The sequence below is a fragment of the Heloderma suspectum genome, chromosome 1, assembly GCF_057233095.1.
Source record: "Heloderma suspectum isolate Gila_16-S chromosome 1, 16-S_ref, whole genome shotgun sequence".
NCBI lineage: Eukaryota > Metazoa > Chordata > Lepidosauria > Squamata > Helodermatidae > Heloderma > Heloderma suspectum.
In genome coordinates, this window is record NC_139458.1 from 224,631,604 (window position 1) to 224,740,371 (window position 108,768).

General features: G+C 44.5%; 1 protein-coding gene across 1 annotated transcript; it reads left to right on the plus strand.

Moving 5' to 3' along the window:
* The first annotated feature begins 723 nt into the window (after nt 1-723).
* Nucleotides 724-81,814, plus strand: COL6A1 (collagen type VI alpha 1 chain). Its single transcript, XM_084820351.1, has 35 exons — nt 724-1,055; nt 2,958-3,087; nt 6,347-6,547; nt 11,347-11,506; nt 14,817-14,936; nt 15,048-15,068; nt 16,442-16,462; nt 16,560-16,604; nt 17,107-17,160; nt 20,738-20,782; nt 20,889-20,915; nt 23,507-23,533; nt 23,634-23,678; nt 26,166-26,219; nt 26,550-26,612; nt 28,505-28,567; nt 32,964-33,017; nt 33,104-33,139; nt 35,256-35,318; nt 41,279-41,341; nt 43,804-43,866; nt 45,256-45,318; nt 46,058-46,108; nt 46,215-46,250; nt 47,266-47,328; nt 56,352-56,417; nt 57,131-57,166; nt 58,019-58,055; nt 62,761-62,769; nt 65,146-65,279; nt 65,500-65,609; nt 67,621-67,807; nt 68,589-68,757; nt 71,957-71,986; nt 80,039-81,814. Exons 1-35 carry the CDS (start codon nt 947-949, stop codon nt 80,647-80,649), a joined length of 3,066 nt encoding a protein of 1,021 aa, XP_084676477.1. The 5' UTR covers nt 724-946; the 3' UTR covers nt 80,650-81,814.
* Nucleotides 81,815-108,768: the final 26,954 nt, after the last annotated feature.

Genomic DNA, 108,768 nt, shown 5'->3' on the forward strand with positions numbered 1-108,768 from the left:
GGAACCAGTGGGCTGCCAGGAGAAGATGGGGTCATGCTGGGACCTGGGATGACACAATTGCCTCTTACTTTCTCCACTCTGCTGCCAGCTGATCCTGACAGTTGGAAACCTAGAGCTAGTGCTCCAGGAGAGATATGTATCCAAGATGGGCCTGTAAACTACAGACAGAAAATTGTAAGTCTATGCAAAACACAGTACAGCTGCTCTGGAAATGGGGCCAGCTATATGAATCCCATTTTCCCCCATGAGCATGCAAAATTCAGTTTTAGTAGCTTGTACTAGAAGAGTTTATCACAAGAGGATTCAAGTCTATTATCTTAAATATTCTTATGAGAGTTCCGTCATGGTAATGCAACGCTGCCCATTTTACCCATTAGCCATCTAAACACTCCTCTTACAGTATTGCAAGATGCTTCATCAGATAATTCAGAATCATAGTGTCAGACCTTATACAAAAACCTAGCTTAAAGTCCGTGGCTGCAATGTAGCCAATGCAAATATATAAGGGCAGATAACAAATATTCAATTTCAAATAATGTTGTAATGAAATTCAATTATGCTTTGGTTCAAAATCACAACCCCTAGAAGCACAACTGTATTTGAGGAAAGTAACGGCACAACTGAACTGAGCGAACAACATTTTCAAAATGGGCTGGTTTGTTTCATGACTCACCAGCTAGTGCTGCAGTTCAGCTGAAACACACTGTGTGTTCCCTCCCCTCTGGAACGAAGGAGAGCTCCAGCTCCTGCTACATCCACAACCTCCTCTCCGCCTGAATTCCCTACCCTTCTCCCTTCACTCTAAACTCAGGGACAGAGTAGAAACTTACTAAAAAATTGCCAACTAGGAGAAATTGTCTCCCTCTGATTCTAACACACACACACACCCCCTTTCTCCCACATTTGACTTCAAGCCTCGGTAAATGGTAACTACGCTCCTTGCAAGATGAGGTTAGCCTACTTTTTCCTCACCTTCCTGCTTCAGGACTGTTTTCTGTTGAGAAGGGTACTTGGTCAAGGGACAGAAATATCCAACAGAATGGTAACTTTTCAAGGTAAGAATATATTTTCATAATGTGTTGTTTTCTCCTATCATATGTCTGCCTTCTGATGACGCTGAAACGATTAGCTACATATATGTGCCCATAATGCAGTTATGCATTTGCTGTATTATTTCAGAACAGACCTTTTCAGTTAACTTGTCATGCTAACCTCTAAGTTTATCAGAACTCTACAGATATGAAAATTAGTTATAGGATAGTGGTATACTCGCCATGATGGCAAAGAAGGGGCATGCATCATGCAGACTTTTATTTTTACTTTTTGATCAGAGGACTTTCTCTCTGTTACATTGTTGTAATATAAACCAGGGCAGCATATAAAGAAAATAAGGTATGTTGTGGCATTTTTAAAATATTCTGCAAATACCTCACTAGAGTTTCAAAACAGCAAAGTGGTATTCCCCTTTTGTGTCAAACAACCCTTTGAAGAATTGCTGAGAATAATTATACTGCCCTTTTTTGATGAAGAAATAGGCATAAATAATTTCAGTCTCCAAGTACTGAGCATTATGTGTTTGGAGATAAAACAAACTCTCATGATAAAAATACCTTGAAAATGAATACTCAGAAGTGACCACTTTTCAACACTGAACAATAAGGCTAAAAAGGCAGAAAATTTTTTTTTTCCTTTTTTGTTTAACCCTGTTTCAAATCAAATGGTGTGAAAGAGAAACAATAAAGAAGGGTGGTTTGTATATTCCTTTGGCGTAGTAAATGTTTACTGTATCCATCTATTTATATTACGCAAAGTAACTATTGGCACATTCTACCTCAGACTTCAAATTTTTCAGTTTCCCTCTGAAAGGAATGCTGTACTAAATCCCTCAGGCAGAGTCTTATCAACTAAACATGGCAATAGAGCTTTTCAGAACTCTGATATCTGTGTAGACATGTGTACATGGATGGCCCTGCCCCTGAAACCCATATTTGAGGTGATGTCTGCACAGGGGCTTTTGCAAGATTGGGTGTACTTCATGTGCACAGGCTCTGTGATTGCGCAATTTACACCTTCCATTCTTGGAGGGTATGGATTGTGTGTTCAGAGCCTTTGTGCATAGGCCCTCAATGCAGATATCACCTTGAGTGCATGGAGTTTGGGGGAATGGCAAGGGGATGGGATCAGCAGGTACAATTCCAATCCCATCCTCCACATGTAGACATCCACACAGATTAACCATCTGCACAGGGTTAGTGACCATTTCTGATGTGTGTTATATGTTATAGATGATGTTTATCATAGTAAAGATGTTGGGATTTGGGACAGTACTTCTAGCATGCGCAGTGGCTCTCTTCTCTTTCCCTTTAACAGCAGATCCTCATGCCAGAAACTCCTTTTGAAACTCCTCTGAGTTTCAGAAGCAAGTTACCATGTGTTGTGGGGTGGTCCGGTGGTCTGTATGTGTGATGCTTGAGAAACACAAGGGGCAGGCCCTCCTGGGTGTACAGAGCTAGTCATGTGGGCCTCTGGATTGTGGCCTACACGTCTGGATTTATTCATAGGTAAATGTGTTTATATATATTATTTTGTGATTTCTACCATGGTCCTGTAAGTTGGTTAATTATTTTTATCTTCATATAGAAGATGGAAGGGTGGGTGAGGTTAAGGGAGAGCGACTTGTCTTAGGCCACCAAACAAATTCACAGGAGAGGCAGGACATCCTGATTGGTAGCTTAAGCTGCAACTTTAAGCACACTTACTAGTGAGTAAGCCCCACTGAACACAGTGGGACTTACTTCTGAGTAATTATGCAGAGGATTGTATTGTTAGTCTCTTAGCTGCTACAGTACAAATGCCCTCCATATAACTCAGGTGTCACCATGATGCATTAAGAGTTCCTGGAGGATCTTGTAAAAGGTACACTTTTTTTTAAACTGTCTCTTTCTGATTTTGAACAGATTGCCCTGTGGATCTATTTTTCGTCCTGGATACCTCTGAGAGTGTTGCCTTAAGGATAAAGCCTTTTGGGGCCTTGGTTGATCAGATCAAGCTATTCACCAACCGATTTATTGATAAATTAACTGACAGGTATATATTTATAAAGTGATATTTCTTGCACTTGGAAGTCATACAACAAACATTGCTACATTGGACCAGTATTTGGGAAGTTCTCTCACTGTGCCATCCCATCCCTTGTCTACCGCCCCCTCTCTCTCACACACACACACACAGACACACACACACCTGAAGCAGAAGAAAAATGATTTCCAGAGCAGTGCTCTGGAGAGCAAGAATGGGCAAGCAGACTCTGGAGGGCCAGATGATGCTGAGGGCTGCATGAAAACGTCAGCTGAGATTCTGAGAAACATATATTTACGTGGGTTTTATACTTACTAGCAGTTGCTTGAGGTTCTTGCTACTTTCCCCTAAGTATCAGACTGAGAGGGATGTTCTGCACTCTCTGGCTCTAAACTGCAGGTGGTGGTGGTGCTATTCCCTTTTTAAATGCCTGCTCTAAAAGTCTGCTGGTCATAAGTTTCCATGTAAGAGAACTATTTTATGTTCTGTTCCCTGTTACATGTTCACACTCATGTAAGGGCATGGAAGGCATCTTTCATATCTTATTATGGATGAAATTGTTACCTTTTTATTGACCCTGCTCTTGTGCCTGTAACAGCATTCCGAAATATAAGTTATGGTGATAAGTTATGGGGAAAGCTACATTTCTGTGTGGCAGGCAAGACTTCTTAAAAAGAAGTGGCAACTCTAATAGCTCAAATATTTGTTTTTCAAAATTGTTGCATTTACTGCTTATCTGAATCAGATGCCTGTCTGACACATACTTTTAAATGCATCTAAAATTGCTTGGTGTGTAGTAGCCCTGGCCCAACATTTTCCTTGTTGCAGGGTTAGAGGAAAACATCGTGAAGGGGGCTGGGGTTGTCAGCCTTTTTATTGGCCCTTTTGGTGCTTTTAACCATTAACATTCAAAGGCAGCCTCAGGCTCAGAGGCAGAAATTAAGTCGTGAAGCATTTGTGTGGCATGGAGATAAACTGATGAGAAAAGCTTTGCCTGCTGTAAGTCTGCATGCCAAGCCATTGCTAGAGGGATAGGAGCAAACTAGTTGAAAAATGGCTGGCAACTCTAGATCCCATCATGTATTGAATTTGTACATTATGAAATCCTGTCTTGAAGCCTCTCATGTTTGCATTGCTTTGGCTATGTCCCGCAAGTGTGTGTGTGTGTGTGTGTGTGTGTGTTGATACAATACAATAGTTTGCAATGTCACACCATGCCTGGCCTGAAAGCCAGTTTATGTTTGGTGCTGCCCACTTTCCCAGAGCTGACTCTGCCAGAACAGATGGAGGAGGCAGGACATGGGTTAAACCCCCATCTGCCAAGCAATTTGTAGTGGAGCAAGCTGGAAAGCAAGAGTGAACCAGCAGTGTCTGGAGAGCAAGTTGATGATGAGGGTTGCATGAAATTAGACCGAGGGCTGCATGTGGCCCTCGGGCTGCAGGTTCCCCATGCAGGCTGCAAGAAGCAAAGCAGACAACTATGTCCCTCTTAATACTGATCATTGCAGATTTGTAGTAGCTGTCAAACCAGGGATTGCATGTAATGTCTCACAGGTTTTGCAAATATTCAGTAGGGATGTCAGAGAATTTCTCCACGAATCTCGGGGAGGCCGAATGCCAGCACATTCGGCCCCCCGAAATTGGTGGAGAAACGGTCTGCCCCCCCCCGCCCCCACCCCCGGGATGGGACTTACCTTGTTCGAATGTCCCTGGCGGCAGTGGCAGCTCCGGCGGCTGCGGCCAGTCTTCCGACCGGCTGCCACCGCTGCCATTTCCAAATAAAAACAAACAAAAAACAAACAAACGTGATAGGCTACGTAAAGATTTACGTAGCCTATCACGGCTAGATTTTTAAAAAACACCGTGATAGGCTAGGTAAATGTTTACGTAGCCTATCACGGCTGACTGCAGGGACGCAAACGGCAGCGGCTACGGCCGCCGCCATTTGCGTCCCGGCAGGAGAGGAGGTTTCGCGGCCGGAGGGACAGGGCGCCTCCCCCCCAGCCAGAATTTCAGGGGGGAGGGATGGGGCACCTCCCCCCCGGCCAGAATTTCTGGGGGAGGGGCGGAGCACCTCCCCCCCACTGCAAATCAAGCTTCGGGATCAGGTAAGTGACTTTCGTACATCCCTAATATTCAGCAATTTCACATGAAAAAAATTCAAAGTTTAGCTGATAGGCTTTTGTTGTTGTTTTTTCAATAATTTTCAAATAATTATAGTATTATTTGATTTATGAGAATTTAAAGGAAAGATAATTGAGTTCTGGGTATTAAAAGATTAGACCTCATCTCATAATGGAGGGTGTAATCCCTCACAATGAAGGATTAAAAAGAGGTGATATGGGACCAAGGAAAAGAATTTACATGGTTACTGATGAAATTACTATTGTTTGAACATACAATCTATGCCCTGACAGTCAGAGAGAAGAGAAAGGTGGGAAAGACAGTTAAAGGCTTCCTGAAACTTCTCCAAGTGAGCCATAATGACAGGATGGCCTTTCAGACATGGTCATATTTCCAATAGAACTACCATCTAATCCAGCAATCCTTAAAACAAGGGAAAACATTTGGATTTACAGATTGGACACAGTGACTCCAAATGCCCTGGGAATTCCATCCACAGCACTAACATTCTATAACGGGGTGTGGGGGGCAGGGCTCTGTTTCTGTTCGTATATTAACTGTCACTGATGAAGGCAGAAGTCGGAGTGTACGAGAACTTTGTTTCTGTTCACTATTCAGGTGAACACCGAACAACACAAACTGTTCATGACCCCAAACATGAACATGAGCAGGAGCACAATTCCTGGGAAATTTTAGCAATTTCCCCAACTTGCGTTTGTACCTGAAAGTGCGCACTTATGCAAGTGCTCACTTCCAAAAATGCACACTTGCACAAGCACACACTTAAAAAATGCACACTTGTGCAAGTGTGCACTTGAGCAAATGTGCACTCGCCCCCCAGTCTGTATTTTCATGCTTTAGCCTATGGGAGAAAAGTGCACATTTTGGACAGGCACTTTTTAAAATGTGCAGTTTTCCTGATCTAAAATGTTGTGAAATGAGCTTTGACGAAGAATTTGGAAGAGCTCAATGAGCTTGAACATCACATGTTCACCCATCCCAGGTAGAAGCCGAAACATTTGATAAAAACTAAAACATTTACATATACTCCTGTCTCGCCAATTGCTTTATTGTATATAATGCATTCACGCACATGCATGCCAGGGGTGCAAAACCTAAGGAAGTGTTCTCCCTTCCGTTACAGATACTATCGGTGTGACCGGAATTTAGTGTGGAATGCTGGAGCCTTGCATTACAGTGACGAGGTGGAGCTGATCAAGGAACTCACCCGCATGCCCAATGGGCGAGCTGAGTTGAAGAACAGAGTGTCTTCAGTAGTTTCTATTGGGAAAGGAACCTACACGGACTGTGCCATCAAAAGAGGGATTGAAGAGCTACTCGTTGGGTAAGTGGGAACCATAATTTTCTCATGCTGTCAACAGAGGAAGAGAAAAGTGAGGGGAGGAGAGCTAACAGCCTGCCAGCCCGGCAAGCGAACTGAGCCATTCATGCCTCTGAGAGCTAGCCACTGCTGCCCTGTCCACATAGGCCTATTAACTATAGAAAGCAAAAATCTTAAGATAGTTAGAATTCTGGGTACAATTTTGCAACAAATTATAGTTCAGATTTCTGGTGCAGAATTTGAAACAAAGCACATTCCTATCCTTTCATTGTCGGTGTATGCAGAAAACTTTGGAAATGTGAGATCTCAGAAGCTACTTTGTTTCAGATGTGTCTTGGATACATTTGTTCTTCAGCACTCTCTACTATTTCTTATGGATTCCATTCCTTGATGTACATCTGTGCCCCTCAAAGGCCCCCTTCACTCCCACACACATGCACACACGTCACAAGCACTCGACCAGGAGCACTCCCCAAAACAAGTGCCCCTGCTTGTGAGCAGGACTGAGGCAAGCCCTGGGAAGGTCCACTCTGTATTGAGGCTCTGCGAGCAGTAGGGTAGTGGCAAATTCAGAAGTGGAGGGTCCCTTCATGACAGTCACAGCCACGCCCCCTCACAGCCACGCCCCCTTCTAAGATCATACAACCTTGTAAGATTATACAATACAAAAGAGCTTTCAGTCACTTGAGTATCTGGTCACCCGGCCTAATTCAGAATTATTAAAAGGTCCATTTGAAAAGAAAACACACACACACAAATTCATGTACAGCAACTTGCTAGAAAATGTTATTTGGTTAATCATAGAGTAGTAGGGTTGGAAGGGGCCTACAAGATCATAGATTCCAACCCCCTGCTCAATGCAGGAATCCAGGTCAGAGCATCCCTGACTGGTGGCTGTCCAGCCTCGCTTTGAATGCCTCCAGTGTGGGAGAGCCCACCACCTCCCTAGGTCATTGGTTCCATTGTCGTATTGCTCTAACAGTCAGGAAGTTTTTCCTGATGTTCAGCTGGAATCTGGCTTCCTGTCACTTGAGCCCATTATTCCGTGTCCTGCATTCTGGGATGATCGAGAAGAGATCTTGGCCTTCCTCTCTGTGACAACTTTTCAAGGACTTGAAGAGCGCTATCCTATCTCCCCTCAGTCCTCTCTTCTCAAGGCTAAACATGCCCAGTTCTTTCAGCCTCTCTTCACAGGGCTTTGTTTCCAGTCCCCTGATCATCTTGATTGCCTTCCTCTGAACCCTCTCCAGCTTGTCTGCATCCTTCTTAAAGTGTGGTGCCCAGAACTGGGCACAGTACTCCAGATGAGGCCTAACCAGTGCTGAGTAGAGGGGAACTAGTACTTCCCAGGATTTGGAAGCTATGCTTCTATTAACGCAGCCCAAAATAGCATTGGCGTTTTTTGAAGCCACATCACATTGTTGGCTCATATTCAGCTTGTGATCTACAACAAGTTCAAGATCCCTCTCACTTGTAGTGTTGTTGAGCCACATATCCCCCATCTTGTAACTGTGCTCCGAGGCAGCGTGGACAAGGGGGGAGGTCGGTTTTCTGGGAACCGACCTCAGAACGCGAGCTCCAATAGACAGTGTCTATACTGCTCAACAGTGTCTAGCGGGCCAAAGGACTGCTCTCTAAAAGATGGATCTTAAAGACGATGATCCCAGCCAAAGCGACCAGCCTGAGCATCTGCTTAAAAGCGCGTGGGGGGGGGGTCTGGAATAACACATCTCCTAATGATCTAATTGACAGGGGTCATAAACGAAATCTACCTTAATTATACGGATGACATTCAAAGTCAGACTCACTCCCCCTACTTGATCATCCTGCACTCTGGGATGATCAAGAAGAGATCCTGGCCTTCCTCTCTGTGACAACCTTTCAAGTTTCAAGTACTTGAAGAGCACTATCATATCTCCCCTCAGTCCTCTCTTCTCAAGGGTAAACATGCCCAGTTCTTTCAGTCTCTCTTCATAGGGCTTTGCTTCCAGTCCCCTGATCATCTTTGTTGCCCTCCTCTGAACCCTCTCCAGCTTGTCTGCATCCTTCTTAAAGTGTGGTGCCCAGAACGGGACACAATACTCCAGATGAGGCCTAACCAGTGCTGAGTAGAGGGGAACTAGTACTTCCCGGGATTTGGAAGCTATGCTTCTATTAATGCAGTGATCCTTCTCGCTTGTAGTATTGTTGAGCCACGTATCCCCCATCTTGTAACTGTGCATTTGGTTTCTTTTTCCTAGGTGCAGAATTTGGCATTTATCCCTATTAAATGTCATTCTGTTGTTTTCTGCCCAGCGCTCCAGTCTATCCAGATCACTTTGAATTTTGTTTCTGTCTTCCAAGGTACTAGCTATCCCTCCCAATTTTGTGTCATCTGCAAATTTGATCAGCATTCCCTGCACCTCCTCCTCCAAGTCATTAATAAAAATGTTGAAGAGCACTGGGCCCAGGACTGAGCCCTCTGGTACCCCACTCATTACCTCTCCCCAGTTTGAGAAGGTCCCATTGATAAGCAGTCTTTGAGTCCGATTCTGTAGCCAACTGTGGATCCACCGGATCGTGTTTCATCTAGCCCACTTTGACCTAATTCGCTCATCAGGATATCATGGGGCACTTTGTCAAAAGTTTTGCTGAAGTCGAGGTATATGATGTCCACAGCATTCCCACAGTCCACAAGGGAGGTTGCCTAATCAAAAAATGAGATCAGATTCATCTGGCAGGATTTGTTCTTGACAAATCCATGTTGACTTTGAGTAATCACTGCATTGTTTTCAAGGTGCTTACAAATAGATTGCTTTAGAATCTGCTTCAGAATTTTCCCAGGGATTGATGTCAGTCTGACTGGTCCATAGTTCCCAGGTTCCTCCTTTTTACCCTTTTTGAAGATAGGGACAACATTAGCCCTCCTCCAGTCATCTGGCACTTCCCCCGTCCTCCATGATTTCTCAAGAGAATAGACAGCGGCTCTGAGAGCTCTTCTGCCAGTTCCTTTATTACTCTAGGATGCAGTTCATCTGGCCCTGGAGATCTGAACTCATTCCAAGTAATTAGATGTTCCTTGACCATATGCCTATCCATCTCAAGCTGCAATCCTGCCCCTTCAGCCTGTACCTTGCCTTTGCCAGGGGGGTCATAGACCCTCTTTTGGGAGAAGACTGAGCCAAAGTAGGAATTGAGCACTTCTGCCTTTTCTTTGTCATCTGTTATCATTTTGCCATCCTTATTTAATAGCTGAACCACCATTTCTTTCCTCTGTCCTTTACTTTGCACATAGCTGAAGAAAGCCTTTTTGTTGCTTTTACCATCCCCTGCTAACCTCAGCTCGTTCTCAGCTTTAGCCTTCCTGACACCATCCCTGCAATTCTGTGCTACCTGCCTGTACTCTTCCATTGTTGCTTGGCCTTCTTTCCGCTTCCTATATTTGTGCTTTTTTGTTTTCAGGTCATCTCTAGGCTTTTTGTGAAGCCACACTGGCATCTGTTGTCTTCCACCTTTTTTTCTTGTTGGAATTGTTTGTAATTGTGCCTTGAGAATTTCCTTTTTTAAAAGCTCCCACACATCTTGGACTCCTTTTCTTGTTAGAGTCGCTTGCTATGGGACCTTACTGATCATTGTTCTGAGTTTATTAAAATCAGCTTTCCTAAAATCCAGGGTTTGGCTGCACTTGGCTTTTGCTTCCTTTAGAACCATGAACTCAAGAACAACATGGTCGCTTTCCCCCAGAGTTCCTGTAACTGCTACTTTATCCACTAAGTCATCTCTGTTGGTTAGGGTCAAGTCAATTATAGCCGATCCTCTAGTTCCTACCTCTACTTTCTGTAGGAGGAAGTTATACACCACACAAGTCAGGAATTTCCTAGAGGGGGCCATGTTTTGCAGAATTTGTCTCCCAACAAATATTGGGGAAATTGAAGTCCCCCATTACTACTACATCATGCTTCCTTGGAACATCGGCTATTTGCTTTTCAAAAGTTTCATTGTTGTCTTCTCCTTGATTAGGTGGCCGGTAGTAGATGCCGACCACCAGGTTCCTTTTATTCTTTGCTCCATATATTTTAACTCAGATGCTCTGATGACATTCAGTTCCATTCCCCCCACCCCACCTGGAAGTATGTTCCTGCCAAGTGAATTATAAAGGTGTAGTGCACTCATTCGTGGGTCCCTGCACAGACCAAAGCCAGTTCCTTGAAAAATCTGGGTAATCCTCCATTCACTTCTCCTTCCATTGTCATGGAGATCTCCCCCAAGTCCAATACCTTCATCACTATACCACATGGGCTTATAGCACTCCATCCATTTTCCCCATTAACTATTTGGCAAAGAATTTTGCAGTCATTAAGGATCCCTTAGGAAATAGGATTTCAGAGAAAGCTCTGTCTTGCTACAATGCTCTTTCTGAAATGCAATATATTATTTTTCTCTTAAAATGAGTTGATTCTTGATCTACCAAGCAGACAGTATGAAAACACTGTAAGCTTGATCCTGTCACACTGTCCACCAACACCATGTCATCACTTACCACCTTCATTTGGTTTCTTGGCAACAGATTTACTATACAGAATCTCCTTTAAAAATATATACTGGTTGGTCACCCTTCTAGCCTGTTATTAAAACTCCATTGGTTGGATAAGTTGATCAGCTAACACAAACCAGTGCAATTTTGTGTAATGAGACATTATGATGATGGAACATGCAATAGGCATCTACACCAGGGCAAATGTTTAGCATTATTGTGTGTTGGAGTAATGTACTTATAGAGACAGTATGGATTGCTCATCAGTAGCTGGTTTGAATTTTTCCAGAGGGTCTCATCTGAAGGAAAATAAATACCTGATTGTGGTGACAGATGGACATCCCTTGGAAGGCTACAAAGAGCCCTGTGGGGGACTGGAAGATGCTGCCAATGAAGCAAAGCATCTGGGGATCAAAGTGTTCTCCATCGCCATATCTCCAAACCATCTGGTATGAAATACACACACATGGATGTTATTAGAGCAACTGCTGTCAATAAAAAGAGGGAATCGAAGAAGGAGCAGGATAGTTAGTGGATTTGGTTGATTCTTTGGCTCTCAGTATCCCATTGTCCTGGAAAATAAGTGGTAGCCTTTGCACTAAAAATTCTAAATCATCTCCAGTAGTTCTGAAATACAGCATATCCTAAAATTATGCTGTTCAACTACAGATTCCTGGGTTGTGACTTAACAGAAAGTTAAGCTGGCCAGATTGTATAGGTATGGAAGTATAATATGTCATATGCCTTAGGACCAGGAGATGATGACTGATGATAGATAGATAGATAGATAGATAGATAGATAGACAGACTGAAATAAATATATTAATATGCAAATATAGAAAAAACCTAACACTATAATTCCTACAAAATGGCTGGTCAGATTTTTAAGTGTCTTGCAAATCTTCAGGCGAAAGTAGTTAATATAGCTGTGGAAAACCTTTGCACGTGCCCCTGCCACTGAGGCTTCCTTTGCCCATATAATGAGTGTATGACAGGAGTGGGGGCAGAAATTGGTGACAACCCTGGAAAATGTACAGAACTTTCTATATGTGCAGAAGTCTTTTCAGGCCTTGCAATGACTGCATATAGACTGGGGGCTGGAGCCTCCTGCTGCTGCTGCTATACCCCTCCCCAGTGTTTCGATTGTACCTTTGAAGGAAATCTGAAACAGCTTTCATTTAGAAGTAATTTTTGTCTTCTGTAAAGATCGCAGTGAAACAGCAGAGGAGACAATCTGTTAGCTAGGTAGGGCTCACACCACTGAAGGCTTTGTAAGTTAAAAGCTGCAACAAATTTAGAAACATGTATGGACTTGGATGCTGCTGAACCTGAACCAGACTCACACCTCACTTTTATTACAAACTGAACAGCCACAGTCTTTAAGGGCTATCAAATGTATAGCACATTACAGCCATCTAATCTTGAAATTTGAAATTCATGAATATCGGTGAGTCCAGATCTGGATGAATGTGTTAAAGCTTCCCAGCTAGATCAGAGGTGGGCAGATTTCAGGATCTCCTTTCTTTCTTACTGGAACCTCAATATCCCCCAACATACACTAAGAATTAAACTAAGTAATTAATTTCAGTGCACTAAGAATTAATGCCTTAATACATTTGTTTGTCTTTGCAGAGGCACAAGACTCTCTGTTGTTTTTACTAAGAATTAAATAATTCTGAGCCCAGGAATTTGTTTGAGTAGCAGAACTGAATGGAACTCACAGCCCTCCCAGATTAATATCCATTCCTGGGTGCCCCAAGCTCTCTTCATTTCAGCTTTATAATTTGAGGAGGGGGAAATCATTCTGTTGCTGCTACTGTTAGAACAATTGAGAGTCTGAAATCCTTGCTGATCTTTATTTTTATTTATTAAATTTATTAATCGCCCATCTGACTGGTCACCCAGCCACTCTGGGCGATGTACAACCCACCATAAAACAATTTAAAACAATAATATTTTACCATAATTTTTTTTTTTAAATACCCTAACCCACCCCAAATGCCTGCCTGAACAACCACGTTTTTAATGCACGACGGAAGCTCATTAAAGAGGGGGCATGACGGAGTTCCCTAGGGAGGGAGTTCCACAGAGTGGGGGCCACCACAGAGAAGGCCCTCTCCCTCGTCCCCACCAGTCTAGCTGTCCTGGCTGATGGGACAGAGAGACGGCCATCTGAGGCTGATCTTGTTAAGCGGCCTGTCTGGTGTTGCTGGAGGCGCTCCTTAAGATAGGCTGGGCCGGAACCATATAGGGTTTTAAAGGTCAAAACCAACACCTTGAATTTGGCCCGGAAAACAACTGGTAACCAGTGCAACTCCTTCAGCACTGGAGTGATGTGATCTCGCCGGCGGCTGCCTTTAATCAGGCGAGCCGCCGCATTCTGTACCAGCTGCAGCTTCCGAACCGTCTTCAAGGGTAACCCCACGTAGAGCGCATTACAGTAGTCTAAACAAGAGGAGACCAGGGCATGTACTACCGATGGGAGCAGATGGTCGGGAAGGAAGGGGTGCAGCCGCCGTATAAGATGGAGTTGATACAGCGCTGTCCGGCTCACAGCTGACACCTGAGCCTCCATGGACAGCTGGGAGTCCAAAATGACCCCCAGGCTGCAGACCTGGTCTTTCAAGGGTAGCCGTACCCCATTCAACACCAGGTCAACATCCCCCAGCCTCCTCTTGTCTCCCACCAAAAGTACCTCGGTCTTGTAAGGGTTCAGCTTCAGCTTATTCGTCCCCATCCAGCCACTCACCGTCTCCAGACATTTGGACAGGGATTCTATGGCCAACCTTGGTGAAGATTTGAACGAGAGGTAGAGCTGCGTGTCATCCGCATATTGATGACACTGCACCCCAAACCTCCTGATGATAGCCCCCAGCGGCTTCACATAGATGTTAAATAGCATCGGGGAGAGGATGGAACCCTGTGGCACCCCACAAGTAAGTGGCCACGGGTCCGAAACCTCCTCTCCCAGTGCTACCCTCTGATACCTGCCGGAGAGGAAGGACCGGAACCACCGCAATACAGTGTCTCCAATGCCCAACCCCTCCAGGCGGTCCAGGAGGATACCGTGGTCAACGGTATCAAAAGCCGCTGAGAGGTCGAGGAGAACAAGGAAGGAGCATTCGCCCCTATCCAGAGCCCTCCTCATATCATCCACCAAGGCGACCAAGGCCATTTCTGTCCCATGCCCAGGCCTGAAGCCTGACTGAAATGGGTCTAGATAATCAGTTTCTTCCAAGTGTGCCTTCAACTGCACCGCCACCACCCGCTCAATCACCTTGCCCAAAAATGGCAGATTTGAGACTGGGCGAAAGTTGTTCAGAACTTGAGGATCCAAGGAGGGCTTCTTTAAGAGCGGTCTTATCACTGCCTCCTTGAGGGCTGATGGCATCACTCCCTCCTCAAGGGAGGCGTTCACCACCGCCTTGATCCCCTCACCCAGTCTCTCTCTGCAGCTCATAATGAGCCAAGATGGGCAAGGATCAAGTAAGCAGGTGGTCGGCCTTACAGATGAAAATACAGATCTATTGCAAATCACCCAGAGTTTGATTGTGGCTGTATTTTGATCTTCATGTGAAGACTGTAGTTATTTCCTTGCTCTCTCTAGACAGTTTATTATTGCAGTACCAGCAAACAGTGTAGGAATTACATCAGTTCCACAGCTGAATCCTTGAGAAACTAAGATTAGAGTAAGAAAGCATCAGTCCTTCCAAGTCTTCTGGTTTCTGATTCTGTGGCCATGTGCTCATTTTGTCCTAGGAATCCAGGCTAAGTGTGATTGCCACAGACCATACCTATCGTCGCAATTTCACAGCCACCGGTCTTTCCGCAACCCCACGTGATATTGACAATACAATTGACACCATCATTGATATGATTGTGAGTGTCCATCTTACCTCTTCCTTTTTATTTGTTCTCTGTCTAATACATTTCATAGGCTGCCCTGTTTTCTTCAGTCTCATATAATTTTTTTGTTATTATTTATTTCAGAAAAAGAATGTGGAACAAGAGGTAAGTCTTCCCAATGCACTATGTTTTCACTGAGGAATAATTTACAGCTTTGTTAATTTCCTTTATTCTATCACTATTTCCTTTCCAGCAGAACTTGGGCCCACAAGCCAAGTGTAGCTCTGAAGGCCAGGATTCTCTTTTATATTGCATGTGTGTCAGGAAACAGTAAATTACTTTTCTCACAGGAAGTTGGTGGGACAGTCATTATCCTGTGCCATACTTACAAGTTTACAGTCCCCTTTCCAGATCACAGAGGAAGCTGCAGAGACCCTACTGGCTGAACCAGTGACCTGCTCAGAATTAATCCCAGATTAAAAATATTTTTGTTATCCACTGATCAGCACTGAAGGTGCATTCTAAGGGTAGAAATGCTTGACTGGAAACTGTGAAATAGCTGAAAAAAATACCAGGGGTAATAATCTCTGGCCTATAATGCTGGCCATTTCCCTGGATTTCTGAGCAACTGTGGGAAGTGATAACATGGGATTACTCTATAGCTGGAAGTTATAGAAGGCTACCTGTCCACAAAGTTACTGCTAGTGGCAGCTGGTGCCCTCCGGCACTGGTGGGGTAGGGGAGAGGGTCACCAGAGGTGGAGCCAGTGGGTGTGTGGCCTGGATTCAATCAGCTGGCCACACACACACACACACACACACACCCCATTCACACAGAAGACACACATACAGAGAAGACAACCCTGCACAGGTTTTTCCCCCAGACTTCCTCCAATCTCTCTTCTCCTCTCTCTGCTGTGCTCCCTTCTGCAGCTGTGCTCTGGGTGGCCATGAAGAAATGCTGGTGGGTGGTCTGCACAGATCTGCACCCCATCCCAGCAAGCTGATGTTTTTTGATTGGCTAAGGGTATCTCAGAGGATGCCCATTTGTCAAAGGAAATGTTGGATCCTGCACAGGTGCAAGAGACCCAAACGTTACCATACATGGGAGGCAGGGAGAGCATTCCAAGGAGAGCATTCCTACCTCCCTAGTCCCTTTGCTGACTTTTTAGCGTCTCTGCTGGTGGAAGGATGTGCTGAGCATGTGCAGCCATCACACATGCCCAATATTCCTCTTGCCAGCAATGGTGTATATCCAAGCAATGTAACATTGCTGGGCCTTTCAGTGTACTACTTCCAATTTAGCGATCCCAGTGCTCAAATAGGTTAAGAATCACTAAACTAGTTTGCTACCTATCACGTCAAGACACATGGCACATCCAAAGCAACCCTTGGGGAACACATCAAACCCTAGTTCATTGAAAAAACATGAACGATTTTTACACTAGAATGGTAGATAAGAGTGCCTATTCTGTAAAATGTGTTAACGGAGGTGGCTCTCGCCTTCTAATGGAGTGCTTTCTCTTTATCTCTTGGCAGTGCTGCTCATATGAATGCCAGGTGAGTGGAAATGGACTGGCTTTCTAGTAATTATTGTATAATAACATAGTATTTGCATTTCTCTGCTCTAATCCCTTTCTGTTCATTGTTGTTTTAGCCCGCTCGAGGCCCCCCAGGACCAGTTGGGGATCCAGGGTATGAGGTCTGTATTTCACTCAGCTTGCAATTTCTGTAAGGCTGAGCTTAGATAAGCTACCAAGCATTTGAGTAGGATTTGAGGAGTGCACTGCCACTGAGGAGAACGTAGGGCTATGGGGAAATATGGTAATAGGAGGACATGACAGGGTGGCAGGAGGGAGATTAGATGTAAATAAATGCCATGATGTAGCAGTACTTGTCATTTGCCTAACATTGTATAGCTGAAGGGTAATGGACTGGTAAAGCTGTGTGACACTCACTGAAAGTTGCCTCTTGGAAGCATCTCTCATGTGGCAAGGTTGCACAACTTTACAACTTTACCACTCAAAAGGATTCCTGTATTTTAGCTTTCAGAGTGAAACACATGTAGTTCATAAGAATGGGGATATTCTTGGGCCCTCTTTTTCCTCATTCCATGTATTTACACAGCAGTCAGTTTTCATCATTGTATTCTAAAAACTAAATGTAAAATAGAAATTATGTCAAGACAATGTGTTTTGTTCCAGGGAGAAAGAGGGAAACCTGGCCTACCAGGAGAAAAAGGTGACGTGGGAGAGCCTGTAAGTAGCAAAGTGACATGTATTTGGGTGGGAAATATTCAAGTAAAATAAAGCTTTATTTAGGTACATGGTGTTATTGTGAAACATTCTCTAGTTGGTGTGAGGACATCTTCCTATTGGAAGGGGCAGTTCAGGGCTGATTCATACTTTATACAGCAAACCTATTTGCCTCAGTGAACAAAGTGTTAAGGGGAGATTTGTGTCAGGTGTCGTCCTCTGACGTTGACCTGTCCTCCCCAGCCCAAACATACACACACTACCTCCTGATATTAGGTTGGCAGTGACTGTGCAGGAGGCACCCCATACATGGAATGCCTTTCTCAGGGAGGCCCGCTTGGCCCCAAATCTGATGTATATGTGGTACTAGGCAAAGATCTTATTTGCACAAGCCTTCAGGCACATTATTGAAGTTGATTTTAACTGATGGCCTTATTGGCAATACTAGATATGATTATGTTGGGGCTTTTTGTTTCTTCTGCAGTTCTAATATTTAAATACTGAAGTTGGCTATCTTGTATTTTATCATCTTCCATTTTGTTGGATGATTTTATCTCCTGGGAGATTTTAACTGGTGGGCAGCATATAAATGCATAAATAAAACATGCAGTGAACACCTGCTGGGGAACAATGGCCAGTCACAGCTTTCTTGTGCGTGTCCGTCGTATTTACATCCATTCAACTGGCTTTCATATTTGACACTGTTTACTGAAGGAGAAATGTGGTATAGATGCAATGAACTTAGGCTACGTAAAACATAAATTGGCTCCCACTCATTCTTGTTCCTGACCAGTTTTGGTGAACTGCCAGAGAGCTTTGGCTATTGGGCAATATATAAATGTAATAAAATAAAATAATACAATACAATACAATAAGTGAATGCATTCACATGTTCAAGATTTTCTTGGAACAATGTGGTTTCATGTCTCTTGGGAGATTTCAGAATTTTGAATTTTCAGTGTTATAATCAGTGTTAGATGCAAACGACAATGGCCCCTTTACATCCATAATAAGACATAAGAACTGGGGAGAGGCAACGAGCAGGGTACCACAAGGCTCAGTCCTGGGCCCAGTGCTCTTCAACATTTTTATTAATGACTTGGATGAGGCGGTGCAGGGAATGCTGATCAGATTTGCAGATGACACAAAACTGGGTGGGATAGCTAATACTTTGGAAGACAGAAACAACATTCAAAGTGATCTTGATAGACTGGAGCGCTGGGCAGAAAACAACAGAAGGACGTTTAATAGGGATAAATGCCAAATTCTGCACCTAGGAAAAAGAAACCAAATGCACAGTTACAAGATGGGGGATACTTGGCCCAACAATACCAGAAGTGAGAAGGATCTTGGAATTGTTGTAGATCACAAACTGAAGTTGAGCCAACAATGTGATGTGGCTGCAAAAAAATACAAATGCTATTTTGGGCTGCATTAATAGAAGTATAGCTTTCAAATATCGGGAAGTACTAGTTCCCGTCTACTCAGCACTGGTTAGGTCTCATCTTGAGTACTGTGTCCAGTTCTGGGCACCACACTTTCAGAAGGATGCAGCCAAACTGGAGAGGGTTCAGAGGAGGTCAACTGGTATGTATAGCCTTGAGAAGAGAAGACTGAAGGGAGTTATGATAGTGCTCTTCAAGTACTCAAAAGGTTGTCACAGAGAGGAAGGCCAGCATCAATTCTCGATCATCCCATAGTACAGGACATGGGATAATGGGCTCAAGTGACAGGAAGCCAAATTCTGGCTGAACATCAGAAAAAACTTCCTGACTGTTAGAGAAATACGACAATGGAACCAATTGCGTAGGGAGGTAGTCCCACACTGTCCCACACTGGAGGCATTCAAGATGAGGCCATCAGTCAGGGATGCTCTGACTTGGATTCCTGCACTGAGCAGGGGGTTGGACTCGATGGTCTTGTAGGCCCCTTCGAACCCTACTGTTCTATGATTCATTGATTCTAAGAAGTGGCCCTTTGCATCCAGCTTATTCCACAAACAAACCACCCATGCAAAGGCAGTTTCCTTTCATGGTGCTTTTAGGACCTGCTGACTGCTGGTTTTATTAGTAATGTTCTGCTCCCAGCATTTTTATTTACTCCGCTGGTTGGATTGCGGGGGGGATTCTGTTTTTATTATGTATTGTAGTTTTAAAAATATATACTGTTGGTATATATGTTTTTTGTTTTTTCTTTTAAATGTGTGTGTTTTATAGTTTTGGAATTAATAAAAACTAACTAAAATTAATTGTAATGTTCTAAAAATGTCTGTTAATATTACCAATTTTCTGTTATGTGTGTACATTCAAATTCTTAAGAATCCACCAGTCAGATGTAATAAATCATAAAACAAAACAAAACCCTTAAGATTTTCAGTCATTAGCTGAAATTTGCTAGAGATTATTGGACCAGTTCAAATGGTAACGTCATATTGAAACAATGCAATTCATAAAGTCATATTTGAAATACCAGTAAATCTGTATATGAGTGTGATAAGCAATTCAGGATCATTAAAAGCATTTAATGATATTATTTATGTATGATCTTCCACGTCCTGTCCATGATGTGCATTTAGCTCAGGAAAAATGACACATCCTCAGACATTGTAATTGGTGACTACTGTGTTTACCAGTGAAGTGAAGTGTTCTGAATAAATGCAAGCAAAAATTCTTAGACTGCAAGTTTCTATAGACTAACCTGGTACTAAGTCCCACTGAATCCAGTGGGGCTTATTTCTGAATAGGAGTGCAATATCCAACCTCATGCAAGCAGACACCCTCTCACACCCCTCTCTCTTTTCCCCCTCTTCACCCCCTGTGCACCCCTCAGATCTCCTGTGGAGGTTCCCTGACCACCTAGAGCAGACTGGGAGGGGGGGCATATGCGGAGCTGGAATGGGGAGGGGGAATCTGTTCTACCAATGATGTCTGTTTCACCGGCAGACAGACACTACTAGATTTCGCCCAGATGCCTGCATCCAGACTTAGGGCACTTCCAAATGGAGGGCTCCTAGCACTACCATTCAAAAGGCAATGTGTAGCTATTCCATCTTTCCCTCCTTAACCATTTTTTTGTGTGTGGTTAGAAAAATGGTAGAGAGGAAATGCTTGGAAAACATGGGGGAATTACAAGTGGAAGATTATGACATTTGGACCCATGGTAAAATTCTGTGAATGAGGCAGGACAATTGCACTATTAAAGCCTCATTTGGAATGGGTCTACTCTAAGGCTATATTTCCAGTTAAAGAACTCAGATGTTTAAGATGAAGGGTTGGATCCAAACTTAGTCATACTCTGAATAAGCCCATTGAAATCAATGGGACAAGTTATTCATGACTAACTTAAAGCCCATTAATTTCAGTGGGTCTACTATAAGCATGACTAAAACTGGATCAAATCCATATAGTTTTCCAAATCCCTATTAAGCAGACAAATCTGGATGAAATACTTTTGCTTGAAAATCTTGGGATACTGGCCCATAGGAGAGAGAACCCATAACTGACTACTGAAATTAATTGAATAAATAAAAATGCTTTCTAAAGTGTAGTTTGTAACTTCTGTTGTTATTGCTTTACCCTAGGGGAAGCAAGGTGACCCAGGACCTGTTGGTTACCAAGGCATGAAGGCATGTATGAATTCCTTTATTGCGTAGCTTGACTTTCTAGAGTTAAATTTTGTCTCATACCTTAATTTATCATACTTTTTCATGTTTTTCTTCTTGTTCTGTTTAGGGAGAAAAGGGTGCTCGAGGTGACAAGGTGAGTGTGATATTGATTAACAGTGTAATCCTACAAATCCTAGAAAAAGCAAAGGCAGCCATGTTGGTTTACAAGAAAAAAAATCGATGGTCCGGAATACTTTTGTTAGGCCCAACCAAAACATCACTTAGAACTTAGATACAGTGGGCAAAATGGAAATGTAGTAGAGCAGAGAGAACCAGAGAGAGACAACCTCTGGATATAAACTCTATAAGAAGAACAGGGAAGGATATATTGGAGGAGGTGTTGCTTTGTACATCAAAGAGGGCCTAGTTTCAAGCAGAACAGAAAACCTAAAAGAAGCAGACTCCTCCACAGAAGTGCCAAAGTACTTGGACATGCTATCATCCCCCAAACCAGAACGCTCAGAGTTAGATGGAAAATTAAATCAGGGAGACATCCAAATGAGGAAGTGTTGTAATAATGAGTGACTTCAATTACCCCGAAACAGACTGGACATATGCATGTTTCAGTCATGAGAGGTTAAATTTTCCGATGCCCTAAATGACTGTGCCTTAGAACAGTTGGTTATGGGACCGACCAGAGGGGAGATGACCCTGGATTTAATCCTAAATGGTGCCACCCAGGACCTAGTGCAAGATGTGAGTCTTGTTGAACCAGTTGGAAACAATGAACGGAATGCTATAAGATTTAATACATATTTATGTGGGAAATTGCCAAGGAAGTTCAGTGCAGTCACATTTGACTTCAAAAGAAGAAACATCTCTAAAATGAGGGAACTGATAAAAAGGAAGTGGAAAGGGGGAGTCAATAGGGTTAAATCTCTTCAAATGCTTGGAGGTTACTCAAAACCACAATAATAGAAGCTCAGCTAGCATGTATACTGCAAGTTAGGAAAGGTAACACCAAGTCCAAGAGCTCATCAGTATGGTTAATGAGCAGTGTCAGGTAAGCTATTAGAAAAAAGAAGGCTTTCTTAAGAAAATGTAAGTCCAAATGAGGAGAATAAAAAGGAACACCAACTTGCACAAAGAAAACGCAAGCAGATTTTGAGGAGTATATAACTAAAAGCATTAATACCACCAATAAAAATATTTAAATATATCAGAAGTAGGAAATCAGCTAGGGAGGCAGTTGGACTGTTGGATAACAACATGAATTAAAGGAGTTCTAAGGGAAGATAAGAAGATTGTGGAGAAGCTCAATGAATTCTGTCATCTGTCTTCAGTGTAGAAAATATAGGACAGATACCTGTGCTTGAACGGATGTTTTCAGGAAGGGAGCGTGAGGAACTGAGGCAAACAGTGGTGACAAAAGATTAAGTTCTCAATCTTATTGCCAAGTTGAAAGGTAATGAATCATGAGGCCCAGATGGTATCCATCCTAGAGTACTTAAAGAACTTAAACGTGAAATTGCTGAACTTCTAACAAAAATATGTAACAAGATCTGCACCAGAGGACGGGAGAATGGACAACATAATGCCAGTTTTTAAAAAGGGATCCAGGAGGATCTGGGAAATTACAGGCTGGTTAGCTTAACATCTGTTCTGGGTAAATTGGTTGAAAGCATTATTAAAGATAAAATTATTATGCATGTAGAAGGACAAGTTCTGCTGAAAAAGAATCAGCATGGCTTTCACAAACGTAAATCCTGTCTTGCTAACCCTTTAGAGTTCTTTGAGAGTGTCAGTAAACATGTGGACAAGGGAGATCTGGTAGACACTGTTTGCTTGGACTTCCGAAAGGTTTTGATGAAGTCCCTCACCAAAGACTTCTGACTGAGAAAATTTAGCAGTCATGGGATAAGAGGAGAGATCCTCTGATGGATCAGTAACTGGTTAAAGAACAGAAAACAGACAGCAGGAATACAGGGTAAATTATCCCAACGAAGGAGAATTCAATGTAAGCAGTTCAGTGTAAGCAAGTATAATGTGATGCATGTTGGGGGCAAAAAATCCCAACATCACATATACACTGATGGGATCTGAGCTAGCCCTGAGTCTGACTGAACAAGAAAGAAATCTTGGGGTTGTTGTGGACAGCTTGATGAAAATGTCAACACAGTGTGCAGCTGCTGTGAAAAAGACAAATTCCATGTTATACATAATTAGGAGAAGAAAGAAACATAAGATTCTAAGAAACTTGAATCCTGTGGCCAGTATCATGCTCTGTGGCTTTCTGTGTCCCACATAAACACCGCATACATACAGCCCTGGCAATTAGCACCAAATTATAAGCAGTGAAACTGGAATATAAACAAAGAGTTTGCCTTTGCATTTTGTCAGAGCCAAAGCAAGCAGGTTATGCTTTGAAGGTAGCCGCTATGGCAATGGCAATGGATAGGAACTGAAATATTTTGGAAGTTTCCATTTATCCATCCATTTTTTATGAAAGTTCACAAAGAAATGTGCCTTGTTCTGAGGGCATAGTCTGAGGGCACCATGCTGAAGGTAAGATCAGTGCTAGAATGGGAGACTGTCTGGGTACCCGATGTATACCACCTTGAATATTAATAATAAGGCCAATAAATACCACTTTCCCCCTGTCTGGCTAGGTGGTCTGTGAGGCCTTATGCAACAGTTGGTACCACAAATTGTACACAATTCTAAATCCTCTTCTCTCATCCACAGGGCTCAAGAGGTGCAAAAGGAACCAAGGTATGTCTTTAGGTTTTCTTTGGGGGAGTGCTACTTGGAAAGGTTTTCATGGAAATAATAAAAGCTGTTTGTATATTTTGCGCATTTTTTCTCCTTTCAGGGGGAGAAGGGCAAGCGTGGCATCGATGGAATTGATGGCAAGAAGGTATGGTTAACATCTGCATGCAAAGTCTCTAGTCTATGTCTCTCTTACCAAAGAAATATTTATAAGCCAGACCAAATTTGCATGAAAAATGTAGTTGTAATTGAAGAGGGTTTTTTTCTTTCAGAAAATCACCATTGTACAACCCAATAGGAGTGGGCAAACTCACCCCTGTCCATGCTGTGCACCGCTTGCTGGACCCCCACTTGTCACTTGACCCTGCTCACCACACACAGTCCATGGGCATCCAGTGTGCAGCGTGCAGTGTCTTGTAATGTTGCATAAATGGGCCTCTTTACAGCCACCTTTTACATAAAATCAGCCCTTAAGGAAAAGACCAAGTTGCCATTTTGCAGTTTGCACAGAATGACAACTTGGCAGAGCAGCAGGGCCCACAACAGTTGCCTGACTTGGTGGATTCCAGTCTGGGGGGTTTTGCTGGTGGTAATCAGCCAAGCTGGCAGTAATCAGCTGAGCTCAAGCCTCCAACCAGACTATGCCGCCATCCCTACAGCCCGAGAATGTGGACAAGGCCCTTGGAGGGATGAGGCCTATGATTTGTGTGCGGGACCTTACCCTTCCTGGCTTAGAAAAGTGGCTGGGGGGCATGGGAGCTGTCTGATTCGGTGAGGGCAGTGGTGAACATCTCTTTATGGCAAGGTACAATTCTGTCTTGCCTAAAAGAGGTGGTGGTCAGACCTCTGTTAAAAACAACACACACACCTCTCTGAACCCCGCCATATTGGATAATTTCTGGCTCCAGGGATTTCTGGATTGGGAAGATTATTTCAATCTGGCTTCAGGCCTGGTTATGGGACAAAGACCGCTCTAATCACCTTGGTAGATGATCTATGCAGGGACCTAGATAGGGGGAGTGTGGCCATGTTGGTTCTGCTGGATCTCTCAGCAGCTTTCGATACCACTGACCATGGTATCCTTCTGGGGTGTCTGTTTCAGATGTGACTGTTCTGTGGTGTCCCCAATGCTTCTTGGAGGAGCAACTTCAGAAGGTGGTGCTGAGGGATTCTTGTTTGATGCCTGTGGCTGTTGGCCTGTGGTGTCCATCTTGTAGTGCATTCTATTTAGCATATACATGAAACCGCTTGGAGAGGATGTCCAGAGTTTTGGGGGTGTGGTGCTTAAAGTATGCCAGTGACACCCAATTCTATTTCTCCTTTCCATATAAATCCAAGGAAGTTGTTCTAGTTCTAAATCAGTGTCTGATGTTGGTAATGGGTTGGATGAAGGCGAAAAAATTAAAGCTTTATCCAGGCAAGACAGAGGTGCTCCTGCTAAGTCAAAAGGCAGATCAGGAAATAGGGATTCAAACGGTGCTGGATGAGGTTACACTCCCCATGAAGACTCAGACTTGTGTTTGGATTTACCCCTGCACTCGGCCCTGAACTTGGATGCCCAGGTTTCAGCAGTGGCCAGGAGCATATTTGCACAGCTGAGGCTACTGTGTCAACTGCGCCCTTTCCTAGAGATGTCTGATCTGGCCACGGTCATGCATGCCTTAGTTACATCCCGTTTGGACTACTCTAATAGGCTATACATGGGGCTGCCTTTGAAAACTATTCAGAAACTTCCACAGGTCCAGAATGCTGCTGCCACCCAGGCTGTTCACTGGGGCCAGTTACAGGAAGCATGTGACTTCCTTGTTACAACAGCTTCACTGGATACTGGTCTGTTTTCGGGCACTGTTGAAAGTGCTGGCTATGACCTATAAAGCTCTATATGCCACAGCCTAGGACCTAGCTCTTTGAAAGACCACCTTCTCCCATGTGAGCCTGCCTGGGTCTTAAGATCTTCTGGGAAAGCTCTTCTCTTGGTCCTGCCACCATCGAAGGCACATTTGGTGGGAACGCGAGAGACAGAGCCATCTCGGTGACTGCTCCCAGTCTCTGGAACTCCCTGCCAAGGAGACTAGTTGGGCCTCTCTCTTTTATTCAGGCAAGCCTTTGGCATATAAACTGATCTGTTGCTTAACGAGGTTTTGTGTAAGTTGTCTTTTATTGTTGTGTTTTTAATTGTGTTTTTAATTGATTTGTTTTTTTGTAATGTTTTAATTAAGATTTTGTTTTTAATCTTCAGTTTATTGTTAGCAGCCTTGAGCACCATTTTCTGGCAGAAAGTCAGGGTGTAAATTAAATAAATAAATACTGACCACAGCAACACAGGTCTTTAAAGAAGGAACTGAGGCAGGAGCCGCCGCTGCCGCTGCCACCACCACCACCACCACCACCACCACCATGTATCAAAGACAGTTCCTTCCATTATGGCAATTACTCAAAGACCTATTGGGACAACCCTACAGAACTTCCTGTAATAACTATGCTTTCTCTAGATGCTGTATTCCATAGGAGCCCACTGCAGTCTCATGGCATGCTTAGGATTACATGGTTACAAACAATGCCAGTGGCACTTGTGATTATAAGGAGTCATGATGACAAGGGCCATTAATGTAGACATTTTTTCTTTCCTTTACAGGGTGAACAAGGATTTCATGGATTACCAGGTTGCAAAGGATCTCCAGGATTTGACGTACGTAGGTTCAGCAACCATTCTGAGTGTGCTATGGTGGAAGCAAATACACAGATATAGATACACATGAAGAGTTAGTGTGAGCAGCAGAATCCCACATGTGGAGGAGAACGTGCAGTGTGGGAAAGGGTAGAATGCAGTGTCGGAGGATACCACACAGACCAAGTGTGTGAAGGAAACAGTTGTACACCAGGAGAAAAACCAGCCCTTGCCCATGACTTCCAAATGCCTGTCCAACCTTGATAAGAATCATTGTAATATAAAAAGGATATGTAATTCATTTTCATTTCCTGCATAAAGTGATCACATTCACAACTTTGTTTTAATCAGGGCTTACAAGGACCGCCTGGACCAAAAGGGGACCCTGGTTCTTATGGACCCAAAGGAATAAAAGTGAGTCATACTCTGTTGTTTTCTTATTAAGGCTTGGAGCAATGTTGTTACATATTCTGGTCTGGTGTCAATCTCGCAGTGTAATTCAGATGTAAATTGAACAAGAACAGTTCATTCTTATAGCCATAAGCCTAGGGAAGCAGCTCAGCTGGGCCCAATAATGCACTAGTTCTGCCGTAGTTTTACTAGGGCAACTTTCAACTACATGATTCCCTAAAATGAGTGCACACCTTTCACCTTCCTTTATACAAAGTTCAGAAATGGTTTTCAAAAGAAGTGCGATCAAGATCATGGTGTTCAAAAACAGCCTTCATGCAGCAGGATTTATGTTGTACTGAAACTTCCAGCTTTCCTAGCAATCTTTGTCAAGAATGCATTGAGATTAGGGGAAGGCAAGGAAGGGAACTGTTAGTTGCTATGAAATTGTGAGATTAGCGTCACACTTTGGATGAGTCCCAAAAGCTTCCCACTTCTTTCCTCACAATATATTCTCATATTTCAGTAAAGAAATGTTTCTGAGTTCTGCCTTTGGTGGAACTGTGAAGACTTTGAAAGCAGCATGCCAAAATCTGTGGCAGGTTCTGGCAGGTTTCCCTGTGTTCTGGGCCTTGCTAGGGTTTGCGGAGGTTGCTTGATGCTAGAATGCATCAATGATGATGGCCCTCTGCAAAAGGTACATTCTGCATGATTGTAGCTAGACATACTCAAAAGAGCCTGACCTCCAGGTTTACTTGTGAAACTATTTGGGGTCTCCTGGGGCAGAAATGAGAGCTGCTCATAGGAAAATAATGGAGAAATGAAGGATTTTAGCATAGCTATGATTGTGCAACAGCATCCTCCCTCTCCCCCCCCCCCCCGCCTCATGTATCGGTAAAGACAGGACATCCTGCTCTTTCTTACTCAGAACTTATTTTATGTGGAAAATGTGATAGAAATGTTTAAAAATACAATGCCTCCGCATGCAAGTCAAAGGAATCCAAGGCAATTGAGTGCTGGATTTGGGCCGGGAGGGGGCTTTTGTATTTTTGGCTGCAAATCCAAGCCAGCGTCAGCCCCGCCTTCAGTGGATTAAGTTGCACAGTTGTCATAGGCCACACTCTTTTAACCAAAGTGCTCTGCAATACAAGGAAAATAGATGGCATGGACACTGGCACAACAGGTCACATTTTACATATTTAAAAAGTAAAGAATTAAATCATTAATTAAGTTTTCCCAGATTAATTATGCATAGGGCTATGGTGGGGACTCCCATCTCTAGCGATTTTCCTGTTTGGGACCTGTTTGTTTCATTTCTTTTAAAAATTGGACTCAGAGCAGAGGACAGAATCCAGTGCTGCCCACCCACTAGTGGAGCTGGCTGCCGCTTCTGGTCCGTGCACGGCCAGCTCTGCCATTTCCATTGTGCAAGTGCCCCTACTGCTTGCAGTATGGGAATTTAGCTCTTTTCCGGGAAAGCCCTGAAACAAGCAGAAATGCTTGTTTCTGGAAGGCAGCAAGTTGGCAGAGCTCTCTTACGTGAGCTTCACTGACCTGCTCCGTTCCAGAAATGAGCCTTCCTGCTCATTTCGGTTTGTCCCTCCCGCCCCCCAGAAGTGCTAACTTGCCATTGTGCAAGTGGTGGGGGCTGCTTGTGCAATGGAATTGATGGGGAGCAAAAGAATCGGTGGGGCCATAAGCACCCCACTGGATACTGCCCATTCTTTTCAGACAATACAGGAACAAGATATACCAGAGCCTGCAAAGTGCCTCAAAATGGTGTCTGTACTCTGGAGGCAGATAAAAATTATGCACATGCTTACCATTTATGATTAAAAACTGAACTGTTGATTGTAGAATAGTGAGTCATATTTTCCTTCACAGTCGTGTTTTGTTTTTGTGTATTTTCCTTTAAGGGAGAACCTGGGCTTGAGGGAGCACCTGGTAGGCGTGGAAGCACTGGACTCCCTGGAGAAAAGGTAAGGCGGAAGACCTAACCTCAAGAGCAGGGGTACACAGCCTTTTTGGCATTGAGGGCCATATCCAGTGTCATATGGGGTCTAGGGGCCACACATGTGTGTATGGAAGCACACACACGCACACATGTACGCACAGTACACACACACAGCACACCAACACACACTCTTTCCCCCAATACACACACACACACATTTCAGCATGCAGGGATGGGGAGGTTTGCTTGCTGAGACTTAGGGGGTGTCTCCACGAGCGATTTACTGCGGGTTTGCTGTGTTTGGAGGTTGTTCAGGGCACATGATGTCGTGGCCATCTTGCAGCCATCCTGGAGATTTTCGCAGCAAAAAATGTTTTTTCTGAGACTTCTTTTAGTCTGATTGTTTTCCTTAATTTGGCTTGTCTGTGCTTCTCTTGCGGTGTGTACCAACCCTCCGCATTTACTTCGGCATGATAGCCCTGCCCAAGGGTATCTCTTCCACCTGGCCATGACCTCACCTGACCCCAGTCAAGGGGTGTTCCCCCAGTGTTTCCCCTTCCTGTGTTTCCCTGATATTTCGGCCATTTTGCGGCTGGCCCTTCAGGAGTTCTGAGCTGCCTCATGGTATTTACCACTAACCTCTGGCAGCCATCCCCCCAAAAGTAATCGGTGTGCTCTGCTCCTCAGCCTCTACCTTTAAAAAAATCCCCTTAAAAGCACAACGTGGAAATAGCATATAGCATATTGCTACTCCATCGTGAAACCGAAGTAAGCGCTCCAATTTCACCAACCACAGCCACCGGGGGCAGGGGGGTGTAGTTATTTACACGTGGGATATGGGGTGGGTGGACACAGAGTCAAAAACGGTGGGGAGACCAATGAGTGAGTCTTGTTTCCCGCCCCTGCCCAGGCTCCCAGGTTGCTACTACATTATGAATGCTCCCATAAACCTGAAAGAACGTTACAGCGATAAAGCGGAGATGGGATTTTACATAATAGCTGAGAAACTAGAGAACATCAAAGAACCCCTCATATTACCACAGTAGTGGGGACACTCAATTACTTTAGTTAGCCTGTTTTCAATCTTTAACATCCCCCCTTTTCTGTGCATGTTTACTCAGAAGTAAGAAATAAATCTCATTCTCCTGCAGTGAAAGGGTTAGAGGCTACCTGTAGTAACTCGCCCTAAAGCGTTCTTTCCCTTCTCAGATGCTCTCTTAGATCAGTTATGCTTAGTTATGCTTCTTTGATGTTCCATAGTTTGTTATGTAAAATCACTTCTTTGCTTTATCGCAGCAACAATCTTGCCTTCTCGTTGCCTGCAGGTGGAAGGAGAAAGGGAGAAAGAGGAGTAGTGGAAGCAGTAGGCAAAAGTGTACACATGGGGGGAAATGGAGTGGGGAGCAGTAATTTTGCAGCAGATTGCTGGGATGTGGTGAAATTGGGGTGAGCGGGAGCTAGAAATGGGGAACATTGCAATCCTATGCATCTCTGCTCAGAAGTAAGCCCCACTGGGTTCAATGGGGATTCTTCCCCTGTAAGTGGATTTAGAACTGCAGCCAACATCTCCCAGAGCAGTTCTGAGAAACAAAAAGAGGAACATTTATTGTTGTTGATGATGATGATGATGAGAAGGAGAATCCCTTCCAAAATGGGCAAGGTGAAATATGAATTTGAAGACCTTTTTGTGAACCCAGTCCTCCAGAGTTACCCCACCCCACCCCAATTTCACCACATCCCAGCAATCTGCCTCAAATTCAGTCTTCAAACTCAGATTTCAGCTTACCCATTTTGGAAGGGATTCTCCTCATTATTATTATGGAAGAGCAAACTAAACCTGTCGCCATGGAAATTCCCCCCTGCTGGGGTTGGGAGAGGCCTTTCTCCTGTGAGATTGTCTCGATGGTCTTGTAGGCCCCTTCCAACCCTATGATTCGATGATTCTCCACCGCTCAAGGCAGCATGGAAACTGCGGGCTGGAGAGGCTTTTCTCCTAAGCTTTGGGGATCGCTGTCTAGAAGGTGTCAATAGCACAGAGTTTGAAATCATACAGGAAGCCTCCATTCATAGAAGAGGCCCCTCACTCCTTTGGGGGGAGGATTTCGCTCAAAAGTGCAAGGGGGGCCATTTGCCACTGCAACCATGGGTGCTTCTAGATGAGACTTTTAAAGTCCATTGCTGTGCATTCCCAGTTTCAGAGCCAACTAACTATTGAAAGCTGTTCTGGAGACTGAAGGGAATAGAGAGAGAAGCCCCGTTCAGCTGTTCTGAGTCTGTGTTGATTACACATGCATGAGGAGGGGGAGCATGCTAGCCTTACATCTCCCTCTGTACTTGGAGGACTACTTTGTGAAGAAGAAAGCCTCCTCTGTCTGTGGACTGGGCTGTCCACGTGATCCTGGATGCTCATTAATTAGCATTCAGGATCACATGGGTGACAAAGCAATGACGGGGGGGCGGCTAGCGTGCTCCCCCTCCTCACGTGTTTAATCAACGCAGATCACAAATGCGTGAATAGGGCCAGAGATGAGAAGTGATGCCACAATGAGGATCAACTGTAACTTCTTCGGTTTCTGGGATTAAAGAAGAGGGGAACTGGCAGTGAGAATTAAAAGCTGACAAGAGGGATAGAGAGAGCAGAAGAGAAAGAGAGAAAGTATACCTTTCCTTCTTTAGGCTTTGTCTGAAACATAAGAAGGGTAATGAAGACCTTCAGTGTCACCATAAAATCCAAAAAGTATTTATTATTATTATTTACATTTCTATACCGCCCCTAGCCAAAGCTCTCTGGGCAGTTTACAAAGGTTAAAACATTAAAAATACAATATGCAAAATTTAAAAATATAAGGAACGCACAAACAGACAATATACACAAAGACAGCATATATCTAAAAACAACTTTGAGCAATCGGCCAAACCATAAAACAAATCCAGGATCAATTAAAACGCATCACATGCTGCCAAATGCCTGGGAAAACAGAAAAGTCTTGACCTGGTGCCAAAAAGGTAACAATGTTGGTGCCAGGTGGGCCTTGTCAGGGGATCATTCCATAATTGGGGCCCACCACCAAGAAGGCCCTCTTCCTTGTTGCTGAAAGTAAAAAGAAGAGATTTTCCTTGGCTTTACTGGGCAAAATCCACTGGAAATGGGAGTGCAGAAAAACGAACACTCAAAGCTGGGGTTCCAGACTAAGTCAGGCTACATTTATCACAGCAAGACTCTTTGTGGAATCCCCTGGTGATTCTGGGCTCAGAGGTGCAACAGCAGGAACCCAGCTGGGAGTTCCAAAGGCTAATCTGGCAGATTGTCTGCAAGTAGTGTCTGCTTGTGTGACCTTGTAGGGTCTCTCCAGGAATCTCTCTGGATGCTCGGGATCTAAGCCCAGTTAAAGTCTTAAAAACAATGATTACAAAAAGAGTGGTTAAAAGAGTGTGGAAGGGTGATTTCCTGGGGCATCAAAATTAACTGTCGTCTTGTTTCAGCTTAACAATAAAAGTGCTCTAGGCTTTAAGTGGAGTTTGATGTACTTCTTGTAAAATACACTCAGAATTTCAGAGCTCTCCATAGCCCATGGTTAGGTGATACAGTGTTGCTTTGATTAGCTTGGCACTGGAGGAAGGTTGAGCATATAACCTGCCAATTTGTTTTAATCCCATTAATTTGAATATAGTTGTGCATGTATGAGCCTCGTGTGGCGCTGAGTGGTAGGTGGCAGTATTGCAACCGAAACTCTCCCCACGACCTGAGTTCGATCCCAGCGGAAGCTGGGTCCCAGGTAGCTGGCTCAGGTCGACTCAGCCCTCCATCCTTCTGAGGACGGTAAAATGAGTATCCAGCTTGCTGGGGGAAAGGTAGTCACGACTGGGGAAGGCAATGGCAAACCACCCTGCTACAGTCTGCCATGAAAACGCCAGTGCAAGCAGCGTCCCTCTAGGGGTCTGTAATGATCCAGTGCTTGCGCAGGAGGAACCTTTCCTGTGCATGTATACTTTGTGGCCTAGAGGAAGAGCATACTTTGCTGTGCTTCATCTTTCTTCCAAAGTCTTGATTGCAGCCATTTTCTTTTATGCTCTAGCTTCCAGCCAGAGTGTGATTGTTGGAAGGATCACAGCTTTCCTTTCTTAAATGCTTCATCCTTATAAAGAAATGCATGCAAGAACAAAACCATAAAAGATCAACAGTGTTCAACTACATGAAATACACTGCTTTTTCAAACTTCGTCTTTGTAAGGCAAGACGGATTATGATTTTGAGCTGCAATAGCATGGAAGAAAGGAAATCTTGCTGTGCCAGTTAGATCCATTTCTGTTGAAATCAGCTCTGTCATGTGGCTCACAGCTGATGTATCAGCACCAAAGCACTTATTTCGAAGTCCTTTGATTTTAGTGTGCTTATTTCTTTTGTCTCATGTGTTTGTTTAGGGTCCGCCTGGAAATCCTGGAGTCCTTGGTGAGAAAGGAGAATTGGGAGATGAGGTATACATTTAAAAATTTTCTGGGTCTACATGACCAGATTTGTATGCACAACAAAGAGTTCCCATGTTTCTTTCCATTTCTTGTAGGGAAATCCTGGCCCAGATGGCCCCGTCGGAGACAGGGTAAGGTTACTGTTTTTATTGGAGGAAAAGTGTGCCTGTTTTGCAGACCTATTAACAAAATGTGGAATCAAGGAACTGGTTTTGATTAACCCTCTAAAAAGCCAGTGTAACTGGAGTATACCCAGTGGACTGATTAAAAGCTATGATAATGGCTCAGAATGGAATACTACTGCCTGTGATGTGGTATACCAAGTGGGGTTCCTCAACTGAAAAATAATGACCCTCAGATCACCGTGTGTTTGGCAGCTGAATCCTGTGCATATTTACTTAAACGTAAGTACCATGGAGGTCAACAGGACGTACACCTAAGTATTTATTTATTTATTTATTTGATAGTTGTTTTTTAAGCCTTCAGCAAAAGTCTCTAGGGTAGTTTTCAGTGTTTATAAATAACATAATAAGACAACATCCAAAGATAAAATATAATCATAAAACAGAATAAAACCATTTTAATCCCTAATTAGAAAAGCATCTTCCTGCTGCTGAAAAGGTATCAGTAGAGCTCTAGGCAAGCCTCCCTGGGGAGAAAATTCCACAAATAAGGTGCCCCAACCAAAATCCCCCTGCCGGGTTGCCCGCCCCTGCCCACCCCCAGTCTCACCTCAGATGGCAGTGGCACTAGGAGGAGGTGATAGGCAAATGGCCGTAATGTACCAACGGGCTGATGTGGTCGCAGGTGTTCCTTTAGGCCTCTCAGTCCCAAGCTGTTTAGGGCTTTATAGGGAGGCACCGGCACTCGGAATTGTGCTTAGAAATGGACTGGGAATCAGTGTGCATACAGCTGCCACTTGAGCTTCTCAGATGTTACTAAGGGTGCCTCCATATGGACTTCTTTTTGCTCTCAGATTCAGTCTACATGACAGAACTATGTTGCACATAGGCAGCAATGATGTGGGCACAATACACCCATTCCCTCGGTTTATCTTTTTTTCCCCCCAACGATACTGCCATTTGTGTTTCTGGTTATGATCTAATGTGCACCAGGAACAGGGGAAGCTCTCCAACGTTGGCGTGCCCTAAAGCAGACTACAGACAACCAGTTCAGCTGGTAACCCTTATTCCAGGCTTAGAAAAGTTAGAGACTAGAGCCAGAGAGGAATGGCAACAGCATGATTTAAGGTTGCCGAAGACGGTAAGGGCCATGGCTCAGTGGTGGAGCACATCCTTTGCATGCAGAAAGTCCCAGATTCAATCCCCAGCATCTGTAACCCTGGAGAGCCGCTGCAAGTCAGTGTAGGCAATACTGAGCTAAATGAACCAATGGTCTGTCTTAGTATAAGGTAGCTTTCTATGAGAGCCAAGAGGGCAGTGAGAACTAGGTGTTTCCAGCATGGTCCAATGTGCAGTGGCTGTTTTTGTAGGGGATGGGGAAGCTTTGCCTCCTGGCCCAATAACAACACACAGAAAATCATGCTAATTGAACTGGCTGAACATGAAATTATAACTTGATGTCGTTGGCATCCGACGAAGGTATAAAACTGGCAAGATAATCCCAATAAAGTGAGGAAGAGATGGAGATCAGATGGGTTCTTGAAGGGAATCTTGTAATAATCTCAGGTGAAGAGCTGGTGTAGTGTAGTGGCTAATAGCCAGAGTCACAAATCAAGAAGTCCCTGGATTAAATCTTGCTTCTTCCACAAACTCATTAGATGATCTTAGGTAAACTGCTCTCTTTCCCTTACTGTTCCCACCCTGACCACTGCAATTTGGGCATAATAATATTGACCTACGTTGTAGGGCTGCTGTAAGGATTACAGCAAAATAACATGTGTAATGTGTGTCGAACACTCAGAAGCACTTTATGAATGATTGTTATTGTTATCCTTCTCATGCACAAACCTTGGGTAATCACGTTGTAGGAGTTCCCTCTCTGCCTCTGATCCCCAACATGCCCTCAGAATCCTTCCAAACTGGTTTTTGTCAATAGGTTCTTATTCAACTTCTCCTGCTCAGTTCTGCATGATGAAAGAAAACAGTGCCACTGCAAAGTAGCCATCAGATAACAAATGTATTATGAGTCCATGTAATACATTTTGTAGTTGTCTACTATGGCTGACAGTCAGCTTCATAGGTGAGTCTAGTGTGTAAAATATGTGTGATGTTCCTCTTTACACAGGGCGGCAATGGAGAAAGAGGGCCGCCAGGTATCCCTGGTAACCGTGGACAAAGAGGAGACAAGGTAAAACAAAACAACTACACAGAGAGAGAGAGAGAGAGAGAGAGAGAGAACAATACAACAATGTTCAATAGAACATTTCATAGAATCATAGAATAGCAGGGTTGGAAGGGGCCTATAAGACCATCAAGTCCAACCCCCTGCTCAATTCGTTGTTGCTTCTCTGCTTTGTCCTGTCTTAAGCATGCATGGAAGCTGTCCAAGCTGTGCCAAGCAGAGATATGTGCTTCGCAGGTAGGGTTAGATGGATCAGGTCAAATTCAGCAACTTTGGTTAGTTTTTAAATATACGTCCTATCCTGTTTTCACAGGAATAGGTGGACTTTTAAAAATTACACACAATTTTTTAATTGAAAATATACTCTAACGAGATGGTCTGAAAACTGCATTTTAAATGTCTCCTTTTTTCTTAAAAAAAGAAAAAGAAAGAAAAGATCATAGCCACATGGAGCAGCTAGGAAGCACAGCTCCTGCCATGCGCATTGAAAATGGGGCTGCAAAAGCCTCCTGGAACATGGTGGTGTGTTATTGCTCCCAGGGTGAGGTGGGGAGGTTAGTGGGGAACATATCTTCCCCCATGGAAAAGGAAAAAAAGGGATAGAAATAAACATGTTTAAAATGCAGCCTCAAGCCACCTTGTCAAATTTGGCTGGTGTGCCAATTCTGAACAGGACCCTGTATTGATCCAGGAGGTGCAGATTAGGTGAGTGCTTCAGACCCACTCTGAAGACCCACCAAATTCCTCAACCATCCCAATCCATATGCTAGCTGAGGCAGTTTTTGTCCTTGAACAGGGCCATTTAAAGTTCTGTTCTGGGCTCTGACCTTTTATCCAAAGCAGGTCACAATGCTTTGCCCCGTTCCTGCCTTACACCCTGAGGCCGGCACAAACCACTGCAGCTCTAGTAGCCCCCAAATGATAATTCATAATATGCAGTCTCCTGTAGTGCCCCACCCCCTTTCCTCCACTCTTTCCAGCACTCTGAACTGCATCAGAGCAAAGTGTGAAAAGTGCTGTGGTTGGTCTAGTTATCAGTGCCAGCACAAGACCACCGCACATAGACTGGCACCAGTTTCGAGATACTGCTTTCCACCATATAGTCATAAGGAAAGCATCTGTAGTGTAAAGGGTAAGGGCGGAGAGCCAGGAGACCCCTGGTTCAAATCCCACATTAAGAACTCACAAATTGGCCTTAGGAAAGCCCCTGCCCTCCAAGCTCAACTGCCCATGAAGATAATAGTGCTAACCCGACATTATAGCTAAAGATGACTGTTAACTGACTATTGACTAAGGTGATCTTTAACAAAGTCTTTGCTGCTAAACAAACATTTATGCCATAATAAATGTTTTAGTCTTCAAGGTGCCACAAGTCTCTTTTCTCAACCACAGGATAAGAAAACTACCCCTCTGTACATGAACTTTGTGAAACTCTTTGAACACTCACTCAGCATCAGCAAGCACAATATAAATGTGCTAAGTGTGATGACAATAGACCAGTAAGAGTGCCACCCTTCATAGAATCATAGAGTTGGGGTCTTAGGCCATCTAGTTCAACCCCCTGCTCAATGCACGAAATCCAGAGCTAGAGTATCTGCTGGAAGAACTGCAGGGAGAGAGCCCATCACCACATCTGAACCCATTCCAATTTGTCTACATCATTCTTAAATTATGGCACCCAGAACTGGATACAGTACTCCAGATGAGATCTGACTAGTGTGGAATATTATTTTCAGTGCTTGGAAATCACAGTTCTGTTAATGCAGCCTAACATTGCATTAGTCTTTTTCGCAGCTGCATCACACTGCTGACTCATTGTCAACTTGTTTACCTACAACCTTGATATATTTTTCACATGTTTTGCTGCCAAACTAGGTATCTCCTTCCTATATGTGTGCATTAGATTTTGTTTGGTTGTTTGTATTTTGTATTCTTGCATAATATTTGGTATACCTTTGGAGGAAAATATAATATTTAAGGGTGCTTTGGCTGCAAAATGTCTCTAATGTGTCCAAATATGTAAAAGAAAAGCCTTTTACAATTTTTACCTATTTTTGTACCAAATTTTTCATAGCTGTGTTGGCTTGGCAGATCTGGGTGACTCACTGGGAAGTTTCTGGATTGCATTCATATGTTGGTGCTAAGCAAATCAATAACAGTGTAGTTGTAGGGGAGAAGGTCTCTTTTAATGAGAGGGCTGGAGTGAGTAGGAAAAAAAATTATGTCTGTCCCAAGCTGAATCATCCAACAGGCATATGAGTAGAACTGGGCAGCTAGTACAGTTCATCTGTCCAAAACCAACGTAGGCAGTGCCACATCTTACGCCAGGAAGAATGAAAAAAATGTACTGATGCTACTGAGAAAGGTTAGTTCTGCTGAATAAAAAACCTGCAGTAAACACAGGGCATGGCAGTCATAGATTCCATCACGTTCATCTGCTTAATACCTCCCAGAAGTAGGCATGCACAGATTAGTCTGTTTCCACATCAATCTACATTTTTAAAAAATCTGCAGAAAAAATGTATTTAAATATGTATTTTTGAACATATTTTCTGACAAAATACACATTTATAAATGTGTTTTATCTCAGATTTTTAATTTATAAATGGTTTTTATCCTAAACCATTTTTAAGCACACTTTGGTACATTGTTTGAGCCAAGAGCTGCATCATTCAGCAAAGTGCAAAAACTGAATGTTAACTACGTCCCAATCTGCACATTAATCTGGGAGGTGCAGATCAGGTCAGCTTGCATCAGAATTTACAAAACATCACATTTATCAAGCATCCCTACGTGGAAGACAGACACCATGTATCTTACCTTATAAAGCAAGTATGTCCTTTTCTCTTCCAGTGAAACTGCTCAGCTAATCTGTAAGGTGTTTTGAAAGTCTATGCTGTGTAAATGTATATAAATCTTAGTCTACTGCACTGAGCCCGAAGTTGATGATGAACTACAGAATTCAGAATAAAAGGTTTTTCCATTGTCCCTGAACAGTCAGTGTTCTGTTGGCTGTTCTTACAAGGCCCTCTGAGACATCAGAGCTTCTGTGTCACTTCAGCCCTGCAGCAGGACATCTGATGTCACAGAGGGCCCTCAAAACACCATTGGCTAGGCAGTTAACTCATTTGCAAGAGTAACACAGTCCCACTATGATCAGCGAATGTCATCAAGAGAAGTGGGACAAGCAGAAGGGAATGCATGACAAGGGAGAGAAACTTGTGATTATGCCCACTGGCTGTCACACAGAAAGACTTGGCAAGTGTGCAGTGTGCAGTCAAACCACAAGTACTTCTTCCTGTGCTGAATTTATTTTAAAGTGCCCATTGGATTAACCTGAAGGTATTACACCTTTGAAGGTAAATCAGAAACTGGTGAGAACCTCTGATGCAAGAAGGGGTAAAGACTGAGTTGACAACAGAACACTTCAACATTCCAGCTTCAGGACAAACCTGGAGAAAGAAAGCCTGGTGACTAGAATTGATTAACTTCTTTTCAAGTTAAACATTTTATGTGGAAGTAGAGTAGTTACTGTTTGACTTTTGACTTTAGCATCCTGGGGTCTCCGAAGTGGGGGAGGTTGCCCACGTATCCTTAAACTGTGGGTGGGTGGCCTTTCCCTTCTTAGGCCTCCTTCAGTGTCTCCCTTTAAGGTTTGCTGTTCTGCATTTTTCCTCCAGTAGCGGTGGGGAAACTGTGGCCCTCCAAATGTTGTTGGACTAAAACGCCCATCATCCCTGACCATTGGCCATGTTGGCTGAGGCTGATGGGAGTTGGGATCCAACAACATTTGGAAGGCCACAGGTTGTCCACCCTGGCTGTACAGAGTCTTACATGTCTATACATCCTATACATGTCTACTCCATTGAGTTCAATGGGTCTTACTCCCAGGTAAGTGCTTACAGGATTGCAGCCTTAAAAGTTCACCTCCTCTGTTCTGTTAGGATTGTGCTGTGAGAGCTTGTGGTGCACTGGAACACATTATACATGCTGACTTGTTTGAAATATATTGCCATGTGTTACTCTCTGTGAGAGCTTAGGTTCTAGCTAAGTGGGCTGTCTGGCATGAAAGTACTTCCTGTCCTAACTGCAAACAGTTTTGCTTTTTGCTGTTATAGTGGGACTGGAACCCATACAAGCATACAAAGCCATAAATCTGCTGCTGTGTTGAGTAGGCAGGAGGAAAGTTAAAGTTTCATCTAAATGAATTTGAGTTTCCTGTTTACATCTCATGTTTTCACAAACAGCAATGCAATTGTACTTTTGGGACCAGATGCTGATGGATGTACTATGGAACTAATGCCGGAATTAACATTTTTAAATTAACATTTATTTAAAAGAAAGGAAAGAGGGTAGTTGTCCAATCTTCATGGCACTTTCACAAGTGATGTTCATCAGAATTCAGTACATTCAGCCTCTTTCACAAGACTTGCAGGATGCCCAGAGTACCCAGCACAGCAGTAGTTCCTCTGAGAGGTATACATCTTGCCCCTGCTACTCTAATTCCACATAAAACGTTTGGCTTTGAAAGCTTTGAAAATAAGTTGTTCACTTCTAATTGTCAGGCTTTCTCAAGCTTTCTTGTGCTGTAACATTAAAATGTTCTGTGCTTAACCCAGCCATTATGACTTCTTCTTGCAGATGTTGAATATTGAGTTCTACATACTCTTTTCAAAGTAGACTGACAGCCTAGCAACCAAGTAGATTTGCATTCTCATTGAATGCTTATTGTGTTGTTTCAGTTTCTTATGAATGAATGTGGCCCTTGAGTCACATTAATTAACACCACTATTGTTGTGGTGGCCTGTGGCTTTACACAGTAATGCTTTTGTACGTACATTATTGAAAACAAGGTACCTGGGCTCCTCCCAAAGTTGTGGCCCGTCTGGTCCCAGCTTTGCTGCATGAGGAAAGCCCACCCATAGCAACCACAACTGAGGCTCCATCAGGACAGCTTTGGCTGTCCCACTCCTTCCCCCATTGCGGAGGATGCGGGGCAAGCAAAGCACAGTGTGTCACACACCCTCCCAATTGGGACATGTTAAGGGGAATCCTGGAATCCCCACTGCTATGTGTCTGAGGCTTGGAGAGCAAGTCAGACGGGGCTGCGGGTTGGGCAGGGAACCTCCGTAGGCCAGATTAGGCCTGTGGGCCAAAGGTTTCCTATCCCTGCTCTAAGTGTTGCATAGAAGGGAGAATTTCAGCAAATGAAATTAGGTACAGGCCTCCCCAGTTGTATTTATTTCTCCAGATGAAGACAATACTGCCCTCTGAAGGCACTTGGAGGACTCTGACCCTGACCTCCTTTGTCACATTTCAGAGGGCTGCGCCCCTCTTGAAAACTGGGTTGGCAAGCAGGGCTGCTCCCTGTTCTCTGCAATAGTGCTCTCACAGCTGTGTGTTTACCCAAACGCACTCTATTTCCCATGGATCTTAAGATATTCTAAGTAACATAAAGCAACACAGCAACACCCCCAGGGAGCTGTTTGTAAATGCCTATTGTCAGTGAGTTTCCAAGTATGCCACTATGCTGGACACACCACCATGTCCAGAGGATAACGCTGGATTCCATAACAGTCCCATAGGTACTGTTATGTTGCACAACAGCGCTTTGGCAGTCTGCAGAAAGAAATTGTTGCACATGAGAAATTTTGAGGCAAAAGAGAAATTGTTCAGACTGCATGCTCTTTGTGACAATAATGTAACTTTGGCATGGATATAGTGGGGTTTGATCTTGACTGAGAAGGATAGCTACTGCTGGTGCTGAAAACTTTACACAACTCTTCAGTAAGGGACAAAGCAAATATGGTGGCCACAGGTAAAGCACCTGCATGTTCCATATGTGCCATGTCACAAATAAACAATTTCCTCACGTTGACCCATTTGCATGTAAACTCAGCATGTAGACTTGTTCTGTTCTGCAAAGTATATCCACGTTGATGTTCCCCTTCTTTCCTTGTTTTTAGGGTATGCCAGGGCCACAAGGTGACCAAGGCCGAGAAGGACCTTTTGGACCACCTGGAGATCCAGTAAGACACTGTCAACCTTTTTTACATCCCATCTTTCTTGTGTGGGCAGAGGGAGAATGTGAACTATTGCTTGGGAAGGAATAGAAGACTACACCAGGCACCCAGTCAGGTCTGCAATGGCTATAGCTCATAGTCTCCTCTCCCCTACTCTGAGCAAGTCTACATGTTACGTCTGCTCTGTCTCACAGGGAAAGCTGGAAATGGCATCCATGTAATAGCTTTCCAAACCACTATTGAAGTGTGCAGGGCAAGTGTGCCCTTCTCTGAGTATTTATTGCCACTCTTTCTGCCATACATTTTCACTTTCTCAGTGAGAACATTCTTTATACTGGCCTACGTCACTCAAGTCAGTGCAGAACAGAGTGCTATAAGGGGAAAATGCCCTTCGTCAGACTCAGGGGATTCCTGTCCTATAATATTTCAAGGAGAAAGGGATCCCATACTTTATTCAATTTGTCAAAATGCATATGGTCCAGTCTGTAGTTTAAGTATCAGTGTTTTCTAGCAACAACATGAAGCACAGTTAAAATTCAATGCGGATCTCTTTGTCAGAATGACCAATTAAAAACGGCAGCCAGAACAAAAGCTGGCGTAAGCGCTATCTTGGAGATGAGAATCTTCCCAGAATTCAGTGGCTTACACTGATGCAGGAGCCATCTGCTTTTACTATGCAGGGGAGGACAGAACCAACTGCATAGCAGTTAGTTAGTGTACCCAAGTTATTGAAAACACAAAGAAAGAAGACTCCTTAAAAGCTACATAAAATTTTTAAGCATAGGGCCCCACTTGAGCAAACTTAAAGACCTGAAAAATAAGATTTAAAAAAAACCACACACACAATCCCATGTGTGCACATTTAACCCCCCTCCCCCCATTTAAAACACACACAATCTCATTTGGACAAAACACAGGACCTGAAAAAGTGGGGAAGCTCTTCAGCCCAAAGGACTTCATTTGCTGATGGGAAGCCTTCTAGGGGCCACATGCCAGCAGTGGGTGGGTCGGCTGCCAAAAATGGATGAGTCTGGGGCCAGCTCACCTTGTCCTTCTCTCACGTACACCCCTTCACACAGAGACACACCTGTTCACACTCCCCATCCATCCATCCATCCATCCCATTCTCTGTGCTCCTCTCTCTCCAGCTCCCATTTTTTCTCCCCCTCCCAGTTCTCTCTCTCTTTCTTCCCTCAACTGCCTCCCCTCCTTGGCCCTGCCCCCACCCCCATGCAGCACATAGGCTTTTTTAAGAGCTCCCATTTTAAAAAGCCTAATGGCTGCATGGGGGCAGGTGTGGGGCGGTTTAAAACACATGAGGGAAGCTTAGCCCTTCCCTCCACAACAGACACCTCTCTGGAGATGGCCCGTGTTGGAAGGGTTGTGGCCAAAAGGGGACTTTGTTACATATGTGCTGGAACTAGCCAGTACGTGAAAACTTACTAATGATCAGACTCCAAATAATCCAATTGTTTATTATTTAATTCAGAACATGGACATAAGATGCTCACAATATATAGGGATGTATTGCATATCCTTCTCACAGCAGCAAAACAGAGCTTGTAAAGAAATGAAAATTTGATGTTTGATTAAATTTCACAAATGTGGGAGCTCTTCATCCTGGTGAAATTCTCATAGCAAATCAAAGAATGAGTCATGCTAATCCTGAAGATCACCTTTTAATTCCTTTTAACATTGAGGCCTAGAAGTTAGAAGTTCATGAAGTGCTAGCTAGTAAACCCCAGCTGAAAGCCCCTTCAGAATCACATGCTTTGCTTCCCCTCCCCTCTCCCCTTACTAGTAAACCAAACCCCAAAATTTTACCCTCAGCTAATGGACCCTAATTTTTAATCTACAGAGAAGACACTTTCCCTAAAGTTATGGAACTTATGCTCCTTTAGTACCTATTTATTTATTTATTTATTTATTGCATTTATATCCCGCCTTTTTCCAAATTGCAAGGAACCCAAATACCTATTGAGGTTTGCAGTGGAGCTGTAGATTAGACTAGTGGTAACAATTAAATTGCTTGTCTTTGGAAATGTGCAATGGGAAGAATAATGATTCCAGAGGCTCATTTGCTGGCTTTCCTAATGGCAAGGGATCATCAGAGGAAACCATCTCTGTCCCACACTCTGCCTTGTACTTCTGTATTTCTATTATATAAAATGTCAGCTGGATCCATGGACGCTACAGAAATGCTCTCTTAGGCAGTGTATCTAGACGAGGGTTCAGCAAGTAGAGGCCTATAAGCTGAATCCCACCTATGGCACTGTCTGCCTTCTCCCCCACTTGCCAAGCAAGATACAAAAAAGAATGTGGAGGGAATGGCAGCTGTGTCAGTGAGCATTACCAGGAGATCAATTTGGGAAGCTGTGAGTTGAGGCCTTTGCTCTCTGCAAAACTAGTTGGTTCCTGACCATATATTTAGAAGGATAACACACTAAACAACCATTTCATTCTTCTAGGGTGAAGCTGGGCCAGCTGGACCTAAGGGGTACAGAGGAGACGGGGGACCTAATGGACCAGAGGTTAGTGTACATTAATGTCTATGTTGTAAGGGAGTATCCCTTATGTCAATGGATTAAGCCAGACACTTCACATATACAGCAATGTTGTAGCATGCTTGCAGCAATACAAATGAAAGGGAGGCTCATGTGTCTTCAGATATTAACTTCTACATTCAGGGATATTTGGAAGATATGGCACCGATATTAGGAATTAGTTCTTATGTGCAACATCTATTAGCACTGGCTAATGTAATGCAGGATCATTCTAGTCTGAGCTTTTGCCTGGTCTGGTATCTGGGGGTGGGGATCACAAACTCAGAAAGAAAGAAACATAGCAAAGAAGAGAGCTTTCACTGGAATATTTCAGGAGCCGGATTTACGTACATTCTTCAATGCATCAGGTTTGTTCCAAGCGAGGACTGCAAAGAAACAAATGTACAGGAAAATGAATGCAAAAGCAACCAAGAGCCACCTTAAAGATGAACAGATTTTTTGCTAGGCTTTAAGGTACCACAAGACTCTTTGTTGGTTTTGGTGCAACAGGATACCCCTCTGAAAATAAATTGCAACTGTTTGTCTCATTTTGTCTGAATTAATGCTCTTTGGCAATAAGCACAGCTAAAGATGGAAGAACCAGGGATACTCGAGCTCACTGAAATTCTCTGGACTTCACATCAAAAGCCTAGTTCAACTCACTCCCGTTCTCGTTTGTGACCTGTTGTTGTTGTTGTTGTTGTTGTTGATTCAAACAGGAAAAGTGTGGGTTTTTTTAAAGTGTGTGTTTTTAAAGTGTGCATTTTGCAAACATGAATACAAGTTTGGTAACTCAAAGGAGAACAGAATTCAAACTGCTGGTTATGAACTATAAAGCCCTATATGGCTTGGGGACCAAGCTACCTGAAAGACTGTCTTCTCCCATACAAGCCTGCCCAGTTCTTAAGATTTTCAGGAGAGCCCTTCTTTCAAGACCGCCCCCTTCAGAGGTGCATTTGGTGGTGACACAAAGGACAGCCTGCTTGGTGGCCGCTCCCTGGAACTCTCTGCCAAGGGAGGCTAGGTTCACTCCCTCTCTACCATCCTTCCACTGGCAGGCAAAGACCACTCTATTCAAGCAGGCCTTTGGTGTGTAGGTGGGTCTGTTGGGTTGGAGGCTGTTTTTATTGTGTTAACGTTGTGTTTTTAATTGTTTGATGTATTTGTTTTATTATTGTTTTATCAAGTTTAATTAGTGATTCTAAGCTGCCTAGAGTGCCATTTTTGGTAGAAAGGTACAAGTCAAATAAAGAAAACATGCGCTCCCATTTATGTTCACATTCAGGGTGGTGAATGGAGCATTTTTAAATGATTAGCAAACTGCAATGAAATTCTCATAGATCCCTAATCACAGCTATTTCTCTTCTTACTGTATAGGGCCCTAAAGGACTGCTTGGGCCACCTGGATTACCTGGCGACATTGGCTTGATGGGTGAAAGGGTGAGTGGCATAATTTGGGGCTATATAACTTTGAGTTCACCTGGTGTGCCAACTGCACCTTTTCCTGGGGAAGACGGACCTGGCCACAGTCACTCATGATTTGGTTTCATTTAGCATGTGGGTCTGCCTTTGAAAACCATCCCAGAATTGCAGCTAGTGCAGGACATAGCAGCTATGCTGCTGACTGGGACCACTTTTGGGAAGGGTAGAACGTGACTCCTTTGGTACACTCATTGCAGTAGCTATGGGTCTGTTTCCAAGCATGAATTCGAAATGCTGGTTATCACCTTTAAAGACCTAAATGGTTTTGAACCAGGAAATCTAGATGACCATCTTCTGTTGTATGATCCTGCTGTCATTGAGAGAGGCCTTTTCTGGTGATCTGCCCCATCTGAGCCACGGTTGATGGGAGAGGCTCTCTCAATTGTGGCATCCACATTTTGGAACACCCTGTCTTGGACGATATGTAAGGCCTCCTCTCTGGTGGCATATCCCTGCTTCCCAAAAATATTTTTGTTTAGGCAGACCTGGGCCTACATGTTGGTTGATTTTGCTGGTTGTCTTCTGGGGTTTGTTGATATTTTATCTGATATTTTATTTGCTTGCTTTTTCATTTCTTTTTTATGACTGTCATTTTTTCAAATGTCAGCTGTTATGGCTAGTTCAGTTTTGAAAGATATAGATTTCCTTAACAGACTCAAGTTTGACTTCTCCTATTGGTTTCTGAACTTCCTCCTAGGGAGAAGACGGCCCACCAGGAAATGGCACAGATGGCTTCCCTGGCTTCCCAGTGAGTTTAATTCAAACATGCCAAAACTTTAGACAGAACATTAGACAAAACTTGTTGCCATTTATGTTCGTCTGATTTAACTTCCTATCTTCCTTCTCTTCCCAAGGGATATCCTGGCGTCAGAGGTGCTCCCGGGGTTAATGTAAGTCTCACTCTCTTGGTCTCTTCTTTACTGTTATTAGTACACAGGCACCCCAAACCTCCTTCCTTCCCCCAATTAGTTTGCTAAAAGCAACTTAACTATAAAGCAGGATGTTGGTAAACTTCTCCAAGCTGAGGCTTTGGGAAGAACTTTTGGTGCTCAGAAAGCTCACCTTAAAGGTGAGAGAAGCATTTCCTTAAATTCTTCTCCAGCTCAGATTAAAACAAATGATCCAAAGCAGAGATTCTGGCTTCCCTGTCCTCATCAGTTTGGGCTGCCATGGCCACCAGCCCATCCCTAACATATACCCCGCTTCTTTTCCTGACAAGTGGCAGCTATTGCTCTCAGGAGGACTACATTTCCCATGGTTCCCTTGGGCACTGTGCCTAAGTATGCTGCTAATCAATGTGTGAGAGTCGCAGAGAAGGAAGGAGAAAAACCTCTTTTCACATGTTCACTACTGCTCCGTCTGCCACCAGGGAAGGGGATGTTTTGGGAAGGGTGGGGGCTGCAGTGAGAATTGGCAGGGGTATGGGTGGGCATTCTTCTGAGCTCTCAGATTGGCTTGGAAAGATAATATGCATTTCCTACTCCACCCCACCCAAAATTAGAAAAATTGTATTTTCCCTGAGTTAATCCAGTACAAAATTGGGAGAGCTCATCATCTGAACTGAAACACCTTTCCTTGGCTGACATCCCTGTTGCAGACAGTAAATAGTGCAGTAATCATGAGAGGCTATGTCCACGTCCACCCAGAATTGCCCCCAATATTTTCAGTGCAGTAGGGACAGATTGGAATATAGCTTGGAAACAAGAGACCCAATTCCAATGGACCAAATTAATTTGGAAGCCCTTTGGTGACCATTCCCTGCATGCAACTGACCATTCTGGCAAGAAGAGAGTGCTGTGAGTGCACTGGCCTATGGACAATTGAGCTGTCCATTGTTGACTGCAGAGGTCTGTTCCACACAGTTTGTATGTTTCCTCTAAATGGTATTGTCTCTGTCCTTTTCAGGGGACCAAAGGCTATCCTGGTCCAAAAGGTGATGAAGGAGAGATTGGAGACCCTGGGAAAGAAGTAAGTAAAAAATAGGATTGATGATACTTATCAGAAGTTGAGTTCTGTCATTTATGCAACATGAGCCCTGTCACTGTGCTTTATTCCCACTGTACATCTTAATTTGAAATGCAACCAAAATTCTCTAGTCTTATACTATAAAAATAAGTGGAAGGAATAGGGAAATATTATCATTGTTTCAGTGTCATACAAAAAATAAAAGATAGTGAGAAGCTTTGGAAGTGAGAGTATATATTTGGAGTGTAGGATTGCCTTGTTTGTGAGGATGGGGAAGAAAATTTCAGGGTCAGTTCATTTTTCAGCTCATTTTTTGTCATAGCAAAATAACCCACATTTACTATCTCTTTGAAAATATCCCACCCATCAACATAGTACATTGTGTTTTACGGGAGTTTTGAAGTAATCACATGGAAAAGCCAACACATGCTTCAGTCAGCTTAGGTTGAAATCACTATGTTAGAAAATAACAATAAAATCAGGAATGTAAGAAGACCTAAGGATGAAGGACGAGACATTCTTGATTTCAAGTACGTTTTCTGGAAATGAAAGGGATTATTTCCACCTTATTCATCATGTTTCTGGTGAACATTTGTTGTTGTTGTTCGTTATTAAGAATTTGTATTCAGATGGGTTATGATTCATTTTAAATGATATAAAATGTACATTAAAACCAGCTTCAAACAAAACAACCTAAACCCCCAAATACACATAATAATAAATAATTAGACACCAACCTGCCATTCAGCAGCTGCAGTAGCTACCATACCCCTGATTGAAGAGGCACAGCCAGAATATGTCCACTCTGGACAGAATGGTGGAACAGAATGGACAGAATGGTGGAACTACAGCAGCAAAGTGAAGACCAGAAGCTTGAAGAGCAACAGCAAGAGGAGGCAGAAGTGGGAAATGCTGAGGTGAGGAAAAATGCAGTAGAGGATACTCCTTGAAAAAGGGTGACAGTTAGGAGAAGAAGAACTAGATGCCACTCTGCACCAGTGGAAGCAGTGGAGCTGTGGAACCGATTCCAGGTACTTGAGGATGAGACTGGAGGACAGCGCAGAGGAAGAATCACAGGGGAACCTACATGAGAGTGAGCAAGAGGCTGGAGGTCAGTCAAACAGAGGCGATGAAACCCAGGCCTACAACAAGAAGAAGAGAAGAGTGGTAGTAGTGGGAGACTCCTTGCTGCATGAGATCGAAATCCAAGTATGTCGCGAAGACCCATGTACTCACCAGATATGCTGTCTCCCAGGAGAACGGATTAGAGACGTGACTGAAAGGTCGCCTGCACTCATAAAGCCCACTGACAGGTATCCCTTTCTTCTTGGGATGTTGGAGAATTCTGTCACAGATTCCAGGGAGGCCAAACACCAGCGCATTCTGCCCCCCGGAATCCATGGCGGAATGAAGCCACCCACCCCACCACCCCACGAAATGGGCCCGGAATGGAGCCTATCTTTGTCGGCCGTTCCGGTGCTCTTTGAATGGCGGCCACGTCTGCGGCCACCATTCGCCTCTTTCGAAAAGCCATGATAGGCTACGTAAGTATTTAAATAGCCTATCACGGCTAATGCAGGGACGCCATTTGCGTCCCTGCGGAGGCCGTGATAGGCTACATAAATATATACGTAGCCTATCACGGCAATAAGAAGGAACGCAAATGGCGGCCGCCGTAGCCACCGCCATTTACGTCTGTGTCTTTAGCCATGATAGGCTATGTATATATTTACGTAGCGTATTACGGCTAAAGACACAGATGCAAATGGCGGCGGCTACAGCAGCCGCCATTTGCGTCCCTGTGCAGCCCAGCGGCCGGATGCCTGGCTGCAGGTGGCCCCAGCCAGCGGCTCCGCAGAGTCGCCGCGGAGCGGAGCTGGCCAGAGAGGATTCCAGGGAGAGGGACAGAGTGCCTCCCCCCCACCGCGGATTGCCCGGCGCAGAGCCAGGTAAGAGTTTCATACATCCCTACTTTCTTCTCATCCATGTGATACCAATGATACCACCAAGCGGAGCTACGAAGAAATCACGTCAGACTTTGAAGCTTTGGGAAGGAAACTCGAGAACTTTGGGGCCCAGATAGTTTTTTCATCCATCCTTCCAGTAGTTAGAAGAGGGATAGAAAAGGAAAGAAAAATACTCCAGGTGAATGACTGGCTACGAAGGTGGTGCCGGCCCGAGAGATTTGGATTCTGGGACAACGGGCTATACTTCTTGGAAGATGGGCTGTTGGCAAGGGACGGGTTGCACCTCACAAAGGATGGGAAGAATGTGTTTGGCCACAGCATGAAGAACTTCATCAGGAGGGCTTTAAACTGAATCCTACAGGGAAGGGAGATGTAAAGTTGGGGGTAACAATGGACGAAGGCTCATGCACTGTAATGGAGAGAACAGCTCTAACAGCACCCAATAACAGTCTTCAGAAACATGTAGGAAGAAAGCCAGACCATGAAGCACATGGTCTTTGATGTCTATATACTAATGCGCAGAGTATGGGAAACAAACAGAACGAACTTGAACTCTTAATACAGGAGGGAAATTATTACTTGATAGGTGTAACTGAGACTTGGTGGGATGACTCCCATGACTGGAATACAGCAATTGAAGGATATAACTTGTTCAAAAAGAACAGGAGGAACAGAAAGGGAGGTGGGGTTGCACTATATGTGAAAAATACATATCTCTGCACAGAAATACACAAGGATGAGCTTGGTAGCCCCATCGAGAGCATCTGGATCAAAATAGATGGAGCAAAGAATAAAAGGAACCAGGTGGTCAGAGTCTACTACCGGCCACCCAATCAAGGAGAAGACGAGGATGAAACTTTTGAAAAGCAAATGGCCAATGTTCCAAGGAAGCAGGATGTAGTAGTAATGGGGGACTTCAACTTCCCCAATATTTGTTGGGAGACAAATTCTGCAAAACATGGCCCCTCCAGGAAATTCCTGACTTGTGTGGCGGATAACTTCCTCCTACAGAAAGTAGAGGAAGGAACTAGAGGATCGGCTATCCTTGACTTGATCCTAACCAACAGAGATGACTGAGTGGATAAATTAGCAGCTACAGGAACTCTGGGGGAAAACGACCATGTTATACTTGAGTTCTTGGTTCTAAGGGAAGCAAAAGCCAAATGTAGTCAGACGCGTACCCCGGATTTTAGGAAAGCTGATTTTAATAAACTCAGAACAATGATCAGTAAGGTCCCATGGCAAGCGACGCTAACGAGAAAAGGCGTCCAAGATGGGTGGGAGCTTTTAAAAATGGAAATTCTCAAGGCAAAATTACAAACAATTCCAACAAGAAGAAAAGGTGGAAGACAACAGAAGAAGCCAATCTGGCTTCACAAAAAGCTTAGCAACGACCTGAAAACAAGAAATCACACATATAGGAAGTGGCCAAGTATAGGAAAGAAGGCCAAGCAACAATGGAAGAGTACAGGCAGGTAGCACAGAATTGCAGTGATGGCGACAGGAAGGCTAAAGCTGAGAATGATAGGGATGGCGGAGAATTCCGCCACGGATCTCGGTGAGGCCGAATGCCAGTGCATTCAGCCCCCCGAAATCCATGGTGGAATGAAGCCCCCGCCCCCGCAACCCATGAAAGGTACGCAGAACGGAGCCCCCAACCCATGAAAGGCGCACAGAATGAAACACTTACCTGCTGCCATCCACGCTGACTTGCGAATGGTGGCCGCCCTGCAGCCGCCATTTGCTTCCTGATCATAGCCATGATAGGCTATGTAAATACTTATGTAGCCTATCACGGCTAATGCAGGGACGCCTTTTGCGTCCCTGCAGACGCCGTGATAGGCTACGTAATTATTTACATAGCCTATCACGGCAAGCAAAAAAAAAAAACGCATACACAAATGGCGGCGGCTATGGCGGCCGCCATTTGCGTTCCCTATTTTTCACCGTTTTATCCTATGTAACTATTTACGTAGGCCATTATGGCGAAAAAAAGGGGGAACGCAAATAGCGTAGTGGGCGCTATTTGCGTTCCCCTTTTTTTTCACCGTAATAGCCTATGTAAATATTTACATAAGATAAAACAGCGAAAAATAGGGAACGCAAATGGCCGCCGCCATAGCCGCCGCCATTTGCGTACGCTGTTTTTTTGGGGGGGCTGCCATGATAGGCTGCGTAAATACTTACGTAGCCTATCACAGCAGCCTGGCTGGACACAAATGGTGGCCGCTATGGCATCCGCATTTGCATCCGCAGCAGCCCGTCCATGGCAGGAGCTGGCCGGGCAGGATTCCGGGGGGGAGGACCGGATCGACTCCCCCCCCGTCGAGGATTCCAGAGGGAGGGATGGAGTGCCTCCCCCCTCCATGAATCACATCCGCGAAAAGGTAAGTGACTTTTGTACATCCCTAGAGAACGAGCTGAGGTTAGCGAGGGATGCTAAAAGCAACAACAAGGCTTTCTTCAGCTATGTGCATAGTAAAAGACAGAGGAAAGAAATGGTGGTTCAGCTATTAAATAAGGATGGCAAAATGATAACAGATGACAAAGAAAAGGCAGAGGTGCTCAATTCCTACTTTGGCTCAGTCTTCTCCCGAAAGAGGGTCTATGATAGGGATGGCAGAGAATTCCGCCACGGATCTCGGTGAGGCCGAATGCCAGTACATTCAGCCCCCCGAACTCCGTGGCAGAACGGCCTGCCACCCCCCTGCCCCCCCGCGGATCCCCCCCGGGATGAGACTTACCTGGGGCGGATCTTCTGGGCGGCAGCAGCTGCTGCAGCATCTGGTCTTCCGACCGGCTGCCGCCGCCGCCATTTCCAGTGTTAAAAAAAAAAAGACGTGATAGGCTACGTAAAGATTTACATAGCCTATCACGTCTGACTTTTTTAAAAAAAACAATGCGCGTACGCAAATGGCGGCGGCTATGGCCGCCACCATTTGCATTCCTTATTTTGGCCCGTCTTAGTCTACATAAATATTTACGTAGACTAAGACGGCGAAAATAAGAGGGAACGCAAATAGCGTCCGCTACGCATATTTGCATATGCGTGTTTTTCTTTTCTTTTTTAAGTCAGACGTGATAGGCTATGTAAAGATTTACCTAGCCTATCACGGCTGACTACAGGGACACAAACGGCGGCGGCTATGGCCGCCGCCATTTGCGTCCCTGCTAGCCAGTGGCCGGATGTCCGGCTGCTGGCAGAGCCAGACAGCGGCTCCGCGGAATCCCCGTGGAGCGGAGCCAGCCGGCCAGGATTCCGGGGGGAGGGACGGAGTGCCTCCTCCCCACCAGCGGAACCCAGCGGAGCCAGGTAAGGCCAATTTCGTACATCCCTAGTCTATGACGCCCCTGGCAAAGGCGAGGTACAGGCTGAAGGGGCAGGATTGCAGCTTGAGATCGATAGGCATATGGTCAAGGAACACCTAATTACTTTGAATGAGTTCAAATCTCCAGGGCCAGATGAACTGCATCCTACAGGAATAAAGGAACTGGCAGAAGAACTCTCAGAACCGCTGTCTATTCTCTTTGAGAAATCATGGAGGACGGGGGAAGTGCCAGATGATTGGAGGAGGGCTAATGTTGTCCCTATCTTCAAAAAGGGTAAAAAGGAGGAACCTGGGAACTACAGACCAGTCAGTCTGACATCAATACCTGGGAAAATTCTGGAGCAGATTCTAAAGCAATCCATTTGTAAGCACCTTGAAAACAATGCAGTGATTACTCGAAGCCAACATGGATTTGTCAAGAACAAATCCTGCCAGACGATCAGGCTCATTTTTGGATCAGGTAACCTCCCTTGTGGACTGTGGGAATGCTGTGGACATAATATACCTCGACTTCAACAAAGCTTTCGACAAAGTGCCCCGTGATATCCTGATGAGCAAACGAGCTGAAAGTGGGCTAGATGAAACAATGATCTGGTGTATCCACAGTTGGCTACAGAACTGGACTCAAAGAGTGCTTATCAATGGGATCTTCTCAAACTGGGGAGAGGTAACGAGTGGGGTACCGCAGGGCTCAGTCCTGGGCCCAGTGCTCTTCAACATTTTTATTAATGACTCAAGAGGAGGTGGAGGGAATACTGATCAAATTTGCAGATGACACAAAATTGGGCACGATAGCTAATACTTTGGAAGACAGAAATAACATTCGAAGTGATCTTGATAGGCTGGAGTGCTGGGCAGAAAACAACACAATGAAATTTATTAGGGATAAATGCCAAGTTCTGCACCTAGGGAAAAGAAACCAAATGCACAGGTACAAGATGAGAGATATGTGGCTCAACCACACTACAAGCGAGAAGGATCTTGGAATTGTTGTAGATCACAAGCTGAAGATGAGCCAACAATGTGATGTGGCTGCAAAAAAGGCAAATGCTCTTTTGGCCTGCATTAATAGAAGCATAGCTTCCAAATCCCAGGAAGAACTAGTTCTCCTCTAGTCAGCACTGGTTAGGCCTCATCTGGAGTACTGTGTCCAGGTCTGGGCACCACACTTTATGAAGGATGCAGACAAGCTGGAGAGGGTTCAGAGGAGGGCAACAGAGATGATCAGGGGACTGGAGCCCTGTGAAGAGAAAGACTGAAAGAACTGGGCATGTTTAACCTTGAGAAGAGAAGACTGAGGGGAGATAGGATAGTACTCTTCAAGTACTTGAAAGGTTGTCACAGAGAGGAAGGCCAGGATCTCTTCTCGATCATCCCAGAATGCAGGACACAGAATAATGGGCTCAAGTGACAGGAAGCCAGATTCCGGCTGAACATCAGGAAAAACTTCCTGACTGTTAGAGCAATACGACAATGGAACCAATGACCTAGGGAGGTGGTGGGCTCTCCCACACTGACTGGAGGCATTCAAGACGAGGCTGGACAGCCACCTGTCAGGGATGCTCTGACTTGGATTCCTGCATTGAGCAGGGGGTTGGACTCGATGGCCTTGTAGGCCCCTTCCAACCCTACTATTCTTTGATTCTATGGAGGCCCTTGACCGGAGTCATCCCTCCTCACCTGCCATACATCTCCCTACTGAAGACCACTGAAACTGGAGCCTCGCTTGCTCTCCCCACCCAACCAAGGCACATCGCACACTCTCCTCCTTCCAGGCACATGGCACCCATTCCTCCCAACCAAATGAAAACACACATGCACCCTAAAATAAAAAATAAAAATCCACAAAAGAGGAAGGAAAGTGCAGCAGCATCATACACCTGCTCCATAGATAGTCTACCTGCCATGGCAACTGTATCAGGGCTTCAGTTTGGGCACATTGGCCTGACAGGTATCAGTTCCACTCTCCCAGAAGTCCTTGGCTGGCTGCAGTTCTCAATAAACTAAGGGTCCATCCAAACAAGACTGAGGCTCTGCTGGTGGTTAGAACCTCTGTCTGGATGGAACAGGTGTGCAACTATCTCTGGATGGGGTCACACACATGCCGAAGGAGCAGGAGTGAAGCTCAGGGGTACGTCTGGATCCATCATTATCTTTGGAGACTCAGGTAGCCTCTGTGGCATGGAGGGCTTCTACCAGTTTTGGCTGGTAGCCCAGCTGTTACCCTATGTGGATAGGAATAGTCTGGCATCAGTGGTGTATGCTCTGGGTTAGATTACTGCAATGCATTGTACATGGGGATGCCTTTGAAGGCAGTTTGGAAACTGCAGCTAATGCAGAATTTATTGGCCAGGGTTTTGAGAAAGACTAGGGAATGTTAACATATAAGTCTGGTCCTGGCTCACCTGCACTGGTTGCCAATTTGCTTCTCAGTCAAATTCAAAATGCTGGTTTTACCCTATAAGGCTGTACATGGCTTTGGACTGCAATACCTCAAGGTCCACCTCTCCCCATATGCGCTGCCCCAGTCCCTGAGGTCAGGTTCAGAGACCCTTCTCTGTGTGGAATGGACCTTTTCAGTGGTAGCCGCATGTTTATGGAGTGTTCTCCCCAGGGACACTCATCTGGTGCTGACACTGTCATCTTCTCAGTGCCTACTTGTTTCCCAAGCGTTTGGATATTAGTTATGGCCAAATGGTTTTGGACCACTTTTCTGGTGTTCATTCTAGGTTGTGGGGAGGGAACGAGCAACAATTGGCCAATGAGGTTCAGTGTAAATGCAAAATATACATTGGGGCAGAAAATCCTAACTTCACATACATACTGGTGGGGTCTGAACCGGCTCTCTGACACATTTCAGGGAAGCGATCAGGGAAATTCAAGATAGATAAAAAGAAGTACATCACACAATGGTGCATGGTAAATTGTGGGATTTACTACACAAGACAAGTGTACAATTTAAAAAGGGGATTAAACAAATTCATGAAGGATGAAGATTATCAATGGCTACTAGTCATGATTAGTAAGGGACTGAAAGTACAGCGGGCAGTGTGTTTGTGTGTGTGAGTGAGGGGGGGTGCATGTTCAAAAGCCCCATACACATGAGTCTTTCTTTCAGAGAAGGTACTCCAAAAACTTGTTAAATTTCATTGCACTTTTTAGAATGAGAACTGTATACAATATTCTAATATTGTGTAAAGTTCTCATTCTAAAAAGGGCAACCTTCTCTGAAAGAAAGACTGAAGTGTTTGGGGCTTTTGCATTTATGAAAAAAACACAAATGGGAAATGATAGAGTTTTATAAAATTATGAACGATAGGGAGAAAGTGGAGAGATAGACCTTCTTCCAAAGGCAGTAATAAAAACAATTTAGGACTTATTTGGGTGATATTTTATCAGTGGTATTGCAGACAAGGTGACATATGGAAAAATATGATGTGTACAGAAATTTACAGATCTCATCTCTATTCAGATATGTGTTCTGTGTACTGAGCATAAGTAAGATCTATGCATTTCTGATCTGTTCCTACATGGCATTTTTCCTGAGTTTGTAGAAGTGTGAGGGTCTCCTACATCTTCCATACTGGGGGGAAAGTAGCATGCAAACCAGCACTTAAACAGTTGAGTAAAGGAAACAGCTGCTTAGTCTTTCTAACACAAACAAAGGTTAATCCTTCTCTAATACTTTGGCCATCTGTGTATGAAAACAAATGTCTTTCTTTTCTTCCAGAGCAACACAACTGGGCCCAAGGGCATGAACGGAGCCAATGGGTACAGAGGACCAGAGGGCCCTCCAGTAAGTAATAGAATGACGTTTCCACTAAATGAATTGGATTATGAAAGAACAACTTCCAGGAGCCACTTGGGTTATGCCATGATAGTGTAACAGGCTAGGTCAGAGGCTGGGAATTTCCTCCCTCCTCCCCCCCCCCGAGGTTTGCCTTCCCTTGTGGGTAACTGTTGGGGACTGCATGCCAGCAGCTGGTGGGGCCACTGCCAAAACTGGGCATGTCAAAAGTGGGCAGGGACAAAGCCACCCCACACATCCATCCATACACACATGCAATTTTTGTGAACCGCCCAGAGAGCTTTGGCTATTGGGTGATATAGAAATGTAATCAATCAATAAAATAAAATAAAATAAATGGTCCCCATTCATCCATTTCTCTTTCTCCCTCTGTCATGCACATTGGCTCCCATCCAATTTAACTTACTGCAAGGAAACCAATAGGACTTAAGTTAGTTGCAAATATTTAGAAATGATTAAGTGAATTGGGATAATTTTCTGATATAAATCATATCAGGTGGTAACCTAATGAACAGAACTCTTTTTACTAGAGACCATGGTACCTCAAAAGATGGGCAAATTTGTTCATGGAGCTGTCATTTCATCAGTCATTTCATCTACAGGACTCTGTTCCAGCTGTCTTTGTCATACTTTCCACTCCGGAATTTGCCTGATGTAACTGAGGGTTGTCTTGTCACTTTTACAATGGTTTTGTTTTCCAGGGACCTCCAGGACCCATAGGACCTCCTGGACCAGATGTGAGTAGAACTCATGTTATATGGTGTTTGCCATTTGCTATGTTACAAATCATGGAGGGCTAAGAGAGCCTGGTGGGAGGTATTCAGCAAAGCGAAACAGAGCTGAGGTTCACTACAGTATTATATGAATAGTGGATTGTCTCCTGACAAAGGTCAATTCCAGAGCCAGTGGCTTTCGCTTCTTAGCTGTCATAGCAGCGGTATTACTTTTAGTTAGTCCCCCCCCCCATTTGACAGTCATATTTCCAAGTGCAGAAAACAGTGGTGTCCTTTTTGGATCTATCTTAAAGCCTTGGGTTTTCTTTTACTGGTAGGCATCCAAGGATAACCTTAGCTTCTCCTTGCTCTTCATACCACTTCCATCAAATATGACAACACTGGTGAGAGTGCAGGTAGCTTTTACTGCCACTACCCATAGACTAGCTTTGTTTTAAGCTCATTGTCTTCTATGCTTTGATCAGCTAGAAAGGGACAACTTCAAATGTGTCAGATAAAGTTCTCATTTTTTCAAGAAAGTCATGGGCTTTACCTATTCTCAATAACAAGAATCCATTGCTTTAGTCCAAAATAAAGATCAAAATGGTGGTGTGGTCTTTTCTATTGGAAATGTCTGTCTTTACTTCTTGTATATTAGACAGTACTCCACAAGTGCTGACTGCCCTCTCAGGAAAAGCCCCTATAGACATCCTATGCTTTATGTGCTATACGTTTCCAGAATTTTGCTTTCTGAATTCATTGTAAGCTTGACGGGAGGATTTTCTATGGCTGGCTACAGTGAAGGAATTGGGAACAGAAAATCATTCTTTATTTCCAGGATCTGGATGAGGCCAATGTTTCTTCCTTTGTTTTTAGGAATGTGAAATTTTAGATATCATCATGAGAATGTGTTGTAAGTATTTGACTTCAATACTTGAAAAACCAATAGGAGTACCATTGGCCAATAACTATGCCAGAAAATGATACCATACCAAGTAATGGCAACTTGTTGGCTTCGCTAAGCCATCACCTCAATACACTTGTTGTACAATTTGGCCTTCAGGTTTTTTTCATTGATTTGCCCCCAGTGCACATAATTAGTAGAATTTCTCCAGTCTTGTTAAAATGTAATTTCTTAAAATTTAATTGGAACATAGGAAGTCTGAAGCTACTTTAGCTGACAAATGCAAGCAAAGATTTGCTCCTCTGCAGCTAATATGGCAACTTGTGAGAGGTAAGTGGATCAGAACCAGAAAACTCTGAGTCAGGCCATGCTTTTCACTTGTTCATGGCATTAATCAATGTTAATTTCTTTTGTTGTTCTAAATCACCACTACAGTGACACGTTAGAAAGCAAGGTTTGCAACTTGTGCCTTCCACAGATGTTTTGGCCTACATCAGCCTTAGCCAGCATCAACAATGGTGAGGGATCATGGGAGTTGTAGGCTAATACATCTGGAAGGACACAAGTTACCCACCAAGAGCCCCTGTTCTTCCTTTCTATTATTTTTATTTCAGGAATTATATTGAATGCTTTTAAAATGTCTTAAAGCTGACACTAAGAATGGGACAGTAAAACAAAATATAATAAAAGGAGGGGTGTGTCTCCCACCATACATGTTCAAAGCTACTGCCCTGCTACTGTCATACCCATTGTACACACACACACACACACACACACACACACAGTCTGTGCATTCAGAATGTGTGAGAAGGGGCTCTACACACATAGCAACATATGCAAATAGAGCTTTTCCATGCAAGGGGGAATCCTGGCCCAGTCATGTTTCCCCCTTGCATAGAGGAGCTCTACACACATATGCCAAACATGCAGAGAGGCATGGCCACCAGACGTGGGGGGGGGGGCAGGCAAGCCCACAGAGTCCACAGCCCCTTCACACATTCTTTGAATTTGAGGGGGTTGTCCTTAGCCCCTCCCCACCATGAAACAGCAACAAAGCAGCACATTAAACAAAAATTGCAATAAAACTAATAGAACTGAGGAGCAGATCCCATCCTCGAGCCCTTAGATGTTGTTGGTGTAATTGGACCACAACTCCCATCATCCCAGACAGCACAACTAGCAGTCAGGGATTATGGCAGCTGTAGTCAAACAACATTAGAGGGCCCAAGGCTGAGAATCACTGGTTTAAAGCAGTTATCCATTTAAAAGGGGAGCAAACAACATAAAAGGAAAACCAAATCTTTTTAGCAGAGTTTAAAAGCCCAAGAGGACAGGGACAGACTTTGCTGAGTGCCTAACTGATAATAATGACAGCACCATGCAAACATCCGTAGGGAGGGAGTTGCACAGTTTGGATGACACCACTGAGGAGGCCCCCCCTCTAGTAGCCACCTGCCTAAACACAGACATCCGGTATCCAGCAAAGGGTCTCTGATGAAATTCTTTGTTGACAGGCAGGTTCATCTGGAAGAAGGTGGTCTTTCAGATTCCCTAGTCCCAGGCCACTTGCTACTTTAAAGGCCAATACTAGCAGCCTGAACCGAGCCTGGAAATTCCCTGGTAGCCAGTGAAGCTTTTTCAGCACTGGAATTGGCTATTACCAGAGCATGGATAACTGAGCATGGATACGAACATGGATGACTGTGGCCAGGTCATTTCCCTGGTGGTAAAGGCAGTGCGAGCTGCTGATGCCACCTGGGCTTCTAGCAGCAATGTTGGATCAAGCAGTATCCCCAGGTGGCTAAGCTGGTTCTTAAGAAAAGGGCAGTCCCATCCAGAACAGGACGAATATCACTTCCCAGAATTGAAAACCTTTCACCAACAGTACCTCTGTCTTATCTGGATTGAGCTTGTTGTTTGTTTGTTTGTTTGTTTATTACATTTCTATACTGCCCAATAGCTGAAGCCCTCTGGGTGGTTTATGACAATTAGCACTCATTCAGCCCATTACTGACTTCAAGCACCTCTTCAGGGTATTCATAGTTACACAGTGGGTCACATCTAAAAAAGAGATAGAGCTGTGTGTCACCCACATATTGCTGGCACCCATTTCCAAACACCCTAATAATCTCTTCCAGTAGCTAAACAGCATGGGAGATAATATAGGACTTGGTGGAACACGGTAGCCTCTCAGCACCACCAGGTAGGAGCGGATCCACTGCAATGTAATGCTTCCAAACAAGAGGAGAACTCCAGAAGGAGACCATGGTTGCTGCTATCAAATGCTGCTGAGAGGTCCAGGAGAATCAATAGGGATACTCCTCTCATCACACACACCCAGTGTGGCTTATCCACCAGCGTAATGAAAGCTATTTCAGTCTCCAGTCAAGGACAGTAATCAGATTGATCTCAGTTCAAAAATCTGTAGCATCCAAGAATGCCTGGAGCTGGACAGTCACCACCTGCTTAGGTGTTTTCCCAAAAAAGGAGATTTGCTGTAGCCAATAGTTACCTAAATGAGCAGGGTCCAGGGAGGGCTTCAGTAGGGGCCTTGTGACTGCCTCTTTCAAGGTGGCTGGGTCAACCCTTTCCCCTTCAAGGAACTATTAATCAGTTTTCTGACATTATTCATGCTCTACTAACCTCCTGTTGGGATTATTGCAATATGTTATACATGGGGCTGTCTTTGAAAATGGTCAGGAAACTTCAGATAGTCCAAAATAGGGTGACTAGACTGCTAACCAGGACTGATCATATTATGCCAGTACTTTCTCATCTACATTGGCTGTCAGTCCATTTCCAGGCCCAATTCAGTGTGCTGGTTTTAACCTTTAAAGCCCTAAACAGCTTGGAGGCAAGTTACCTGAAGGAGTGTCTCCTCCCATATTATTTACCTACATAGACACTAAAGTCATCATCTGAGGCCTTCCTTTAGGTGCCCCCACCAAATGAAGCGAGCCAGGTGGCTACAAGAGAGACGGCCTTTTCAGTGGTGGCACCCTGCCTATGGAATGCCCTCCCCTAGAGAGGCTCACCTGGCGCCTATGTTACAGTCTTTTCAGAGCTAGGTGAAGATCTTTTTATTCTCTCAGACATTTTGATAATTATTTTTAGTGCTTTTAAATCACTGCACTTTTATTGCTCCTGGTTTTATGTACTGTTGTGTTTTTACTCTTTGCTGCTGATTTCATCTTGGTTTTATTATGTGAACGTAGGGACATAGGAAGCTGCCTTATACTGAGTCAGACAATCGGTCCATCTAGCCCAGCATTGTTGACACTGACTGGCAGCAGCTGTCCACGGTTTCAGGCAGGATTCTGGCCTAGCCCTACCTGGAGCTACCTGGGTTTGAACCTGGGGCCATCTGCATGCCAAGCATCCACTCTATCACTGAGCTATGGTCCGTCTTTGTCACCCCTGCAAATGAGCTATATCCAAACTGGAACAAATGTGAGCAATTCAGAATGCCTAGTGAAAGAGTCAGGCAGGGCTTCCAAGAACTCAGCAGAATACATCTGAGGGACTTTAAGCTGGAGAAGTCCCCTAACAATTTGGAAAACTCCACTGGCTGGCGTTAGAAAAATGCAATGGTAACAACACAAAAATATTTCTTTAACACCATCCCTCCCACTGAGTAGGCCTCCAAATGTGCTCTTTCCATGTTTAAATTGGATTTGCTATTGATTTGCCTCCATCTGCTTCCTCATGTCATTGTCCCAATTCTTTCATCATGCATAGCTTTCTGAAAAACCAGGGAACCAGTTCTGCTCTGGCCAGCAGAAAAGGATGCCTAGAAACGATTGTGTTAACTGCTCAGGTCAAATCCTCCAGGACCATCTGATTAACCAAGAGGGCAGACTGTTCAAACTGTAATGGCTTTTTTGATTGTTCACAACAGTCCTTACTTCCTGTCTACCTCTAATCCAATTTTTTAAAGTGATTGGCACAACCCAATATTGAGAGGGACCGTAACTGCATCTGTGCTTAATTTCCTGTGTGTACAGAAAGGGAAAAGTACACTGGAACCTGATTCTTTGTACTGCTGCCTTGGCAAAACAATACATAGGATCAGGCTGTTAATTTTTTTTTATACATATATTTTGGAAGTAAAAATGGTTCTGTCTATTGGATATCAAGCAAGTAAACTATTACCTTCATTCCATAAGTGTCAAAGAAATGACAAAAGCAATTGTTTACAATGTTTGGAAAAGACCTCCTCCCAGGCCACCGTACATGCTGTTTGCATGCCATTTTTAACTAGCTGAGCAACTCTGCTATGTTTGTATAGCACTGTAAATTAGGATTTCTTGTATATACTCCCTTCCAAAACATCCTTGTTTGGAAGTTAACAAGGGAGTTGATTAAACTGCAGATATAATTTAAGTATTTCTGGAAAATGTGGTAACAGATGTCAGGCATTCATAAAATATGTACGCATGTTTAAAGGCTTTCAGCATTTTGATTATATTTCCTTCTTTTCTATTTGCTAAATAGTATATTCTGGAACTGAGAAAGAATATTAACGTCTGAGACATGGGAAGCATTTTAAAGTGTACCTAATATGAAGGGAAACATTTTCAACATGTTTATACTGTGCTTTTCTCCAGATCAGAAATGCTGTAAACTTTTAATTTCAGCACTCTTTAGATTTGTGATGTGTGTATAAACTGTTGATTCTCGGCATATTGTGTTTTTTCCCCTTCCTCTCTCCTAGCTTGCTGTGGTGAGTGTCATTTTTCAAATTTCTTTAACAGCGTAGTTTCATTTTTCTTTAAACATTCTCTTCCTCCATCATTAGGATTTAAATGAGGGAGACTCACTCTTCATGCTGCCTGTTGTTGTTTGAAGGCCACCTACCAAGGTCACCATTGTGACAGGCCACTGCTATTGCTGTTTGAATTGCCGCCACAATTTTAAATGGTCACTTAAATTGGCGGCTGCATCTAAAACTAGCTGCCATATATAAACGTGCATGCTGGTATCCCAGAGAGGCACAGCCCTTCCAGTTAGCAAGGGAAATTAAATGTGGGAGTTCAGTGTGGATTAGGCGAACCAAGAAACACACGTTCTTTCATTGCCAGTAAGTGCTTTGGTAAGGGTCAACATTGCTCATTGGGTTAACAAAGCTTTTGCCAGCTTGACAATTAGTACTTGCACTGCATGGCCCACAGAGAAAATTATCTAATACTTTCTCACCTAATGATGTTCTATCCATGAGCAATAAATTAAGCCTACAGGTACTATAGACCAATATCTCTCTTAAACTTTGTTTGCATTTATGTTAGGCAAACGAGAGGCCACATTAGCATTTGGGTACATCCTTAGGCAAACACCAATATTTTTACTTAAAACACAAAACTTACTAGACTAGCCTTCAAATATTCATGGAATCACCGTCCTATCCAATGTATTTTGTTGGTTCTTGGGTTGCAAATGCTTCCTTCTGTCCCTGTTTATTGCTTTTTATATAGCCCATTTCAAGAGGTACCCTCTAGCATAAACCTGAGTTGTTAAAATATCTGCCGGTTTACCTAAATATATCACTACAATTCTACATCTCTAACCATCTGAGAATAAGGTAAATTACACTTATGTGCAGGATGGTAACTATCATACTTCAAATAAGAATTAGCAGTGTCCACCCCCACCCCCCATATATGTCTCTAGTCAGGGACCCATTCTTAACACAAATCTCAACGTCAAGGACATTCCATACTGATTTGTTGTAATTAATCTCGAATTTAATAGTCTAATGTTTGTTATTTATGTGTTAGGTCATAGAGTGGCTAAGTGTTTTTAGTTTTTGTGTTTTTAATTTTTGTGGGTATAAAATGTGTTTTAATAAACCAGAAACAGATAATTTAATAAACCATGATTTGAAGTAGATTTGCAATTTATGGTTTGTGCAAACTGTACTTTGTGTGAAGTCTGAATTCACAAACCATAGTTACAGCTCTTGCTCTGCCTCTAGATATATTCAGAGACTGGAGTGCTGAGCACCTGTAAATGATGACTTGCCTGTGTGCTTAGAAGTGCTAAGCACAGTTGGGGTTCTAAACTATGCTTAGCACAAACTCTGCTTAGCAGAAATCATGGTTTGACATGTCTCAATTGAGCCTTAAATCAGCAAGAAGAATTTTTACTGTGTAGTATAGTGATGTACGAAAGTCACTTACCTGGTCCCGCAGCTTGCTTCGCGGTGGGGGGGAGGCGCTTCGTTTCCCCCCCCCCCGAAGTTCAGGCCGGGGGGGGAGGCACCCCGCCTCGCCTGGCCGAAATTCAGGCCGGGGAGAAGCGCCCTGTCTCCCCGGCCGTGAAATACAAAAGTGAATTTTAAAAAAACACACACAAACGTGATAGGCTTCGTAACGATTTACGTAGCCTATCACAGCTAGATTTCCAAAGTCAGCCGTGATAGGCTACGTTAATCGTTACGTAGCCTATCACGGCTGACTTTGAAAAAAAAAAAGCGCGTACGTAAATGGCGGCGCCCATGGGCGCCGCCATTTGCATTCCTTATTTGGGCCCAGGTAGTCTACGTAAATCTTTACATAGACTACCTGGGCCCAAATAAGGAACGCAAATGGCGGCGCCCATGGGCGCCGCCATTTGCGTACGTGCTTTTTTTTTTTTTCAAATTCACCCGTGATAGGCTACGTAACGATTAACGTAGCCTATCACGGCTGACTTTGGAAATCTAGCCGTGATAGGCTATGTTAATCGTTACGTAGCCTATCACGGGTGTGTTTTTTTTTTTCATTCACCTTGTAATGGCGGCGGCGGCAGCCGGTCGGAAGACCGGCCGCCGCCCCCGCCCCAGCCGAAACGCCACCGAAACGCTGCCGGGACCCGCCGCCGAGAGGGACATTCGAGGGAGGTAAGTCCCATCCCGGGGGGGGTGGGGGGCGGAGAATTTCACCAACAATTTCGGGAGGCCGAATGCTTGGCATTCGGCCTCCCTGAGATTCGTGGAGAAATTCACGGCCATCCCTAGTGTAGTAGTGCTATAATGGCCATCAAAATGTTCAGCATCTGGAAGAAATAAAGTCTTCACACTTGTATGCATGCTTCTATGGTGTGGTCCTGTGCTTTGTTACAGAATGCAAGTGTGGTCCTGTTGATGTGCTGTTCGTTCTGGACAGCTCAGAGAGTATTGGCCTGCAGAACTTCCAGATTGCTAAGGATTTCATTATTAAGGTCATTGACAGACTGATCAAGGATGAACATGTGACGGTAAGGCTTGCAATTAATCACATCTACCTAACAACAGTGTTACCATGAAAGAACTGAAACAGATGCCCTAGCATAGTCAAAAGAAACAACCCCAAGAATCCTGTCTGGACCACACGTTGCCAACACATTTCCCAGATGTTACAAACCTTCCTTGGTGTCTTTCATTATGATAACATTTGGCCTAAAAAAAATCATCTGACATCTAACTTTTCTTTAACAGTTTGCCCGAGGGGAATCCCACGTTGGTGTTGTGCAGTACAGCCATGACAAAACCCAAGAACTGGTGGCCCTGGGAGCTAACAACATTGATAGCATTGGAGCCCTCAAAGAGTAAGTTTAGATCAGATGTCTGTGAGTTACGGATGGGCCCCTTGTTTTATATGTGACACCTCTGTGTGACTGTCACAGGAGCAGCTATGCTCTGAGCCATATGTGGAAGGCAGACCAGGAGAAATACACAGCCCCGCTCCTGTTTCCTCTTCCCTTCCATTGACCTTTCCAGTACCACCAGGTAGAAGTCTTTGTTTTCCCTAGATGCCTCCACCAAACAGCCTTCAACCCCTCTGGGTTTCTTGTAAATGCCTTCAGGCAGCGTGGCTGTGGCTTTTAGGGAAGGGGTGGGTAAACAAACAAGACAGGAGACCACACAGTTTAAAGAACACAATTTTAAAAGTTTACTGAAAAAGTATTATTTATTAGGGAAAAGGTTGTAACCTCTGAATGACTACAACACACATGCACACAAAAACAGTGGTTTAGTGGAGCCAGGACTACAGGGAAACAGTGCCACCCCCACTCAGCCCCCTCAGACTTCCCTGTTCCCTCTGAGCTTAACTGCAATCTCACAGTAGCTGGGAATTTTCCCAGCAACAATATATTGCTCCCTGTTATAATGCAAAGTATTTGGAGGCTTAGTCTTGAATGGGCAATGAAGACCCATTAGCTTTACAAAAGACCTGCTCTGGCAGAGGTGATAACTGATAGAGCTGATTTGTAGATATAGATTGTTGAATTTTTGGACTCTGCTTGGGGGCTTGGCTACGGGGACTGTCATGATGAGCGCCCTCACTTCAAAATTTACCACTACACCACTGCATAAACAAAAACGCAAGAGCAAGAGGGCAAGAAAATAACCAGGGTAAATACATCCAGCTAAACCTAACTAGATTGTGTCCTTATTTTCCCAGTTCTCCCCAGCAATATCTTATTGTCAGAGTTCCCAGCTTTTCTAAATATTCAGCTTCTCTCCAGCATTTAACACTGGGGTGGGCAACTTCAGAGGATCCAGGGGCCCATTTCCTATCACCGGAACCCACCACAGGCTTCCTCCACCCCTGCCGAAATCACCACTGCTACTGTATTGCCCCCAACATTCAGCAGCAGTTTGGCAGCTGCATTTTCACTTTGAGACAAGCCATGCACCCCTTGTGAAAATGCGGCTGTGACGGTCCTGCCTTCAGTTCTACCTTCTCCAGCTTCCACCTGATGAAACTGAGAGGAAAAACCCCTCAGGACATCTGCCTCTGCTGGGTCAGTTCTCCTCACTGACACACAAGCTTCAGCCCCTTTTTCTCTCTGGGTTAAAGAGACACCCAATGTGCCTAATTGGTTCCCTGTAGTACCCAATACAGGAGAAGTAACAAGGAAATATGTTTTTCTAAGGGTAGCACAATAAGACAAACTAACATGTGGGATTTTGTACTTTAAAACAAACAAATAAAATGTATTTAATACAAGAAGAGTGATATTATTATTATTAATCGTCTATGCTTCATTATTCATTATGCAGGTAGATGATTATTATTATTAATCATCTACCTGCCTACTCTACCCCTTCTAAATCCTAATCTAAAACAGCACTCGCTAGATGTAGCTTCCTCAGTCCCTAAGGCCCTAACTTCTGACTGTCAGCTCTCTCCTTTTATAACCTAAGAATCCTCACACAGACACACACAAGCCCCTCCCACCTTTCTCACACTCCCTAACATGCTATTAACCCTGTCTTACCCGGGTCACATCTAACAATGCAAACACAAACATTAATATAATAGGCTATGTTGCTGTGGCTTTTTTTGTCACCGCTGCCATTGGGCTGCTGGTATTCGGTGGCAATTCTGCAGTGGTGACTTGGGGGTGGCAAGCCACATGTTGCCCACTCCTACTTTAACACATTGCTAACACAAAAATATTTAGGTATGTTCAAAAAACAAACCAGATTTATCAGGGGAGGCAAGCCAAGAAGGACAGAATTGGGAGACGTATCTAGATTTCTTTGTCAGGAGAGGAGTTTTGCTTCCAGCAGCTGGCACTGACACTCACTGATGCTTGGTTGCATTGCAAGGGCTGTGAAGAACCTGCACTGGATTGCTGGCGGCACCTTTACTGGGGAGGCTCTTCAGTTCACCAAAGAGAACTTGCTGCGGCAGTTTCCCTCTGACAAAAGAGTGGCCATAGTTATCACAGATGGGCGATCGGACATACTTCGGGACCAGACACCACTCAATGTTCTCTGTGAAGTCAATACCCAGGTGAAATCAATATTAGGAAGGGTGCAGGAGGAGGGATGGGAAACAAGTCCTTTTGGATCAATGTGTCTTCCTTCTGAGTAAGGGTAAGGACAGCAGAATTAGGTTAAACAGAGACCAGCACCTGTGCAAACAGATGAGTGCAAGCCATCTAGGTGTGGTGGAGAGTGATTCCAGTATAGTCTGGCTGTGACTGTAAAGTCCCTGAAGTTATCACAGTTCAAGAGCGAATGTATATTGTAGGTTAAATGTCAGGTACTCAGTGAATTTTGACATTAATTCATCATTCTTAACATTTTAGAAGGTCAGTGGGAAATGTACAAAAATTCTGACAAGGCAAACTGGGAAGAATCCTAAATAAGCCTATTGATGAGATACATTCTGATAGTCACCAAGGCAAGCTGAATCAGGAAGGCTGAATCAAAAAAAGTTTGGTGACATTATCAGTTCTTCTGCAACAACCCGGTTTCTCTCTAATTTCCATGAATTCAATCTAGTGTATGCTGGACTGATGATGGATTCTCTAGAAGGGAATGCCTGTGTACTCTTCTTGGCATTATAGTCAGAGCATCTAGTTCTACTGCATGTTATTAAAGTTCATAGCATACTTAGGTACTACAGTAATTCCCCCATGCCCAATACTTTTGCCATATTATGTCTGTAAATTCTTCAAGTCAAGTACTAGCTTCATTCTATATTCTTTGGACTCTACCTGGAGCATCAGAAAACATGCGTAGTATTGATTTTTATGAGTGTAAGCACTACATATATTTGTCATCTCTAGGTGGTCCCCCTGGGTATCGGTGACCTTTACAATGCTCCTCCAAACCCTGAGCAATTATCATCTATTTCTTGTGGGGGTGCGGGCGGGAGCCTGTCTATACGACGAGAAAACTTTGCTGAGCTACTTGATGACACTTTTCTACAGAATGTTACCACTCATATATGCAAAGGTGGGTGAGACAATTTTTGGTTGCTGCTAGTTTGTGGGTAGTTGAAGCTTGATTATGGGTTGGTGGTTAGTGCCCAAGAAAGTGGCTGGTACATGTTCTCACTTAACACAATGAATGCAAAAGAGCTGGTGAGAAAAGAAATGACTATAGAGACCTGAGAGGGGCTTAGATGGTAGAGGTTTTTTTTACTATACACTCTGCTAGTTCTTTAGTGTCCCACACAGTTTAAAGGGCAGAGTAATTAAAATAATCCCATTTTGTTATATTCAGGGATGTAGTTAAAGAAAAGAAAAGCATTAATAACATCCATAATATTTTTATATAACGCTTCATGGTTCTATACATGCATTCTTACAAGGATGAGGAACACGGGATTTGTCCAAAGTTCTGACTATATCTAGGGCTGAGCTGGGAATTACACTGAGGATTCCAGATACAACACTGTATCTACTGGACTGCATTTGCCACATCTAGGGATTTGAATTATCAGCAGTAAATGAGAATGGTTTCCAGTGGTGTTTTCCCTACATTCAGATTATGCCTAACGTATAATTCTTTTTTCTAGTAAGTATGTAAAGTAAGAATGATGACCACACTGGGGCTTCCAGAAAAATCTTGAATATTGTACCATATTGTTCTTGCCCAAGATATGTTGTTGTTTATTCGCTCAGTCGCTTCCAACTCTTCATGACTTCATGGACCAGCCCACGTCAGAGCTTCCTGTCGGCCCAAGACATGTACTAACTACTAAGTGGCAAATTATACTTGCCATTGCAGCCGATACAAAGCTGTGTGTGCAACCACCATAGAGTGATGCTGTACAGTACTGTCCAGGTTGCACGCACAGATTTCACCTCTCCTAGCCTGAGCCAGAAGAGAGAAAAAGGGAACTTCACAAACAGCTGTACTATTGTGAAGGCAATTTGCCTGGTTCTTCTACTCTCTTTTCTAGCCTTAAAGTGTTACTGGCTTTTTAAGGCATGGGTGGGCAGACTTTTGGCTTGTGAGATCTACTTTTTTTATTGCCAGGGTCTCAATATCCACCACCCACAGCCAGTCACAAATGGCAGTGGGGGAGGGCAGAGCCCATCACAAAATGATGGCTTGGGGTGGAACCAATCACAAAATGGGTGATTCATCCCATGGGTACACGGGGGTGGCCTGCCTTGATTGAGACACAATTTACTTCTAATTTACTCCAAATCAGAAATTCTAAAATCAAACCCTAAAAATACAGAAAGGCCTGGTTACAGTGCTTAGACAGTGCAATCCTATACTCAGAAGTAAGTCCAACTGAGTTCAATGAAACTTACTTCCAGGTAAGTGTGTATAGGATTGTAGTCTAAATGTTTTAATACCATTCTGTGCAAAAAAGTTAAATTTCTATAAGTCCAAAATCCCCATCAACTCCATTCTCATATTCACTCTTACCACACTTAGTCCATATGAAAGGATATATTATTTGGCAGTAGAAAAGAAAAGAGAAATGAAAGCCATTTTTCAACTTGAAGAAAACACAAAGTTCACGTAGAAGGAGATGCAGAACTCTTGGACTGCATTTTTTCTGCAAGTTTGTAATAATTGGTATATAATTGCTGACTGTTAATCTTACACAGGAGACCAGTTGTTCATCGGTCAAATTTATCATGCCCTTGTCTTTACTGTCCCTGTCTTTAGTGCTATCCTTAAATCAGAATAACCCACCTCATTGTATGCTGACTAAAAGAGGCAACCTGCTTGTCAACTGCACAGCTCAGAAGCACAGTGCATCTCTCTCTCTCTCTCTCTCTCTTTTTTTTTTTTATTGAGCCCCTCAAGACTCATAATTTCTAGGAAAGAGCAAGGATCTGCAGAGGGGAAATATGAGAAATGGGAAAAGGTGGTGTTCAGTGCACTGTCAATTTGCTGCAAGGACCTCAGATGATCCCTAATTTCCTCTCCAAGGTCCCTAATACCCCGATCCCTACCTAGCTCATGCCGCTGGCAGTCGCTGTGGATCTTCTAGCTTAGAACCTGCCCCCTTATGAGGCAGAGTGAATCCCCCACCTCAGGCAAGAGTGGCAAATTACGTGCTCCCCAAACCCATGCTCTGGAGACTCAAGGCTCTTCTTTTTTTTAAAGACGCATTGGTGGAATAATCCACACGTCGTTCCACTGCATGTAATGGGATAACATACAGTGTTTCTTTCACATGTGGGCTTTAGAACTAGATTCATTGATTGCTACAGCATCTATTATCACCACAAGCCCAGAAACACAGGACTCCATACAAAAAACACACATCAAGAATGCACATTTTCTTCACATATTATGATAGAGTGACTCTAATCACAAATTGGGAAACTTAGCATGACTTGAAGCATCCCTAGATGTCTATCAATAAAAGCTACATAAGAGCAATAATTTTAATAAGGAACAGAAAAAATAACAATGCTGGGAATCTAACAGAAAGGATTTAAAAAAGCATTTTCCCCATGGCTTCAGAATTTCCAGAAATTTTATATCTCTCATCTTCCTATAAAGGTCTTCCTGTTATGTAGTTTTTAGAAATCATTTTGCGGGAGTAAAGGCCAGGTAACAATATATGAGCACCTTAACTTAAACATTTTATTCATCATTCTAAAAGAAAATATTTCATCATCCAAAATTGTTCAAATTTTCCAGTTTTTCTGGTGGAAAACCAAAAAAGGCCCTTGGAAATAAATGGGAAACCCCATTTTTTCTGAATTTTTCCTTTTTTTCCCCTGAGCTTTCACATTTCTATCTAATATATACATTTTTGCAAGTAATTTCCCCTAATATCCATTTTTGTATGTTCTTTTTCTTAATATATTATTTTTATGCATACTGTACCCTAATATATGCTTTTTGTACACATTCTTTTGTTGGAGAATTCACAAAATCAGGAAAAGTGTGAATGTGGAAGCATAACTGTGTTTCAATTCATATATTGGATCAGGAAGTGTGAATTAGTTAAGTTTGCATTAAAATGTGAATCAAATGAATTTCTCCCCCATCCTCATTTGTAGTTGCTATACTGTCACAGTGGCAATTTTTAAGAGTGCCTTCCTAGCTTTAGTAAGGATTACTAAAGTGCAAGGAGCCATATGAAATCTATCTCATGTATACTGATGCTGAACATTGTCTGTAAAGAGAGTGCCTCAATGTGATTTTTTCTGTTTGTTTGTTTGTTTTATAGAAAAAAAATGCCCAGACTACACTTGCCCAAGTGAGTACTCTGTAAAACTGTGCTTATCAATTGGCAGTTCCTTTGCCCCCATACTCTTAATGTTGTCTTAGTTACTGATGATAAGCTAATTCCATTTCCTTTGGACACTGCCCATTACCAAAGACTCTTGCTACATGAAATTAATTAAAAGCTTCCATGAGCACAAAGCACCACCCACAGAGGAAGGTGCCTCTGTTGAGCAGGGGGGTGGAGAGATGGGGTAATTCTTTTGGGTTTCTGCAGTACTTCTGACTGGATTCTTTAATCATGCCTCATGCAGACATACAGCAAAATGGCCTGCCTTCATAGGAGGCTGAATGTTGTATCACTACTTGAGTTGCTGCTCTGTACTTGCCCACTTCTATCTAGAAAAGTGACTCATACAGAAAGACAGGAGTGGCGGCTTCTCTGAGAGCTGGTACTACTTACTCGTATACAGTAAACCTCTATGTGACCATTGCTTATCCTTCTCTCAAAGAGGATCTTCAAACTCAGCGTACCTTGTTCATTTCTATAATGATCATCATAGCTGGGGATTATCCTGGTGGGCAACCCCCGGCACCAATGCTTGCGCTCCCCATCCTATGCTTGGAGCTACTGCTACCGTTCACCACATAGAACACCACTGTGTTGGGATTCAGCATCTGACAGACACCCCTTGGTACTAGTGATGGGCCAACTTACTCCAAATGAGTTCATTATTTCCTCAGAAAGTAATGAATTCATTCGTGTAATTTCAGAGAAGAGTTCTCCTTTAATCTGAGATTTCATTTTGTGTATTAGGGATGTACGAAAGTCACTTACCTTTTCGAAGGGTGACATTCGCGGTGGGGGGGAGGCGCTCTGTCCCTCCCCCCGAAATTCTCTCCGGCCGGCTCCGCTCCGCGGAGATTCCACAGAGCCACCGGCTGGGACCGCCCACAGCTGGATATCCGGCCGCTGGGCAGCCTGCAGGGGCGCAAATGGCGGCTGCCGTAGCCACCGCCATTTGCGTCCCTGTATTTTGCCGTGATAGGCTACATAAATATTTACATAGCCTATCACGGCAAAAAAAAAAAGGGAACGCAAATGGTGGCCGCCGTAGCCATCGCCATTTGCGTTCGCTGTTTTGTTTTGTTTTGTTTTTTGCCGTGATAGGCTACGTAAATACTTATGTAGCCTATCACAGCCTCCGCAGGGACGCAAATGGCGTCCCAGCGTTAGCCGTGATAGGCTACGTAATTATTTACGTAGCCTATCACGGCTATAATGAGGAAGCAAATGGCGGCCGCAGACGCAGACGGTGTTCGCAAGTCAGCACGGACGGCAGCAGGTAAGTGCTCTGTTTCGTGCACCTTTCGTGGGGGGAGCGGGGGGCTTCATTCCGCCACGGATTTCAGGGGGCCGAATGCACTGGCATTTGGCCTCACCGAGATCCGTGGCGGAATTCTCTGACATCCCTATTGTGTGTACAAGTTTTTGCACATGCTCAGTATCAAACCGCATCTTTGGAGCTGCAGTTTGGAATCATGTAGTGCGTCATGATGTCATGCATCACCACATTATGTACCCTTCCGGACTGGTTGTTTCCATATGTTCTTATGTAATGTTTACTCGCTGTTGCCCATCAGTTCAGTGTGGAGGAGAGACAATCGTGCCATTGTGTCCTTGCAGAACCACAGCAGTGGCAGCGAAGATAGAGGATTCAAGGCTGATGCCTCACTGGAGGACCCAGGCTGCTTTTAAGGGTGTTAATCCAACAAACTCAGTGCACGTGCAGAAATGCTGAAATTTAGATGCAGATTGCGCGTGCTCCAAAGCTTACAATCTATTCTGAAATTAATAATGAATTTGTAAGACACCAATCCAAGGTTGCTACAAAGGAGAACATCACAAATACTCAAGTGACAACAAAGAAACAGACTAATTACAAAATTTGTCAGCATCACTATTTGGTACTACGAAGGTTAACCTGATAAGGACTTGAACTGGAGATACCATCATCAATATTGCCCTGTCTCTCCACTTCGATATCAGCTATCTACTGCAATCTCAAGACCACCACAGGAGTACTTGCCTTCCCCTACTCCTCCAGTGATCATGACACTGGTCTGCTTGATGGTCTCAGTGCTGACCACCACTAGTCAATCAAGGGCTCACGTACAACCTTTGGTACCACCGTCTCAACCACATGCTTCCGCACCGACATCACCGTCAACCACACCAACACCTGGGTCCCTTTTAAATGCCACCCTTGCCTTCTACACCCATCACCCAGTCAGTACTAGGACCTCTCTTATTGACCCTGTGACCTGTCCCCTCTAGGACATTCTCTGCTACCACCTGCCTCTGTGGTGGGAAATCAGGACCTTCCTTTGCCCTCAGATGATGGCAAACCATTAACGGAATGGGCCATATCGATGGCACACTCCTTAGGCCTTGACGTACACCAGCCTCAAACTCAAATAAATGATTCAGTGTTCGAAGCAGTACAAATGGAAGCCTCAGCCCTGGTTGTAATTCCAATGGTTCTTGCCCTGCTGCAATCTGTTAAGGCATCCTTGCTCAAGCCCTCATCCGTACTGTCCACATCACAGAGATTGGAGAATCTCTTTAAGGTACAAGAAGTGAACAGTGACATCCTGTTCAAACACTCTGGCCTGAATTCAATCATCATCAAAGTGACCCAAGAAAAATCTCAAAAAGCACACTTGGCCCCTGTTGACAAAGAGAGATGGAAATTGGACACCATGGTCCACAGGATTTATTCTTCAGCAGAGCTAGGGCTTTGAATAGCCAGTTACTAGGCCTGCCTGTCAAGATATCCATTTTTTCTCTGGAAGAATGTGGTCACCCTTTTTGAGCATCCACCTGAAGATAAGAGGGAACTTGCTCATGTATTCCACAATGCATCATTGGGAGTAGCCAGACAACATTACTGCTTCTTGTCATATGGCAGACTATAAGGCCATGATGGGAGCTGTAGCTAGGGATGTACGAAACGACTTACCTGTTTCGTTTCATGACATCTGCAGTGGGGGGAAGGCGCTCTGTCCCTCCCCCTGAAATCCTTGCTGGCCGGCTTCGCTCCGCAGCAACTCCGCAGAGCTGCCGGCCGTGGCCGCCCGCAGCAACATCCGGCCACTGCTGGGCTGCACAGGGACACAAATGGCAACTGCTGTAGCCACCATTTGCGTTCCCTTTTTTTTTGCCGTGATAGGCTATGTAAATATTTACATAGCCTATCACGGCCTCCGCAGGGATGCAAATGGCGTCCCTGCTTTAGCTGTGATAGGCTATGTAAGTATTTACATAGCCTATCACGGGAAAAATCGTGAAGGGAATGGCGGCCGCAGATGCGGCTGCCATTCCCAAAGCAGCGCGAACGGCACCAGGTAGGTGTTCCATTTCGCGTGCCTTTTGCGGGGTGGTGGGGCGGGGGGGGGGCTTTGTTCTGCCACGGATTTCAGGGGGCGGAATGCACTAGCATTCGGCCTCACTGAGATCCGTGGCGGAATTCTCCACCATCCCTAGCTGTAGCTGTCTGATGCCATGCCTGGCTTTGCACTGCAGGCTTTACACAAGAGGCTTGGACTCTCATAAAGGATCTCCCATTTGATAGGGAATGCCTTTTCCACACCACTACTGACAGTGCCCTCAACAGGGTGCAGAAGATGAAAACTAATGCCAAGTGGCTCAAATTAGCGCCACAGAACACACAGTTGTGCCCCCACCCTTGATACCGAGGATCCTTGAGCTGTCAATCTTCTCAACCACCTGATATGCAGCGTAACAGGCAACAGCCTCAACAGGGCTACAGGAGTTCCTTCTTGGCTAAGAAATATGAGTCATCCACATGCAAGAAGACTGGGAAGGCCTCAAAGACATTTCCTCACCTGCTGTCCCTGATAATGCCATGCCATTTTGGAAGTAGAGCAGTTTTTATATGGCATGGACAAGCATTACTTTGGATGTGTGGGTACCAGCTATTGTATGAAAGAGTTACAAAATCAAATTCTGCACCATTCCCCCTTGGGTCCAGTACTGAATACAATGCATTCTACTCCCTTACAGAGGAAATCTCTTCCTTGTGGCCAAAGGTGCAATAGAACAGGTGCCTTCGGGAGACGAACAGGGAGGTTTTCACTCCCACTACTTCACTGTCTTGAAATGAGATGGTGGACTTCACCATATCATAGAATTTCACACTGTCAACAGTGTTATTACTGGCAAGAAGTTCTGAATGGTAACGTTGTCAAGCATCCTCCCACTGGTAAAGAAAAAAAGGGAGGATTGATTCGTATCCATCAATTTCAAGGATGTGTATTTCCACTTTGCGGTCCACAACTCCCACCAATGGTTCCTTCATTTTGCCATCAACAGCACCTCATACCAATTTAGAGTACTGCCCTTTGGAATTGCCATTGCATCCCATGTTTTCACAAAGTGTATGGCTAGGGTGGCAGCCCATCTCTGTCTCCAAGGGATTGCAAAGATCTATATTTCTATGAAGTATTTCGCTGTATCAACAACAGGCTGCTTGTCATCTCCTCCCACAGCTGTCTTCTTCACCATGTGTCTGTGATGCTCAGGCTTTTGGACTCCCTCAGAGTTTGTCAACAGGGAAAAATCCCACCTGGCTCCAACTCAGTAGCGCCAATTTATCAGTACCACCCTCAATTTGAGGTCAAGGAAAGTCTAATCTGCCTGAGGATAGATCTCAAACACTAATTTGTACTGCTGACATGAGGATATTTCAACTCCAGACTTCCCAAGCCATTGACATTCAACATCTGTTGGGATTCATGGCTGCAGCCACTGGCTCCTTTTCAAAATTGGCTTATCCAGATGTTCCAACCAGCTTGGGATCCCAAGTAAACAAGGCTGACTTTACCCTTAAGCATCTGATGTTCTCCTAGCTGGTGAATGAGCTCTGGAAACGTGCTACAAGGGCATGTAGTTCTCCCAAACAGATCTAGGATTCACACCATAGATGCCTCCATCTCAGCATGGGAGCCCACTGTGGCACTGTTTGGATCTATGGCCACTGATCCAGGACAGAACAACATCTTTATATCAATGTTCTGGAGGTCCTCGCAATTCTAAAGGCTCTCAGAGTCTTCAAAACCAAGTCAGGTGATCCAAGTTGCATCAGACAACATGACAGCTGTGATTTATATCAACAAAGAAGGGGACACAAGATCTTGGACTCTTCTGGATTTAACCAGAATGATTTGGCTCTGATGTGTCCCCCACCAGATCTCACTAGTTGGAGACAGTTCACGTGGCCAGTGACAATGTCCTCATGAATAATCTCAGCTAGTCATTCTCCGTGTATGGATGCTCAAATGGAACATGGCATATCACTTGTTTTGGTGATAGAGTACATCAAAAGTAGACTTGTTTGTCAGGAAATACAACTGCCAGTGACCGAGTTTCTGCAGCAGGGTGGGGATGAACAACAGTTTATTGAGGGATGCTTTCCTTTACCACTGGGGAGGGTCACTGCTCTATATTTTCCCTCCATTTGCCTTCATCACCAGGGTGCTAGTGAAGATACAACACAACAGACCAGACTGCATTCTCCTCATGCCACAGAGGTCACAGCAACCATTGTTTGCCGTCTTCCTTTGGTGGTCACACCGGACATTTCTTCACCTGTTGCTGGCCCTAGATCACATCAGTCTGGACAAGGGCCAGTTTCAGCATCCAGACCTCACTACCCTGTGGCTCACAGCATGGAGAATACAACCATGCTGCCAGATGATATGTTGGAAGCTGCAAGGAAACTTACATGGTCAAGTGGAAGCATTTTGTTGAATATGCCTGCAGTCAGGCCTTAGACCCTTTTCACTGTCAACTCCATCATATTCTACAATTTCTCCTCTTCCTCCAGTTGGTCACCTTAGCTTACTCTTGATTAAAGTTTACCTGGCAGCTATCTCTGCCTACCATGTTGTATTTGATGGTTGTTCTGTTTTCTCCTCTCCATTATTAGTTAAACAGCTCCTCAAGGGACTTAAAAATTTAGCACCCCTTTCAAGGCCACCAGTTCCAGCTTGGAGTCTCTTAGTATTACTAAAAGGTTTAATGTACAAACCCTTTGAGCCAATGGCTACCTGTGACTTGTGTTTTCTCTCATGGAAAACAGCATTTCTAGTTGCTACTACATCATCTCGGAGAGCATGCAAACTCTGGGCCTATCAGGTGGACCTTCCTTATCTTCACTTTCATAAGGAAAAAGTGGTGCTCCAGCCAGACATAGCCTTCTTGCCGAAGGAGGTATCTTCTTTCCATCTAAACGAGGACTTGGTTTTACTGTCCTTCTTTCTGGATCAAACAACTCTGCTAGATGTCTCCCTTCATGCCCAGGACATCTGGCAAGCTCTGGCCTTTTACAAACATTGTGTGGAGAGCTTCTGTCAGTCTCAATTGCTGTTCATCTGTAATGAAGGAACTTGCAAGGGTGCCCAATATTGTTGCAGCACTTGGCTGGCTGGGTGCCTCAAACCATCTGTCTAGCTTACCAGCTGTGTCACTTGCCTCCCCCAGCATCAGTTAGAGCACCCTCAACCAGAGCTTTGGTAATATCAAGAGTAGGGATGGGAGAGAATTTCTCCCCGAAACTTCGGGGGGCCGAGTGCCAACGCATTCGGTCCTCCGAAGGTTGTTCGGGGAGAACTTCTCCGCGCACCCCCCACCCCACCACCCCGGGATGGGACTTACCTTTCACGAATGTCCCTCCCAGCGGCGGGTCCCGGCGGCAGTTCGGCAGGTCTTCGTCAGGGGCGGGGGCGGCAGCCGGTCTTTCAACCGGCTGCCGCCGCCGCCATTACAAGCAAAGTAAAAAAAAAAAAAACGCCCCTGTAACGATTAACGTAGCCTATCACGGCTAGATTTGCAAAGTCAGCCGTGATAGGGCTACATTAATCGTCACGTAGCCTATCACGGGTGACTTAAAAAAAAAAAAAAGCGCGTACGGCTAATGGCGGCCCCCATAGGGAGCCGCCGTTCGCGTTCCTTATTTGGTCCCTGTAGTCTACGTAAAGGTTTACGTAGACTACAACGAAAATAAGGACAACGCAAATAGCGTTGCCCTTATTTTTGACTTTGAAAATCTACATAAATCTTTACGTAGCCTATCATTTTTTTTGTGTTTTTTTTTACTTTACTTGGAAATGGCGGTGGCGGCGGCCGGTCGGAAGACCGGCCGCCACCACCGCCAAAACGCTGCCAGGACCCACCGCCGCGAGGGATATTTGCACGAGGTAAGTCCCATCCCGGGGGGGGGGTGTCGGAGAATTTCCCCACCAATTTCGGGGGGCCGAATGCATTGGCATTCGGCCTCCCGGAGATTCGTGGAGAAATTCTCCGACATCCCTAGTAATGGCCATAGGATTGCTCCCTTAACTGATCAAGGGGCTGGAGCAACTCTCCTATGAGGGAAGGTTAGAACAGCTGGGATTGTTTTACTTAGAAAAAGGGCAAATAATGGGAGACATGATAGAGGTGTACAAAATTATACATGGTGGAGAATGTGGATAGAGAGACATTGTTCTCCTTCTGTCATAATACTAGAATCCCATGAAGCTGATTGCTGGGAGATTCACGATAGATTAAAGGAAATACTTCCTCACAAAGTGTATAGTTAAACTATTGAATTTGCTACCACAAGATGTAGGGATGGCCACCAATATGGATGGCTTTAAAAGGGGATTGGACAAATTCATGGAGGATAAAACTATCAATGGCTACTAGTCCTCATGGTTACTTCCAGTATCATAGGCAGTGAGCCTATGTACACAGTTGCTGGGGAACATGGGTGGGAGCGTGCTGTTGCACTCATGTCCTGCTTGTGGGTTCCTGGTCGACCACTGTGGTTGGCCACTGTGAGAACAGGATGCTGGACTAGATGGACCCTTGGTCTGATCCAGCACAGCTCTTCTTATGTTGCTATGTTCTAAGCTGCTTTCTGCTTGCACAACCATTGGAAACAACCCATTGCCTATAGCATGTTTACAACTGTAGAACATGCACTGCAGAATTATTTGAAAATATGTCTTCTCTTTTCAGTCTCTTTTGCTGGCCCAGCTGATCTCACCCTCCTCGTGGATAGTTCTACCAGTGTTGGGAGCCGTAACTTCAATACCACCAAGAAGTTTGTGAAACGCCTTGCAGAACGATTCCTAACAGCAGCCAAACCTGCAGATGACACTGTGCGCATCTCTGTTGTCCAGTACAGTGGCAGAGCCCAGCAGAAACTGGAAGCACAGTTTGAACAGAACTATACCGTGATTGCTGATACTATCGATAAAATGGAATTTATTAATGATGCCACAGATGTGAATGCAGCCCTGAACTACATCACCAACTTGTATCGGCAGTCTTCACGTTCTGGTGCTAAGAAGAGGGTGCTGATTTTCTCCGATGGCAACTCTCAGGGCATCACCAGAAGTGCTATTGAGAGGGCAGTTCAGGAAGCTCGGCAGGCAGGCATTGAAATTTATGTACTAGCAGTTGGCAGTCAAACCAATGAGTCCAATATACGTGTGCTTGTCACTGGAAAAACAGCTGAATACGATGTGGCCTATGGAGAGCGTCATCTTTTCAGAGTGCCTGATTACCAGTCTCTGCTGGGAGGAGTCTTCTATCAAACTGTCTCCAGAAAAATAGCAGTAGACTGAGGAGGTGGTGCATAGAGGAGCAGGATATATAGATTCTATGTCTTCAAAAATAAAATGTTAGCAACCAATGGAGCCCATGTTTTTATACAAAGCCATAGCCCAGTTGTGTCCTTTCTTTTGAGCAATGTTATATCCATTCCTGTTTTCTATTGTCCATGAAGTCTTCCAACCTGCAGAGGAAAATGTAGGTTGATTTATTCCTTGTTGATAGTTTTCTGAAAAGACTATTTTTGCACCATATTTAACAGAGATAACCTGGGTTGATAAGGAACCTTAAATGCACTACCCTCTTTTCTGAGGTTGATAGCACATTTCACATGGATATGAGGATCTTCTTCATAGAGTAAAATAACCCCTTATGTTATTGCTATTTTTTTTTAACTTCACTGTTCTTTTATTTTGTAACAAAAAAGATATTGAGTAGTGATTATCATTTAGGCTGGTTAGCTCTGGGAAGATGACTTTGTCCTCAGAAATATAAGGGATTGGTCTCCAGGGCAATTGTGGAGGTTACTAAAATTGTAACTTCAGGTATGCAATCCAGCTTAAAGCCAGTTATTTTAACAATAGGATTTAAACCAACAGCATCTCATCCAAACTAGAGTCTAGGGATGTCAGAAGCTACAGATGAATAATTCAATAATGATGTTATTCATTCATGTGCCTTGAGTTTGGGCATCTAAACTTCAGAGGACTCTGCCCTTTCCAATGTGATAGTCAATGTAGGTGCTACCCCACTGACACAGCCTGAGGTTTACATTGGTGGTTAGTTTACACCAACCTTACCCAACCTGATGCCCTCCAGATGTTTTGGACTACCATCAGTGCCAGCCAGTATGGCCAATCGTCATAGATCATGGGAGTTGTAGTCAAAACATCTGGAGGGCACCATGATGGGGAGACCAGTTTACAAGTCATTCCTGGAAAGTGTATCAAAGTTGGGAATTGGTTTGGACAGGTTTAATTCAGTATTTCCAATGGTGCTCTTGCTATGAAGTCAGTATGTTTAAAAACACACACCAAGAAATTGTTTTCAAGACTGTGGCTTTTATTGTTTTGTAATCAATATTCATTTTACCACTTCATTTTATTTTATTCCTGTGTTTTACTGACAGCTGTTCATTTTGAGATTTGTTCAAATAAATCATTTTCCACAGTTTTGGTGGGAGGAAAACTGGTTTTATGTCAGTCATTAAATTACGAGGAAAGGTGTTTCACAACTAGTGGGAAGCAGTGTTAATTGGAAAATGTGGCCGCCATTTCCAAGTGAATGTTGTGAAACACCTTTCCTTGGATTCCACAGAGCCACTGGCTGGCTCTGCCCACAGCCGGACATCTGGCCGCTGGGCAGCAGGGATGCAAATGGCGGCTGCCATAGCCACTGCCGTTTGCGTCCCTGTATTTAACCGTGATAGGCTACGTAAATATTTACGTAGCCTATCACAGCAAAGTAAAAAAAAAAAAACGCATAAGCGAATGGCGGCGGCTATGGTGGCCGCCATTTGCGTTCCTTTTTTTCGCCGTTTTAGCCTACGTAAATATTTACGTAAGCTATTACAGTGAAAAAAAGGGGAACTCAAATAGTGTAGTCGACGCTATTTGCGTTCCCCTTTTTTTCGCCTTAATAGCTTACATAAATATTTATGTAGGCTAAAACAGCAAAAAAAAGGAACGCAAATGGCGGCAGCTGTACGTGTGTTTTTTTTTACCTTGCCATGATAGGCTACGTAAATACTTAAGTAGCCTATCACGGCCTCCACAGGGACGCAAAAGGCATCCCTGCGTTAGCCGTGATAGGCTACGTAAGTATTTACATAGCCTATCACGTGTATGAAGAGGAAGCGAATGACAGCCACAGAGGCTTGTTGACGCGGATGGCAGCAGGTAAGTGCTCCGTTTCGCACGCATGTAGTGGGTTGGTGGCTCTGTTCTGGGCCCATTTTGCAGGGTGGGGGGCAGGGGGCTTCGTTCCGCCACGGATTCGGCCTCACCGAGATCTGTGGCGGAATTCTCCGCCATCCCTAAGCTTCTGAGTAATTTTCAAAGGTAGCACCACACAGACAGTATTCAAGCCTTAAAGTTACAAAAGTATGGATCAGCATAGCAAGGTCCAAGCTATCTAGAAGGGGACTGAGCATATATTACATTAAGATGAAAAAAGGCACCTAGCAACAGTTATAACTAAGAGCTGGCCTAAGTTCAGAAACATCCCTAGGTGCCCCCTACGTGCTCCAAAAGGGAAACAGTAACTCCATCAATCACCGATAAATCACTCATCAAAACAATGGGCATTTCCCCAGAATCTTGTCTGGATTCAAAGTCTGTTCACCCTCATCCAGTCAACACAGCAACCAAGCAATGGTTCACAACTGAGGTAGCAGCTCCTATGTAAGGGGTGGGTAATGTATGGACCTCCAGATGTTGGACTACAACTCCCTTTGTCCGTGCTGACTGGGGCTGATGAGAGTTGGAGTCCAGCAACATCTGGAATGCCCCAGGTTGCCCCCTGACACAGGTATTCAGTTGAAGTACAATAGAAGTGGGTGCCAGCATATGGATGACATCCAAACCCCAAACTTTGGATGAATCCATTCAGCAGCTTTGTATAGATATTCAGTGGCATTGGTGATGACACCCAGGGTCTGACAGGGCATCCCCATTGGCAAGTCCCTGATACAAAAAGAACAACAATAAAAACCACTGGAGCATCCCCCCGAAACACCTCCCAGATGTTTGAAATGGCCACAAATAGCATGGCTGGCTGGGGAATGCTGGGAGTCACAGGACTTTTTGCTGTTAAACATGCATAGGATAGTGTCCTAAGAGATCTAACTAATTAAGCAGAGAAATAGTTTCCCAGTCGATTTAAAGATGATTATCATCCACCAGGGCCACTAATGTAGTCTCTATGCCATCTCATAATCAGGCCAGAAGACAGATTGAAAGGGCTGAGGAAAGATAATCATCTAATAATGCCTGGAGTTGGTCTGCCATGACACACTCAATACCCTTTCCCTAAAATTGAATTTTAGACACTAGTTAAAACTTGGCCAGATACAGTCAGGGCCAGAAATATTGGAACAAGGATAACTGTTTTGGCAGTTGGCCTCTGTACACCACCACATTGAAGTTGAAAGGCAACACACCCACTTGGGAGCGGTCAGGACTTTCAGCTGTAATTCAAGGGGTTTGACAAAAGTGGGGCACTAACCATTCAGGAAGGACAGCCAGTGGCATACACACACACACACTGTTGGTGGCTCACAAGTAATGGAATGAATGGCTGGCAAGCAGCTGCATGGCCAGGTGTGGCCTGTTTCCTGGGCACCCCATGACCAATCAAGCAGATAAAAGGCCTGGAGGTGGTTCTGAGTGTGACATTTGCATTTGGTAGCTGTTCACCAGAACTCCCAACATGAGGTCCAAAGAGGGGTCCATGCGAGTGAAGGAGGCCATCATTAGGCTGAGGAAACAAACCCATCAGAGAGATAGCAAAAGCAGTGGGAGTGGCCAGTACAACAGTTCGGGACATCCTGAAAAAGAAGGAATTAACTGGCAAGCTCAGCAACAGCAAAAGGCCTGGAAGACCATGGAAGACAACTAAGGTGGATGACCACAGAATTCTGCTTATGGTGAAGAGGAACCCCTTCACAACATCTAGCCAGGTCAAGAATGCTCTTGAGGAGGTAGGCATGTCACTGTCAACATCTTAGGGATGTACGGAAGTCACATACCTGGTCCCGCAGCTTGCTTTGCGGTGGGGGGGAGGCGCTTCGGTTCTCCCCCCGAAGTTCAGGCCGGGGGGGGGGAGACGCCCCGCTTCGCCCGACCGAAATTCAGGCTGGGGGGGGAGGCGCTCCGCCTCGCCCGGCCGAAATTCAGGCGGGGAAGAAGCGCCCCGTCTCCCCGGCCGCGAAATACAAAAGTGAATGTTAAAAACACACACACGTGATAGGCTACGTAACGACTTATGTAGCCTATCACGGCTGACTTTGGAAATCTAGCCTTGATAGGCTACGTAAATCGTTATGTAGCCTATCACGTGTGGGGGTGTTTTTTTTTACATTCACTTGGAAATGGCGGCGGCGGCAGCCGGTCGGAAGACCGGCCGCCGCCCCCGCCCCCGCCGAAACGCCGCCGAAACGCCACCGGGACCCGCCACCGAGAGGGACATTCGAGGGAGGTAAGTCCCATCCCGGGGGTGGCAGGGGGGGTGGAGAATTTCAATTTCGGGGGGCCGAATGCATTGGCATTCGGCCTCCCCAAGATTCGTGGAGAAATTCTCCGCCATCCCTACAACATCTACAGTCAAGAGACAGCTTTATGAATGTAAATACAGAGGCTTCACAACAAGGTGCAGACCATTGGTAATGCTCAAGAACAGACAAACCAGATTAGCCTTTGCCAACAAACGCCTAAGAAAGCCTGCCCAGTTCTGGAATAAGACTCTTTGGACTGATGCACCAAGATTAACTTGTACAAGAATGATGGGAAGAGAAAAGTATGGAGAAGGAAAGGAACAGCTCATGATCCAAAGCATACCACATCATCTGTCAAACATGGTGGAGGCAGTGTTATGGCATGGGCATGTATGGCTGCCAATGGAACCGGGTCACTGGTGTTTGTTGATGACCTGACTGCTGATGAAAGCAGCAGGATGAATTCTGAAGTGTATAGGGCTATACTTTCTGCTCAGATTCAGCCAAATGCTGCCAAACTGATAGGACGCCGCTTCATATTGCAGATGGATAATGACCCGAAACATACAGCAAAAGCTATCCAAGAGTTTCTGAAGGCAAAGAAGTGGGATGTTCTTGAATGGCCAAGTCAGCCACTGGATCTCAACCCAACAGAGGATGCTTTTCACTTACTGAAGACAAGACTGAAGACAGAAAGACCCACAAACAAGCAGCAGCTGAAGGCAGCCGCAGGAAAGGCCTGGCGAAGCATCTCGAGGGAGGAAACTCAGCATTTGGCCATATCCATGGGTTCCAGACTTCAGGCAGTCATTGACTGCAAAGGATTTTCATCCAGGTATTAAAGGCGATCCTTAAGTTTGAAATGATGTTGTTTTGTTCCACTACTTATGAGCCCCCAACGATGTGTGTGTGTGTCTGCCACTGGCTGTCCTTCCTGAATGGTTAGTGCCTCACTTTTGTCAAACCCCTTGAATTACAGCTGAAAGTCCTGACTTCGCTCCCAGCTGGGTGTGTTTCTTTTCAACTTCAATGTGGTGGTGTACAGAGGCCAACTGCCAAAACAGTTATCCTTGTTCCAATATTGTGGGCCCTGACTGTATTCCTTGTCCAAACAGAGGACATCCCATTGCCTCCTTTAACATTAAACGGGGACTACCCTCCCTCAAGAGGGCATTAATTATTCTGACTAAACCCCTATTATGTTCTCCTGGTTGACCTAAACCAGCTATGGCAGGCACGAAGAGTCCGACTTGCATGGCTTCGCCTACTTCAAGCATCTTTAAAGGAGAGCAGATCAAAATGATCCTAACAGTCTTGACAAGCAGCTGCTCCTAACATAGCCAGAATATTTTTTTTTACTTCATTTATATTGCACAGTCCTTTTCCAAGAGCAAAAGTGAAGGCAGAAATACACAATACAAATCTGTGAAAACAGGTAGAGATGTATGAGAATATTTTTTGTGCCCGCAAAACACTCGAACGTGCCCTGAGCATGGACACAAGCAGGAAAATGCATTCTCCTAAAATGTTCACAAATTCTCAAACATGTGCTCGTGCTTGCAAAGTGCACAATTTCTAACAAACAAGCAGTTTGAAATTGCACAATTGCACAACTTTTAAAATTGCACAATTTTCACACTTTAGTCTATGGGGGAAAGTTGCACAACTCTGGAAATTGAGCAAATTTTGCCCAACTTTCCTCTTTGCGTTCAATTTGCACAATTGAATTTTCCCATTCACACTAAACGAGCAGAGATCGCAAACTCTCACAGAAATCAAGGAGAAACAAACATCAAGGTGATAGTCAGAGAATCTGGGTGAACGTGAACATAGCTTGTTCACCCATCTCTAAAAACAGGCCAATGGAACAATGTCTCTCTCCCTTACTCTCCTGCCCATACAGAGTGGCTGGCTGCTTCTAGAGTCCAAGGGGAAAGGGACTGGTGGCTGTTCGGTCAAGTAGACCAATGGAAAAAGTCTCATTTTATCTTATATTGTATTGGGTTAGTATTGTTGTGACTGTAGTTGATTGAGTGTGCCTGTGTTCTATTGTTCTCCTTTTGATTATTATGCAAACAGATCCAGGCAAGCCCCATTTTGTGTACTCAGTAGGGATGAATGGATGCCCCCCCCATCTGGGTCCTCCAGGTGCCCGCCATGCCACTGCCCCGCTTGCATGTACCCTGGACCTACTCATGCCCCCCCATGCTTGCCAAGCCACACATGCCTACCCTGAACCCATCCATGAGGGCCCATCATTCCTGTGGTTACCATTTGGGGGAGGGGATGGTGCCTCAGAAACTTCCGTAAATTTAATATTGTGCATGTGTGACCCACTGGTATATTTTTCTTTAAGAATTCTGAGGAAATGCTCCTGCACATGCTCAGTATAGGCGTGAGTTAAGGAGTGGCCACCATTTTAGGCAGTTACCAGAACTGCAGTGTAGAAGATGCTTGCTTTCTCCTCCCTGTAAGAGCCTGAACCTTTGAGGCAGGGCTGTTTACGTGGTTCCTGTGTTGCTGGAACTTGATCCATATTGAGAAGATTACTGCAGAGCTAGAGTGAACTGAGTAGAGACTGTTTCTTTCTTCAGCCAACAGAAAAAATCAAGCTTCAGAGAGAAGTTTTATTTATATATTTGTTGTGGACTCAAGCTGAAAAAAAGACAGAATTTTCGGAGGGCTGTGCTGTTTTATTGTTTGGTGGGTTATGCATGTAAAATTATTACGTGTGCATTTTATTGTTTTTAATTAAAATATTAAAATATATGTTAATTGTCCCTGTGCAAAGCCTTTGTTGTGAGTCCCTTTAGAGACTCTGAAGAAAAGTATTACAAAATTGGCGCCCGAACAGCAGGGACTTGAAGGTTGTACAGAGGCAATTATTATTTTTTTTAAGTCATGGATGTCTGTATGAAATATGGTTTGGATCCTCTTAAAACCTGTTAGTGGAGTTTCCGCTGTAGAAACCACAGGAGAAATCAGAAGGGCCATTAGGGCCTATGGTCAAATAACTGATCTGCAGAGGGTGAAGGGGGAACAAAGAGATATAATTCTGTGCGAGTTTGAAGATTTTCCTTCTGTTATAACAATAGGAGAAGAACGTGTTCTGCAAAAGCTGCAGCAGAAATGGGATGTTACTAGTTCATGATGATGCTATACAGCAAAGTATGGTTAGGGGTATGGGATTAGACGCCCCAAACAGGCATTATGAGGATTTTGCAGGTGTTGATGGGGTTCATTTTAGAACTCCAGCAGTGAAAAAACCCTTTAAATAACAAGCAGAGTATGCAAGCAGTGGCTAGCACTCCTTTTACAGGCAGAGGCCTACTGGAAACCTCCACCCCTGCTGCAGTCCTCTCTTTAGAGATGCAACAATGTTTAGTACTTAGGGCATTTCTACACCAGCCTAAAATCCTGCATTTCAAACGGGGCTTTCTGCTTCCGTTTTAAATGCAGGATCACCACTGATTCCCTTTACATTTACATAGCCCACTATACTATTTGCGGTTCCCTTTTTTTTTCACCGTAATTGCCTACGTAAATATTTACATAGGCTAGAACGGCGAAAAATAGGGAACGCAAATGGCAGCCGCCGTAGCCGCCGCCATTTGCGTACGCCGTTTTGGGGGGGCATGTTATGATAGGCTATCACGGCAGCCTGGAAGGACACAAATGGCGGCCGCTATGGTGGCCGCCTTTTGTGTCCACAGCAGCCCGTCCGCGGCCGGAAGTCCGGCCCTGGCCAGCTGCTCCACGGAGATGCAGCGGAACAGAACCAGCCGGGCAGGATTCGGGGGAGGGGAGAGGACCGGAGCGCCTCCCCCCCCATAGAGGCTTCCGGGGGGAGGGACAGAGCGCCGCCCCCACCAGCGGATGCCCTGACCAGAACAGGTAAGGGATTCGTACATCCCTACTTTTCAGGCAATGTTCCTACACCTACTGGGGAAGTTGATTTTTCCACCTGGCGAGTACAGGTTAGAGAACTGCTGGAAGATGATGAAATATCAGACAGGGCTAAAAGGAGAAAGATTATAGAAAGTCTGCTACCCCCAGCACTGCATGTAGCTCTTAATTATATAGCATTCCTCAGCACTTGGTAGGTAGCAAGGCAAGTGCTCAGGAATGCTATATAATTCTAGAAAAAGCTTTTGGGGAGTGTTATAAGTGTTTCAGAGCTTAAAGCTCAGTTCTCAGAGACCCATCAGTATACAAAAGAGTCATCTTCATCATATCTGAGCAGATTACACACACAAGGTCAAGAAATTAGGGGTGTACAAAACACCTGGTTCCTCCGGGGCCATCTGCGGTGGGGGGGAGGCGCTCCATCCGTCCCCCCCAGAATCCTCCCCGGCCGGCTCCACTCTGTGGCGACTCCGTGGAGCTGCCGGCCACAGCCGGAATTCCGGCCACTGCCGAGCTGCTGCGGCCACAAATGGCGGCCGCCGCGCTGCCAGCCATGATAGGCTACGTAAGTAATTATGTAGCCTATCACGAAAAAGGCAGCCATGCAAATGGCGGCCGCTATGCCATTTGCATGGCTGCCTTTCTCGTGATAGGCTACATAAATACTTACGTAGCCTATCACGGCAAAGAGCAGGGGCACAAATGGCATAGCAGCCGCCATTTGCGCCCCTGGTCTTTGCCGTGATAGGCTACGTAAGTATTTACATAGCCTATCACGAAAAAGCAGCCACGCAAATGGCAGCCACTATGACGGCCTCCATTTGCGGCCACAGCAGCCCGGCAGCAGCCAGGAGACCAGCCACGGGGACCACCAGCAGGGTGGCAGGGGGGGGAGGTCGTTCTTCCATGGATTCCAGGGGGCCGGATTCTTTAGATTCTCACTGGAGTCCGTGGCTTAATTCTCTGACATCCCTACAAGAAATTATAGGGGCTGGTGGGATAAAGAGTAGTGCGCTAGACTGCTATATAAAAGACCAGTTTTTCAGAGGATGTTGGCATGAGTGACAGAACTTGAGCTCAAAGGAACTGTACAGGTCCCATATGCAGAATTCCTTTTTCAAGTGAGATCCATAGAAAAAGAACAGTCTAACAAGCAAAAGCAGAAGCTTAGACAGGAGTTTGAGGATAGAGGAAGGCCTGTGAGTAAGAGCAGCTTGCAATTTGTGAAAGAGCGAGGGATGGCTGTGAAATCTGCCACAGACTCAAATGAGGCCAAATTCCAGTGAATTCGGGGGGGGGGGCAGAGTCCGTGACGGAACAAATGTACTTACCCCTGCCAGCCCGGACGCAACAGGCCGAATCTCCCCGCCCGGCCGATTCCGTTCCGCTATCCTAGTGGCCATTTGTGTCCACTACGCCATTTGTGTCCCTGTTTCTTCTCGCGATAGGCTACACGTCTTTATTTACGTAGATACTTACGTAGCCTATCGCATGAAAAAGCAGGGACGCAAATGGTGTAATGGATGCCATTTGCATCCCTGTTTTTTTTTTCACATGATAGGCTACGTAAATATCTACACAAATAAAGACACGTAGCCTATCGCAAGAAGAAACGGGGACACAAATGGCGTAGCAGACGCCATTTGTGTCCAGATCACTCCCTCTTTCCACTCAGACAGCGATACGGACCGCAATGGCAGCTGTATCACTTGCAGAACAGAGCTGGCCGGCGAGGATTCCGGGGGGGAGGGACAGATCGCCTCCCCTCCCCCCCCCCCGTGGACCCCAGGCAGACTGGAGGTAAGGGATTTTGTACAACTCTAGAAGGAGCAGGGAAAAGGTTCATGAGCAACAGGAAGAGGACAGAGAAAATTAACTGGAGAAAATACATGAAGCTTCTGGCACATGCTTACAGTTGTACTAGAAATGACACAACTGGAGAGTCCCCATATTATTTAATATTTGGCAGATGATTTTTATTGCAAACACAAAACGATTTGTGTTTTGGAGTTAAAGAAAAAGGACGTGGTGTGTAGGGATGGTGGAGAATTCTGCCACGGATCTTGGTGAGGCTGAATGCCAGTGCATTCGGCCCCCCGAAACCCGGGGCGGAACAAAGCCCCCCACTATAGCTAATACCCTGGAAGACAGAAACAAAATTCAAAGTAATCTTGATAGGCTGGAGTGCTGGGCAGAAAACAACAGAATGAAATTTAATAGGAATAAATGCCAAGTTCTGCACCTAGGGAAAAGAAACCAAATGCACAGTTACAAGATGGGGGATATGTGGCTCAACTACAGTACAAGTAAGAAGGATCTTGGCATTGTTGTCGATCACAAGCTGAAAATGAGCCAACAATGAGATATGGCTGCAAAAACGGCAAAGGCTATTTTGGGCTGCATTCATAGAAGCATAGCTTCCAAATCCTGGGAAGTACTAGTTCCCCTCTACTCAGCACTGGTTAGGCCTCATCTGGAGTACTGTGTCCAGTTCTGGGCACCACACTTTAAGAAGGATGCAGACAAACTGGAGAGGGTTCAGAGGAGGGCAACCAAGATGATCAGGGGACTGGAAACAAAGCCCTATGAAGAGAGACTGAAAGAACTGGGCATGTTTAGCCTTGAGAAGAGAAGAATGAGGGGAGATACGATAGCGCTCTTCAAGTACTTGCAAGATTGTCACAGAGAGGATGGCCAGGATCTCTTCTCGATCATCCCAGAGTGCAGGACACGGAAGAATGGGCTCAAGTGACAGGAAGCCAGATTCCGGCTGAACATCAGGAGAAACTTCCTGACTGTTAGAGCAATACGACAATGGAACCAATGACCTAGGGAGGTGGTGGGCTCTCCCACACTGGTGGCGTTCAAGACGAGGCTGGGCAGCCATCTGTCAGGGATGCTCTGACTTGGATTCCTGCATTGAGCAGGGGGTTGGACTCGATGGCCTTGTAGGCCCCTTCCAACCCTACTATTCTATGGTTCTATGATTCTATGTCTTCTTCTTGGGTTGTTCAGGGTGACTTGTTTTCAGGGTGGCTTGTTGTGATATCTGAACCTGGCACAGTGGGTTGTGCATCTGTTGTCACAAAGAGCTACAGAACCACCTTGGCAAGAGCGGCAAAAAAACTGGACAGTCCTCACAGTGTCCTCCGCCCCTCCTCCTCCAGCTCAGCACTTCATTTGACAGCTTGTGATCCGGATTAGCACAACCATGTTTGTATGTATGACTGACTTATCTCCAGGTAAGCATGCGCGACCATGGCAATTCAGGAGGGAGCGTCTTAGGCTACTACTCCTGTTTTCATGCTGAAACCTCAATTTTTTCCCTTCATCTGGGGGGGGAATTTCGGTGTGAAAACAGGAGGGGAAAGCTTAAATCCCCTCTCCCAAATTGTCATGGTCCTGAACTGGGAGCATGTTCACTTCTCCAGACTAATTCAATCACGTCTACATAGCTGTGCTAGGAAGAGGAACAGGCTGTGAGGAGCAGCCGAGGAGGCTTTTTTTTAAGTGCTAGAGAAAGCAGTCTGCCACCTTGTCCTAAAAAGTAAGGCAAGCCCTGCCCCCTCCACTGCAGAGATAGGGCATATATGTCAATACCGGTGCTTTGCAAGTCGAGCAGATGGGGAGAGGGGAGAGAATCATCACCGCAGGAGTATAGAGGCGTTGTGCTGGAAAGGCTCTGGGATAAGTGCTGGAAGTGGGCGGGAGGACAGAGGGGGAAACGAACCATGGCGAGCAGGCGAGTGCCTGATCTCAACCCACCATGTCTTGTGGCTTGTCGTGATGTGTGAACTGGCCCTATGTCAGTTACGGTGGATTGGTCAGCTGTGTCATACAAACTTTCCTTGATGGGCCTGGAATCCTCTTCGTGCATCAGCCACCCTGTTCTTATGGTTTCTTATTGGTGAGTTAATGGAGCACCGTGGTGTGCTTTCTTTACTGTTTCCACCCACATGCTTGCGAGAGGAAACAGTAGTAGGTGTCTCAGGGTCATGTGCAATTTTCTTGCAGGTCTTCATCCTCTTTAGGAACTTGCCTCTGTAAAATGGCAATCCAGAAATTTGCAATTGGGATTAGAGATGCCGCCAAAGTTCTCCCATAGTGAGCCTGGAAATGACCTGATCTAACTCATAGATGTAAGCAGATGTGAGCTCCGTTGGCTCGGAAAAGCTTTTCTACTCATAATTTAATTGGGAATATTATGAGCTCCAACTTGCTCACCCCTGCTGGAAAGTATTCCTCAGGCAGTTGCAGGAGCTTGTGGGGCATCTTAATTTTGCCTGTCAGGTGGTTGCTCCTGGCAGATCTTTTTTGAGGTGTCTCTCTGATGCTTTGCCTGCCTCACCACCACGCATGGGTGATACATGAGCTCGTATGGGGGGAGTTCTTGTCACATTTCAATGGGGTGTCATTTTGGAGGCAGGATCTTTGCATTGGAGCCAGGCTGCAGGTGCATTCTGATGCTGGTGGTCCTTTGGGAATCAGGTTTATATTCAGGGACAGATGGTGTGTTTGGGGGTGGCCAGCCAGTCCGCTTTTGGTGTGACAGTGAGGCCAAAATTTAAGTTATCAATTCCCTTATCTCCAAGAACCTCAGGGTTATGTCGCTGGTAAGAGCTTTCACTCTTCAGTGTCTCTGCCCCAACGCTCTTTTTCTGGCATGACATGTGCCTATCCTGAACAATGGTGTCACGGATGCTTTATCCTGTAACCAGTCAGATAGGCAGGTTTTGAGCTGGCCCTGTGGGTCAGGAAGAGCCTGGATCTTTTGCTGCAGGTGCTGCAGGCTCTTGGAGAGTTGAGGCTAGGGTTGCTGTGGGAGTCCGAGAAGGGGATGGAGTCCTGTGGCTTCCCCCTCCCCTCTCAGCCTGCCAGCCCCTGCTCGCTGAGCTGCCGCACACTTACCAGGCCCGCTTGCCAAGCTCCATGCAGTCTGCAAGTGCCTTGCGGTTGCCCATCCCCTTAATGAGTTGCCATTTTGTGTAAAATGGTGGCTCAGGGTTTTCAGGAAATGTGATGTTGCATAAATTGCAGCCGTAAAGGGACCATTCACGCCACTTTGCAGGCATAAATGGACCATTTATGCCTGCAACATCGCATAAATCGCCCCTTCGCAGCCACCATTTACACAACATCACATTTCCGGAAATCCCCAAGCTGCCATTTTTTATGCAAAACAGTGGCTTGCGAAGAAGACAGGTAGCCGCCAGATGCGGTCCAGGCTTTCCAATGGCTCACGTAGCGCTTTGCATGGCTTTGCATCACCGAGTGCAGTCTTCTGAGCCAAGGTTAAAGGGGCTTCAGTTAATACTTCTAGAGTCAGCCTGAGAAAAATGCTGGAGAGTTGGTCTTGGCGGCATCACCCCTAAAGAGGATCCTCACCGTCCATGTTGACTGGGTCAAAGAGTGAGTGGGAAGAGTTATGCACATCCCATTATGAATCCTGTTTGTTCCATGCTGCTGCTCTTTCCACATTCAGGGGAGCTTTCTGAATAGGGGAACTCTTGACGACATCCAAATTTTACTCTTTGCACAGGGCCTTGGAGCTTCAGGATCTTCTCCTAATGGCGAATACTGTTTACTTTCATTTACTTTGGTCTGAGACTGACCAGAAATCCAACGGCGTATGTGTGCATTGTGGGGCCCTGGGAGGGGCTGACACAGGACGGCCCCCGTCACCTTAAGGTGAAGTTTATGGGAAGGGAGGGGGATTAAGCTCCACCCTTTTCCTTAGCTGGGGTTAGGCTAGTCCAGAGAGGGACCAGACTGGTTGCCCATAATATACAGTATCAGGTTCCAGCACAGTAACCTTACAGATCTGATTAAATAATTGAAATAATTCTATGATTCTATGATTCTGGGCACAATTCAAAGTTCTGGTTATAAACCCCTATACAACTTGGGACCAAGCTATTTGAACAGACTGTGTTCTCCCATAAGAGCCTGTCTGGGTTTTCAGATCTTTGAGGGAGGCCCTTCATTCAGTCTCACTGCCTTCAGAGGCTGGCTTGATGAGGACTCTAGAAAGGGCTTCTCAGTAGCTGCTCCTAGGCACTGGAATTCCCTGCCAAAGGAAAATAGGTTGGCTTCCTCTTTGTTAGTCTTCTTCTGGCAGCCAGCGGCCTTTTTATTCATGCAGGCCTTTAGCGTATAAGTTGGGCTGTGTTTCCACCAGTGATTTACTCCGACCTGGCTGCGTGGTGAGGTCTCTGTGTTTCCATGAAGTCGTGGCCATTCAGCCCCAGCTCTGCATTTTATCACTGAACAACTGCTTCTTCTGAGACTGCTCATAGTCCGACTTTTCCAGCTTACCACGGCTCCATTACTGGGGATGTACGAAAGTAACTTACCTTTTTGAAGGGTGATACTCGCGGTGGGGGGAGGCGCTCCATCCCTCCCCCCGAAATTCTCTCCGGCTGGCTCTGCTCCGCAGCAACTCCGCAGAGCCGCTGGCTGGGGCCGCCCGCAGCTGGACATCTGGCCACTGGGCTGCACAGGGACGCAAATGGTGGCCGCCATAGCCGCCGCTATTTGCATCCCTGTATTTTGCCGTGATAGGCTATGTATATATTTATGTAGCCTATCACGGCAAAAAAAAGAGAGAGAGAGAACACAAATGGCAGCAGCTACGGCGGCCGCCATTTGCGTTCCCTTTTTTTGCCACGATAGGCTACGTAAATATTTACGTAGCCTATCACGGCAAAAGACAGGGGTGCAAATGGCAGCCACTACGCCATGTTAGCCGTGATAGTCTACGTAATTATTTACGTAGCCTATCACGGCTATAATGAAGAAGTGAATGGCGGCCGCGGACGCGGACGCCATTTGCAAAGCAGCGTGAACGGCAGCAGGTAAGTGCTCCATTTCGCGTGCTTTCGCAGGGTGGGGGGCTTCGTTCTGCCATGGATTTCGGGGGACCGAATTCCGCATTCGGTCTCAACGAGATCCATGGCGGAATTCTCTGACATCCCTATCCATTACTGACCTGTTTCCACAATCGCACTGGATCTGGTATCATAGTCCTGCCCATGGGGTGTGTAGCCCAGCCTTTGTGGGTGTGTCACTCTGACCTCAGTGACCCAAACCATTCCCTCCCTGTTTTCCGGAAGTTTCATCAAGGTTTTGGAGCAGGATGTCGAGGGACCAACTTTTAAAACATCATTGAAAATAAGCGCTAGAACACAGCCCATGACCCCAGTCAGGTTTTTTTTTTCCTTCCATTGTGCTGAATAAGGTTTGCCCTCTCAATGAGCACAGAAATGACAGAGAAGCCCCTCAGTTGACACGGCACATATCAAAGCCCAATTCCTGAAATGCGATTAAGCACTACCTCGAGGCTTTGGCCCATTGCCTTAGGTCACAACTCATTCACAGCTTCCATATAGAGATCCTGTGCATTAAAATGGGGGCTGGTTTTGGCCTCTTTCCCACAACAAACCCATTAGTATCTCCTCAGAAGTAACTCCCATTGCTGTGGATGAGGCTGAGATTCCCCCTCAGCTGAAATGGCACACATTAAAGCCCAGTTCCTTAAATGCCTTGAAGTGATCAAGCAAGGCTCCGATGAATTACCTTAGGAAGAAAGTACTTCGCAGCTTTGTTATAGCTATCCTGTGAGTTACAATGGGGGCTAGATTCCATCTTTGTGTATACTACTCTCTGTCCCACAACAAACCCATTAGTGTCTCCTCAGAAGTAACTCCCATTGTGCTGAATGAGGCTTACTTTTGAATGCCTACATCAGAACTTAACAGAGATTCCCCTCAATTGAAATGGCACACTTTTAAGCCCAATTCCTTAAACGTGATTAAGCGCTATCTCGAGGCTTTGGTCCATTGCCTTAGGATGTAACACATTCACAGCTTCCATGTAGAGATCCTGTGCATTAAAATGGGGGCTGGTTTCACTCTCTTTCCTACAACAAACCCATTAGTGCCTCCTCAGAAGTAACTCCCATTGTGGTAAGTGAGGTCCTCTGGGTTAAAATGGGAGCTGGTTTTCCTCTTTGTGTTCTCCCCCCCTTTCCCAGCACAAGCATATGTGTGTCTACTCAGAAGTAACTCCCATTGTGCTCAGTGAGGCTTGCTCCTGAAATGCAGGTGCATCTGGACTTTCAAGGGAAAGGAGAAAGCAGGGGAGAGGGGGAAAGCCTCTCTTCACAGCAAAGCTGATTCCTTTTTAAACATCCCGGACTCCTCCATTAGCTTCTTCTTCGTTGTCCGGGAAACACGGCCAAGGAGGAGGGAACATGGATGAGGTAATGAGACCCAACCCAGTCCCCACTCAGACTCCACCCAGCCATCAAGGAAATAATTCAATTAGAGCTCAGTGGAAACAGCACAGAGCCCCAGGCTACAGCAATGATAAGCCGGGACTTTAAGGGCTGTGGAAACTGGAAGAGGAGAAGATGCGAGTGGAGAAACATCGCCACAAAGTTGCAAACAAAGTGAAGCTGATAGCATGGAAACACACCACTGGTCTGTTGCTGGAGGAGGTTTTAGTTGGTTGGGTGCTTTCAATTTCTTTCATTGTTGTGTTTTAATAGTGTTTTTAATTTATTTGTTTTTATGTTATATTTTAATTAAGATTCTTTTTTAAATCTGTATTTTATTAATGTAGGCTGCCTTGAGCACCACTTTTGCTGGAAAGGCAAATAAATAAGTAAATAAATAAAGTAGGGATTGGTAAAAAGGAAGTTGAAAGGGAAAGTCAAAAGGGTCAAATTGCCCCAGAACTCTTGGGGGTTACTTAAATTCATGATAATAGAAGCTCAGCTAGAATGTCTACTGCATGTCAGGAGAGGTACCACCAAGTCCAAGATGTCACAAACATGGTTAATGATCTGTGTGTAGGAAGCTATTAGAGAAAAGAAGGCTTTCTTTAGAAAACAGAACTCTTGCATAAACGACAAGAAAAAGGAACACAAACTTTTACAAAAGAATTGCAAGCAAATAATAAGGGATGCAATAAAAGATCTTGAGAAGTGTATCGCTAAAAAGATCAAGACGAACAAACAATAAAAAAAATTCAATACATTAGAAGCCAAATAGGGAACTGCTTGGGCCATTGGATGACACAGGAGTTAAAGGAGTGCTAAAGGAACAAAAGGAGTTGGAAGAGAAGCTGAATGATTTGTTGCATCTGTCTCCACTGCAAAAGATGTAGGGAAGATCCCCATGCCTCAACTCATATTTTCAAGAAGAGGATCTGAGGAACTGAGGAAAATAACAACAAGAGATGAAGTACTAGACCTTAATGACAACTTGAACACAGAGAAATTGCTGTGTCTATATGGTATGTATCCTAGCACCCCTGGTAGATGAGGCTTCAGAGAATCCAAGACCCTGCCAGGCTGCTGCCAACAGGGCAGTAGGAGTGAAGGAGGTGATTTCTGCCTCTCTGTCCTGTTGTTTATCCTCTAGATGGGCTTCTGAGCCCACCTAGAGGAGGCACGCTGGCAGGGGTGGGGCTGGGGCTAGAGAAACCATAGGATACTCTCCTCTCCCCTCACCTCCCTGCCTGCTAGAACATCCCTTTGCAGACCTCTGTGAGGCCCCCCGAAGCCACTTTTGTGACCTTGGGAAGCAGATGCTGCGGTTTGTTCCACGCGGTGGCTATGAAAGGGCAGGGGAAGGGGTGGAGGGAGGGACAGATTTTGGAACCCCACTCCTGAAATCGTAGCAGTGTCTATGGCTTCAGGAAGGGGACTCTAAAAAAATCCTATGGTCCCTGGGATGCTCTCCAGGGACCATAGGATTGCTCTCTCCATAACTCAATTGTTAAATTGCTGATCTTCTAACAAAAATATGTAACATACATTCTTTAGGACTGGAAAGTACCACCAATTAAAAAAATGGAATCCAGTAGGAATTACAGGAAATTACAGGTCGGTTAACATAATGTCTGTTCTGGGTAAATTGGTGGGTTGTTGTTGTTGTTCAGTCGTTCAGTCGTGTCCGACTCTTCGTGACCCCATGGACCATAGCACGCCAGGCCTTCCTGTCCTGCGCTCTCTCCCGGAGCGTGCTAAATTGGTGGGAAGCATAATTAAAGATAAAATGATCAAGCATTTAGAACAGGCGTGAGCAACAATGCATGCTCCCCTTGTCCATTTTTGTAGCCCCCATCACCTCCAAATAGCTGCCACCTTGCCACCCAATTGCAGTGCTGCAACAGAAAAAAAGGCACATTTTTGCTTCAAAACAAGGAACGGGGGGGGGGGTGCACACCTTGTTTTAATGCAAAACTATGCTACCAAAGCCCTAGGCAGCAATTCAGCAGCAGCAATTTTGTTGGGGGGTTGTGGCACTCGGTGGGTTATGGGGGCAGAAATTGGCCCCTGGACCCTCTGAAGTTGTCAACTCCTCATGTAGGCCAAAGAGTTTTTTATATGTACCACATTTTTCTGTCCATTAGCTTGATGTTTCATTTTCCAGTGTTTTGTTTTTCTGTATGTGTGACATAATTAACTCTTCTGTGGCTTCATGTTTTCGAGGAACAGCTCTAGAGGTTATATGAAATATGAGAAGTTGTTTTTATAAACTGAGCACATGGAAGTATGCATGTGTCATTAATCTCGCTCTTCAGAAGTTTAAGCAAATCATGATATTGATTGAGAAGCTATAAGATTTGGCACACCTGCATGATTTATTTCCTCTGCTTTTAATGCAATGTTTGTATTAGAAATATTTGGAGGTTATTATGTCCATCTTTAATAACAAGCAAGTAAATGGTACTTATTTTCAGTGACCACATGTCAGTGAAACAGGTCTTGTGAATAGAAACTGCAGCAGACTTCAGGGCAGGTAATTGTACAATATCTGGCTTTAATTATTATTATTTTTTACATCTTATTGGTATTTAGCTTAAATTTAAAATAATTATGAAGGGGCCCTTTACGCCAGTAATATTGCATAGTTGGGGTCTTTATGGCCGCTATGTGCATGTATAACATGTATACATATATATAGCATGTATAGCCTGGGGGTCATTTTGGACTCCCAGCTATCCATGGAGGCTCAGGTGTCAGCTGTGAGCCGGACAGCGCTGTATCAACTCCATTTGATATGGTGGCTGCGCCCCTTCCTTCCCGACCATCTGCTCCCATCGGTAATATATGCCCTGGTCTCCTCTCGTTTAGACTACTGTAATGCGCTCTACGTGGGGTTACCCTTGAAGACAATTCGGAAGCTGCAGCTGGTACAGAACGCGGCGGCTCGCCTGATTAAAGGCAGCCGCCAGCGAGATTACATCACTCCAGTGCTAAAGGAGTTGCACTGGTTACCAGTTGTTTCCAGGCCAAATTCAAGGTGTTAGTTTTGACCTTTAGAACCCTACATGGTTCGGACACAGCCTATCTTAAGGAGCGCCTCCAGCAACACCAGATAGGCCACTTAACAAGATCAGCCTCAGATGGCCTTCTCTCTGTTCCATCAGCCAGGACATCTAGACTGGTGGGGACGAGGGAGAGGGCCTTTTCTGTGGTGGCCCCCACTCTGTGGAACTCCCTCCCTAGGGAACTCCGCCATGCCCCCTCTTTAATGAGCTTCCACCGTTCATTAAAAACGTGGTTGTTCAGGCAGGCATTTGGGGTGGGTTAGGGTATTTTAGAAAATGTTTTTATTTTAGGATTTTATTGTTTTAAACAGTTTTATTATATGCTTTGTACATCGCCCAGAGTGGCTGGGTGACCAGCCAGATGGGCGATTAATAAATTTAATTAATAAATAAATAACACTTTTCTTCAGGGTCTCAGAAACTTTTCTTCAGCACGTTTCTTCTACACTGCAATTCTGGTAACTGCCTAAAATGGTGACCACTCCCTAACTCACTCCTAAACTGAGCATGTGCAGGAATATTTCCTCAGAATTCTTAAAGAAAAATATACCAGTGGCTTACATTCTCCCCTGCTAAACTGCTGACATCCCAACAGTTATAAAAAAATTATAACTTTTAACTGGGTACACAAATGTACTCCTCTTCAATAATTTGGAAAAATACTGACATTACATCACTGCTAAAACTGAGGATCTTGAACTTGTGGACCAATAGCAAAGTCTAGAACATAATCTTTAAATCTAGTGGGTTTGGTTTTATTCTTTCTATCTTATGAGGTTCTAAAGACACTTCTGTAGGTATCCCTAACATAGCTGAAGTTTCTTCACTTCTATTGGAGAGCTCTGATGAATCACCATCAATCTGATGGGGGTTGGACTCGATGGCCTTGTAGGCCCCTTCCAACCCTACTATTCTATGACCTGATTCATTCTGCAGTTGGCTTTCTAGAAAACGTGAATATCTCCTAGGTTCAAACTCTCCTGCTAAGGGGTTTAGTTGTGAGTGAATCATAGGTTCAGTCTGTGATTCTGCTTTGTCTTCTATTTGAATCACTACTTAGAATCACAGAATCATAGAATCATAGAATAGTAGGGTTGGAAGGGGCCTACAAGATCATCGAGTCAATGCAGGAATCTAAGTCAAAGCATCAGTACGTTCAGCCTGTATTTCGCCTTTGCCAGGGGGCTCATAGACCCTCTTTTGGGAGAAGACTGACTAAAGTAGGAATTGAGCACCTCTGCCTTTTCTTTGTCATCTGTAATCATTTTGCCAACTTTATTTAATAGCTGAACCACCATTTCTTTCCTCTGTCTTTTACTATGCATGTAGCTGAAGAAAGCCTTTTTGTTGCTTTTAGCATCCCTCGCTAAGCTCAGCTCATTCTTAGCTTTAGCCTTCCTGACACCATCCCTGCAGGTGCTACCTGCCTGTACTCTTTCTTTGTAGCTTGGCCTTCTCTCCACTTCCTATATGTGCGCTTTTTTGTTTTTGGGTCATCTCTAAGCTTTTTGTGAAGCCACATTGGCTTCTTCTGTTGTCTTCAACCTTTTCTTCTTGTTGCAATTGTTTGTAATTGTGCCTTGAGAATTTCCTTTTTTATGGGTTCTCAGGGTGGTTTGTGCATGGTTGACAAACCACACTGAGGAAACCACGCTGGGTTCGGACATCACAACAAGCCACCCTGAAACAAACAAGGATGACAACCAACTGTGGGTTGTTGTGTCATGCGAACCAGGTCATAGTGTTCAAAGGACAGAACAGAAGACAGTGTCCTTATTAGGGATGTAAGAGAAATCCACAATGGAATCAAATGAGTTTGGATTTCTATGAATCTGACCCACGGATTCCGCAGCAGACCAGCTTTTCCCAACTCTCATGATTCCATACACTTGCAGACCATTTTCTTTACTTTCTGGAATTTAACGCAAATTTAGTTGTAGAAAAATACATTTTAAAAGAACAGCTGAAAAGGCACATTTCCCTCATAGCCTAAAGCATGAAAATGCACATTTGGAGGGGACTTGTGCATTTGGGGAGGGGGATTTGTGCATTTTTGCAAGTGTGCACTTGTGCAAATTTGAAAAATGGGAAAAAATCTGATTCCGTGAATGAGAGGAAAGAAAGGCACCTGATAATCTGTGAAATGCAGATGGAATGGATTTACACAAATAGCTGATTTATACCTGTAATCATGTGTATATGGGCAATTCACAGAACCATTTGCATATAGCTCTATGTGCACATATTAGCAATCACCATGTTTTTTCATAAAATGGCAATTGTGACGCTGGGGGATGGGGCCCAGGTGAGTGTGGGCGGCTGGGCAAGTGTGATAGGGGGGTCGAGCAGGGGCAGGGGCTCAGCTGGAATGATTTGGGGGTGCAGGCGGGGGGGAGTCCACTGGACTCCCAGACTGAATCGGGCACCTGCACCATTCCTAGAGACAACCAGCTCGCTGAATAATAAGACTTTCTACCACAGACTAGGGATGGGCGGATTCCTTAGCTGTCGTTCCGCAGGGGAATCTGCCTGCAGGGGGAGACAATCCGTCCCTCCCCCCGGAATCTGTCCAGTCCAGCTCCACTTCATGTTGATCCTGCGGAGCTGGCCACCAGCTCCGCATCGCTGGCGAATTTCATCGATAAGGGTCGCCAGCAGCCATTGCTGTACCGTATTGATGTATAAGTAAGTCTCCGGGTGCAAATGGTGTAGTGGACGCCATTTGCAGCTGTACAGCTGGTAGATTAACCTAAATGCAGCTGTAAACGGAATCAGATTTTTTCCCATTTTTCAAGTTTGCGCAAGTGCACACTTGCAAAAATGCACAAATCCCCCCCCCCCAATGCACAAATCCCCTCCAAATGTGCATTTTCATGCTTTAGGCTATGGGGAAAATGTGCCTTTTCAGCTGTTCTTTTAAAATGTATTTTTCTACAACTAAATTTGCATTAAATTCCAGAAAGTAAAGAAAATGGTCTGCAAGTATGTAGAATCATGAGAGATGGGAAAAGCTGGTCCATTGCGGAATCCATGGGTCAGATTCATAGAAACCTAAATTAACCTAAATGCAGCTGAAATGGCTGCATTTAGGCTAATCTACCAGCTTTACGGCCTCAAATGGCACCCACTACACCATTTGCGTCCCTGTTTTTTGACATGATAGACTACGCAAATATTTGCAAGGCCTATCACGTCAAAAAACAGGGCTGCAAATGGCATAGTGGATGCCATTTGTGGCCGTAAAGCTGGTAGAGTAACCTAGATGCAGCCATAAAATGGCTGCATTTAGGCTAATCTACCAGCTTTACAGCTGCAAATGTCACCCACTACGCCATTTGCATCCGGAGACTTACTTATACAGCGATACGGCACGGCAATGGCTGCCGGCTGTATCGACATTTGCCAGTGATGCAGAGCAGGCGGCCAGCTCCACAGGATCGACGTCGAGAGGGATCCGACCTGGACGGATTCCGCGGGGAGGCGAAGGTGAGTGCTCCATTCTGCCACAGACTCCGGGGGGGCAGATTCTTTAGAATCCAGCCTCATTGGAGTCCATGGCGGAATTCCCCGCCATCCCTACCACAGACTAATTTGGCTATCTGTATTGACAAAATCATGAGCAGATTTTTTTTTTCTCCTGCAGAATCTAGTGTGTACTCACTTAGGGCCTTATTAAGTGTCTTCCCCATATTAACCACTTAAAAGTTCATCCTTCAAGCTACAGAGCAGGGTTGGGAAGCCTCTTTAGCTCAAGGGCCAAATTCAACTATGGAGAAGCCCTTGGGGGCTGCATCTCACTTGTGGGCAGGGCTGAAGGGAAAAGGGGTGGGGCCAAAAATACCTAATATTTTAAAAAGAAATGACAGCATACTCTAGGTCAGAGCTCTTCCCGCCAGTAACTGAGCCTTAGGAGAAGCTTTCAACCTTTTAAAATGGGGGAGGGGACTGCACAAAAGCTGGGAAACTACCAATCAGTCGTTGGGGAAAAGGGGCTGAGGCCATGGGAATTGTGTGTGGCTGCATGGGGAACCCAAGAGGGCTGGATTTGGCCCCTGGGCCTGAGGTTCCCCACCCCTGCTGTAGAGTTTCATAGCTAGAGTTTTCTTTTAAGGAACAGCTTGTCTTCCCTGCTTTTTCTTCTAGCAAGAGCACATTTCAATATACAAATACAACTACTTTATTGTAAACTGTTTAAAATGACTGTTTAATGCTGGAATGCACTGCACAGAAACTGGCCAAGAAGAAGTCTAAGGGCAGAATATTGCTTCAGCCCATAAGAAGACGTTCAGGTTACTACAGCATCTTTGAAGGTTTGCTGTTGTTACATTTTTGTTGCTGCTGCTGAAGTTATAGTTCTGTATGTGTTATGATGAGGGGTGTGGGTGGTGTGTGACAACACAATCTTCTTTTAAAACAATCAGAAACATTTCCCTAGAGAACGGGAATGACTCCAAAGTGAGGGGGAAATGTTATACTGACATCTTTGAAACAATGTCATTATCAGTTTGAGTAAAGTCTGTGAGAACCTATTAAACAATCTACTTCTACAAACAAAGCAGGAAGTAGTGAGAAAACAGTACTGCATCAATGCTTGAAGGGTTAGTCTTCACTCCATCACAACAGAACACGTGGGTAACTATGGAAGGAGCTACAGAAACCACTGATTAAGACAGAGCCAGCCAGCCTGCCTGTATTGCTGCACTTTACCACACTTTAGCACACAATTAACATATTGGCAAACTCCTATACATTAACTATGTGATAAGTTGGTTGTCTGTATCCATTCGATGAATCCAAAGGAATGGTGAAGATGGCTACTTTGGAATGTTAGTCTGCAAACAGGCAAGGGATGGAGAGGCATATAATTATTTCCCTGCCACGAACATTTATTTATGATGAAGATTACCCTGTTGTGATCCAGGGAGTATCAAGAGCAATTGAATCCTTCGTGGTGGTCTACCAAATGGAATATTGGCAAGGTAAGCTGTATAAAGGGCTGAGGTTTTTTTGTTTTTTGGCTCATGAGAACTCATCACTCTTTCAAAATGGTCACCCCACAGATCAGGCACAACTGAAGAAAAACTACAGACTTGCAGACCCATGTACACTTTTCTGTTCTAATCAACCCTATGCTCTCAGCCACCTTTGTTTGCAAATGCAAATGCAAGAACTTGAAACCGGAAAACCTGTGAAAAATCATTCATGTGGTCTCCCATGCTAGGCCTTTGCAACTGGACTAACCAACACATGCAAAGCATCCATATCCTCTTAAGATTTCACAGATGATAACAGAGACACTTGTGTACTTGCACTAACTTTAATTACTTAAGGGATTGATATCCCACCTTTCCTCAACAGAAACTTCAAGGCAGCTTAAAATATGTGTAAAAACAATACCAAAAAAAGTAATTAATCATAACAATATAATGAAAGACTAAAAAGCACAGCAGAGTTAAAAAAAGAAAGAAAGAAAGAAAGAAAGAAAGAAAGAAAGAATATAAGCAGGAGACTAAAATAATCAAACAGGGAAAACAAGGCAACAGCTTGCAAAAGTAGCAATGTCTTAACTTGGTAGTGAAACTAGGGATGTATAAGAAATTTGTTTCAATTTGTTTTTGACTTAGCAATGCCACCAAATTTCATAATTAGTTGACTCGTTGGTTGAAACTCATCTGTTTGTAATGCTCACCTTTGTAGCGAGCCTCGATCAATGTATTTGGAATTCACTATTACATTCTGGATTGATTGTGAGCTTTGGAGCATGCACAATCTGCATTTAAACAAGGGATCTCCCTTGAATGATCCAGTGCTTCCATCAGTGCTTCCCTCATTGCTGCCACCACCACAGCTCTGGCTCCATGAGGAGGAGGAGGGCTCCTCTGCGGGTCCATCTTCTTTCCTCTATGGGCTTCTTCACACCAGGCTTTTATCCTGTGATTGAGATTGCTCCGTGACAGAAGTTTGCGGGCTCTTTAGATGATGCAGTGACCATGACCCTCCTGCACTAAATGCCCTTTGTTCTGTTTTTAAATAGATCGCAGATAATGAGCTATCAAATTACCCCGTTGTGTTCTGCTTGAGTTCCCGCCGTGACAAGAGGAAAAGCAGCAAGAAGAGGAGCGAGATCAATGAAAGATCATGGAGGACTCAGATATGGGGAGAAGTGGGGGGAAGAGGAGGGGGGAAGGAAGCGCATGTAAAGGGAGTCATTGTGATCCTGCATTCAAAACGGAAGCAGAAAGCCCCGTTTTAAATGCAGGGTTTTAGGCTGGTGTAGAAATGCCCTATATATCAGCAATCAGTGAGTAAACATCATATGACATGCAGGCAGGCTGTGCGAAAACAACCAAGCAGGAAGGGAGCACATAACATGATGGCACATGACATTCAATGATTCCAAACTATAGCTCCCAAGATGTACTTTGATATTGCACATGCCAAAAACTCATATACACAGAATGAGATTTTGTATTAAAGGAGAGCTCTTGTCTGAGCAGTCATAGACACAAAGGTTACTTTCTGAGAATATAACAAATTCACTTGAGGTAAGTTTGCTCCTCACTGTTTTTGACCAGAATTTACCCTATTTGCACCTCTTGGAACTGAACACAGACAATCTATGGATGAAATCCATGCATTTCCGGGCTTGTGATACAATCTGTGGAAAAAATGTGTTGGAAAAATGCATAGATTTTGAAAATGTGTATGAAAAATGCGTACTTTTGAAAAATGCACACGAACATGCTTTAATCAATGGGAGAAAAATGTGCACATTTGGAAAAGTGTGCACAAAAATTGGCATAAATTTTCATGCAAAAAGAAAAAACAAGCTTGCAATCTGAGTTGGAACAAGCTTGTGGGTAGAATTCTGAGAACCTCAGCGAGCTCGTGTTCTAGTGATTCTCACACCCCTATTTTTCATTAATTGTTTTCTAATGCTGCTCTTGATTTGATTTTGTGGCTTTGGGGTTTTATTTGTGTTTTTATTGTACGTCAACCTGAAAGCTGTTAGCTATGAGGTGACTAATAAATAGATCGTGCTGGTTTTATATATGTGCATGTGTTCAACCTGTATGCTGCTTTGTGAGGGTATATCTCTGAGAAGTGGGATATAAATATATGGAAAAATAAGGTCAGAAGGATTAAATCAAATTAACTCTGAACATCCTGGTTACTTAGTTTGCAGGCCAGACTAGCTTTTGTTAATCAGCTCTCTGTGGAAATTTTTGCAGTTTTTAGATCAAGAACAGATATTGTTGGTGATGAGACAACTATTTTCAAAAGCTGTGTATGAAAAGGAATCATTCTGTGCTCTCCTGGGGTTTTTCACACAGTGCCCCAGGCATGATGTGAGAGATGTGAACCCCTTTTTGTCAGGGGATGGCCATGTTAGTCTGTTGCAGCAAGAACAACACAGAGTCTTCTGGCACAAACGTATTCAGGCATAAGGTTGCATGGACTCTGTCCACTGCACCTGATGAAGTGGGCAGATTCCACAGAAGCTTATGCCAGAATATGTTTGTTAGTCTTTAAGGTGCCATGAGACTCTTTGTTGTCCTGTCAGGTGATGTTAACTTTATTCTATCAGCAATAGAACTGAATCTTCAAGGTGGCATCACGTTTATTATTTTAGATGAACACCCCCTCCCTTGCTTTGACTTTCCTCCTTTGTTCTTGGGATTGTAGATCCTAATAACCTTGTATGAATTGTCAGGTCATTTTCCTTGACCCACAGGTATATGTTATTTAGCCAATTGTGTGGTAGTGATTTATTTACTTGTGGGGAGGTAAAGGAATTTACAATCCATCCAGTCCCAGGAACAAGGCTGGACTGATCATTCATCGTTGCTATATAATGTTTTTGGCATTGCTGTCTATGTTCTCTTTCATTGCCCAGCTGTGTCAAAGTGTGAAAAGGTAAAGTTAGCTGTAAGTCTGGCATGTTCTTGTGCCTTTCTGCATGATATCATTGTTGCCTAGTAGGATGTACTGAGGACTGGAAAGTCCAGCTGTATTTGCTTTGTTTCCTAGTCACCGGAGAAACCAGAAGGAGAAATCTTGAATTTAGTTTTCCAGGAAATCAAACTGGACAGAGACACCACAGACAGCAAAATTTCCTTCTGTATCTCTTCCAATGATGGCTTGAAATATGAACACCCTCTTAACACCCTTTCACTTCAGTCAACCCCATCATTGTACACCCCGAAGTCATATTTGTGCATTTTTCTTTACTCTAAGCATTTGATTTTGCTCTGCATGACTCAAAAGCCACTGCACCGCCTAGAGAAACTTTTTTGGCAATGGCTTCAGAGAAAATACAATATTTCTGCTGTTGGATTTTTGTTGGTTGAATGAGTAATGCTACCTTGGAACATAGTGGTTAGCTTATATATCTCAAAGACCACTATTTTGCAATGAGTAATGAGGAGGAAATTTAGGGAGGGGAGGTTAATTACTGAATTAGCCAGAAGGAGAAACTGAACTAGTTTGGGAAAGGAGGGGGACAAATTCTACAAAAAAAGGCAGCTCAGCACTGCTCTGAATACACAAATAAGGGTTGCTGAATGCTGTAGCTGAAAATAAACCACACATTTCATTGGAAAGACTGGAACCCACATTCTTTTCCATTGTTTGGGGCGGGGGTCAATATGGCAGCAATGAGCAGTTTCAATTT

Bases quoted from the DNA above. Each gene is read 5' to 3' on its own strand.
- COL6A1 (XM_084820351.1), top strand. From the start codon at position 947: ATGAGGTTAGCCTACTTTTTCCTCACCTTCCTGCTTCAGGACTGTTTT. The intron at 3,088-6,346 runs GTATATATTTAT...CTTCCGTTACAG, and splicing joins ATTGATAAATTAACTGACAG to ATACTATCGGTGTGACCGGA. The intron at 26,613-28,504 runs GTGAGTCATACT...TTTTCCTTTAAG, and splicing joins ATGGACCCAAAGGAATAAAA to GGAGAACCTGGGCTTGAGGG.